Genomic DNA, 143925 nt, shown 5'->3' with positions numbered 1-143925 from the left:
CTGTTTTTGATAAGCTTCTTCAGTTTCCTGGTGTGCTTCAAATAATGCTCTCATCAACCCGAAACAGCTAAATCTAAAGCATATTTGAATTTGTCTGACTTGCACACTAAGTTGTATCATGTTATTTTGAAGTATAGGGGGCTTTTTACAGTGATTCGTGAAGGCCGAGGCTCCTAATATGGACCATTTGTGAATTTTTTCTGTATTTTATTTTTGCTGAATGTCTATCAAAGCTATTTCACTCTATTTAGGCCTAACGGTTAAACTAAGAGAGAAGGACTACCAACCACAAAATGAAACTTCTTCGCAAGAAAACAAGCTAGTTATTAGCAATAAACAACAAGTCGCGTAAGGCGAAATTACTACATTTAGTCAAGCTGTGGAACTCACAGAATGAAACTGAACGCACTGCATTTTTTCACAATGACCGTAGTCCGCCGCTAGTGCAAAAGGCAGTGAAAGTGACGAGCCTGTTCAGCGCGGTAGCGGTTGCGCTGTGCTGCATAGCACGCTTTACTGTACCTCTCTTCGTTTTAACTTTCTGAGCGTGTTTTTAATCCAAACATATCATATCTATATGTTTTTGGAATCAGGAACCGACAAGGAATAAGATGAAATTGTTTTTAAAACGATTTCGGAAATTTAATTTTAATCATAATTTTTGGCTCACGTAAGTGTAGCCTATGCGATGCTAACTTGTGTCTGTCTGTGCGTGCGTGCGTGCGTATGTATGTATGTCTGTGGTAGAAACTTTAACATTTGACTGAACACCGAAATACTAATTTTACCTGGTTATTATTCAAGCAACAGCTTCAAAGTATTGAAGCAATGATCAACATTTCGTCGGCACGTATGTAGTTAAAGTGTGTATCCAAAGAAAACGGGTGGTAGGGGTTGTTTTTTTTTTTTGGGGGGGGGGGTAAAAACAGCTGACTGGTTTGTGTTGTGTGTGGTATGTAGACCAGGTCAGGGGTCAAGGTTAGGTCAGATCGCGTGAAGGATTGTGGTATAGATACAGTTATCACCGAGCTGCAGTTCGCCGATTCGGAGAAGACGATTTCACATTTACATTGTTTGGTTTCGTAGCTCCAGAAAAATAGATAAAGAAGATACCAAAGGAGATTTCCTACAGGTTAATCTGCACAGCGTGTTTCCAGTGTCTGCGCGAGGAAGCGCTGTTGAAAGCGCAGTGTCGATCTGGCCATCTGGCAGTCGTGTCCCCGTAAGGGGTCTTACAGAATTAAAAAAAATTCCAAAACTCCAAAAAAAATTTGGAATTGGGTGGGTGGGTTAGCCATCAATTTGGAATTTTTATTTTTTTTGGAAACTCAACAAAATATTATTTTGTAATTTTTCCCGCGCCTGTAGTGAGTGACATTCCTTGGTATTATTAATACAACGTTCAAAGAAAGGGTAAACAGTGTTCAGTATCATGTCAACTTGCTAAAATAAGAAATGTGAATATAAAGCAGTGGCTGAAGGTTGAGAGGGAAGAGAATAAAAGACAGCAATTGAACTGTACTCACCACTAAACGTCCATTTACGGTAGTGGCGAGTACAGTTCAATTGCTTTCTGTTATTAAAATAAGAAACCCGAGTTTAATAATGTTCACTACATGGTGTATGTGTGGCCGGTGGATTTGGACTTTTCCCGCATAGACGAATATCAAACCACTAAAAATGCCGACTTCAGAATTAGAGTGCATCTTTCAAACACCATCTTCTCGGTATGAATCCTTCGTCAATATGTACTGCCAACTTCACAAAAAGTCGTCGAGACAAGATCGGTTCAAGGCAGCACAGGCCGAGTGGATTGCTGCAAAGAAATCTGGCAGTGACCTACGCACCAGGACACAGTGCGATGAACCCCATTGAACATGCATGGTCACCGATCAGTGGAGAATTGGCAGGTCTGGTTCTGCCAGACAGGCTGGTAGGAGAGCGGTTCCCTCCTACAAGGCAGAAGCTAGGGGGACAGGAGCGGCGTGAGAAGGAGGCAATCTTGTTCGACAGCAATCTGGCTGTGCTGTCAAACGTCCTTGAGTCAAAGACATTTGATGGCCACCAGGTGAGACCAGTGAAGGTGCCATGCACAACTACGGTCCCTGGACTCCAACGGTACAACGACTACGAGAATGTGATACTTCAAGGTGGGCATCTCCACAGTGTATTCCACCCCAGCCCTTGCCAAGATTGACAAGGAGTGGCAGCTTTTCTCAAAGCACATTGACAAGCGCCACTACTCTGTCATCTTTAAGAAGTGTGGTGAACGTGCCTGCAGCCACTGCTTCCAACATCCCATCGAGTGCAGAGATGTGCTGGATGCACTTCCGACGCCTGAGAAGGGAGCGCTGTTCTATGCTCCAACACCATCAGCAGATGACAGCCACTTCAAGACATACCTGGAGCTGAAGACAGCGGGCCCAGACACTGCCTACACAACATCACTGGGAGTTGGTGGTGTGACTGGCCGCTGCACTGAGCCAGGCTGCTGCTGGGTCTTCGGCTCTGCTGCAGGTGGAAATAGACACACCCGCCTTGTGCACAGAACGAAATGCGCACGTGGCAAGCGTGAATCTGACCGTGACATCGACGGTACTCCACCAGCCAAAAAGACCAAATACTACACCACCTGCAGAGTTTGTGACAAGACTTTCCCCAGCCCACACTACCTCAACAAGCATAAGACAGAAACTGGACATAAAAAGCAGTAGCAAGCGATTCCATTTTTACATTTAGTCAAGTTATGACTAAATGTTTTAACATCGAGGGGGGAATCGAGACGAGGGTCGTGGTGTATGTGTGTGTGTGTGTGTGTGCGTGCGTGTAGAGCGATTCAGACCAAACTACTGGACCGATCTTTATAAATTTTGACATGAGAGTTCCTGGGTATGATATCCTCAGACGTTTTTTTCATTTTTTTGATAAATGTCTTTGATGACGTCATATCCGGCTTTTCGTGAAAGTTGAGGCGGCACTGTCACGCCCTCATTTTTCAACCAAATTGGTTGAAATTTTGGTAAAGTAATGTTCGACGAAGCCCGGACTTCAGTATTGCATTTCAGCGTGGTGGCTTAAAAATTAATTAATGACTTTGGTCATTAAAAATCTGAAAATTGTAAAAAAACAAAACATTTTATAAAACGATCCAAATTTACGTTCATCTTATTCTCCATTATTTGCTGATTCCAATAACATATAAATATGTTATATTTGGATTAACAACAAGCTCTGAAAATTAAATATATAAAAATTATTATCAACATTTTTTTAAACGTAGAATCTTCAATTGTTTTAACTTTGAAAGCTATCTGAGGACCAGAAATTCGATAATGGATCATAAAAAGATTGAATGGGAGAAGTTTCATCTCATAATTAAATACTCTTGAAAATAGTTACTTTTGCGATACCTTGCCTACAGTTGGATGAGAGAACTAGTACAAAACCCTTTTTAACAACCAAGAATCAATAACGTTTTAGATGGAACAAAGAAATGCATGACTTCGACAGCGTAAACAACATTCGGAGGCACACAAGTTAGCCCGCGATCGCGCTAGCAATTTTGTTATAACCGGAATAATCTGGCCTGTTTGATTACAAGAACCAATCAATCTGTCGACACAAAAAGTAAAGGCAAAATATACAAAAGAAAAAGCTGAACATTATTCTTGTTTCTGCTCTAATGGTGCAAAGTGACAATTTCTTTGTAAGTCCCATTGTTATTCTCCAGGTAACGCGCGATTCAACTGATACCACAGGAGCTTGTATCAAAGCGCCGGTCGATTATTATTTTCTCCTTCATCCTTTTTGTTTGTTTGCTTAACGCCCAGCCGATCACGAAGGGCCATATCAGGGCGGTGCTGCTTTGACATAACGTGCGCCACACACAAAACAGAAGTCGCAGCACAGGCTTCATGTCTCACCCAGTCACATTATTCTGACACCGGACCAACCAGTCCTAGCACTAACCCCATAATGCCAGACGCCAGGCGGAGCAGCCACTAGATTGCCAATTTTAAAGTCTTAGGTATGACCCCACGACCTCCCGATCACGGGGCGGACGCCTTACCACTAGGCCAACCGTGCCGGTCCTCCTTCATCCTTACTGTATCATTACTACTACTATTCACAGTAAGGATGAAGGAGGACCGGCACGGTACGTTGGCCTAGTGGTAAGGCGTCCGCCCCGTGATCGGGAGGTCGTGGGGTCATACCTAAGACTAAAATTGGCAGTCGGCCGAATGAAATATTGTTCGTAAAACCCGATAACGTCGGATTACTGTGGTTCTCTCGGACAACTGCAGTTGGTCGACTGTGTTTCTGGCTTATGAAACTGGCCCCTGGTGTGTGGTTAAAGCGCGCTAAATAGCAATTCAAGAGATTTGTAAGTGTCATATAATGTTGTTGAATGCTATTGTGAGTGTGTCCCATAAGGTTAGTATTGCTGTTTAAGTGAAAGATGTCATCGTTCTGTAAATCTCATGTGAGGCGGATTGAGGCTTCAACTTGCTTTCTTGAACCCTTTCAAGAGACGAATCAAGCACAACCCACAAAACATACTTTTCGAACAGCTTCTCCTACACACTCACCCGGATTGTTCCTCATAACGTCCATCTTGTCCTTCGTGTCCAGCACGGCCAGTCTCCCCCCTTCACTGTCACAGGCGTCACGTGCATCTGTCCAGTTCTTGCGCACAGTGTTATGACTGATGACCTGGAAACAGCTGGACGACTGGACGTGCACCAGGCTGTCCATTGTGGGTACTGGACACGTTACTGTGGACAAAGAGAGTGTGCAAGTTATTATTTGACCTTATGTTAACAACAACAACAACAACAACAACAACAACAACAACAACATTACCCAAACAACATCCGGTCGAGATCATCCAGGTATTTCAAATTATACGTAGTATGAGTTCTCTTAATCTTTACCCCTAAAGTCAATAAGGTCTGAAATCACACCATAAACTACGCAATAGGGACAATTTGGCAGTCGAATCGATTTAATTAACACCGGTTTATACAAATGAACGTAGTTGCGGAGCATTTTTGACTTAACCATTGCAGGTCTGTCCAAATTAGAAGACAGCGAATGTTCCTTGTACTTCTTGAACTAAATTTGTCACTATAAACTTCGCCGAAATGACTGCTTGACTGCAATATCTTTAAGGACGCCAAAACCAAAGCAAACAAGGGCACACGACCTCTAAAACACATCAACAAACCAACCAACCAGAGATATGAATTTGGAGACAAGACAAGACAAGACAAAATCTTTATTATCGAGGGTAATAGATAAGCAAGAATATTGCTTTTTTACATCCAGCCCTCGCCCTAATATAGGGTCAACAAGAACAGAAAACAATATAATCAAAGAACTATCACATCAAACTTAATACATTATAACTGTATATACAGATACAAATTTAAAAATAAATTTTCATACTGCATTTTAAGTACAATTTCCAATGATAAAAAGTGTCAATGTTTAACATAACTTAATTTATTAATTTAATTTTTGGAGAGAGAGAGAGCGAGAGAACGAGAGAGAGATAGAGAGAGAGAGAGAGAGAGAGAGAGAGAGAAGAGAGAGAGAGAGAGAGAGAGAGAGAGAGAGCTCGAACTCGTAAAATGTATTACGGAAGGATAATACCATTACAGCTAGTCCCTACTACAATACACACATGAAACGAAGTACAAAACACACACACACGTACACATACACACACGCGTCCACACACTTACACACACACACACACACACACACACACACACACACACACACACACACACACACAAACACACACACTTCAATATAAACAAACAAATAAACAAGAAGGGCAAAGCCCATACGACTCACATGCTTGACCTTGACCTTTACATGACTGTGTTGTAGTTGTTCCTCAAAACTTTTTTCCCAATAATTTATTGTATTAATGCCTGTATTGTATGATGAATTGAATTCGATGTTTTTATGTGTATTAGGTTTAAAAGTCCTAATGTAGTATTATAATACAGTATGCCTGTTGTTAGTTGTTTAATGTTGCCCCACAGTCTGTGTTACATCTTCGTTCTGTTTTAGATCTGTACGCTTTTATGTGAGTTCTGTTTTATTGTCAGACTTTTTATGTGTAACTTTGTGTCTTTTACTTATCTTACGTTTTTATATTTAGTCAAGTTTTGACTAAATATTTTAACATCGAGGGGGAATCGAAACGAGGGTCGTGGTGTATGTGCGTGTGTCTGTGTGTGTGTGTGTGTGTGTGTGTGTGTGTAGAGCGATTCAGACTAAACTACTGGACCGATCTTTATGAAATTTGACATGAGAGTTCCTGGGTATGAAATCCCCGAACGTTTTTTTCATTTTTTTGATAAATGTCTTTGATGACGTCATATCCGGCTTTTCGTGAAAGTTGAGGCGGCACTGTCACGCCCTCATTTTTCAACCAAATTGGTTGAAATTTTGGTCAAGTACTCTTCGACGAAGCCCGGGATTAAGTATTGCATTTCAGCTTGGTGGCTTAAAAATTAATTAATGACTTTGGTCATTAAAAATCTGAAAATTGTAAAAAAAAAAAAAAATTTATAAAACGATCCAAATTTACGTTTATCTTATTCTCCATCATTTGCTGATTCCAAAAACATATAAATATGTTATATTCGGATTAAAAACAAGCTCTGAAAATTAAATATATAAAAATTATTATCAAAATTTTTTTTTCGAAATCAATTGAAAAACACTTTCATCTTATTCCTTGTCGGTTCCTGATTCCAAAAATATATAGATATGATATGTTTGGATTAAAAACACGCTCAGAAAGTTAAAACGAAGAGAGGTACAGAAAAGCGTGCTATGCAGCATAGCGTAACCACTACCCCGCTCTTCTTGTCAATTTCACTGCCTATGCCGTGAGCGGTGGACTGCGTTGCATTGCGTTCAGTTTCATTCTGTGAGTTCGACAGCTACTTGACTAAATATTGTATTTTCGCCTTACGCGACTTGTTACATTTAGTCAAGTTTTGACTAAATGTTTTAACATAGAGGGGGAATCGAGACGAGGGTCATGGTGTGTGTGTGTGTGTGTGTGTCTGTCTGTCTGTCTGTCTGTCTGTGCGTGTGTGTGTGTGTGTGTGTGTGTGTGTGTCTGTCTGTCTGTCTGTCTGTCTGTCTGTGCGTGTGTGTGTGTGTGTGTGTGTAGAGCGATTCAGACCAAACTACTAGACCGATCTTTATGAAATTTTACATGAGAGTTCCTGGGATACTTTTGATGACGTCATATCCTGCTTTTTGTAAAAGTTGAGGCGGCACTGTCACACCCTCATTTTTCAATCAAATTGATTGAAATTTATTTAAAGCAATCTTCGACGAAGGCCGGACTTCGGTATTGCATTTCAGCTTGGTGGTGTAAACATTAATTCATGACTTTAGTCATTAAAAATCTGAAAATTGTAATTAAAATGTTTTTATAAAACGATCCAAATTTACGTTCATCTTATTCTTCATCATGTTCTGATTCCAAAAACACATAAATATGTTATATTTGGATTAAAAACAAGCTCTGAAAATTAAAAATATAAAAATTATGATCAAAACTAAATTTCCGAAATCGATTTAAAAACAATTTCATCTTATTCCTTGTCGGTTCCTGATTAAAAAAAACATATAGATATGATATGTTTGGATTAAAAACACGCTCAGAAAGTTAAAACGAAGAGAGGTACAGAAAAGCGTGCTATGCAGCACAGCGAAACCACTACCGCGCTGAACAGGTTCGTCAGTTTCACTCCGTTTTGCACAAGCGGCGGACTACGGTCATTGTGAAAAAATGCAGTGCGTTCAGTTTCATTGTGTGAGTTCCACAGCTTGACTAAATGTAGTAATTTCGCCTTACGCGACTTGTTTGTTTTTGTTTTTTCCATCTTTTTTAAAAACAATTTTTCTAGATTATCTTACAAGTGGTCGTTGTCTATGAATTTTTTTTAATGCTGTATGTTATTTCTTACAAGAAAACTTTTTATATGTAAAATGTTAAATTTTAATGTCCAATGTAAAGCGCCATGAGACTGCCATTTGGCGGTGAATAGCGCTATAAAAGAATGTTTTATTATTATTATTATTACACACACACACATACACACACACACACACACACACACACACACACACACACACACACACACACACACACACACACACTCGCGTTTGCAAAGAGATTGTGAACGTGGTATAGTATTTTTTGTAGTTTATTTCATCAAGCTTTTATAGTCAGAGTTCTTGACCCACTGCTTAAGCTTTCAGTGGTATTATCTAATAAATCCAAAGGTCAGCTGGGGGCAAAGTTAAGTCTGCATCCTTCGAGAATTGCTAAACAAATTTTTGTAAAAGGCAGCTAATACAGTCTGCAATGTTGGTGACCACAATTATTATCACCTGAACAACATTGTTAACTTACTGGTCCGTGATGATGTTCGATCTTGAAAGATCTTCAAACTCTGGTGATTTGCATTATTCATGGTGACGTCAACTTCATTCTTGACTATTTCAGCTTGAATGTAGTAAGGTGCTCTGGGTGTAGAAAGTAGGTGCATGGACTTTTGTTGAGAGAGTAAGCATGTGGTGTCAACTACGTGTCCAACTACTGCTTGCACGATGAAAGAGCCGCCATGACGTCACGCCAGGAAGCCGAGGCTCGTGGTGGTGCAGCAGAGTTACCTCCCGCCGAAGAAGTTGCCGGCCCGCGAGAAGGATGCCATAATGCGACGCCACATTTCTCCTGGCGACAGAAAGCGGAGGAAAAGTTGAAATCACCGTTAATGCATTGCAAGACTGCGAGTGCGTAGGCTATGACAAGAGGCAAGACAAGACAACATTTTATTTCAGAGGGTTTGGGCATAATCATACAAGCGAGATTTTTCAGTATAACCAGCCCTCGCCCGGAGAGCTAGATACTACTGTAATCACTTGTTTACACAGACACCCGTATTGAAAAGCAGTAAGAAACGATGAAACGAAATCATAGGATTTTGTACAAAACCAGAACACCCAATGGCTTTACACATCCAACCACTATACAATCTGTTTGTACCCTAACAAGAAATTACTGAAAACATACACGCTCTTGAGAAAATTCGTGATCAAAACTTTATATCATATATGAAACGCTAATTCTTTGTACAAAAAGAAACCTAATAGGTATAACGGAGTCTTCAATCACTGTGATTGTTCGTATTGTTGCATCAGATCCGACGAAAAAAATGTGTTTTTAATATACTGTGGCTTAGGGCGTTAGCAATTTTCTCCCCCCTTTCCTAACCTAGGTGGTGGGTTCAAGTGCTAGTCTTTCAGATGAGACGATAAACCGAGGTCCCTTCGTGTACACTACATTGGGGTATGCACGTTAAAGATCCCACGATTGACAAAAGGGTCTTTCCTGGCAAAATTGTATAGGCGTAGATAAAAATGTCCACCAAAATACCCGTGTGACCTGGAATAATAGGCCGTGAAAGGTGGATGCAGCGCCTAAAGGCAGTCGATCTACTGGCCGATGTGAATGCGTGATATATTGTGTAAAAAATTCCATCTCACACGGCATTAATAGGTAACATGCGCCTTGAGTCGCCTTGTTTGGTGAGATACGTGCGCGATATAAATCCTCGTAAATAAAAAAAATAAATAAATACTGAGAGTCATCAGAACTTTAAGACAAATTTACAGAGATCCTTAGACTGGGGACTTAAGCCTAAGGCTTGGTTTGATTTGATTTGACTTTTTGAGGAAGCCAGAAGAGAGAAAGAGAAAGAGAGAGAGAAGGAGGTGTTCGCGTCAGATATTAGTTTTCTTTGTTGACTGAGCCGAATAAACACAAATCAAGATCAAGGAGAGAAAATTATACTTACTTATGTACTCTTCTTGATCTGCAAAACACACACACACACACACACACACACACACACACACACACACACACACACACACACACACACACACACACACAATTAGTTTTATGGCTTGGCATGATCCTGTATTTTTCAAATAATACAGCTTCCTAACAAATATTCACTTCATCTTTATCGAATCTAAGCAAGAAACTAACGGTTCTGATTCTGTCCAACTTCGGAGATTTGATTGTTTGTTTGTTTGTTTGTTTTTCCTAGCAGCAACCCGCAATACTATTTCTTGATTCTGTCGGCGATTACTTTTACGTCACTTGCTCTTGCTAGCCTAATGCACAGAAGTTGAATTAATTTTGTGTTTGTGGTCATGTTAGTATACCTTTACCTGAAACCTTTTGTGCGTGTGCGTGTGTGTGTGTGAGTGTGTGAGTGTGTGATGTATGGTCACTCACTCTGCTGACAGTTCGAGCCGTACAACCCCTGTGGACAGAGACAGGTGTAGCCGCTCCCAGAGCTGGATTCCTGGCACCTCCCGCCGTTCCGACACGGCCAGCTGGCACAAGCACCTTCACACATGTTGCACGCATCACTCACTGCATTATCACTAGCTTTACCCTGCGTCTCTCACATTATCACTAGCTTTACCCTGCGTCTCACATTATCACTAGCTTTACCCTGCGTCTCTCTCATTATCACTAGCTTTACCCTGCGTCTCACATTATCACTAGCTTTACCCTGCGTCTCTCTCATTATCACTAGCTTTACCCTGCGTCTCTCATTATCACTAGCTTTACCCTGCGTCTCTCACATTATCACTAGCTTTACCCTGCGTCTCTCATTATCACTAGCTTTACCCTGCGTCTCTCACATTATCACTAGCTTTACCCTGCGTCTCTCATTATCACTAGCTTTACCCTGCGTCTCTCACATTATCACTAGCTTTACCCTGCGTCTCTCACATTATCACTAGCTTTACCCTGCGTCTCTCACATTATCACTAGCTTTACCCTGCGTCTCTCACATTATCACTAGCTTTACCCTGCGTCTCTCATTATCACTAGCTTTACCCTGCGTCTCTCACATTATCACTAGCTTTACCCTGCGTCTCTCACATTATCACTAGCTTTACCCTGCGTCTCTCACATTATCACTAGCTTTACCCTGCGTCTCTCACATTATCACTAGCTTTACCCTGCGTCTCTCACATTATCACTAGCTTTACCCTGCGTCTCTCACATTATCACTAGCTTTACCCTGCGTCTCTCACATTATCACTAGCTTTACCCTGCGTCTCTCACATTATCACTAGCTTTACCCTGCGTCTCTCACATTATCACTAGCTTTACCCTGCGTCTCACATTATCACTAGCTTTACCCTGCGTCTCTCCTTTACTAAAGAGAGAGAGACACACACACACACACACACGCACACGCACACACACGCAGACACACAGTCAGATGGAAGTCCTTTTTGACCTACGACAGCAATCAGGAAAGCCTCGGTAATGAGCAGTGTTGATCCGTCCGCACACGAAAAACTATGTAACCGAGTGCCGAAACACTACGATCACCTCGGGAGGCGAAGTGCAATCAAATAGGATTGAAAATGTTGCATGTGAAGACTATGTCACACACCTGCCATATCAGCAATGTGTTTCAATGATGAAGTTTAGAACATTAAACAACAATTTGCCTGTACAAAAAGAACGTTATCTTAACATCCCGAGGTCAGAAAGAACTTGCACCAAATATGTATCACAAGACATAGGTGATTACAGATCAGAACTTGTCTCAAAAGCTTCAGCTCGAACCAGATCTAGATTTGGACAAGGCAGTGACGATGGCTCGCCAGCACGAGCAAGTAAAGGCACAGATGGCAGCGCAGCGTGGCGTTAGCAGCAACCTGGACGAAGTCAACAAATCCAGTGTTGGCGGCAGCAGTTTCCAGAGAGGAAGAGGCCGTAACCATGGTCACCGAGGCGGCGCTCAAGGTTTCTCCGGTCATCGCGGCGGCCGCGGCAGCACAAGTCAGCGCGGCGGCAGACAGTCAGGCCAACGTTCGTGCTACAAGTGTGGTAACAGTCCACACGAAAGAGGTACAGTCTGTCCAGCAATAGGGAAAACATGTCGAGCCTGTGGTAAATCTAACCATTTTCAGTCTGTGTGCCGGTCCAAGCAAACACTGGACAATCTCACTAACTCTGAACAGGGCGAGAAGTTCTTTTTGGGTAGTCTAGAAACCACAGAAAACGAACCACCATGGAGAGTTTCCCTTAGCATATTAAATAGGGTGGTCAATTTCAAAATATAGACACAGGGGCTGAAGTATCTGTCATTTCGGAATCTGAGTTCAAAAAGATGAGTCCAAGACCCAAACTTCACACTAGTCATGCCAAACTAGAGTCCCCGGGAGGTCCTGTTGAGAACATGGGTCAGTTCGTAGCGCAAACAAGCTTTAAGGGAAAGCGTACAACCTTCAGAGTTTACGTTTTGAGAGGGGAAACAGATAGTCTCCTCAGCAGGAGCACAGCTTTGAAGCTAGGTCTAGTTAAGAGGCTAGATGAAATGAACAACTTAGCATTTGGGGACATAGGCGTCCCAGTCAAATGTGATCCAATCAAGATCGTTCTGAATGAAGACGCAGAACCGTACAGCATTTCAGTTCCAAGACGCGTTCCGATTCCGTTGTTACCAAAAGTTGAGAGAGAACTTCAACGCATGCTTTCGGATGGCATCATAGAAAAGGTCACCGAACCGACAGACTGGTGTTCCCCGATCGTACCAGTATTGAAAAAGAATGAAAACGTTCGCATCTGTGTTGATTTGAAACGTTTGAATCGGTCGGTCAAGCGGGAGCGCTACACACTTCCAACGTTGGAAGACATGACACACAAACTCGCAGGGGCGAAAGTTTTTACAAAACTCGATGCGACTTCCGGTTTCTGGCAAATTCCTCTGCAGGAAGAGTCAGCAAAACTGACAACGTTCATGACGCCATTTGGAAGGTTTTACTTCAAACGGTTGCCGTTCGGGATTTCACTCGCACCCGAAATCTTCCAAAGAACCATGGAAGACATGCTTCAAGGCATAGAAGGAGTCGTTTGCTTCATGGATGATGTCGTTGTCAGTGGCGACTCTGAGGCAGAGCATGATGAACGTCTCAGGCAGGTTCTAGAGCGCGTAAGACAGGCGGGGCTCAAGCTGAACAAAGAAAAGTGTGAGTTTCGGAAAACGAAGCTTGACTTTCTGGGTCACACGATCAGCCAAGACGGCATTCAACCTGATCTGCCAAAGGTCAAGGCTATCATAGAGATGACAGAGCCTCAAGATGTGAGCGAGTTGCGTCGGTTTCTCGGGATGGTTTCTTGACGTGCTTCGCGATAATTTGGACAATCTAATAGGAAGTGTTTTACGGTTTCGGATGGAAATCTGCAGTCACAAAATGCATCTGTAGCAACGTGTCGTCTCACTAGATCGTTATTAAGATCACTTATATATATAGCCTGAGCTTACAGTGAATTGTTTGTGATATGAGATCTCCAGAATACCAATAACATGGCGGACTTAAATCGTTTTTTGACAAAAAGTGCTTGAGGGACTTACTAAGTTTTATGTAGTGTGGTAAAGAATTCCAGAGTTGTGTTGTAGATGGGAGAAATGAGTTTTTGTATAATTCAGTGTTAAACGATGGAACTTTCCTATCTAAAGGTCTGCGCTGGCGATATGGATTATTAGTTGATATTAATGGTGGCAATATCGCAAGTTAGTAGTTTGGCACCTTACGGTGTACAATCTTGTGAAATAATATCAATTTTTGACGTTTACGCCTCTCTTAAAGTGAAATAAAGCCTGACTCGTACAGTTGTTGATGGCTTGTACCGCGGACTGCTCAAACAATAGTCTTCATCTTCAAAGCTTCATCTTTGGCGGGAAGTGATGTCTGAAGAGGTTGATTTTGTGTGTTAGTGTTAGTGAGGGCCCACAAAGGGGGGTATCATCACGATCACGGGAAGGGAAATTTTAGCTTTCACGATCACAGTTACCTTCATTTTTGTTTTCACGATCACAAACACCTTGACGAATAGAGGATCATAGAGTGATACAGCTGTGAAAAATGTACGTTGAAAATAAAATGCTTTGCAATAATGCCCATCACGATCACGAAAACAAATGACGATCACGATCACGAGACTTGATTTTTTTTTGTCATCACGGATCACGGGCAAAGTCCCATCACGATCACAGAAATGGAAATTTCGGCAATCACGGTCACAGAAAGGTCAAAAAACGCCAATCACGATCACGATTTTAAAGCCCTCGTTAGTGTGAGTGTGTGAGTGTGTGTGTGTGTGTGTGTGGGTGTGTGTGTGTGTGTGTGCGTGTGTGTGTGTGTGCGTGTGTGTGAGAGAGGGAGAGAGAGAGAGAGGGGGGGAGTTTTGTGCAATAACGCATCCTTTGAACACTTTTATGACAAATGACCAAAATATCGTTTTTCTAGCTAAGGACCCGCTCCTGCCAAGGGTATAGTACCTGGTAAACGCCCACCCCCCACTTTTGGGCAAAACTGGTACATAGGGTGGGTGGGCGTATACAAGGTAGTTAACGGTAATATCATGTTAACCATCAATTTTAAAAAAAACCTCAATCTCGCCTAAGATTAATTTTTTAAATCAATTTTGATATTACAACGTACTCTTTTGCACACGAAGAAAATAAACAAAAACAAACAAATGACAAAGAGTAAAAATAAAATAAAAATAGGGCCTGATGGCGATTCGAACTCGACAACCGCGCAGCAGGCGAATTCGATAACCGTTCGGCTACGAAATCAGACACCAAATCCTCGCCACTGTAATGCATTAAACAAGACGCAAGCACTCTTCCGCAACACGCCGTTATGATTGAGCATCGGTTGAAATCTTTCGCGAGCAGAAGCTCGTATTTGACCGCAATGCATCGGTGCTTAAATGACACCAATGTGTGTCCATGAGGGACATAAATCTACGAACAATATTTGAACAAGATTTATTCAAACTTGACGGTTTTAATGGACAGTGTTGGTGAAGTTACTGACAGGTAGCGACTTTACAGGAGGGGGATGGGTTCTCTAACTTTACAGCTCGGAGACAACCCGGTAAGGACTTACCGGTGTTTCATAAATAACACTTAGCAGTTGGCGGACTTATTGAGTTTTACAGGCCAGTATATGAGTTGCAGCTTTTTCAAGAATATATCTTGTTCAAAGTATTTTTTGTAGAGAGGAGCAAGCATGAGGAATCTCCTATTCTAAAAATAACCAATTCTGGTAGCTGCCGACCTTCCGCCAGACACACATTAATACCGGGGGAAAATAAATAATTACTGGGCAGTAAAAATAAATACCGGGCGGTAGTTAAACGACAGTTTGACTTTAAAGGACACAATATTGCAGCTTTTTCAAGAATACGAGCCCAGAGCTACGAGAGCAGATACAGTGTTTCTGTTCATACACATGTTCCTATGTTTACTGACAACCTCTTGATAGACTTGTGTACTGTTGCTGCTAGCATGACACCTCTTACAGGGTTACTGCTGCTGCTAGTAACACTCCTCTTACAATGTTACTGCTGCTGCTAGTAACACACCTCTTACAATGTTACTGCTGCTGCTAGTATTACAATGTTACTGCTACTGTGTGTAACACACCTCTTACAATGTTACTGCTGCTAGTATCATACCTCTTACAATGTTACTGCTGCTGCTAGTATCACACCTCTCACATTGTTACTACTGCTGCTAGTATCACACATCTTACAATGTTACTACTGCTGCTAGTATCACACATCTTACAATGTTACTGCTGCTGCTAGTATCACACCTCTTACAATGTTACTGCTGCTGCTAGTATCACACCTCTTACAATGTTACTACTGCTGCTAGTATCCCACATCTTACAATGTTACTGCTGCTGCTAGTATCACACCTCTTACAATGTTACTACTGCTGCTAGTATCACACATCTTACAATGTTACTGCTGCTGCTAGTATCACACCTCTTACACCTCTTACAATGTTACTGCTGCTGCTAGTATCACACATCTTACAATGTTACTGCTGCTGCTGGTATCACACCTCTTACAATGTTACTACTGCTGCTAGTATCACACCTCTTACAATGTTACTGCTGCTACTAGTAACACTCCTCTTACAATGTTACTGCTGCTGCTAGTAACACACCTCTTACAATGTTACTGCTGCTGTGTGTGACACACCTCTTACAATGTTACTGCTGCTGTTAGTAACACACCTCTTACATTGTTACTGCTGCTGTGTGTGACACACCTTTTACAATGTTACTGCTGCTGTGTGTAACACACCTCTTACAATGTTACTGCTGCTACGTGTAACACACCTCTTACAATGTTACTGCTGCTGTGTGTAACACACCTCTTACAATGTTACTCATATGGTTATGCCTCCAACGGCTGTCGGATCTGTTGCAGTGTTACTGTTTAAGATACTGTCAGACCTATGTTATGCTTCAGACACTGCACGGTCTGTTACAATGCTACTGGTACCGATACTGTCAGACCTATGTTATGTTTCAGACACTGCACGGTCTGTTACAATGCTACTGGTACTGATACTGTCAGACCTATGTTATGTTTCAGACACTGCACGGTCTGTTACAATGCTACTGGTACCGATACTGTCAGACCTATGTTATGTTTCAGACACTGCACGGTCTGTTACAATGCTACTGGTACCGATACTGTCAGACCTATGTTATGTTTCAGACACTGCACGGTCTGTTACAATGCTACTGGTACCGATACTGTCAGACCTATGTTATGTTTCAGACACTGCACGGTCTGTTACAATGCTACTGGTACCGATACTGTCAGACCTATGTTATGTTTCAGACACTGCACGGTCTGTTACAATGCTACTGGTACCGATACTGTCAGACCTATGTTATGTTTCAGACACTGCACGGTCTGTTACAATGCTACTGGTACCGATACTGTCAGACCTATGTTATGCTTCAGACACTGCACGGTCTGTTACAATGCTACTGGTACCGATACTGTCAGACCTATGTTATGTTTCAGACACTGCACGGTCTGTTACAATGCTACTGGTACTGATACTGTCAGACCTATGTTATGCTTCAGACACTGCACGGTCTGTTACAATGCTACTGGTACCGATACTGTCAGACCTATGTTATGTTTCAGACACTGCACGGTCTGTTACAATGCTACTGGTACCGATACTGTCAGACCTATGTTATGTTTCAGACACTGCACGGTCTGTTACAATGCTACTGGTACTGATACTGTCAGACCTATGTTATGTTTCAGACACTGCACGGTCTGTTACAATGCTACTGGTACTGATACTGTCAGACCTATGTTATGCTTCAGACACTGCACGGTCTGTTACAATGCTACTGGTACCGATACTGTCAGACCTATGTTATGTTTCAGACACTGCACGGTCTGTTACAATGCTACTGGTACTGATACTGTCAGACCTATGTTATGTTTCAGACACTGCACGGTCTGTTACAATGCTACTGGTACCGATACTGTCAGACCTATGTTATGTTTCAGACACTGCACGGTCTGTTACAATGCTACTGGTACTGATACTGTCAGACCTATGTTATGCTTCAGACACTGCACGGTCTGTTACAATGCTACTGGTACCGATACTGTCAAGGAGAATAGCGATGTCGTTGTAGCTGTTACCGCCCTCCGTCAATGGGTCAGTCATGTAAGGATACTTTTGCACCAGCTACATATGCGTGTAACTTAGAACCGCTAAATAATTGTAGTCGCCTCATTTTGCGGTAGAAATGAAGAAACCCTTTTACATATGTTTTGGGAGTGTGATAAAGTGCAGACTTTTTGGATAGAATTTGTAAATTGGCTAAAGGCAAACTGCACCCATTGTGACAATTTAAAACTGTCTAAAGAACTGGTTCTTCTTGGAGTTGCGAACAATGTAGTCACCGATAAAGCTTTTGACGTGTTAGTAATCTGTGCCAAACACCACGTATATATTTCCAAAATGAACAAAAAGACCCCTCATTTTCAGACATTTAGTAGAAATTTTAAGCAAAGATTTATTTGTGAAAAGTATAACGCAGTTGTGAATAATACAGTAGATAAATTTTACAAGGATTGGCGCCTGTATATGCATGTTTTGATGTAACCCTTACGTTTTTTCTTTCTTAAATCCTTTTGATACTGCGACCACCAAGCCCTGAACATCCCCCCCTCCCCCGCCCATCCTCCCACCCCATGTATGTTGTAATTGTTCAAGTGTTTTTCTGTTGTATGGTTCTGTCCCTTTGTTTCGGTGATGTCCTGTAATGTACAGCATATACATGTACAAAACAAAACAAAAAACCTTCACAAAAAGAGAATTAAAAAAATAATATAAAAAAATAATTGTAGTCGCCTCACCTCTGTAGCCGCCTTGGTAGTTGTTGCCGTTGTAGGAGCCACCGCCGTACGTGCTGTTACCGTTGGTGCTGTTGCCGTTGGTAGCATTGCCAGTGTTGTTGCCGTAGTAATGGCCACCGCTGTAGGTGTTGTTGCCGTTGGTGTGATTTCCGCTGGTGTTGTTGCCACCTGTACCGTTGCCATAGTAGTGACCCCCACCAGAGGTACCGTTGACAAAGGGACTGTTGCCGTTCGTAGTGTTGCCACCTGTACTGTTGCCATAGTAGTGACCACCGCCGTAGGTGCCGTTGCCATTGGTGCTGTTGCCATTGGTGCTGTTGCCGTTCGTTGTGTTGCCACCTGTACTGTTGCCATAGTAGTGACCACCGCCATAGGTGCTGTTGCCGTTGGTAGTGTTACCACCTGTGCCGTTGCCATAGTAGTAGTTACGGCCGCCAAAGCGGGGGTTGCCAGAGCGCTGGGCAAGGGCAACAACTCCACAGAGCAGCGCCACAACGAGCAGTGAGTTGAGTCCCATGATGCTAGAAACGTCTGGTCAGGTGTGGCGATGGTGGACGTCTGGGTCAGATCGACAGAAGGCTAGTGACGAGGTGCACAAGTCAACGGCTTTTGTACATTTTCCCAGGATGCAGCTGGCCAGGTGACGGGATGGGTTGCTAATTACGTATGCAATCGAAATCAGCTCCGCCTCGCTTCCGGTCCCTGATCACTCACACGCCTTCTGCGAGGCTTAGCCTGTGTCCACAATGATACCACTTGGTGTGCACACCACGTCACTGCTGTTGGCTTCGTACCAATTTTAATATGAAAAATTATTCACAGCTGCAGAGGAAGACACGATTTTCTGTTCAAATGATATCCCAAGAACATCCCTTCACTTACCATCGCTTGCTTTAATATTTACTTTCTTTTAGACAGTAAACAGTAAAGATCAATGCATAAAACAAAAAATTAAAATCACAAATTAAACAAGTCGTGTAAGGCGAAATTACTACATTTAGTCAAACTGTGGAACTCACAGAATGAAACTGAACGCACTGCATTTTGTCACAATGACCGTAGTCCGCCGCTCGTGCAAAAGGCAGTGAAATTGACGAGCCTGTTTAGCGCGGTAGTGGTTGCGCTGTGCTGCATAGCACGCTTTTCTGTACCTCTCAGTCTTCGTTTTAAACTTTCTGAGCGTGTTTTTAATCCAAACATATCATATCTATATGTTTTTGGAATCAGGAACCGACAAGGAATAAGATGAAATTCAGTGTTTCTAAATCGATTTCGGAAATTTTATTTTAATCATAAGTTTTATATTTTTAATTTTCAGAGCTTGTTTTTAATCCGAATATAACATATTTATATGTTTTTGGAATCAGAAAATGATGAAGAATAAGATGACCGTAATTTTGGATCGTTTTATAAAAACAAATGTAATTACAATTTTCAGATTTTTAATGACCAAAGTCATTAATTAATTTTTAAGCCTCCAAGCTGAAATGCAATATCAAAGTCCGGCCTTCGTCGAAGATTGCTTGGCCAAAATTTCAATCAATTTGATTGAAAAATGAGGGTGTGACAGTGCCGCCTCAACTTTTACAAAAAGCCGGATATGACGTCATCAAAGACGTTTATCCAAAAAAATGAAAAAAAGTTTGGGGATATCATACCCAGAAACTCTTATGTAAAATGTCATAAAGATCGGTCCAGTAGTTTACTCTGAATCGCTCTACACACACGCGCGCACAGACACACATACACCACGACCCTCGTGTCGAGACACCATGACTTAATTTTGAGTTTTCGTCTAATTGCCGCATTTTTAAACGACGTCCATCATTTATCATTTTTATTGGAACTGAGATTTTCATTTCTATTCGAACTCGGGAAATGTTATACAGATACTGTGCCGTGTGGTCCATAAACGTGTACCTATACTTTGATGAGAAGTATAGCGGAGACCTTGACATTTGTAAATACATTGTTTTGGGTGACATCAATCAAAATAATGTCAATGTTTCTTCTGTACTTCACCTAAAAATTAAACTCAAACCTGCCAAACACATTGGAAGCATTTCTTTTGGTGACTGTTCTACATTATTTCTCTTAAATTTATGATTAGAAATTGCATTTCTGTTGTTGGTTTGTTTAACTTAATTCAATACGCTTTTTAGGTGTTTTTACATTTAGTCAAGTTTTGACTAAATGTTTTAACATAGAGGGGGAATCGAGACGAGGGTCGTGGTGTATGTGTGTCTGTGTGTGTGTGTGTGTGTGTGTGTCTGTGTGTGTGTGTGTGTGTAGAGCGATTCAGAGTAAACTACTAGACCGATCTTTATGAAATTTGACATGAGAGTTCCTGGGTATGATATCCCCGGACTTTTTTTCATTTTTTCGATAAATGTCTTTAATGACGTCATATCCGGCTTTTTGTAAAAGTTGAGGCGGCACTGTCACACCCGGCTCATTTTTCAATCAAATTGATTGAAATTTTGGCCAAGCATTCTTCGACAAAGGCCGGACTTTGGTATTGCATTTCAGCGTGGTGGCTTAAAAATTAATTTATGACTTTGGTCATTAAAAATCTGAAAATTGTAAAAAAAAACAAAATTTTATAAAACGATCCAAATTTACGTTCATCTTATTTTTCATCATTTTCTGATTCCAAAAATATATAAATATGTTATATTTGGATTAAAAACAAGCTCTGAAAATTAAAAAAATTAAAAATTATGATCAAAATAAAATTTTCGAAATCAATTTAAAAACACTTTCATCTTATTCCTTGTTGGTTCCTGATTCCAAAAACATATAGATATGATATGTTTGGATTAAAACACGCTCAGAAAGTTAAAACGAAGAGAGGTACAGTAAAGCGTGCTATGAAGCACAGCCCAACCGCTACCGCGCCAAACAGGCTCGTCACTTTCACTGCCTTTGCACTAGCGGCGGACTACGTTCAATTTCATTCTGTGAGTTCCACAGCTTGACTAAATGTAGTAATTTCGCCTTACGCGACTTGTTTGTTTTTGCTCACTTAGATTTGTTGGTTTATTTGGGATTTGGGCGTAAAGTGCTGTTTGTGTCAGGGTTGAAAGTGAAGACCGGATGCTACGGGGTGTCGTGAGCGCTCACCTGTGCCAGGTGTTCAAATTGTCACCTGGCTAGTGTTCTGTCCGTCTAGCTGGCTGGCTGGCTGTCTCCGCCCTCTCTCTCCTATTCCCTTTCATGTGTTTCTTCCTCCTATCCCAACTGCCCCCCCCCTCCTACAATCTCTCTCTCTCTCTCGCTATCACTCCCTCTCTCACCCTCTCTGTCTCTCCTCTATGACGGCTTACTAGTGCCAAAACCTCATAATTGTAATTATCAAGGGAAAATTAGTAATTTTCCCTTGATAATTACCATTTTGACGTGTTTATTACTAATTTTCCCCAAAACCTGGGGTTACCCATTATCACGTGATAATTACTAATTAACGCTGTCAGTTACTGTTTTCACTCGTTAGTTACTCATTTTCACGGGATAATTAGTAATTTTCACGGGAAAATGACTAATTTTTAGTTTTGGCACTAGCAATCCGTCAGGAAGTGAGCCAAAACTTAAAATTAGTAATTAACAGGTGAAAGTTAGTAATTTTCCCGGGAAAATTAGTAATTAACACGAGAAAACAGTAACTGACAGCGTTAATTAGTAATTATTCCCTTGATAATTACAATTATGAGGTTTTGGCACTAGTAAGCCCTATGACGGCTTACTAGTGCCAAAACCTGGGGTTACCCATTATCACCTGATAATTACAAATTAACGCTGTCAGTTACTGTTTTCACCTGTTAGTTACTCATTTTCACGGGAAAATGACTAATTTTTAGTTTTGGCACTAGCAATCCGTCAGGAAGTGAGCCAAAACTAAAAATTAGTAATTAACAGGTGAAAGTTAGTAATTATTCCCGGAAAATTAGTAATTTTCCCGTTTCTCTCTCACTCTGTATGTTTCTTCATCTTTCTCAGTCTGTCTCTCCGGCTGCCTTTTTCTGTCTGTATGTCTCCCTCTCTCTTTGTGTCTGTATGTCTCCCTCTCTCTTTGTGTCTGTATGTCTCCCTCTCTCTTTCTGTCTGTATGTCTCCCTCTCTCTTTCTGTCTGTATGTCTCCCTCTCTCTTTGTGTCTGTATGTCTCCCTCTCTCTTTGTGTCTGTATGTCTCCCTCTCTCTTTGTGTCTGTATGTCTCCCTCTCTCTTTGTGTCTGTATGTCTCCCTCTCTCTTTGTGTCTGTATGTCTCCCTCTCTCTTTCTGTCTGTATGTCTCCCTCTCTCTTTCTGTCTGTATGTCTCCCTCTCTCTTTGTGTCTGTATGTCTCCCTCTCTCTTTGTGTCTGTATGTCTCCCTCTCTCTTTGTGTCTGTATGTCTCCCTCTCTCTTTGTGTCTGTATGTCTCCCTCTCTCTTTCTGTCTGTATGTCTCCCTCTCTCTTTGTGTCTAGTCTGTATGTCTCCCTCTCTCTTTGTGTCTGTATGTCTCCCTCTCTCTTTGTGTCTGTATGTCTCCCTCTCTCTTTGTGTCTGTATGTCTCCCTCTCTCTTTGTGTCTGTATGTCTCCCTCTCTCTTTGTGTCTGTATGTCTCCCTCTCTCTTTCTGTCTGTATGTCTCCCTCTCTCTTTGTGTCTAGTCTGTATGTCTCCCTCTCTCTTTATGTCTGTATGTCTCCCTCTCTCTTTGTGTCTGTATGTCTCCCTCTCTCTTTGTGTCTGTATGTCTCCCTCTCTCTTTGTGTCTGTATGTCTCCCTCTCTCTTTGTGTCTGTATGTCTCCCTCTCTCTTTCTGTCTGTATGTCTCCCTCTCTCTTTGTGTCTAGTCTGTATGTCTCCCTCTCTCTTTGTGTCTGTATGTCTCCCTCTCTCTTTCTGTCTGTATGTCTCCCTCTCTCTTTGTGTCTGTATGTCTCCCTCTCTCTTTGTGTCTGTATGTCTCCCTCTCTCTTTCTGTCTGTATGTCTCCCTCTCTCTTTGTGTCTGTATGTCTCCCTCTCTCTTTGTGTCTGTATGTCTCCCTCTCTCTTTGTGTCTGTATGTCTCCCTCTCTCTTTGTGTCTGTATGTCTCCCTCTCTCTTTGTGTCTGTATGTCTCCCTCTCTCTTTATGTCTGTATGTCTCCCTCTCTCTTTGTGTCTGTATGTCTCCCTCTCTCTTTGTGTCTGTATGTCTCCCTCTCTCTTTGTGTCTGTATGTCTCCCTCTCTCTTTATGTCTGTATGTCTCCCTCTCTCTTTGTGTCTGTATGTCTCCCTCTCTCTTTGTGTCTGTATGTCTCCCTCTCTCTTTGTGTCTGTATGTCTCCCTCTCTCTTTGTGTCTGTATGTCTCCCTCTCTCTTTGTGTCTGTATGTCTCCCTCTCTCTTTGTGTCTGTATGTCTCCCTCTCTCTTTGTGTCTGTATGTCTCCCTCTCTCTTTGTGTCTGTATGTCTCCCTCTCTCTTTGTGTCTGTATGTCTCCCTCTCTCTTTGTGTCTGTATGTCTCCCTCTCTCTTTATGTCTGTATGTCTCCCTCTCTCTTTGTGTCTGTATGTCTCCCTCTCTCTTTGTGTCTGTATGTCTCCCTCTCTCTTTGTGTCTGTATGTCTCCCTCTCTCTTTATGTCTGTATGTCTCCCTCTCTCTTTGTGTCTGTATGTCTCCCTCTCTCTTTGTGTCTGTATGTCTCCCTCTCTCTTTGTGTCTGTATGTCTCCCTCTCTCTTTGTGTCTGTATGTCTCCCTCTCTCTTTGTGTCTGTATGTCTCCCTCTCTCTTTGTGTCTGTATGTCTCCCTCTCTCTTTGTGTCTGTATGTCTCCCTCTCTCTTTGTGTCTGTATGTCTCCCTCTCTCTTTGTGTCTGTATGTCTCTCTCTCTCTTTGTGTCTGTATGTCTCCCTCTCTCTCTTTGTGTCTGTATGTCTCCCTCTCTCTTTGTGTCTGTATGTCTCCCTCTCTCTTTATGTCTGTATGTCTCCCTCTCTCTTTCTGTCTGTATGTCTCCCTCTCTCTTTGTGTCTGTATGTCTCCCTCTCTCTTTATGTCTGTATGTCTCCCTCTCTCTTTATGTCTGTATGTCTCCCTCTCTCTTTGTGTCTGTATGTCTCCCTCTCTCTTTGTGTCTAGTCTGTATGTCTCCCTCTCTCTTTCTGTCTGTATGTCTCCCTCTCTCTTTGTGTCTGTATGTCTCCCTCTCTCTCTGTGTCTGTATGTCTCCCTCTCTCTTTGTGTCTGTATGTCTCCCTCTCTCTTTGTGTCTGTATGTCTCCCTCTCTCTCTGTGTCTGTATGTCTCCCTCTCTCTTTCTGTCTGTATGTCTCCCTCTCTCTTTGTGTCTGTATGTCTCCCTCTCTCTTTGTGTCTGTATGTCTCCCTCTCTCTTTGTGTCTGTATGTCTCCCTCTCTCTCTGTGTCTGTATGTCTCCCTCTCTCTTTCTGTCTGTATGTCTCCCTCTCTCTTTGTGTCTGTATGTCTCCCTCTCTCTTTGTGTCTGTATGTCTCCCTCTCTCTTTCTGTCTGTATGTCTCCCTCTCTCTTTGTGTCTGTATGTCTCCCTCTCTCTTTGTGTCTGTATGTCTCCCTCTCTCTTTGTGTCTGTATGTCTCCCTCTCTCTTTCTGTCTGTATGTCTCCCTCTCTCTTTCTGTCTGTATGTCTCCCTCTCTCTTTGTGTCTAGTCTGTATGTCTCCCTCTCTCTTTGTGTCTGTATGTCTCCCTCTCTCTTTCTGTCTGTATGTCTCCCTCTCTCTTTCTGTCTGTATGTCTCCCTCTCTCTTTGTGTCTAGTCTGTATGTCTCCCTCTCTCTTTGTGTCTGTATGTCTCCCTCTCTCTTTCTGTCTGTATGTCTCCCTCTCTCTTTCTGTCTGTATGTCTCCCTCTCTCTTTGTGTCTAGTCTGTATGTCTCCCTCTCTCTTTGTGTCTGTATGTCTCCCTCTCTCTTTCTGTCTGTATGTCTCCCTCTCTCTTTGTGTCTGTATGTCTCCCTCTCTCTTTGTGTCTGTATGTCTCCCTCTCTCTTTCTGTCTGTATGTCTCCCTCTCTCTTTGTGTCTGTATGTCTCCCTCTCTCTTTGTGTCTGTATGTCTCCCTCTCTCTTTGTGTCTGTATGTCTCCCTCTCTCTTTGTGTCTGTATGTCTCCCTCTCTCTTTCTGTCTGTATGTCTCCCTCTCTCTTTGTGTCTGTATGTCTCCCTCTCTCTTTGTGTCTGTATGTCTCCCTCTCTCTTTGTGTCTGTATGTCTCCCTCTCTCTTTGTGTCTGTATGTCTCCCTCTCTCTTTCTGTCTGTATGTCTCCCTCTCTCTTTGTGTCTGTATGTCTCCCTCTCTCTTTGTGTCTGTATGTCTCCCTCTCTCTTTGTGTCTGTATGTCTCCCTCTCTCTCTGTGTCTGTATGTCTCCCTCTCTCTTTGTGTCTGTATGTCTCCCTCTCTCTTTGTGTCTGTATGTCTCCCTCTCTCTTTCTGTCTGTATGTCTCCCTCTCTCTTTGTGTCTAGTCTGTATGTCTCCCTCTCTCTTTGTGTCTGTATGTCTCCCTCTCTCTTTCTGTCTGTATGTCTCCCTCTCTCTTTGTGTCTGTATGTCTCCCTCTCTCTTTGTGTCTGTATGTCTCCCTCTCTCTTTGTGTCTGTATGTCTCCCTCTCTCTTTGTGTCTGTATGTCTCCCTCTCTCTTTGTGTCTGTATGTCTCCCTCTCTCTTTGTGTCTGTATGTCTCCCTCTCTCTTTGTGTCTGTATGTCTCCCTCTCTCTTTGTGTCTGTATGTCTCCCTCTCTCTTTCTGTCTGTATGTCTCCCTCTCTCTTTGTGTCTGTATGTCTCCCTCTCTCTTTGTGTCTGTATGTCTCCCTCTCTCTTTGTGTCTGTATGTCTCCCTCTCTCTTTGTGTCTGTATGTCTCCCTCTCTCTTTGTGTCTGTATGTCTCCCTCTCTCTTTGTGTCTGTATGTCTCCCTCTCTCTTTGTGTCTGTATGTCTCCCTCTCTCTTTGTGTCTGTATGTCTCCCTCTCTCTTTGTGTCTGTATGTCTCCCTCTCTCTTTGTGTCTGTATGTCTCCCTCTCTCTTTGTGTCTGTATGTCTCCCTCTCTCTTTGTGTCTGTATGTCTCCCTCTCTCTTTGTGTCTGTATGTCTCCCTCTCTCTTTGTGTCTGTATGTCTCCCTCTCTCTTTGTGTCTGTATGTCTCCCTCTCTCTTTGTGTCTGTATGTCTCCCTCTCTCTTTGTGTCTGTATGTCTCCCTCTCTCTTTGTGTCTGTATGTCTCCCTCTCTCTTTGTGTCTGTATGTCTCCCTCTCTCTTTGTGTCTGTATGTCTCCCTCTCTCTTTGTGTCTGTATGTCTCCCTCTCTCTTTGTGTCTGTATGTCTCCCTCTCTCTTTGTGTCTGTATGTCTCCCTCTCTCTTTGTGTCTGTATGTCTCCCTCTCTCTTTGTGTCTGTATGTCTCCCTCTCTCTTTGTGTCTGTATGTCTCCCTCTCTCTTTGTGTCTGTATGTCTCCCTCTCTCTTTGTGTCTGTATGTCTCCCTCTCTCTTTGTGTCTGTATGTCTCCCTCTCTCTTTGTGTCTGTATGTCTCCCTCTCTCTTTGTGTCTGTATGTCTCCCTCTCTCTTTGTGTCTGTATGTCTCCCTCTCTCTTTGTGTCTGTATGTCTCCCTCTCTCTTTGTGTCTGTATGTCTCCCTCTCTCTTTGTGTCTGTATGTCTCCCTCTCTCTTTGTGTCTGTATGTCTCCCTCTCTCTTTGTGTCTGTATGTCTCCCTCTCTCTTTGTGTCTGTATGTCTCCCTCTCTCTTTGTGTCTGTATGTCTCCCTCTCTCTTTGTGTCTGTATGTCTCCCTCTCTCTTTATGTCTGTATGTCTCCCTCTCTCTTTGTGTCTGTATGTCTCCCTCTCTCTTTGTGTCTGTATGTCTCCCTCTCTCTTTGTGTCTGTATGTCTCCCTCTCTCTTTGTGTCTGTATGTCTCCCTCTCTCTTTGTGTCTGTATGTCTCCCTCTCTCTTTGTGTCTGTATGTCTCCCTCTCTCTTTGTGTCTGTATGTCTCCCTCTCTCTTTGTGTCTGTATGTCTCCCTCTCTCTTTGTGTCTGTATGTCTCCCTCTCTCTTTGTGTCTGTATGTCTCCCTCTCTCTTTCTGTCTGTATGTCTCCCTCTCTCTTTGTGTCTGTATGTCTCCCTCTCTCTTTGTGTCTGTATGTCTCCCTCTCTCTTTGTGTCTGTATGTCTCCCTCTCTCTTTGTGTCTGTATGTCTCCCTCTCTCTTTGTGTCTAGTCTGTATGTCTCCCTCTCTCTTTGTGTCTGTATGTCTCCCTCTCTCTTTATGTCTGTATGTCTCCCTCTCTCTTTGTGTCTGTATGTCTCCCTCTCTCTTTGTGTCTGTATGTCTCCCTCTCTCTTTGTGTCTGTATGTCTCCCTCTCTCTTTGTGTCTGTATGTCTCCCTCTCTCTTTGTGTCTGTATGTCTCCCTCTCTCTTTGTGTCTGTATGTCTCCCTCTCTCTTTGTGTCTGTATGTCTCCCTCTCTCTTTGTGTCTGTATGTCTCCCTCTCTCTTTGTGTCTGTATGTCTCCCTCTCTCTTTGTGTCTGTATGTCTCCCTCTCTCTTTGTGTCTGTATGTCTCCCTCTCTCTTTGTGTCTGTATGTCTCCCTCTCTCTTTGTGTCTGTATGTCTCCCTCTCTCTTTGTGTCTGTATGTCTCCCTCTCTCTTTGTGTCTGTATGTCTCCCTCTCTCTTTGTGTCTAGTCTGTATGTCTCCCTCTCTCTTTCTGTCTGTATGTCTCCCTCTCTCTTTGTGTCTGTATGTCTCCCTCTCTCTTTGTGTCTGTATGTCTCCCTCTCTCTTTGTGTCTGTATGTCTCCCTCTCTCTTTGTGTCTGTATGTCTCCCTCTCTCTTTGTGTCTGTATGTCTCCCTCTCTCTTTGTGTCTGTATGTCTCCCTCTCTCTTTCTGTCTGTATGTCTCCCTCTCTCTTTGTGTCTGTATGTCTCCCTCTCTCTTTGTGTCTGTATGTCTCCCTCTCTCTTTCTGTCTGTATGTCTCCCTCTCTCTTTGTGTCTGTATGTCTCCCTCTCTCTTTGTGTCTGTATGTCTCCCTCTCTCTTTGTGTCTGTATGTCTCCCTCTCTCTTTGTGTCTGTATGTCTCCCTCTCTCTTTGTGTCTGTATGTCTCCCTCTCTCTTTGTGTCTGTATGTCTCCCTCTCTCTTTGTGTCTGTATGTCTCCCTCTCTCTTTGTGTCTGTATGTCTCCCTCTCTCTTTGTGTCTGTATGTCTCCCTCTCTCTTTGTGTCTGTATGTCTCCCTCTCTCTTTATGTCTGTATGTCTCCCTCTCTCTTTGTGTCTGTATGTCTCCCTCTCTCTTTGTGTCTGTATGTCTCCCTCTCTCTTTGTGTCTGTATGTCTCCCTCTCTCTTTGTGTCTGTATGTCTCCCTCTCTCTTTGTGTCTAGTCTGTATGTCTCCCTCTCTCTTTGTGTCTGTATGTCTCCCTCTCTCTTTGTGTCTGTATGTCTCCCTCTCTCTTTGTGTCTGTATGTCTCCCTCTCTCTTTGTGTCTGTATGTCTCCCTCTCTCTTTGTGTCTGTATGTCTCCCTCTCTCTCTGTGTCTGTATGTCTCCCTCTCTCTTTCTGTCTGTATGTCTCCCTCTCTCTTTGTGTCTGTATGTCTCCCTCTCTCTTTCTGTCTGTATGTCTCCCTCTCTCTTTGTGTCTGTATGTCTCCCTCTCTCTTTGTGTCTGTATGTCTCCCTCTCTCTCTGTGTCTGTATGTCTCCCTCTCTCTTTGTGTCTGTATGTCTCCCTCTCTCTTTGTGTCTGTATGTCTCCCTCTCTCTTTGTGTCTGTATGTCTCCCTCTCTCTTTCTGTCTGTATGTCTCCCTCTCTCTTTCTGTCTGTATGTCTCCCTCTCTCTTCGTGTCTAGTCTGTATGTCTCCCTCTCTCTTTGTGTCTGTATGTCTCCCTCTCTCTTTCTGTCTGTATGTCTCCCTCTCTCTTTCTGTCTGTATGTCTCCCTCTCTCTTTGTGTCTAGTCTGTATGTCTCCCTCTCTCTTTGTGTCTGTATGTCTCCCTCTCTCTTTCTGTCTGTATGTCTCCCTCTCTCTTTCTGTCTGTATGTCTCCCTCTCTCTTTGTGTCTAGTCTGTATGTCTCCCTCTCTCTTTGTGTCTGTATGTCTCCCTCTCTCTTTCTGTCTGTATGTCTCCCTCTCTCTTTGTGTCTGTATGTCTCCCTCTCTCTTTGTGTCTGTATGTCTCCCTCTCTCTTTGTGTCTAGTCTGTATGTCTCCCTCTCTCTTTGTGTCTGTATGTCTCCCTCTCTCTTTGTGTCTGTATGTCTCCCTCTCTCTTTGTGTCTGTATGTCTCCCTCTCTCTTTGTGTCTGTATGTCTCCCTCTCTCTTTGTGTCTGTATGTCTCCCTCTCTCTTTGTGTCTGTATGTCTCCCTCTCTCTTTGTGTCTGTATGTCTCCCTCTCTCTTTGTGTCTGTATGTCTCCCTCTCTCTTTGTGTCTGTATGTCTCCCTCTCTCTTTGTGTCTGTATGTCTCCCTCTCTCTTTGTGTCTGTATGTCTCCCTCTCTCTTTGTGTCTGTATGTCTCCCTCTCTCTTTGTGTCTGTATGTCTCCCTCTCTCTTTGTGTCTAGTCTGTATGTCTCCCTCTCTCTTTGTGTCTGTATGTCTCCCTCTCTCTTTCTGTCTGTATGTCTCCCTCTCTCTTTGTGTCTGTATGTCTCCCTCTCTCTTTGTGTCTGTATGTCTCCCTCTCTCTTTGTGTCTAGTCTGTATGTCTCCCTCTCTCTTTGTGTCTGTATGTCTCCCTCTCTCTTTCTGTCTGTATGTCTCCCTCTCTCTCTGTGTCTGTATGTCTCCCTCTCTCTTTCTGTCTGTATGTCTCCCTCTCTCTTTGTGTCTGTATGTCTCCCTCTCTCTTTGTGTCTGTATGTCTCCCTCTCTCTTTGTGTCTGTATGTCTCCCTCTCTCTTTGTGTCTGTATGTCTCCCTCTCTCTTTGTGTCTGTATGTCTCCCTCTCTCTTTCTGTCTGTATGTCTCCCTCTCTCTTTGTGTCTGTGTGTCTCCCTCTCTCTCTTTATGTCTGTATGTCTCCCTCTCTCTTTGTGTCTGTATGTCTCCCTCTCTCTTTGTGTCTGTATGTCTCCCTCTCTCTTTGTGTCTGTATGTCTCCCTCTCTCTTTGTGTCTGTATGTCTCCCTCTCTCTTTCTGTCTGTATGTCTCCCTCTCTCTTTGTGTCTAGTCTGTATGTCTCCCTCTCTCTTTGTGTCTGTATGTCTCCCTCTCTCTTTCTGTCTGTATGTCTCCTTCTCTCTTTGTGTCTGTATGTCTCCCTCTCTCTTTGTGTCTGTATGTCTCCCTCTCTCTTTGTGTCTGTATGTCTCCCTCTCTCTTTGTGTCTGTATGTCTCCCTCTCTCTTTGTGTCTGTATGTCTCCCTCTCTCTTTGTGTCTGTATGTCTCCCTCTCTCTTTGTGTCTGTATGTCTCCCTCTCTCTTTCTGTCTGTATGTCTCCCTCTCTCTTTGTGTCTAGTCTGTATGTCTCCCTCTCTCTTTATGTCTGTATGTCTTCCTCTCTCTTTGTGTCTGTATGTCTCCCTCTCTCTTTGTGTCTGTATGTCTCCCTCTCTCTTTGTGTCTGTATGTCTCCCTCTCTCTTTGTGTCTGTATGTCTCCCTCTCTCTTTGTGTCTGTATGTCTCCCTCTCTCTTTCTGTCTGTATGTCTCCCTCTCTCTTTGTGTCTGTATGTCTCCCTCTCTCTTTGTGTCTGTATGTCTCCCTCTCTCTCTGTGTCTGTATGTCTCCCTCTCTCTCTGTGTCTGTATGTCTCCCTCTCTCTTTATGTCTGTATGTCTCCCTCTCTCTTTGTGTCTGTATGTCTCCCTCTCTCTCTGTGTCTGTATGTCTCCCTCTCTCTTTGTGTCTGTATGTCTCCCTCTCTCTTTGTGTCTGTATGTCTCCCTCTCTCTTTGTGTCTGTATGTCTCCCTCTCTCTTTGTGTCTGTATGTCTCCCTCTCTCTTTGTGTCTGTATGTCTCCCTCTCTCTTTGTGTCTGTATGTCTCCCTCTCTCTTTGTGTCTGTATGTCTCCCTCTCTCTTTGTGTCTGTATGTCTCCCTCTCTCTTTGTGTCTGTATGTCTCCCTCTCTCTTTGTGTCTGTATGTCTCCCTCTCTCTTTCTGTCTGTATGTCTCCCTCTCTCTTTGTGTCTGTATGTCTCCCTCTCTCTTTGTGTCTGTATGTCTCCCTCTCTCTTTGTGTCTGTATGTCTCCCTCTCTCTTTGTGTCTGTATGTCTCCCTCTCTCTTTGTGTCTAGTCTGTATGTCTCCCTCTCTCTTTGTGTCTGTATGTCTCCCTCTCTCTTTATGTCTGTATGTCTCCCTCTCTCTTTGTGTCTGTATGTCTCCCTCTCTCTTTGTGTCTGTATGTCTCCCTCTCTCTTTGTGTCTGTATGTCTCCCTCTCTCTTTGTGTCTGTATGTCTCCCTCTCTCTTTGTGTCTGTATGTCTCCCTCTCTCTTTGTGTCTAGTCTGTATGTCTCCCTCTCTCTTTGTGTCTGTATGTCTCCCTCTCTCTTTATGTCTGTATGTCTCCCTCTCTCTTTGTGTCTGTATGTCTCCCTCTCTCTTTGTGTCTGTATGTCTCCCTCTCTCTTTGTGTCTGTATGTCTCCCTCTCTCTTTGTGTCTGTATGTCTCCCTCTCTCTTTGTGTCTGTATGTCTCCCTCTCTCTTTGTGTCTAGTCTGTATGTCTCCCTCTCTCTTTGTGTCTGTATGTCTCCCTCTCTCTTTGTGTCTGTATGTCTCCCTCTCTCTTTGTGTCTGTATGTCTCCCTCTCTCTTTGTGTCTAGTCTGTATGTCTCCCTCTCTCTTTGTGTCTGTATGTCTCCCTCTCTCTTTATGTCTGTATGTCTCCCTCTCTCTTTGTGTCTGTATGTCTCCCTCTCTCTTTGTGTCTAGTCTGTATGTCTCCCTCTCTCTTTGTGTCTGTATGTCTCCCTCTCTCTTTATGTCTGTATGTCTCCCTCTCTCTTTGTGTCTGTATGTCTCCCTCTCTCTTTGTGTCTGTATGTCTCCCTCTCTCTTTGTGTCTGTATGTCTCCCTCTCTCTTTGTGTCTGTATGTCTCCCTCTCTCTTTGTGTCTGTATGTCTCCCTCTCTCTTTGTGTCTAGTCTGTATGTCTCCCTCTCTCTTTGTGTCTGTATGTCTCCCTCTCTCTTTGTGTCTGTATGTCTCCCTCTCTCTTTGTGTCTGTATGTCTCCCTCTCTCTTTGTGTCTAGTCTGTATGTCTCCCTCTCTCTTTGTGTCTGTATGTCTCCCTCTCTCTTTATGTCTGTATGTCTCCCTCTCTCTTTGTGTCTGTATGTCTCCCTCTCTCTTTGTGTCTGTATGTCTCCCTCTCTCTTTGTGTCTGTATGTCTCCCTCTCTCTTTGTGTCTGTATGTCTCCCTCTCTCTTTGTGTCTGTATGTCTCCCTCTCTCTTTATGTCTGTATGTCTCCCTCTCTCTTTGTGTCTGTATGTCTCCCTCTCTCTCTGTGTCTGTATGTCTCCCTCTCTCTTTGTGTCTGTATGTCTCCCTCTCTCTTTGTGTCTGTATGTCTCCCTCTCTCTTTATGTCTGTATGTCTCCCTCTCTCTTTGTGTCTGTATGTCTCCCTCTCTCTTTGTGTCTAGTCTGTATGTCTCCCTCTCTCTTTGTGTCTGTATGTCTCCCTCTCTCTTTCTGTCTGTATGTCTCCCTCTCTCTTTCTGTCTGTATGTCTCCCTCTCTCTTTGTGTCTAGTCTGTATGTCTCCCTCTCTCTTTGTGTCTGTATGTCTCCCTCTCTCTTTCTGTCTGTATGTCTCCCTCTCTCTTTGTGTCTGTATGTCTCCCTCTCTCTTTGTGTCTGTATGTCTCCCTCTCTCTTTGTGTCTAGTCTGTATGTCTCCCTCTCTCTTTCTGTCTGTATGTCTCTCTCTCTCTTTGTGTCTGTATGTCTCCCTCTCTCTTTGTGTCTGTATGTCTCCCTCTCTCTTTGTGTCTGTATGTCTCCCTCTCTCTTTGTGTCTGTATGTCTCCCTCTCTCTTTGTGTCTGTATGTCTCCCTCTCTCTTTGTGTCTGTATGTCTCCCTCTCTCTTTGTGTCTGTATGTCTCCCTCTCTCTTTGTGTCTGTATGTCTCCCTCTGTCTTTGTGTCTGTATGTCTCCCTCTCTCTTTGTGTCTGTATGTCTCCCTCTCTCTTTCTGTCTGTATGTCTCCCTCTCTCTTTGTGTCTGTATGTCTCCCTCTCTCTTTGTGTCTGTATGTCTCCCTCTCTCTTTGTGTCTGTATGTCTCCCTCTCTCTCTGTGTCTGTATGTCTCCCTCTCTCTTTGTGTCTGTATGTCTCCCTCTCTCTTTGTGTCTGTATGTCTCCCTCTCTCTTTGTGTCTGTATGTCTCCCTCTCTCTTTGTGTCTGTATGTCTCCCTCTCTCTTTGTGTCTGTATGTCTCCCTCTCTCTTTGTGTCTGTATGTCTCCCTCTCTCTTTGTGTCTGTATGTCTCCCTCTCTCTTTGTGTCTGTATGTCTCCCTCTCTCTTTGTGTCTGTATGTCTCCCTCTCTCTTTGTGTCTGTATGTCTCCCTCTCTCTTTGTGTCTAGTCTGTATGTCTCCCTCTCTCTTTGTGTCTGTATGTCTCCCTCTCTCTTTGTGTCTGTATGTCTCCCTCTCTCTTTGTGTCTGTATGTCTCCCTCTCTCTTTGTGTCTGTATGTCTCCCTCTCTCTTTGTGTCTGTATGTCTCCCTCTCTCTTTGTGTCTGTATGTCTCCCTCTCTCTTTCTGTCTGTATGTCTCCCTCTCTCTTTGTGTCTGTATGTCTCCCTCTCTCTCTTCATGTCTGTATGTCTCCCTCTCTCTTTGTGTCTGTATGTCTCCCTCTCTCTTTCTGTCTGTATGTCTCCCTCTCTCTTTGTGTCTGTATGTCTCCCTCTCTCTTTGTGTCTGTATGTCTCCCTCTCTCTTTCTGTCTGTATGTCTCCCTCTCTCTCTGTGTCTGTATGTCTCCCTCTCTCTTTGTGTCTGTATGTCTCCCTCTCTCTTTGTGTCTGTATGTCTCCCTCTCTCTTTCTGTCTGTATGTCTCCCTCTCTCTCTGTGTCTGTATGTCTCCCTCTCTCTTTGTGTCTGTATGTCTCCCTCTCTCTTTGTGTCTGTATGTCTCCCTCTCTCTTTGTGTCTGTATGTCTCCCTCTCTCTTTGTGTCTGTATGTCTCCCTCTCTCTTTGTGTCTGTATGTCTCCCTCTCTCTTTGTGTCTGTATGTCTCCCTCTCTCTTTGTGTCTAGTCTGTATGTCTCCCTCTCTCTTTGTGTCTGTATGTCTCCCTCTCTCTTTATGTCTGTATGTCTCCCTCTCTCTTTGTGTCTGTATGTCTCCCTCTCTCTTTGTGTCTGTATGTCTCCCTCTCTCTTTGTGTCTGTATGTCTCCCTCTCTCTTTGTGTCTGTATGTCTCCCTCTCTCTTTGTGTCTGTATGTCTCCCTCTCTCTTTGTGTCTGTATGTCTCCCTCTCTCTTTGTGTCTGTATGTCTCCCTCTCTCTTTGTGTCTGTATGTCTCCCTCTCTCTTTGTGTCTAGTCTGTATGTCTCCCTCTCTCTTTGTGTCTGTATGTCTCCCTCTCTCTTTGTGTCTGTATGTCTCCCTCTCTCTTTGTGTCTGTATGTCTCCCTCTCTCTTTGTGTCTGTATGTCTCCCTCTCTCTTTGTGTCTGTATGTCTCCCTCTCTCTTTGTGTCTGTATGTCTCCCTCTCTCTTTGTGTCTGTATGTCTCCCTCTCTCTTTGTGTCTGTATGTCTCCCTCTCTCTTTGTGTCTGTATGTCTCCCTCTCTCTCTGTGTCTGTATGTCTCCCTCTCTCTCTGTGTCTGTATGTCTCCCTCTCTCTTTATGTCTGTATGTCTTCCTCTCTCTTTGTGTCTGTATGTCTCCCTCTCTCTTTGTGTCTGTATGTCTCCCTCTCTCTTTGTGTCTGTATGTCTCCCTCTCTCTTTGTGTCTGTATGTCTCCCTCTCTCTTTGTGTCTGTATGTCTCCCTCTCTCTTTGTGTCTGTATGTCTCCCTCTCTCTTTGTGTCTGTATGTCTCCCTCTCTCTTTCTGTCTGTATGTCTCCCTCTCTCTTTGTGTCTGTATGTCTCCCTCTCTCTTTGTGTCTGTATGTCTCCCTCTCTCTTTGTGTCTGTATGTCTCCCTCTCTCTTTGTGTCTGTATGTCTCCCTCTCTCTTTGTGTCTGTATGTCTCCCTCTCTCTTTGTGTCTGTATGTCTCCCTCTCTCTTTGTGTCTGTATGTCTCCCTCTCTCTTTGTGTCTGTATGTCTCCCTCTCTCTTTGTGTCTGTATGTCTCCCTCTCTCTTTGTGTCTGTATGTCTCCCTCTCTCTTTGTGTCTGTATGTCTCCCTCTCTCTTTGTGTCTGTATGTCTCCCTCTCTCTTTGTGTCTGTATGTCTCCCTCTCTCTTTGTGTCTGTATGTCTCCCTCTCTCTTTGTGTCTGTATGTCTCCCTCTCTCTTTGTGTCTGTATGTCTCCCTCTCTCTTTGTGTCTGTATGTCTCCCTCTCTCTTTGTGTCTGTATGTCTCCCTCTCTCTTTGTGTCTGTATGTCTCCCTCTCTCTTTGTGTCTGTATGTCTCCCTCTCTCTTTCTGTCTGTATGTCTCCCTCTCTCTTTCTGTCTGTATGTCTCCCTCTCTCTTTGTGTCTGTATGTCTCCCTCTCTCTTTGTGTCTGTATGTCTCCCTCTCTCTTTGTGTCTGTATGTCTCCCTCTCTCTTTGTGTCTGTATGTCTCCCTCTCTCTTTGTGTCTAGTCTGTATGTCTCCCTCTCTCTTTGTGTCTGTATGTCTCCCTCTCTCTTTATGTCTGTATGTCTCCCTCTCTCTTTGTGTCTGTATGTCTCCCTCTCTCTTTGTGTCTGTATGTCTCCCTCTCTCTTTGTGTCTGTATGTCTCCCTCTCTCTTTGTGTCTGTATGTCTCCCTCTCTCTTTGTGTCTGTATGTCTCCCTCTCTCTTTGTGTCTAGTCTGTATGTCTCCCTCTCTCTTTGTGTCTGTATGTCTCCCTCTCTCTTTGTGTCTGTATGTCTCCCTCTCTCTTTGTGTCTGTATGTCTCCCTCTCTCTTTGTGTCTAGTCTGTATGTCTCCCTCTCTCTTTGTGTCTGTATGTCTCCCTCTCTCTTTATGTCTGTATGTCTCCCTCTCTCTTTGTGTCTGTATGTCTCCCTCTCTCTTTATGTCTGTATGTCTCCCTCTCTCTTTGTGTCTGTATGTCTCCCTCTCTCTTTGTGTCTGTATGTCTCCCTCTCTCTTTGTGTCTGTATGTCTCCCTCTCTCTTTGTGTCTGTATGTCTCCCTCTCTCTTTGTGTCTGTATGTCTCCCTCTCTCTTTGTGTCTGTATGTCTCCCTCTCTCTTTATGTCTGTAAGTCTCCCTCTCTCTTTGTGTCTGTATGTCTCCCTCTCTCTTTGTGTCTGTATGTCTCCCTCTCTCTTTGTGTCTGTATGTCTCCCTCTCTCTTTGTGTCTGTATGTCTCCCTCTCTCTTTGTGTCTGTATGTCTCCCTCTCTCTTTGTGTCTGTATGTCTCCCTCTCTCTTTGTGTCTGTATGTCTCCCTCTCTCTTTGTGTCTGTATGTCTCCCTCTCTCTTTGTGTCTGTATGTCTCCCTCTCTCTTTGTGTCTGTATGTCTCTCTCTCTCTTTGTGTCTGTATGTCTCCCTCTCTCTTTGTGTCTGTATGTCTCCCTCTCTCTTTCTGTCTGTATGTCTCCCTCTCTCTTTGTGTCTGTATGTCTCCCTCTCTCTTTGTGTCTGTATGTCTCCCTCTCTCTTTGTGTCTGTATGTCTCCCTCTCTCTTTGTGTCTAGTCTGTATGTCTCCCTCTCTCTTTGTGTCTGTATGTCTCCCTCTCTCTTTCTGTCTGTATGTCTCCCTCTCTCTTTGTGTCTGTATGTCTCCCTCTCTCTTTGTGTCTGTATGTCTCCCTCTCTCTTTGTGTCTGTATGTCTCCCTCTCTCTTTGTGTCTGTATGTCTCCCTCTCTCTTTGTGTCTGTATGTCTCCCTCTCTCTTTATGTCTGTATGTCTCCCTCTCTCTTTATGTCTGTATGTCTCCCTCTCTCTTTATGTCTGTATGTCTCCCTCTCTCTTTGTGTCTGTATGTCTCCCTCTCTCTCTGTGTCTGTATGTCTCCCTCTCTCTCTGTGTCTGTATGTCTCCCTCTCTCTTTATGTCTGTATGTCTCCCTCTCTCTTTGTGTCTGTATGTCTCCCTCTCTCTTTGTGTCTGTATGTCTCCCTCTCTCTTTGTGTCTGTATGTCTCCCTCTCTCTTTCTGTCTGTATGTCTCCCTCTCTCTTTGTGTCTGTATGTCTCCCTCTCTCTTTGTGTCTGTATGTCTCCCTCTCTCTTTGTGTCTGTATGTCTCCCTCTCTCTTTGTGTCTGTATGTCTCCCTCTCTCTTTGTGTCTGTATGTCTCCCTCTCTCTTTGTGTCTGTATGTCTCCCTCTCTCTTTGTGTCTGTATGTCTCCCTCTCTCTTTGTGTCTGTATGTCTCCCTCTCTCTTTGTGTCTGTATGTCTCCCTCTCTCTTTGTGTCTGTATGTCTCCCTCTCTCTTTGTGTCTGTATGTCTCCCTCTCTCTTTGTGTCTGTATGTCTCCCTCTCTCTTTGTGTCTGTATGTCTCCCTCTCTCTTTGTGTCTGTATGTCTCCCTCTCTCTTTGTGTCTGTATGTCTCCCTCTCTCTTTGTGTCTGTATGTCTCCCTCTCTCTTTCTGTCTGTATGTCTCCCTCTCTCTTTGTGTCTAGTCTGTATGTCTCCCTCTCTCTTTGTGTCTGTATGTCTCCCTCTCTCTTTGTGTCTGTATGTCTCCCTCTCTCTTTCTGTCTGTATGTCTCCCTCTCTCTTTGTGTCTGTATGTCTCCCTCTCTCTCTGTGTCTGTATGTCTCCCTCTCTCTTTGTGTCTGTATGTCTCCCTCTCTCTTTGTGTCTGTATGTCTCCCTCTCTCTTTGTGTCTGTATGTCTCCCTCTCTCTTTGTGTCTGTATGTCTCCCTCTCTCTTTGTGTCTGTATGTCTCCCTCTCTCTTTGTGTCTGTATGTCTCCCTCTCTCTTTGTGTCTGTATGTCTCCCTCTCTCTTTGTGTCTGTATGTCTCCCTCTCTCTTTGTGTCTGTATGTCTCCCTCTCTCTTTGTGTCTGTATGTCTCCCTCTCTCTTTGTGTCTGTATGTCTCCCTCTCTCTTTGTGTCTGTATGTCTCCCTCTCTCTTTGTGTCTGTATGTCTCCCTCTCTCTTTGTGTCTGTATGTCTCCCTCTCTCTTTGTGTCTGTATGTCTCCCTCTCTCTTTGTGTCTGTATGTCTCCCTCTCTCTTTCTGTCTGTATGTCTCCCTCTCTCTTTGTGTCTGTATGTCTCCCTCTCTCTTTGTGTCTGTATGTCTCCCTCTCTCTTTGTGTCTGTATGTCTCCCTCTCTCTTTATGTCTGTATGTCTCCCTCTCTCTTTGTGTCTGTATGTCTCCCTCTCTCTTTCTGTCTGTATGTCTCCCTCTCTCTTTGTGTCTGTATGTCTCCCTCTCTCTTTGTGTCTGTATGTCTCCCTCTCTCTTTGTGTCTGTATGTCTCCCTCTCTCTTTGTGTCTGTATGTCTCCCTCTCTCTTTCTGTCTGTATGTCTCCCTCTCTCTTTCTGTCTGTATGTCTCCCTCTCTCTTTGTGTCTGTATGTCTCCCTCTCTCTTTGTGTCTGTATGTCTCCCTCTCTCTTTGTGTCTGTATGTCTCCCTCTCTCTTTGTGTCTTTCTTTCTCTACCTCCCTTCTCACTCTTAGTCTCTGTCTCTCTGTCAAACTCTTAGTCTCTGTCTCTCTGTCAAACTCTTATCTCGGTCACTTCAAGTATGCGGCCAAGTCATTATTCAAATATTGACCGAATGTGAACAGATTAGTTGCAAAGACCGAGTGACAAACAGGACGCACCTGTCATTTTGTGTAATGCACCGTCTTCAGGCAGTTCTTAGGTCGGGTAAAAGCACCACTGGGAATTTATTTAAGTGAGCTTCAGGGACAGGTGCAGTGTCAATGGACTAGAACAGATCGAGCGCTTTCCGTGCGCACGCACGCACGCACGCACGCACCGTGGCGCACACACACACACACACACACACACACACACACACACACACACACACTTCACATATAAACACACACACGAACACACGCGTGCGCGCACACACGTAGCACTATTCCACGCATGTATAAAATAGTGGTCAGTCTCGTTTCACACAGGTGACTATCTTCAGATGTCTTGCACCATGGCGAGGGTCCGGTCTTCCAATCTACCTTCCTTACCTGTTTTTCTGGTTCTCGCGGCGTTGGGGGGTAAGTCTCTCCCTCACGTCACTACACGGAGACTTGGACTTTTCTGGAGGAATATTCAAACTGAGTGGAGAAATTGTTGTATCCACTCATTGTTCTTCGACATTTTGGTTAAACAATCTTTGACCCTGTCCGGACGATGGGGTTGCATTTTAGCTTGGAAGTTTACTCTGTAAATGTGCTCAGAAAGTTGTGTTCTGTTACGGTGACGTCATCACAGTCGGCATGTAGTAGCGGTCGTAATGACGTATTACTGTGTTCTGTTGCAGTGACATAATCCAAGTCAGCATGCAGCAGTGGTCAAAGTGACGTTTGACTGTGTTTTGTTACATTGACGTAATCACGGTCAGCATGTAGTGGCGGTCATAATGACGTATGACTGTGTTGTGTTGCAGTGACGCCATCCCAATCAGCATGTAGTCATAATGACGTATGACTGTTGCGTTGCAGTGGCGGTCATAATGACGTATGACTGTTATGTTGCAGTGACGTCATCCCAATCAGCATGTAGTCATAATGACGTATGACTGTGTTGTGTTGCAGTGACGTCCTCCCAGTCAGCATGTAGTAGCGGTCATGATGACGTATGACTGTGTTGTGTTGCAGTGACGTCATCCCAATCAGCATGTAGTCATAATGACGTATGACTGTGTTGTGTTGCAGTGACGTCATCCCCATCAGTATGTAGTGGCGGTCATAAAGACGTATGACTGTTGTGTTGCAGTGACGTCCTCCCAGTCAACATGTAGTGGCGGTCATAATGACGTATGACTGTGTTGTTTTGCAGTGACGTCCTCCCAGTCAGCATGTGGTGGCGGTCAGTTCCAGTGCCCGGGTGAGCCGGGTTCGTGTTTCCCGGTCTCGTGGCTGTGTGACCAGCTGGCCGACTGTCAGGATGGCTGGGACGAGAGCCTTCAGGGAGGATGTGCTTCAGGTAGCCTTCCTCGGAACACCCATCATTACTCGGGCGTGGCGGGGAAGGGGGATGGCGGGGGGTGGTGGAGGGAGCGAGGATCTGCAGGTAGATCCTGCTCCACTCCACAGTGACACTGATAGCAATCCACATACCTGTACACAAACACACGGGGGTGGAATGTGTGCTGCAGGTAGATCCTGCTCCAATAACAGTGCGTGTGCTTTAGCTACATGCAACATCTTCACTATTGATTGTCACCCTGACAGCAAGCCACATGCCCATGATCATAACATAGATAGAGAAGGGACTTTGAGGATGGGGGAGAGGGGAATGGGGGGACGGGGGGGGGGAGACCGAATCATGAGATGATAGATGACAACACCTCCCAGAGCACTGACCTGACACTCACACAGCCAGATTGACTAACTCCGCCACGGCTAGCGGCCATTGGAGCAACTCCACAGTAGTTACCTTCACAAGGTCAAGTCTTCTGGTCAGTCCTACAGAAGCCAACTCTTGCTGTTCATTCACACCGTCTTGATGTTCACAATGTCCACTGAAAGTCGTAATTGTACGTCATCATGTCCGATATGTTCAGTGACACAGCGAAGTGACGCCATGACGTCCGTTGCAATAACTCATGCTGCACGTTTTTCAGTGACTGAAGAGCAAGAGGCGGCGTGTCCCAGTGACAATTTCCAGTGCCCCCAGCCGGACGGCCGTTGTTTCCCCAACACGTGGCTGTGTGACGACATCGCGGACTGTTTTGATGGCTGGGATGAAAACCCTCAGGGCGGCTGTGCTCTGCAAGGTACACACCGGAAAGCGCGCTTACACACACCGACACACTAACAAACACACAGACAGACAGACACACACACACACACAGACACAGACACACACACACACACACACACACACACACACGTGTACATACACACATACACACACACACACACACACACACGTGTACACACACACACACACATACACACATACATATACACACACACAACTCTGTCTATGACACATTGAGGCCATAACCCGACTAAAAGACAATTCTCAGGCTGTCTGTGACTGATGCTGATTGTTGCAGGCTCTGTCAAGGAGTCACCGACACCTCAAAGTGTTTCCATTGCCCCTGCGCCTGCCTGGACCATAGCCCCTCAGAATCTTACGAGTTACTGGACCACACAGATCTGGACCATACCCCAACAGAATTGGACCGTACCCGATCAGAACTGGACCACCCCCCAACAGAACTGGACCGCTCCCCAAACTAACTGGACCACGCCCCATCAAAACTGGACCACACCCCAACAGAACTGGACCACACCCCATCAAAACTGGACCACACCCCAACAGAACTGGACCACACCCCATCAAAACTGGACCACACCCCAACACAACTGGACTACACCCCAACAGAACTGGACCACACCCCAACAGAACTGGACCACACCCCATCAGAACTGGACCACACCCCATCAGAACTGGACCATTCCCCATCAGAATATGACCACACCGCAACATAACTGGACCATGCCAAGTCACAACATGACCACACCCAGTCACAACTGGACAACACCTCATCAGAACTGGACCACACCCAGTCACAACTGGACCACACCCCATCAGAACTGGACCAGACCCAGTCATAGCTGGACCACACCCCATCAGAACTGGACCACACCCAGTCACAACTGGACCACACCCCATCAGAACTGGACCCTTCCCCATCATAACTGGACTATTCCCCATCAGAACTGGACCACACCCAGTCACAATTGGACCACACCCAATCAGAACTGGACAACGCCCCAACAGAACTGGACCATTCCCCAGCAGAACTGGATCACACCCAGTCACAACTTGACCTCACCCCAGCAGAACTGGACCACACCCCAACACAATTGGACCACACCCCAACAGAACTGGACAACACCCAGCCACAACTGGACTACACCCCAACAGAACTGGACCACACCCCAACAGAACTGGACCACACCCCATCAGAACTGGACCAGACCCAGTCAGAACTGGACCACACCCCATCAGAATTGGACCACACCCAGTCAGAACTGGACCATTCTCCATCAGAACTGGACCACACACAGTCACAACTGGACCGCACCCCAACAGAATTGGACCACACCCCAACATAACTGGACCATTCCCCATCAGAACTGGACCACACCAAGTCACAACTGGACCACACCCAATCAGAACTGGACAATGCCCCAACAGAACTGGACCACACCCCAACAGAACTGGACCACACCCCATCAGAACTGGACCAGACCCAGTCAGAACTGGACCACACCCCATCAGAACTGGACCACACCCAGTCACAACTGGACCACACCCAGTCAGAACTGGACCACACCCCATCAGAATTGGACCACACCCCAACATAACTGGACCATTCCCCATCAGAACTGGACCACACCAAGTCACAACTGGACCACACCCAATCAGAACTGGACCATTCCCCAACAGAACTGGACCACACCCCATCAGAACTGGACCACACCCAGTCACAACTGGACCACACCCCATCAGAACTGGACCACACCCAGTCAGAACTGGACCACACCCCATCAGAATTGGACCACACCCCAACATAACTGGACCATTCCCCATCAGAACTGGACCACACCAAGTCACAACTGGACCACACCCAATCAGAACTGGACCATTCCCCATCAGAACTGGACCATTCCCCATCAGAACTGGACCATTCCCCATCAGATCTGGACTACGCCTAGTCACAACTGGTTTACGCCTAGTCACAACAGTACCACGCCTAGTCACAACTGGACCACGCCTAGTCACAACTGGACCACGCCTAGTCACAACTGGACCACGCCTAGTCACAACTGGACCACGCCTTGTCACAACTGGACCACGCCTAGTCACAACTGGACCACGCCTAGTCACAACTGGACCACGCCTTGTCACAACTGGACCACGCCCAGTCCAGCAATGGTTGCAGGTGATGATCTGCATCACCCTCATTGAAAGCTACCTTAACCTTGCTTTTGCCTTGCCATTATTGCCATTGTTGCCATTATTGCTTGCTCGTTTTCCTCCTGCCCACAGCACAATATTTCTTCCTTGTCCACTGCACAACAATCTTATGACTGCTTTTTCTGTCCTTTCCTTCTTCTGTATGTTGCTTTCTCTCTGTCTTTTTCTGTTTGTGTTAAATCTTATAAGGTCAATAATGCTTTGGCTGACTTTAACTTTCATTGCTCAAGAATATTACTTTTAGGCAAAGGCTTTGTGCTGTAACCTATCTAACCAAAAATCAGACCCTTTACAAAAGACAAATCACAGTACAGCAAAAAGAAACCAGCATGACATTTGAGCGATATGCAAAACATGCTGAAGTAATGAATATTCAGCTTTAAATTAAATGAAGTAAAGTGACAATGATGTCTCGTCCTGTTTCACACAGAACCGGAAGCTGAAGCAGCCCCTGAAGCAGAGACAGTTTCCGAACTGGATGTCCGTGAGTGAAACATGTTCTATGATGATGATGATGATGATGATGATGATGATGATGATGATGATGAAGGACTTCTCTGCCCTAGTTTGCATGGTTTGGGCCTACAATGATTCATGCTTGCATAACATTAACATATAGGATAAAGGGGTTAAACTTGCCCAAACGGTTGTATAGAAAGACGAATCTACACGGTGCAGCACGGGCACATTGTCTTGCACCAAAAGTCACCTGAGAGGCACACGAAAATCAGAACAGTTAATATTGTACAGTTAAAGGCACAGTAAGCCTCCCGTAAACCATCACAGATACTGTCAGGCTTTTGCACACAGTACAAACACCCTTCCATTTGAACGCTCACCGAAGGGGAGCATCCTAGGTGCCCTACGTAAAGAGCGAGCAATTTTCAAAGAATTAATTTTGCGGATTGTCTGATAACAAAATCGGACGGTGGTGCGTTTTGGCGCTAGACATAACTTTTAAAATCTAAATAATAAATTGACAGCTTGTTACACAAACATTCTTAAATCATAAAAGAATTCTTTTTTCATCAAGACAAGATCAGTACAATTCGAAGTTTTGAAAGTTTGAAAAAAGAAATGCCCGGAAGCAGGGTCACGCAAGGTCGTGGTTCTCGTAGCAGACGACGGTTTTTGCCTATCACCAGTTCCTTTGAACAGTCAAGCCATCGCTAGAGTTCTTGTGAACCACAGTCGTTTGTTTCGTGCATAGTCAGAGGTACATAATAACGTGCTATTGCAGATAAGCTCACAGCGAATTACAAACTGACGACAACATTGTGAAAAAGGGAAACTGGATCACACGGGTTCACTATGGCTCAGGGGTAAGATAAACCACGCAAAAATAAATTTTTTGAAAATTGCTCGCTCTTTACGGAGGGCACCTAGGATGTTCTCAAGCGGTGAGTGTTTAAATGAAAGGGTGTTTGTACTGTGTGTAAAAGCCAAACAGTATCTGTGATGGTTTACGTGCACACTTGCTCCAACCAGGGACCTATAATTATTTATAGGTCTATGCTCCAACAGATAAACTAAATGACAAGCGTGCACACACATGCTCAACTTTAACTCTTTACAATATGTCTTACACTTTTTACAGTGCATTTAAATGTTGTTGTTGTTTTTGGTTTTTACCTTTAGTCAAGTTTTGACTAAATGTTTTAACATAGAGGGGGGAATCGAGACGAGGGTCGTGGTGTATGTGTGTGTGTGTGTGTGTGTGTGTGTGTGTGTGTGTGTGTGTCTGTCTGTGCGTGTGTGTGTGTAGAGCGATTCAGAGTAAACTACTGGACCGATCTTTATGAAATTTGACATGAGAGTTTCTGGGTATGATATCCCCGGACGATTTTTACATTTAGTCAAGTTTTGACTAAATGTTTTAACATAGAGGGGGGAATCGAGACGAGGGTCGTGGTGTATGTGTGTCTGTCTGTCTGTCTGTCTGTCTGTCTGTGTGTGTAGAGCGATTCAGACTAAACTACTGGGCCGATCTTTATGAAATTTGACATGAGAGTTCCTGGGTATGATATCCCCGGACGTTTTTTTCATTTTTTCGATAAATATCTTTGATGACGTCATATCCGGCTTTTTGTAAAAGTTGAGGCGGCACTGTCACACCCTCATTTTTCAATCAAAATGATTGAAATTTTGGCAAAGTAATCTTCGACGAAGCCCGGGGTTTGGTATTGCATTTCAGCTTGGTGGCATAAAAACTAATGAGTGAGTTTGGTCATTAAAAATCGGAAACTTGTAATTAAAATTATTTTTTTATTAAACGATCCAAAGACAATTTCATCTTATTCTTCGTCATTTTCTGATTGCAAAAACATATAAATATGTTATATTTGGATTAAAAACAAGCTCTGAAAATTAAAAATATAAAAATTATGATCAAAATTAAATTTCCGAAATCGTTTTAAAAACTATTTCATCTTATTTCTTGTCGGTTCCTGATTCCAAAAACATATAGATATGATATGTTTGGATTAAAAACACGCTCAGAAAGTTAAAACGAAGAGAGGTACAATAAAGCGTGCTATGAAGCACAGCGCAATCGCTACCGCGCCAAACAGGCTCGTCACTTTCACTGCCTTTTGCACTAGCGGCGGACTACGTTCAGTTTCATTCTGTGAGTTCGACAGCTTGACTAAATGTAGTAATTTCGCCTTACGCAACTTGTTTCATTTTTTCGATAAATGTCTTTTATGACGTCATATCCGGCTTTTTGTAAAAGTTGAGGCGGCACTGTCACACCCTCATTTTTCAATCAAATTGATTAAAAGTTTGGCCAAGCAATCTTCGACGAAGGCCGGACTTCGGTATTGCATTTCAGCTTGGTGGCTTAAAAATTAATTAATGACTTTGGTCATTAAAAATCTGAAAATTGTAAAAGAAAACAAATAATTATAAAACGATCCAAATTTACGTTCATCTTATTTTTCATCATTTTCTGATTCCAAAAACATATAAATATGTTATATTTTGATTAAAAAAGCTCTGAAAATTAAAAATATAAAAATTATGATCAAAATTAAATTTTCCAAATCAATTTAAAAACATTTTCATCTTATTCCTTGTCGGTTCCTGATTCCAAAAATATATAGATATGATATGTTTGGATTAAAAACACGCTCAGAAAGTTAAAACGAAGAGAGGTACAGAAAGGCGTGCTATCCTTCTCAGCGCAACTACTACCCCGCTCTTCTTGTCAATTTCACTGCCTTTGCCATGAGCGTTGGACTGACGATGCTACGAGTATACGGTCTTGCTGAAAAATTGCATTGCGTTCAGTTTCATTCTGTGAGTTCGACAGCTTGACTAAATGTTGTATTTTCGCCTTACGCGACTTGGTTTTTTTAAGTACATGTATCAGAAAACTGTTTGGACACCAGTGTTAACGGCAGATTCCTTCCCCTGTAAAAAGATTCGGGTCGCCATCTTAGATGAGTGCAGGCGGTCACGTGGGATGAGACCATCCATCCTCTTGGAAACATACTAAGAATGCAATGTCTAGCCGTTTTGTGTACAGCTTGGGATTTGTTTCATGTGTGTGTGTGTGTGTGTGTGTGTGTGTGTGTGTGTGTGTGTGCATTTGCGTGCGTTTGCGTGCGTGTGTGTGTGTGCAGTACGGCTGGAGATGGGGCTGAGGGGGCTGGTGGCGGAGCTCAGGGAACTGGGACACGCGGCGAAAGAGGCGAAGGATCAGGCTGATGACGTCATCCGCTTCGCCTCATTACGTCACCACCACAACGGCTAGGTACGTGACGTCAACCTGCTTTTCTGATGTTTTAATTATATTCATGTTAGTATTAGGTTTTTGTGTGTGATATTTTTTCATTTAGTTGTCTAGCTGAAAAAGTTAAACTTGCTGCTGTAGGTCGGAGCCTTTATTTATGTAACCTGGAACAACCATTTAACGTTCTAATGATATCTGCCTGTTTGTGAATGGTTAAGCCGTTCTGTAACCCCCGTTACATTATAACTACAGCTATCTGTGTGCCTGTTGGTGAAGGGTTTAGCCGTTCTGTAACCAGGGATGGCCAAATATCACTAGCCCGCCAGAAATGTCGCTGGCCCGGTACATACCAAAGGTGCTGCATCTGCAGTGTTTGCATGGCTTTGATACTCGATATTACAACCAAAAGCGTTGCATTATATTGGACAAGAATTTTCACTGGCCAGCCGGGCGAGTTACCAGGCGGTTTCTACTAGCCCGACGGATGTTTGATTCGCCCCTGGCGATCGGGCGGACGATTTGGCCATCCCTAGTAACCGCCGTTTCATTATAGCTACAGCTATCTGTGTGCCTGTTGGTGAAGCGTTATGCCGTTCTGAAACCAGCGTTACGTTATAACTACTGCTATATGTGTGCCTGTTGGTGAAGGGTTTAGCCGTTCTGTAACCACCGTTACGTTATAACTACAGCTATCTGTCTGTCTGTTGGTGAAGGGTCTGTTCTGTAATCACCGTTACGCTGTTACTACAGCTATCTGTGTGCCTGTTGGTGAAGGGTCTGTTCTGTTATTCTCGGAGTTCTTCAAGGACAAGATTGACACGCTTCGGAGAACACTCGATCAGCAGCCCTTCGTCCCGTCCCCACCCTCCCCCTCCTTCTCCGGCTCCCCCCTCACGTGCTTTCAGCCTGTCACTCAAAACCACGTCAAGCGACTCATCACCAAGACGGCCATCAAGACCTGCGAGCTAGACCCCCTGCCAGGCTTCCTCTTCACCAAGTGTCTAGACAAGCTCCTGCCGTCTATCACAGATATCATCAACATCTCCCTGGCCACAGGCGTCGTTTCCGACTGCTTCAAGTCTGCCGTTGTCCGCCCACTCATCAAGAAACCCGGCCTTGACGTCAACGAGTTGAAGAACTACCGTCCTGTGTCCAACCTGCCCTTCCTCTCCAAGCTTCTGGAGCGTATCATCCTGGAGCAGTTGAGCGCCCACCTGTCTCGGAACTCGCTGATGCCAGTGTACCAGTCAGCGTACCGCCCTCACCACAGCACCGAGACGGCGCTCCTGCGAATCACCACGGACCTCCCGAACGCAACAGATAGCGGTCTCGTCTCTGCCCTTGTGCTGCTGGACCTTTCCGCGGCCTTCGACACGATCGACCACCAGCTACTCGTCGATCGCCTCAGTTCCACGTTCGGCATTCACGACACCGCCCTCTCTTGGTTCCGGAACTACCTCCAGAACCGCTCTCAGACTGTCACCACTGATTCGTTCTCTTCTCAGCCTGTCCCTGTCCGCTTCGGCGTCCCACAAGGGTCTGTCCTCGGCCCTGTCCTTTTCACCCTGTACATCCAACCCCTCTCCCTGGTCATCGAACGCCACGGCTTGAACTACAACTCCTTTGCCGATGACACGCAGCTCCAGAACAGCGCCAAGCCGGAGGACGTTGACCATCTCCTGGGATCCATCTCCAGTTGTTTCACTGACATCAAGAACAGAATGACTGAGAACAAGTTGAAGCTGAACAGTTAGAAGACGGAGGCCCTTCTCGTTGGAACACGACAGAAGATTGCTTCCCTCACTGTGACCGACCTCCAGCTGGATGACGCGACTGTTCCATTCTCCCCTGCTGTCAAGAGCCTTGACGTCTTTCTCGACTCCACTCTCTCCATGCAGACACACATCTCCTTCATCATCAAGACCTGCTTTTTCCACCTACGACGCATCGCCTCCATCCGTCGCTACCTCACCCACGACGCCTGTGTCAAGCTGGTTGTCTCCCTCATCTTCAGTCGTCTGGACTACTGCAACTCCCTTCTGGCTGGCCTCCCCGCCTCATCCATTCATGGCATACAACGAGTCCAGAACGCTGCTGCCAGGCTGACGTTGAGGAAGACGAAGCGAGACCACATCACCCCCCTACTTCGCTCCTTGCACTGGCTCCCTGTCAACACCCGAATCTCCTACAAACTGTCCACTCTGGTCTACAAGTGTCTCAACGACTCTGCTCCCGAGTACCTTCAATCCTCCCTGGACCCGTACACCCAGATCTCCGACCGTCCCTTTCGTTCTGCTGCTGACCCACTCCGCCTTCACATCCCTCGCTCAAATCTCGCATCTGCTGGTCAGCGTGCATTTCCCTCCGCGGGCCCCTCCGTCTGGAACTCCCTGCCGCTTGAGCTTCGCCAGAGCCCCTCTCTTGACGCGTTCAAGAGTAGGTTGAAGACTCAGTTCTTCCCGTAGCTGGCTGCGACTTTCATGTTCGACCTGATGTGTTGTGCCCCAAAAGACATTTTTGTGCTGTGCTCTGTTTTGTGTGTGCTTGATATTATTTTGTTTGGACCTAGCTATTGATGTGTACATTGTTGTTAAACAGGTGTTTGTTGTATGTTTGTGACAGGGGAGGCTACCGCTCCTTTCACAGCAGACTCTGCACCCGAGTTGTTGGCCTTTAAAAGTCAACACCGGTGTATTGTAGAATTCTGTTTGTGATGGGATCTGGTGGTTTCCGATTGTCTGTATGTTCATGGAAACCTTCGGGTTTGCATAACAGTTTTTATAGGGCTAAGAAATTAGCCCTAACATTTTCAATCCTGTTTGATTGCACTTCGCCTCCCGAGGTGATCGTAGTGTTTCGGCACTCGGTTACATCTGGTGCTTGCGAGCAGGGATGGGACTCGGCATGATATGTTCAGGTAATGGCATAATATGACCACTGAACATTTTCGTGCTGTTCCCATTCTGCGAACTTGGGATGGACAGTGGTCCCCCGGTTCGGAACTTCGGGACGAAGTTCATTCAAACGGGGGCGATTGTGACAGGGGAGGTTACCGCTCCTTTCACAGCAGACTCTGCACCCGAGTTGTTGGCCTTTAAAAGTCAACACCGGTGTATTGTAGAATTCTGTTTGTGATGGGATCTGGTGGTTTCCGATTGTCTGTATGTTCATGGAAACCTTCGGGTTTGCATAACAGTTTTTATAGGGCTAAGAAATTAGCCCTAACATTTTCAATCCTGTTTGATTGCACTTCGCCTCCCGAGGTGATCGTAGTGTTTCGGCACTCGGTTACATGTATATCAGGGTTTGCTTGTGTGTGAAAGGGTTCGTGTCCGTCTGTAGATGTTAGTTTCTTTGTTAGTCCTGTGTTGACAACTCTTCGACAAGCGCTTAGAACTGTACCCACGGAATACGCGCTATATAAGCTTCCTATTGATTGATTGATTGATTCTGTAACCACCGTTACGCTGTAACTACTGCTATATGTCTGCAGGCCGGTCCGTGCAAGTTTCCACCCCTGGCCATCGTCTCGGACCGCGTCACTCCGCGTAACGCCGTGTTTCTTGGCGAGAGAAGCAAGTGTACGCGAAGGACGCAATAAAATCAGAAATAAACCAAGTACAAGGTGCTGCACTTGTGGCTGTCTTCTCTGACACTGACATCTCTGCCGTCACACCTTTATCTGCAAACACTGCAAACACTTTAAGCATTAGTAGGTCACACATTCCTTGTCTTGCTGCTGCCGTTCAGTCAGACAGACTGACAGACACATAGACACACAAACATACACACACACACACACACACACACACACACACACACACTCACACAAACACACACACACTTACACACACACACTCACACATGTACACGGTAACGCATGCACGCACACGTCCGCAAGCATACGAACGTACGTGTATATTATCATGTACACCTTTGTCGGTCGAAAGAGAGAGCGTGCGAGAGACTGAAAGAGAAACAAAGAACAAGTCGCGTAAGGCGAAAATACAACATTTAGTCAAGCTGTCGAACTCACAGAATGAAACTGAACGCACTGCAATTTTTCGGCAAGACCGTATACTCGTAGCATCGTCAGTCCACCGCTCGTAGCAAAGGCAGTGAAATTGACAAGAAGAGCGGGGTAGTTGTTGCGCTGAGAAGGATAGCACGCCTTTCTGTACCTCTCTTCGTTTTAACTTTCTGAGCGTGTTTTTAATCCAAACATATCATATCTATATGTTTTTTGGAATCAGGAACCGACAAGAAATAAGATGAAAGTGTTTTTAAATTGATTTGGAAAATTTAATTTTGATCATAATTTTTATATTTTTAATTTTCAGAGCTTGTTTTTAATCCAAATATAACATATTTATATGTTTTTTGGAATCAGGAAATGATGAAGAATAAGATGAACGTAAATTTGGATCGTTTTATGAAAAAATTTTTTTTACAATTTGCAGATTTTTATTGACCAAAGTCATTAATTAATTTTTAAGCCACCAAGCTGAAATGCAATACCGAAGTCCGGCCTTCGTCGAAGATTGCTTGGCCAAAATTTCAATCAATTTGATTGAAAAATGAGGGTGTGACAGTGCCGCCTCAACTTTTACAAAAAGCCGGATATGACGTCATCAAAGACATTTATCGAAAAAAAAATTCCGGGGATATCATTCCCAGGAACTCTCATGTCAAATTTCATAAAGATCGGTCCAGTAGTTTAGTCTGAATCGCTCTACACACACACACGCACAGACAGACACACACACACACACACACATACACATGCACCACGACCCTCGTCTCGATTCCCCCTCTATGTTAAAACATTTAGTCAAAACATTTAGTAAAAACAAGTCGCGTAAGGCGAAAATAAAACATTTAGTCAAGCTCAGTCGAACTCACAGAATGAAACTGAACGCATTGCATTTTTTCCGCAAGACCGTACACTCGTAGCATCGCCAGTCCACCGCTTGTGGCAAAGGCTGTGAAATTGACAAGAAGAGCGGGGTAGTAGTTGCGCTGAGAAGGATAGCACGCTTTTCTGTACCTCTCTTCGTTTTAACTTTCTGAGCGTGTTTTTAATCCAAATATATCATATCTATATGTGTTTGGAATCAGGAACCGACTAGAAATAAGATGAAAGTGTTTTTAAATTGATTTGGAAAATTTAATTTTGATCATAATTTTTATATTTTTAATTTTCAGAGCTTGTTTTTAATCCACATATAACATATTTATATGTTTTTGGGATCAGGAAATGATGAGGAATAACGTAAATTTTAAATTTGGATCGTTTTATAAAAAATGGTTTTTTTTTACAATTTTCAGATTTTTAATGACCAAAGTCATTAATTAATTTTTAAGCCACCAAGCTGAAATGCAATACCGAAGTCCGGCCTTCGTCGAAGATTGCTTGGCCAAAATTTCAATCAAAAAATGATGTGTTGTTTGAATCGGACAGTGATTGTATGATTTTTGTATACATGTATTGTTGTCACGCGCTTTGAACTTCTAATAAGGCGCTTTATAAATGCCCGTTATTATTATTATTATTATACATACACCACGACCCTCGTCTCGATTCCCCCTCTTCGTTAAATATGACATAGCTTTTATTTTGCAGTATAATCCAAACATTACAATTGTCGACTTACTGCTGCTTTTCAAACTGTAACAAGTCGGGCACCAAAGATCACCTTTTTAACATAGAGGGGGAATCGAGACGAGGGTCGTGGTGTATGTGTGTGTGTGTGTGTGTGTGCGTGTGTGCGTCTGTGTGTGTGTGTAGAGCGATTCAGACTAAACTACTGGACCGATCTTTATGAAATTTGACATGAGAGTTCCTGGGAATGATATCCCCGGACTTTTTTTTCGATAAATGTCTTTGATGACGTCATATCCGGCTTTTTGTAAAAGTTGAGGCGGCACTGTCACACCCTCATTTTTCAATCAAATTGATTGAAATTTTGGCCAAGCAATCTTCGACGAAGGCCGGACTTCGGTATTGCATTTCAGTTTGGTGGCTTAAAAATTAACTGATGACTTTGGTCATTAAAAATCTGAAAATTGTAAAAAAAAAAATAAATTATAAAACGATCCACATTTACGTTCATCTTATTCTTCATCATTTTCTGATTCCAAAAACATATAAATATGTTATATTTGGATTAAAAACAAGCTCTGAAAATTAAAAATATAAAAATTATGATCAAAATTAAATTTCCGAAATCGTTTCAAAAACTATTTCATCTTATTCCTTGTCGGTTCCTGATTCCAAAAAACATATAGATATGATATGTTTGGATTAAAAACACGCTCAGAAAGTTAATACGAAGAGAGGTACAGTAAAGCGTGCTATGAAGCACAGCGCAACCGCTGCCGCGCCAAACAGGCTCGTCACTTTCACTGCCTTTTGCACTAGCGGGGGACTACGTTCAGTTTCATTCTGTGAGTTCCACAGCTTGATTAAATGTAGTAATTTCGCCTTACGCGACTTGTTACATTTAGTCAAGTTTTGAATAAATGTTTTAACGTAGAGGGGGGAATCGAGACGACGGTCGTGGTGTATGTGTGTGTGTGCGTGTGTGTGTGTAGAGCGATTCAGACCAAACTACTGGACCGATCTTTATGAAATTTGACATGAGAGTTCCTGGGAATGATATCCCCGGAATTTTTTTTAATTTTTTCATAAATACTTTTGATGACGTCATATCCGGCTTTTTGTAAAAGTTGAGGCGGCACTGTCACACCCTAATTTTTCAATCAAATTGATTGAAATTTTGGCCAAGCAATCTTCGACGAAGGCCGGACTTCGGTATTGCATTTCAGCTTGGTGGCTTAAAAATTAATTAATGATTTTGGTCATTAAAAATCTGAAAATTGTAACAAATTTTTTTTATATAAAACGATCCAAATTTACGTTCATCTTATTCTTCATCATTTTCTGATTCCAAAAACATATAAATATGTTATATTTGGATTAAAAACAAGCTCTGAAAATTAAAAATATAAAAACTATGATCAAAATTAAATTTTCCAAATCAATTTAAAAACACTTTCATCTTATTCCTTGTCGGTTCCTGATTCCAAAAACATACAGATATGATATGTTTGGATTAAAAACACGCTCAGAAAGTTAAAACGAAGAGAGGTACAGAAAAGCGTGCTATCCTTCTCAGCGCAACTACTACCCCGCTCTTCTTGTCAATTTCACTGCCTTTGCCATGCTGAGCGGTGGACTGACGATGCTACGAGTATACGGTCTTGCTGAAAAATTGCATTGCGTTCAGTTTCATTCTGTGAGTTCGACAGCTTGACTAAATGATGTATTTTCGCCTTACGCGACTTGTGTAGCTTTCATTTTGCAGTATAATCCAAACATTAAAATTGTCGACTTACGGCTGCTTTTCAAACTGTAACAAGTCGGGCACCAAAGATCAGCTTTTGTAGCTTTCATGTTGCTGCATAATCCAAAACATCCAAAAACGCCTCATGGCCGCATCTAGACATCAGGTATTTCTATCCCCCCCCCCCCCCCCTCATCAGTCTCACCACGAGAGTTCCAGGTAAACAAACACACACCACGCACGTTCACGTCAGCGGTGGAATCAAGGCCCAGTCTCTCTGATCATGACAGCTCTCCAGGGAGAAGAATTACGAGGAATAAAGATTTGTAACGGCCCAACTTCACCAGTCGTGATGCTACCTGGCGGCAAGATAGCCGCACTCAGCAAATGCAATTACAAAAGCATATGCCACGGGTTTCTTATTTCCAAATTTTTTGGAGTGTGTGCGTGTGTGTATGTGTGTGAGTGTGTGTGTGTGTGATAGTATGTGTGTGCGTGAGTGTGTGTGTGTGTTGGGGGGGGGGGTGTATGCTTTGCGAGATGTATTGACTGACGGGATGATCCTTACACAATATCATATCTTGTCTCAACTGCAAGAATGACAGAAATGTGTGTGAGAGAGAGGGAGAGACAGACAGATAAACAGACAGAGAAAGATAGAAAAACAGAGATAGACACAGAGATAGAGAGACAGAGAGACAGAGATCGAGAGAGAGAGAGAGAGAGAGAGATAACAAGAACAAGAACAAGAAATAATCTTTAATTGTCTAAGGCCACAGCCCCTTACAATAGTGGTTAAAATAACAGCAATAGTATCTGCACAGTTATAAATTATAGTCACGCATAAAATTCAACAAATACATTCAGACCCTGATGACATGTCACTGAACCTGATTTATAAGGGTTCGGAGAGAGAGAGAGACATTGAGAGAAACGGGGGTATGAACACCAGAACACCTTTTCCCTGCCAGGTGGGATGAGCCGTGAAATGAGAGGTAGGCAGAGAGAGGTAGGTGTTGACCCCCCAAGGCGCCTGATAGCACAGTCAGCCACACAACACCGTCACGAGATGCGCACTGGGGAAATACCGGCACAATCCACACATATTCAAACAACAACAAGCACAGTCAGCCACACAACACCGTCTCGAGATGCGCACTGGGGAAATACCGGCACAATCCACACATATTATACAACAACAAGCACAGTCAGCCACACAACACCGTCTCGAGATGCGCACTGGGGAAATACCGGCACAATCCACACATATTATACAACAACAAGCACAGTCAGCCACACAACACCGTCTCGAGATGCGCACTGGGGAAATACCGGCACAATCCACACATATTATACAACAACAAGCACAGTCAGCCACACAACACCGTCTCGAGATGCGCACTGGGGAAATACCGGCACAATCCACACATATTATACAACAACAAGCACAGTCAGCCACACAACACCGTCACGAGATGCGCACTGGGGAAATACCGGCACAATCCACACATATTATACAACAACAAGCACAGTCAGCCACACAACACCGTCTCGAGATGCGCACTGGGGAAATACCGGCACAATCCACACATATTATACAACAACAAGCACAGTCAGCCACACAACACCGTCTCGAGATGCGCACTGGGGAAATACCGGCACAATCCACACATATTATACAACAACAAGCAACAAACAAAAGAGATGCATAAATGTCCGCAAGCTGGCTTCTCTCTTTCTCTCCACCCCCCCCCCCCCTCACTCCCCACCCCTTCTCTCTCTTCATCGCTCTTATAATAGTGGGGCGTAGCCTTAAATCTTAATCCTTGTTAAATAAAGTTCAATTCAATTCAATTCAATTCAATTCTCTTTTTGTTATATTTAGTCAAGTTTTGACTAAATTTTTTAACATAGAGGGGGAATCGAGACGAGGGTCGTGGTGTGTGTGTCTGTCTGTCTGTCTGTCTGTCTGTCTGTCTGTCTGTCTGTCTGTCTGTGCGTGTGTGTGTGCAGGGGCGGATCAGTTGCTTTGTAAGGGGGGGGGGGGGGGGCACTTTGAATCGAAAGTGAATGTGATGGGCGCGAAGCGCCCGAATTTGCTAGGGGGGTCCGGGGGCATGCCCCCCCGGAAATTTGTTTTGCCCAAAGAAGCAAAATGGTGCCATCTGGTGCCATTTGAACTTAGAAATGGTCATAGAATCAGCATAGAAAAATCTTTTTTTTTTCTTCTTCTTTTTTTTTCGGGGGGGGGGGGGGGGGGGCACGTGCCCCCTGTGCCCCCCCCCTCCTCGTCCGCCCCTGGTGTGTGTAGAGCGATTCAGACCAAACTACTGGACCGATCTTTATGAAATTTGACATGAGAGTTCCTGGGAATGATATTCCCGGAAGTTTTTTTCTTTTTTTCGATAAATACCTTTCATGACGTCATATCCGGCTTTTTGTAAAAGTTGAGGCGGCACTGTCACACCCTCATTTTTCAATCAAATTGATTGAAATTTTGGCCAAGCAATCTTCGACGAAGGCCGGACTTCGGTATTGCATTTCAGCTTGGTGGCTTAAAAATTAAAAATCTGAAAATTTAAAAAAAAAAAACATTTTTTATAAAACGATCCAAATTTACGTTCATCTTATTTTTCATCATTTTCTGATTCCAAAAACATATAAATATGTTATATGTGGATTAAAAGCTCTGAAAATTAAAAATATAAAAATTATGATCAAAATTAAATTTTCGAAATCAATTTAAAAACACTTTCATCTTATTTCTAGTCGGTTCCTGATTCCAAAAACATATAGATATGATATGTTTGGATTAAAAACACGCTCAGAAAGTTAAAACGAAGAGAGGTACAGAAAAGCGTGCTATCCTTCTCAGCGCAACTACTACCCCGCTCTTCTTGTCAATTTCACTGCCTTTGCCACGAGCGGTGGGCTTACGATGCTACGAGTATACGGTCTTGCTGAAAAATTGCATTGCGTTAAGTTTCATTCTGTGAGTTCGACAGCTTGACTAAATGTTGTATTTTCGCCTTACCCTAACCCAAACAGACAAAACTTGCCTTCACACGTGTCAGGCGCCGCCTTCGGCCTCCGCTCGGCCTTTGATCGGTTATCCCCCGTGCAACTGGGTTTTGGAGTCTGGCGCGAGTCGTTCGCGAGTCTGGCGCGAGTCACTGGGGCTGTTCACATGGCAGACTGTTCACATGGCAGACTGTTCACATGGCAGACTGTTCACATGGCAGACTGTTCACACAGCAGACTGTTCACATGGCAGACTGTTCACATAGCAGACTGTTCACATGGCAGACTGTTCACATGGCAGACTGTTCACATGGCAGACTGTTCACATGGCAGACTGTTCACATGGCAGACTGTTCACATAGCAGACTGTTCACATGGCAGACTGTTCACATGGCAGACTGTTCACATGGCAGACTGTTCACATAGCAGACTGTTCACATGGCAGACTGTTCACATGGCAGACTGTTCACATGGCAGACTGTTCACATAGCAGACTGTTCACATGGCAGACTGTTCACATGGCAGACTGTTCACATGGCAGACCGTTCACATGGCAGACTGTTCACATGGCAGACTGTTCACACGGCAGACTGTTCACATGGCAGACTTTTTCCCGATTCGGCCTCAACGACTCGGGAGCGATTTTCAAACGACTAAAGTTGGTCACAAAGTTGGTGGCAAGTCTGCCATGTGAACAGCATTTTAAAGCGTTCTAGTTATCAAGAGGCGAAAGCCTCATCAAATATGCCTTAGGCTTAGCCACACGCCCACGGAGTGCTCATTTACAAAATGTTGAAATAAAAAGACTAGAGTTAAAAAGCGGAATGAAAGACAAAGGGTCAGGGACTTTAACGTTCCTCAGCGTTACGCTTTTCTAAGTGACGACTTATTTTCAGGTTGACAGAGAGTGCTGCAGTTACTGCAAGGACAACTCAGAGGTTTGCGAGTTGAACTCAGAGAAATGCTTTTTATTGAGCCAAACATAGAAATGGGGCCAAACATATAATGGGGCTTCCGTATGTTGACAATACAATACTTGGGTCACTTTGTGCTTTGTTTCTTGTTGTGTAATCAGGTGGTGAACATTTCATGCTGAAATCTGAAGAGAGTGACATCACAACCTCTCATGTTATCGTTCAGCATTTGCCATTTGGTGATGAGCATGTCACGAGTACATAGAAATATCAACCAAATGGGATCCGGGAGTGGATTTTTTTGTTAGGGGGGGGGGGGGTGGGGGGGGGTGGGAGGGTGCGAGGGGGCATGGCAGGGTGACGGAGCAAACTGGTAAAGCTTTGTACGGAATGTCCTTGGTTTGGCTTGTTTCGTGTGTCGTTATTCACTTGCGATAAATCACATGGCTTTTTGTGCAGTCCCTTTTTTCTGAGTACTCACTTAGGCCAAACAAAAATATATGTTGGTTTAGGGTAACCCGACCGAACCTATTTTTTCCCGCCGACCCTGAAACTTTTTGTTCATTTCTCATCAAAGGTATTTATCGAAAAAAAGAAAAAAAACCTCTGGGGATATCATTCCCAGGAACTCTCATGTCAAATTTCATAAAGATCGGTCCAGTAGTTTGTTCTAAATCGCTCTACACACACACGCACAGACACACACACACACACACACACACACACACACACACACACACACACACACACCACGACCCTCGTCTCGATTCCCCCTCTATGTTAAAACATTTAGTCAAAACTTGACTTAAAGTAAAACAAGTCGCGTAAGGCGAAATTACTACATTTAGTCAAGCTGTGGAACTCACAGAATGAAACTGAACGTAGTCCGCCGCTAGTGCAAAAGGCAGTGAAAGTGACGAGCCTGTTTCATAGCACGCTTTACTGTACCTCTCTTCGTTTTAACTTTCTGAGCGTGTTTTTAATCCAAACATATCATGTCTATATGTTTTTGGAATCAGGAACCGACAAGGAATAAGATGAAATAGTTTTTAAAACGATTTCAGAAATTTAATTTTAATCATAATTTTTATATTTTTAATTTTCAGAGCTTGTTTTTAATCCGAATATAACATATTTATATGTGTTATATTTATATGTTTTTGGAATCAGAACATGATGAAGAATAAAATAAATGTAATTTTGGATCGTTTTATAAAAAAATAATTTTAATTACAATGTTCAGATTTTTAATGACCAAAGTCATTAATTAATTTGTTAGCCTCCATGCTGAAATGCAATACCGAAGTCCGGCCTTCGTCGAAGATTGCTTGGCCAAAATTTCAATCAATTTGATTGAAAATTGAGGGTGTGACAGTGCCGCCTCAACTTTTACAAAAAGCCGGATATGACGTCATCAAAGACATTTATCAGAAAAAAGGAAAAAACCTTCGGGGATATCATACCCAGGAACTCTCATGTAAAATTTCATAAAGATAGGTCCAGTAGTTTACTCTGAATCGCTCTACACACACACACGCACACACACACACACACACACACACACACACACAGACACACATACACCACGACCCTCGTCTCGATTCCCCCTCTATGTTCAAACATTTAGTCAAAACTTGACTAAATGTAAAAAGAACAAGTCGCGTAAGGCGAAAATACAATATTTAGTCAAGTAGCTGTCGAACTCACAGAATGAAACTGAACGCAATGCAACGCAGCAAGACCGTAGCATCGTCAGTCCACCGCGCACGGCAAAGGCAGTGAAATTGACAAGAAGAGCGGGGTAGTACTTGCGCTGAGAAGGATAGCACGCTTTTCTGTACCTCTCTTCGTTTTAACTTTCTGAGCGTGTTTTTAATCCAAACATATCATATGTATATGTTTTTGGAATCAGGAACCGACAAGGAATAAGATGAAAGTGTTTTTAAATTGATTTCGAAAAAAAAAATTTGATAATAATTTTTATATATTTAATTTTCAGAGCTTGTTTTTAATCCGAATATAACATATTTATATGTTTTTGGAATCAGCAAATGATAGAGAATAAGATAAACGTAAACTTGGATCGTTTTATAAATTTTTATTTTTTTTTACCAATTTTCAGATTTTTAATGACCAAAGTCATTAATTAATTTTTAAGCCACCAAGCTGAAATGCAATACCGAAGTCCGGGCTTCGTCGAACAATACTTGACCAAAATTTCAACCAATTTGGTTGAAAAATGAGGGCGTGACAGTGCCGCCTCAACTTTCACGAAAAGCCGGATATGACGTCATCAAAGACATTTATCAAAAAAATGAAAAAAACGTTCGGGGATTTCATACCCAGGAACTCTCATGTCAAATTTCATAAAGATCGGTCCAGTAGTTTAGTCTGAATCGCTCTACACACACACACACACACACACACACACACACACACACACAGACACACGCACATACACCACGACCCTCGTTTCGATTCCCCCTCGATGTTAAAATATTTAGTCAAAACTTGACTAAATATAAAAACAGCCGACCTACCGACCCTATCTTTTTTAGTCACGCTACCCTAAACCAACATGTATTTTTGTTTGGCCTTCGCGTGGAAGCCGCCATTCTGAGAATTTTAATTGCTCTCCTGATAAATTCTTTGCTACACAAGAAGAAATGAAATCTAACTTTAATGCGATAACCCTCCAGCCCTCCCTCTTCCGACAAAAAGAAGAGGTAAGTGCAAAATAAAAATGGTGTCGGGAGGAATTGGTAAGATCCAGTGACGTGAAGTGCTCAACATGGAGAAGGGGGGGGGGGGGGGGGGGGGGTTCGTAGCTAACAGCCTCTGCATGAGCCAGATGGAAATTCGGAGATTGGGGGGCACATTGCATGCAGCGTGGTGCTCTGTGTGTGAGTGTGACTGTTGGGTAAGTGCCTGCACTGTGTGTGTTGCGCCAACACAAGCACTGGCCGCGGCACGTGGATCCCGGCCGTCGCATCCCGGCCTGTCAAACAACACGCCTTCCTTCACACACTGCTCTGCTTGCAGAGCGGGACAGTACCTGTGTCGTCAACCTTGTTATGACTGTGTACCAACTAGTGACTGGCCGACATCATGTTGGATTTGGCCTGAAGTGGTGTGATTACGAATGTGGAGATGATGGCACCAAGTAAAGCGGTGTGATCATCTCGTCGTCTTGTGTAACGGGACTAACGCTCGTGTCTGTCGCTCCAGTCATCTCTCACCTCCACACCTCACACAGGTAGGGAGGGCACCTATGTCACACCATCTCTTGTTTTCTCTCTTGTTGTTGTTTCCGTGTCCTGCTCTTGACATAGTCGGTCAAGTGTCCGTTGTGCCAGTGGTCACGGTGGTCAAAATAGGCATCTTCGTTTTACATTTGATCGTGTGTGTGTGTGATTGTGTGTGTGTGTGTGTGTGTGTGTGTGTGTGTCTTCCCTTTATGTGTGTGTGTGTCCATATACACTCTTCAGAAAAAGTTAAGGATCGGTTGAAAAAACGGATCTAATTATAAAAAATTGCCAAAACATCAAACATCGACATTATAATTAAAAGATTAATGTGTTTGAATTAACAAATGAACAATGAGTCTTGACCTAGAATTTTGTTTGGCAGGCAGAGTTATTTCCCTGTGTGGGACTTCTCAAAAGCTTCTGCATTTCAGAAAAAAGGGTGTTTTTTATAGCCCCATGAAATTTGCGGAACGCATGCCAGGGCAAAAGGTTGTGATGCACGTGCTACAACAGGGTCCTGGCTATGAACATCGCTCACCAGCTTGTGTTTAAAGGTTGACACGCTGACACAATTATGAACAGTAGCAACTTGAACATGCCCCCACGAAGAAAACTGAGCGATTTGGATAGAGGAAGGGCAATAGGATGGCTACAAGACGGTGTTGCTGCCAGGCAAGTGGCCCAGAGGCTTGCAGTGGCTCCCTCTGTCATCATCAAGACTAAAACAGAGATTCCACGCAACTGGAAGAGTGCAGGAGCGACAACGTTCTGGTCGGCCCAGTCACCACACAAAGAGAGGATCGCTTCATTCAGAGGCAGGCCATGCAACAAAGAATGGCTACGGCAAACAACATTAGGCAACGCCTACAAGCTACCACCAACACTGTTGTTGGTGGTCAGACGATCCAAAACTGCTTACACAACTTTTGCTTGCGTGCAAGGCGTCCAGTCCGAGGAACAACCCTGACTGCTAATCACCGAGCAGCTCGCCGAACCTGCATCTTGAACACACGGCCAGTACAACTGGCCTTGACACGGAACGATTCAAGGGGGGCAATCTCAGTCATCTGAAAGAGGGAAATCCAAACGCAATCCGCCTTGTTCGATTTTATGGGCTTGGACGATAGAGAAAAATAAGAAAAGCAAAAGCTGGAGTCCAGTCTGGACGAAACTGCTATCAAGAACGCAGAATTGATTTTTTCTGAGTTTTTTTTTTAGCCGTAAGCGCCATGTTTATCGGAGCAGGAAACTCTTCCAGAGTGAGGCCCCTTTGTTGGTTTCACTGCGGCTGCATTGTGAACAGCAGTTACTGAGAAATTCGAAATGAGAAATGGCGCTTACGGCTAAAAAAAAAAAACTAAGAAAAAATCTCGATTCCCCCTCTACGTTAAAACATTTAGTCAAAACTTGACTAAAGGGGGCCCGGGTAGCTCAGGTGGTAGAGCACTGGACTTGTGATCGAAAGATCAAAGATGATGTTGCATATTGCAGATCTATGCGCCAGGAGCAAGAGGACAAGACAGCTACACTTGTCTGAGCGAAGATCCAACGGTAAGCCAGCGAGTCTGAGAGTAGGCAAGCTTCTATCATGTTCGTGTGTGTACTGCAAGGCTATTTGACGAACTTTTCATTATTCTGGATTTGGAGATCCATGCAGGGTATTATAAAGTGCAGAATATACACGTTTACTAGCGCATGCAATACATATAATCATCCGTTTCAGGAAGTTGTTTAAATAATTATTTCATCTGAGAAAAAAACATTTGTGTGCGAGGATTTTTTAATATTGAAACTTTGGCTGTGTGTGTGTGTGTGTGTGTGTGTGTGTGTGTGTGTGTGTGTGTGTGTGTGTGTGTGTGTGTGTGTGTGTGTGTTTGTTCTGCAAAAAACAAACATCGTATTTGTTCAAGGTATCACACATATTTATTACCTGTATCTGCATGTTTTGATAATGATGAAGGGTAAATTACTTTCACGTGGGCTTTTCTTAATTTGTTTGTTTTACCACACTGACAACCCATAATAGGAACACAGACTCACTTAATAACATATCCACAAAAAATGTAACAATAAATGTAAGCTGACCAATGCCTGCAACAAATTTCCGGCCTCAGAAGGAAATGATTAGATTTAGATTCAGACAGAGAAAGAAAGCCCTACACGAATAACTAGAAAGTTAACTAAGAAACCAGCTGTTCTTTCTTTCTTTATTTGGTGTTTAACGTCGTTTTCAACCACGAAGGTTATATCGCGACGAGGGAAAGGGGGGAGATGGGATAGGGGAAAGGGGGGAGATGGGATAGAGCCACTTGTTTAGTGTTTCTTGTTCACAAAAGCACTAATCAAAAAATTGCTCCAGGGGCTTGCAACGTAGTACAATGTATGACCTTACTGGGAGAATGCAAGTTTCAAGTACAATCAATCAATCAATCAATGAGGCTTATATCGCGCATATTCCGTGGGTACAGTTCTAGGCGCTCTGCAGTGATGCCGTGTGAGATGAAATTTTATACGGCCAGTAGATTGCAGCCAGTACAAAGGACTAAACATTTCTTACATACTGCTTGACTAAAATCTTTACAAACATTGACTATATTCTATACAAGAAACACTTAACAAGGGTAAAAGGAGAAACAGAATCCGTTAGTCGCCTCATACGACATGCGGGGTGCAGAGAAATAAGGATGTGGAAAAGAAGACTTTTGGTAAGTGAAATAAAGGTGATGGATCCAGTCACGTAGAAATAAGGCAACAAGAAAAGAATTGGAAAACTGCAGGGAATAGTAGGGAGAGTTTTCTTGGAAGGAAATATAGGTGAAATGACTGGTAAGGCAGAAATAAGACAAAAGAAGAGAAGAAACAGAACCGTTAGTCGCCTCTTACGACATGCTGGGTAGCATCGGGGAAATTCTTTCTAGTCCCAACCAATATGGGACTCCCCCTAACCCGCGGGGGGTAACCAGCTGTTAAATTTTTTATTTCATCATGTAATATTAAAAACACGACAACAACGTATTTCCTGTACTGAGTTTCTTGCAATTATGGATTGCAAAGTATGTAAATTTGAGTGGCATAAAGAGGCACAGTCGTTCCCATGAAAAAAGGTAGTTTCACCGACTCGGATCTTGACTAGGATCAGGATTTTACATGGACACAACCTAGAATTCAACATCCTGACTGGGGGGAGGGGGGTACTGTAGCTTTTACATCAACATTTAAAAGCAATTTGGTTTAAACAATACTTATTAGAAGGGACAAAATCAAACAATTCTGCGACAATTGTTCTCAGGGGAGCGAACTACTTCTTCCGAAAAAATTACCTCCCTTGCTTTTCCTGTCGTGACTTATGTCTACTGAGTAAAGTGAATAGAAAGTGAATCAGTAAGTTACCACACAAAAAAATCACCATTTACTAAAATCAATAAGGAGTCTTGAAGTATATGTCAATGTTGATCTTGCATAACAAATGATAATATATTTTAGGGGTTGATAATTAAAGAAAATTGTCTCTTCTACAGGGTGAACCCCCTAAAAATGACACCCACAACAATGCGAATAACTTTTGCATCTGTTGAACAAATTATTTTATATATGGTTTACATTAATTTCAGCGTTATGTTCTGCCTTTCCAATAAGTGGCAATTTTTTTTAGATTAGATGGTCTGACTTTTGTGCAGTTTCAACTTTTTTTCTCCAAATTCGGGGGTCGACTCAACAGAGCGAGTTTTGACATTGAGCGGTAGCCATACTTACCTAATTTAAACCCTTCAGGCTTTAACTTTTTTGATTATTTTGAATGTCTGAGTATGTAAAAACATCCCCTTCAATCCCCAGGCTATCGATGACCTGAAGAAAGCATGCAGTTACAGCTAGGTTCAGGGCAATCCTTAGACAGAAAAGCATTGGTGACACAAAAGTTGGACCATTTAACCTGCCAATTTGCCTTTTTGTGAACTGGTCATGCTTAAAATCAAATTTATGTATGCTGAATATGAAGTTATCCAGTCAATTGATGTAGAAGTTATTAGCATTTCACTTTCAGTCAGTTTTTAGTATTTACAAATCTCTAAAGGAAAGTCTGACATTTCCAACAGTTTTGCACGAACACCTAGACGATTTATGACGATACTCTCCTGAGCTTCTCGACTTCTCAGTCCTGTCTTGGAAATGAATTCGAAGTAGGCAGTCACACTAACTTCTATTCTAATTTACTTTGAAGCACCCATCAATCAGAATAAGCATTCATTTTTGACCCAGGAAATACCTTCTACCAAAAGCTCTCCTGGTTAGATTCTACATTATTTCTGCTTAATTGTAACAAATTTAATGACAAGTAAACTGATCAAAAAATAACCCAAGCTAACGTCCTCCCATTTGTCTAGAATTGCTCCATGTTTCATTTGGGAACTGAGGGATAATTGGTCAAAGGAATTCTTAAAAAGTAACCATCTGTATGCAATGCCCGTTAGGTGGAAGACTTTCATGGAAGCCATGGAAGAATACATCGCTGTTCAGCTTGAGGTCCTGTCCAAGCGGATATCCTGCACACACAAAACACGACTTTTTAAGCCACTTATGTTGCATTCCGTGACATAGCTTTGTTTAAAACGTGGGCCTATAATAATGACAGTACGCGACAGATTTTGTTGATATATATTTTTTAAGACACTGTTTGACCATCCCCTTTGATCAGAATTTACGATTTACCAATGTTTAAATACAAACGCAAATGACCACAGGTCAACAAATTAGAGAGAGAGAGAGAGAGTGAGAGAGAGAGTGAGAGAGAGAGAGAGAGAGAGAGAGAGAGAGAGAGAGAGAGAGAGAGAGAGAGAGAGAGAGAGAGAGAGAGAGAGAGAGAGAGAGAGAGAGAGAGAGAGAGAGAGAGAGAGAGAATGACAATGACAATGACACTTCTTTGTTTAACGAGGGTAGTAGATTAAGCAGTGGTCTGCTTTTTTACATCCAGCCCTCGCCCTAAAGAGGGACTAACTAAAAAAATGAAATAAAAATACAAGATAAAAAATAGAAAATAGATAACTAAAATTCTACATTTTAACAGATAACTAAAGTGAAAACACATTACACATATGTACACAAAATGCATTGCATTGAGGTAAATTGCGAGTTGATTGATGTGAATTAAGTGGTATAGTGCAGCTTGCACTTTCTCAACATCATGCTCTAATCCATACATTACATTTTAAAGAAAATCAATCAAACAAGCAAGACATTGCTAAGATCATCACACATCTAAATACATGTAGTGGTTGGTTTGTAAGTCCCTTCATTCGAAAAGGGTTTGTGTACATTATACCAATAAAGAGGAGAGGGGCATGTTTAATACAAAAATTGAATACCATTTTTGTCGTGTTTTTCCTTTCGTCACTCTCAGTCGCAAAGGAGACACAACGATTTGTGTAGGTTCTGTAGATTTATTAACAGCTGGAACAACGGTGACAATATCTCTCAGCACAGTGTAAGAAAGAACAAGTGCAAGACTGGTAAAGAACAACAATACGTGTGCGCAGCCCTACTTATATAGTTAATGGACATACGAGAATATTCGGGAAACATCGACTCTAATCTGGTTAGATCTACACAGTTCCATCTGTTCGATGAGCGTCTACGCTTACGTCATGAGTGACTGCGCACTAAATCAAAGTAAGTTCCATAATGTTCTTTATCCTTCCATTCGATTCCAGTGGTATCTAGCGATCTCCACAACACCTCCCCACCTAAACTGATGCTACTCCTCAAGCATCAACAGCAAAGTCTCTCTGTGGGTTTGCGTGTTCTCTTTGACCGTCTTAGATTGTCTGGTCCATACTCTGGAACGGATGGAGTACCTTTGGGTTTGGTCTGTCTCCGAGTTTGTGGCACAGTTTCCAAGATCTCCATGGGGTGATCTGTTACAAGTTCAGAAACAGTGTCCACTTCCTCACCAGGTTCATTGTCTTCCTCAGTGGTGTAGCGTGGCTGTAGCTGTTCCCAGTGTCGTCTCCATACTGGACCATGAGGAATGACCATGACGTTGAAGTAGCGAGTACCCAGAGACTTCTTGATGACTGCTGGTACCCATCGGTGTTGTTTGTCTCGGCGAGGTCCATGGTACAGAGCATACACAGGATCTCCGGCCTTGTACTGTCTGGTTACCTTGACGACAGCTTTCAAGTCTGGAGTCATCTGAGACTTGGATGCCTCCTTGTGGATTTGGCTGTAGTTCCTTTCTGCAGCCGTGAGAGTCTTGGACACGTTGGCGATTGGGCGCTCGCTTCCATCTGGATAGCGATGAAATAGGACTGCTCCAATTCCAACGTTGGACGCGTCACAAGCTAGTCCCAAAGTCTTGTTTGGATCGAAGTGTACCAGAACTTGATCCGAGGAAAGCACATTTTTCAACTGTTCAAATGCTGCCTGTTCCTCATCTCCCCACTTCCAGGGGTTCGCCTTCTTCGTCAGGCGGTAGAGCGGCTCTGCCATGCTGGCCAGGTTAGGGATGAACTTCCCGTAAAACTGAACTGAGCCCAAGAAAGACTTCAAGCTTGAGACGTCCGTAGGGGCTGGCATTTTCAAAACTGCCTCGACCTTCGATCCTTTGGAGATCCCTTCGGCCGATAAGGTATGTCCAAGGTATTCCACACTGGCTTGTGCGAACTCGCATTTTTTACGACGACATCTGAGTCCTTTGTCGTTCAGACGAGTGAGCAAACGTTCCAGGTTGCTCAGGTGGTCGTTGGCGTCCTTCCCGCTGACGAGTATATCATCTTGGAAGACGGCAACACCAGGTAGATCACAGGTCAGGTTTTCCATGATCTCTTGAAAGTAACCAGGTGCTGACTTTATCCCGAAAGGAAGTCGTTGCTGCAGGAGTACCCCACGGTGAGTGCTGAGGGCTAGCCTGCGTTGACTCTCTGGTGCCAGCTTGATCTGGTTGTAGGCATCAGCAAGATCGATCTTGGTGTATCCGAATCCACCTCCTAGCTTCTGCATCAGTTCCTCTGGGAGTGGCATTGGATGACGGTGATCTTCAAGCTGATCATTGATGCCCACTGAGTAGTCACCACAGATCCGTAGCTTGGGCTTCAGGGTGCCCGAGGTTTGTGCCTTACGAATTGGTACCACTGGCGTTCCGTATTCGTTGAACTGGACTGGCTTCCAGACTCCTTTGGCGATGCCTTCTTCGTAGCCTTTGGCGAGGTCATCACGAAGAGCGAAAGGTACCGGACGTGCCTTGTGAAAAACCGGCTTCGCATCAGACTTGAACTTCACGTCCAGTTCGAAGTCCTTGAGACATCCCAATTCTTGTTTGAAGAGATTTGGGAATTTATCAGACAGTCTGTGACAATCTCGTTGCAGGGCAGCATAAGGCGCGTTGAAGGTCGCTGGATGCGTAGGTTTTGCACCCTCACTCTTTGCGTGACTCTCTATGCTCCTCAGTCCTAGAGCATTGTCCACAGAAATTCCCAGAGTCTGGATTGCGTTGCGTCCTAGCAGATTCAGATGAGGGATCTTGGTGACGATGTACGGAATTGAGCTTTGCTTACCAGTCACTGGATCCTTGGTTTGGCCCATGAAAGTTCCCAGCACGGGCAGGTCGTGCTTGCTGGCAGACTCGTAACGATGTGTGACGTCATCCAGCTTCGGTTTTCCTAGTTGTCTCCAGACCGGAAGAGAAACAAAATTTCCCGTAGTTGCGGTGTCCAGTTCCATGGTGAACTGTCGGTCCTGGATTGTTATGGGTACATCCAACCTAGGAGTATCTTGGGGAACTTCACCGAGGATCGCGTTGACAAGCTCTGCTTTCGTGACTCTCTTCACGGAAGCTTGGGAATGTCGTTCCCGATTCTGATGTTGCTTTTTTCTACAGACAGCTTCCAAATGTCCTGTGACGTCACAGTATCGGCATTTGGCTTCTTTGTAGGGGCAGTCTGTTGCTTTGTGGGCCTTTCCACATCGGTAGCACTTCCTGTCTGTGGAATTAGACTGCTTGTGGTTCTTTCGTGGACCCGTAGTCTTGTTCTGGTGGACCTTGTTGACTGGCATGGTCTTGGAACCGTAGACAGTTTCCTTGGCAACCATCGCTGCGTCTTCAGTCTCAATCGCGACTTGGACAGCACGTGCGAAATCCAGCTCTGTGTCCTTGATCTTGAATAGAGCCTTTAAGACAGCCTCATTGTTGACAGAACATATGAATCTCTGTCTCAGAGCTTCGTCTTGTGGGTTTTTGATCGAAGGAAAGTCACAGGTAGCGGCGTCTTGGCGTATGCGCGCTGCTAACTCCTGGAGAGTTTCGCCTGGCTTCCGTTTCATGTCACTCCAGAACTTGAAACGTTCTCGCACTATGAAGAGTTTCGGGTCGAACTGTTCTTTCATGAATTTGACAATTTCGTCCATTGTCAAACTGTTGATGTCCTTGGGCGGATTTTGCTGAGTAGCCAGATTTGCCAGTTGTTTGTAGACCGTAGCAGTCTGATTCGTCAAGAAAACTTGAGCCTTGCGCTGCTCCGGCACGGAGTTGGCGACCACAAACGTGCAAAATCTTGACCAGTAGTCAGGCCACAGTTCCGATGTTGCATCAAACGCAACAAAAGATGGGATTGCAGCTGCCTGTGTAGTAATGGGAAAACGTAGATTCGAAGCACTCGGATCGTCGTAGCTTTCCTCCCTGGCAGAAGCTGCGGCACCACTGAACACTTTCATCATCATCTCCATCTGGTGCATTTGTTGCTCCATATCTTCCTTGTGCTGGCGTTGCTGTTGCTCCAACTGCTCCCTTAGAAGCGTTATTAGCTGCTCTGTTTCCGTCATTTTGCAGTAATAAGTCACTCCGAATAGACAAGGGAAGTAACTGTCGGCGACGCCAGTTGTCGTGTTTTTCCTTTCGTCACTCTCAGTCGCAAAGGAGACACAACGATTTGTGTAGGTTCTGTAGATTTATTAACAGCTGGAACAACGGTGACAATATCTCTCAGCACAGTGTAAGAAAGAACAAGTGCAAGACTGGTAAAGAACAACAATACGTGTGCGCAGCCCTACTTATATAGTTAATGGACATACGAGAATATTCGGGAAACATCGACTCTAATCTGGTTAGATCTACACAGTTCCATCTGTTCGATGAGCGTCTACGCTTACGTCATGAGTGACTGCGCACTAAATCAAAGTAAGTTCCATAATGTTCTTTATCCTTCCATTCGATTCCAGTGGTATCTAGCGATCTCCACAACAATTTTAGACAAATATCATTTACTTTGACTTCATTACATAAGACAAATATCTGCTTTTAAAACTATCAGTGCTGGTAGTTTGCCTCAGGAATGTTGGAAGAGAGTTCCAGAGACTGCTACCTGAATACACTAAACTGGAGTTAAACAGGTCAATCCGAGGAACAGGAGTGTTTAATCTCATAAATTGACGTGAATTCCTCATGGTAAATTTTGTACGTAAAGTTTCAGGTACACATCCAGTGATAATTTTGCTCATAAGGGTACATTTATTATAGCCAATCCCATCTTCCCCCTTTCCTCGTCGCGATATAACCTTGAATGGTTGAAAACGACGTTAAACACCAAATAAAGAAAGAAAGAAAGATTATAGCCAAGTCTTGCCTTCAGAGGGAGAATGCCTAAGTTTATGTAGTCTAATTCATTCAGGGTTGTTTTCTTTATTAAGACTACTTTCAACGCTCGTTTGTGTAATCTAATTATAGGTTTTAGTGAATTATCACTTGCCGAATCCCATAAGGTTGATGCGTAATCAATAACAGATTGAATATGGGCATTAAAGAATAACTTCCTGGCTTCCAAATTCAGGAAGTGCTTGATTCTAGATAAGAGATATACTTTCTTGGACATGACTTTAGAAAGTTGTTCGATGTGGTGTGACCATGACAGGTTGTTATCGATGGTCACTCCCAACACTCCGTCGCGATATAACCTTGAATGGTTGAAAACGACGTTAAACACCAAATAAAGAAAGAAAGAACTCCCAACACTTTATGATGATTGACTGTTGAAACAATTTCATCATTGACAATTAAATCGGGAAACGTGGAGATTATGTTCTGTCGTTTTTGTCTAGTTGTTATTATCATGCATTTAGTTTTTTGGGGGTTCAGGATATATGATTTAGCTCAGTCCATGCACTCAGCTGGTTTAAACTTTCTTGCAGTGATTCAGATAAACGATTTAAATTGGTGTCACTGGAGTGTATGGTAGTGTCATCTGCAAAAAGTTCACACAAGTTTTTAATATGAAGGGGCAGGTCATTTATGTATATGGAGAAAAGTAGAGGGCCTAAAACTGACCCTTGTGGGACCCCATGCCGTACAGCCTGCATACTTGATGCCGAGGCGTTCGCATGCACACTTTGTTGCCTGTTGCTGAGAAAAGAACAAATGAGGTTAACTGAGTCAGTCCCGAGGCCATATAATTTGAGTTTTCTGAGTAACAACTTGTGATCAATTACATCAAAAGCTTTAGCAAAGTCTACAAATACAGCACCACAAAATTCATTATCGTTTATCTTGTCCAACCAATGATCAACAAGAGAGATTAAGGCAGTGTGACACGAGTGATTAGCCCTAAAGCCAGACTGGTTCGGGTGAAATAATTGATTGTGATCAAAGTGCGCTAATAGGTGTTTGTTTATATGTTTTTCAAGTGGCTTTGATAATACAGACAATATAGAAATCGGTCTATAGTTTGAGGGGTCTTTCTTCTCACCAGATTTAAACAAAGGAATAATTTTTGCCTGTTTGAGCGCTATTGGAAAATATTGTTTGTCTAAACAGAGATTATAAATGTAAGTGAGAGTTTCGGAAATTACCGGGGCTGATAACTTAAGAATTCTTCCATCTAATCCGTCTATCCTCCGGGTACCTGTTTGCTTTAAATGTGTGAGTGCTTGAAAGACTTCAGGCACTGTAAGCGAAGGAATATTTAATTGAGATGAAATTTCTTTTGACTTACAGAAGTCTTCTAAAACTTCCAAATTATTGAGGTTAGTTGTATCCTTTAAAATAACTTTTTCAGCTATTTTGGAAAAATGTGTATTTAGATCATCAGGTGTTATGTCTCTAACGCAACTTGATTTAGATGCAGAAGTTTTATTTGTGAGTTCATTTATGGCTTTCCCGTCGCGATATAACCTTCGTGGTTGAAAACGACGTTAAACACCAAATAAAGAAATTTATGGCTTTCCAAATGTTCTTTGGATTTTGTTTTGAAGAAGCAAGGTCTTGAAAATATTTTCTCTTTTTACATTTAGTCAAGTTTTGACTAAATGTTTTAACATAGAGGGGGGAATCGAGACGAGGGTCGTGGTGTATGTGCGTGTGTGTGTGCGTGTGTGTGTGTGTGTGTGTCTGTGTGTGTGTGTAGAGCGATTCAGACTAAACTACTGGACCGATCTTTATGAAATTTGACATGAGAGTTCCTGGGTATGAAATCCCCGAACGTTTTTTTCATTTTTTTGATCAATGTCTTTGATGACGTCATATCCGGTTTTTCGTGAAAGTTGAGGCGGCACTGTCACGCCCTCATTTTTCAACCAAATTGGTTGAAATTTTGGTCAAGTAATCTTCGACGAAGCCCGGACTTCGGTATTGCATTTCAGCTTGGTGGCTTAAAAATTAATTAATGACTTTGGTCATTAAAAATCTGAAAATTGTAAAAAAACACATTTTTTATAAAACGATCCAAATTTACGTTCATCTTATTCTCCATCATTTGCTGATTCCAAAAACATATAAATATGTTATATTTGGAATAACAACAAGCTCTGAAAATTAAATATATAAAAATTATGATCAAATTTTTTTTTCGAAATCAATTTAAAAACACTTTCATCTTATTCCTTGTCGGTTCCTGATTCCAAAAACATATAGATATGATGTGTTTGGATTAAAAACACGCTCAGAAAGTTAAAACGAAGAGAGCTACAGAAAAGCGTGCTATCTTTCTCAGCGCAACGAATACCCCGCTCTTCTTGTCAATTCTACTGGCATTGCCTTTGCCACGGGCGGTGGAGTGACGATGCTACGAGTATACGGTCTTGCTGTGTTGCGTTGCGTTCAGTTTCATTCTGTGAGTTCGACAGCTACTTGACTAAATGTTGTATTTTCGCCTTACGCGACTTGTTTAATCGTTTTATTGAGTTTACTTTATTTCTCTGTTCTCTATACTCCTCTTCCTTGCCGATTGACTTTAAGAAGTCGCGATTATCTATGGCATCTTGTAATTCATCATCAAACCATTTCGGTTTCACTATGTGTCTGACTCTTTTAATTCTCCATGGAGCATCTTTATCATATACGTCAGTGAAGGCATTGAGCCAGTGTGTTAATGCAGCATCAGGATTCGTACAATTATAAACATCAGAGAGGGAGGAGTTACAGAGGTCGTGAAGAAATGTGTCTTCGTTGAATTTAGAAAAGGATCTGTATTTTATTGTCTTGTGACCGGCTTTTGGAATTTTTACACCCTTTCTCGACCACGTCAGACAGATAGGGAAATGATCGCTGCAACCACTGGCGGGAACACAACATTCAACAATGTTACGTTGATCAGTGACATAAATATGATCTATCAAAGTACTTGTAGATGCTGTGACTCTTGTAGGGGTGTCTACTATCTGTTTGAGATTATAGAGGTTAAGCATATCTAGCCATAGCTTGTTCTGCTTAAGCAAATCAATATTAAAGTCTCCCAATAACATTATTTCCTTTGATTCGAGTAAAACTGCATCTAACATCTGCGTAAGATTATCCGACCAATTTGCTCTCTCTACAGGATTTCTATAACAGAAACCTATGAGGAGTGGAGGTGCTCCTTTCATTTTAACTTCTACCCACACCGACTCCACAAACTGCTCAAGGTGTGTCAATCTTGTATAGCTAACTGATTCACTTACGTACAGAAGCAAGCCAGTTTCTTTACTTTGCTGTGGGTCTCTACGTAGTATGTTATAACCAGGAATAGCTACATCGGCATCCGAAATCTGCTGAGATAATCGTGACTCTGAGAATCCGAAAATGTGAAAATTTGAACCAGAATTTAAAAGCATACTAGATACGTCATTCATTTTGTTAATTGCATGGTTAATGTTAAGGTGGCCCACACGAAGACCCTCTTTTCTGGGTCATAAATTTGGACAGCTATTCATTGTGAACATAAACAGTATTCTGGCTTTTGAACGTTAAATAGTCCGAGATATCTACTGAAATCTCTTGATCAATCTGTAACAAATTCGCAGGAACAGAGAAATGTGTCAAACAAGAAAGAATAATTTAGAAACACAATGTGTCAAACAATGACGTTATCAATAAGGTACAATAGGTAAATAAGGCAGAAACTCAACGTCAAGCGTAGAATAACTAGTAAAGAGACAAGGAAATGTTTCGGACGACAAACTAAGTAAAACAACGAAAGCAACAATAAACAAGTAGAAAATCGAAAGGCAGATTAGCACAAGAAAACAGGAAAATAAAGAGAAAACGGTAATGTTACCGTTTATAATGATAATAAAGAACCAAACTAAGACAACGAAACTAATGTAATAGACTCTAAACAAGTCTAACACAAAGCACTTGTCATAGGAGTCAATGTTGACACATGTGTCGCCTGGTAACAGCAGCCGCTTTCAAAGCATATAATATGAAAGGGGAGAATAGCTTGACCGTCCGAACACTCTGCTGTCGCTGAAGCACTGAAGCCTGTCCAATTAGAGGCGCACAGTAAAGAAGCAAGCACACACCGAGTCTCTGTCTCAAGCAAGACAAGAAAATGTTTCTTCTCGTCTCTTTGTTAAAGAGTTGCTGTGACAGCCTGAAGCACAGCACAGTAAAAACGAAGGTAATACAAAGATCGATCAGGAGGATAAAGGCCACGAAATCATGCTCACACCCTCACAAGGGTAATGTTCGTGCAGTAGCACAATCGTACACAAATATGCACAGTTTTACCATCACGGCAGATGACGCTAATAATGCTGTATTTTCTATTACCGCACACACACACACACACACACACACACACACACACACACACACACACGCTCACACTCACATGCGCTCACACACACACACACACTCACACACACACACACATAAACACACACACACACACACACACACACACACACACACACACACACACACACACACATGTATAGTGGTCAGGAGCGTTTTTCAGAATGTACTTTTTAGCATTTACCAATGTTGAACTTGAACAGAATCAGATGTAACATTGAGAAAGATGATGGTATGGGTAGTTATAATATTGCTGTATTTTAATTTCAAACCTGAAATTATCATGAACTAAAGGTCAGCCAGTCGAGTCCATACAATGCATCATGCATTCATCATTACATGTTTCATATTTAATTATTATAAATTTCACAATTATTCCAATTGAGAGAGAGAGTGAGAGAGACAATCTGTCCCTGCTAAACTAAGACAAAACAAGTCGCGTAAGGCGAAAATACAATATTTAGTCAAGTAGCTGTCGAACTCACAGAATGAAACTGAACGCAATGCCATTTTTCAGCAAGACCGTATACTCGTAGCATCGTCAGTCCACCGCTCATGGCAAAGGCAGTGAAATTGACAAGAAGAGCGGGGTAGTAGTTGCGCTAAGAAGGATAGCACGCTTTTCTGTACCTCTCTTTGTTTTAATTTTCTGAGCGTGTTTTTAATCCAAACATATCATATCTATATGTTTTTGGAATCAGGAACCGACAAGGAATAAGATGAAAGTGTTTTTAAATTGATTTCGACAATTTAATTTTGATAATCATTTTTATATATTTAATTTTCAGAGCTTGTTTTTAATCCGAATATAACATATTTATATGTTTTTGGAATCAGCAAATGATGGAAAATAAGATAAACGTAAATTTGGATCGTTTTATAAATTTCTATTTTTTTTTACAATTTTCAGATTTTTAATGACCAAAGTCATTAATTAATTTTTAAGCCACCAAGCTGAAATGCAATACCGAAGTCCGGGCTTCGTCGAAGATTACTTGACCAAAATTTCAACCAATTTGGTTGAAAAATGAGGGCGTGACAGTGCCGCCTCAACTTTCACGAAAAGCCGGATATGACGTCATCAAAGACATTTATCAAAAAAATGAAAAAAACGTTCGGGGATTTCATACCCAGGAACTCTCATGTCAAATTTCATAAAGATCGGTCCAGTAGTTTAGTCTGAATCGCTCTACACACACACACACACACAGACAGACACACACACACACACACACACACGCACATACACCACGACCCTCGTTTTGATTCCCCCTCGATGTTAAAATATTTAGTCAAAACTTGACTAAATATAAAAATAAAGACAATAAAAGGTCAATTGTCAATCGCAATCATACAGTATTACTAATTACAACATTACTTATCCGAATACATAATGCATGATAGAACATTGAAATGTACATGTATGTCAATATAATACAAAGGAAAAGAAAAGTCGACTCTCACACACACGCGCGCCGCATCCCTGCAGTCACGTTCGCACTCAATATCATCATCATCATCGTCGACATCATTATCATTATCAACAAAATATATAGCGGTTAGTGATAGCAATGCATTCTTGCTAGAAACAGCTTTAGAATGTAACTGTTCGTGACATCAGATATTTGCGAAGCTGCGCTTTGAAGTGTTTAATCGTGCTTGACCCCTTTATCTCACATGGTAGCGAATTCCAAATTGTTGAGCCCGAAAACGCTAAACTGGTTTTATATAAATCAATACGGGGTAGCGGGGAAATTAATTTGTTTGAGCCATATCTGTCTGTTGCTTTCTGAAATAATGATCGCATGTACTGTGGGGTCTCGTTTATTTGAACCTTAAACATTAAAAGCGCCTTATTAATTTTGGCCAAGCAATCTTCGACGAAGGCCGGACTTCGCTATTGCATTTCAGCATGGAGGCTTACAAATTAATTAATGACTTTGGTCATTAAAAATCTGAAAATTGTAATTAAAATTATTTTTTTATAAAACGATTCAGAATTACTTTTATTTTATTCTTCATCATGTTCTGATTCCAAAAACATATAGATATGTTATATTCGGATTAAAAACAAGCTCTGAAAATTAAAAATATAAAAATTATGATTAAAATTAAATTTCCGAAATCGTTTTAAAAACTATTTCATCTTATTCCTTGTCGGTTCCTGATTCTAAAAACATATAGATATGATATGTTTGGATTAAAAACACGCTCAGAAAGTTAAAACGAAGAGAGGTACAGAAAAGCGTGCAATCCTGCTCAGCGCAACTACTACCCCGCTCTTCTTGTCAATTTCACTGCCTTTGCCACGAGGGGGGGGGGGGGGGGGTGCGCTAACATCTCAATTCATACATTTTTGAATAATAGTACAAATGACCATCGTTATGAAACATAATTATTTCTTACCAAATCTAATTATTAATTTTGAAAAAAGGCAGGTATAATTTCCAATCACTGTAAAATTTGTTGGGGACATCGTGAATATATACATTGTATATTTTTATTTGGAATCTTTGGCGTATCATTAACATAAAAACAGGCTTAGCTTGCTCGGGACTTTATCATTCAATCTAATTTCTGACATAGCAGATTGTGAACACTTTGAAACAGCCCCATATCGCTCAAAATGCATATTTGTTTTAACTTCTGGTGTCATTTTACAAAATGGGGGTAATGTACATTTTGCAGATCTGTGCAAAAATGACACGGCCAATAGTTTTAATGTTTATTAAATGTGATTGTGTGGACTCTGCTCTGCATTGTGTCATTTTGGGGGTTAAAATCGCTCAGATGCTCCAGGAAGTTTGATCATGCGAATTGACAAACTGATCTAGTTTTAGCCTGCAAACACGTCATGTAATTACGATATTTCCAGCCATATCGGTAAGACACGTTGAAATGATTAAATTACAAACACATCATTACAAAAAACGTATACCAGGGATTCACACCACTTTCAAAATAGGTCCTGTGGTTGTAATTGGTCGGTTAGATACCCCATTCAATTACCCAACCCTCGTTTATATCAATCAATCAATCAATAGGAGGCTTATATCGCGCGTATTCCGTGGGTACAGTTCTAAGCGCAGGGATTTTTTTTCAACTTTTTTTTATGCAATTGATATCGCGCACATATTCAAGGCGCAGGGATTTATTTATGCCGTGTGAGATGGAATTATTTTTTTTATTTTTTTTTTATTACACAATACATCACGCATTCACATCGGCCAGCAGATCGCAGCCATTTCGGCGCATATCCTACTTTTTTCGGCCTATTATTCCGTATTTTGGTGGACATTTTTATCTATGCCTATACAATTTTGCCAGGAAAGACCCTTTTGTCAATCGTGTGATCTTTAACGTGCACACCCCAATGTAGTGTACACGAAGGGACCTCGGTTTTTCGTCTCATCCGAAAGACTAGCACTTGAACCCACCACCTAGGTTAGGAAAGGGGGGAGAAAGTTGCTAACGCCCTGACCCAGGGTCGAACTCGCAACCTCTCGCTTCCGAGCGCAAGTGCGTTACCACTCGGCCACCCAGTCGCCAATATCATTCTTGGCATGTCATCATATTCAAAATTATGTATTATATAGTCTGTCCGATTGATTTCTCTAAGTGTTTCGCACTTGTTTCAACACATTCTGAAAATATCACCGGCAAAATATTTGCAAATTTTTTTTTGGTGGTCAATCGTCATCGAAATTGGTTTGAATGTGCTTGAAAGTGTGAACACGTTATTGAAATTGGTTTTAATTGTGCTCGAGAGTGTGATGACGTTATTGAAATTGGTTTAATTGTGCTTGTTAGTGTGATGACGTTATTGAAATTGGTTTAATTGCGCTTGAGAGTGTGATGACGTCACGAAGTAGCGCACATGGATGAAACCAGCCGGTGCGACTTGACGCTGCATGTTGATGTTGAATTGATTTCACCGACGGACTCGACTAAAACAACTTCACTGATTGTTCGGAGGGGAGGGTGGGAGGGGGGGAGTATTCTGTGATGGTGTGATTTACACAGTTGTAACATTGCTGCTATCAAAACCCGTGCAGTGCAGGAATTTATTGGACAGTCCGGCCGTTTCGAACAGATAAACATGTAAAGTGAAAACAAAATCGATACGTCTACTCGTCTCTCTCTCTCTCTCTTTCTCTCTCTCTCTCTCTCTCTCTCTCTCTCTCTCTCTCTCTCTCTCTCACTCTCCCCCTCTCTCTCACTTTCCCCCTCCCTCCCTCCCTCTCTCCCTCCCTATCTCTTACTCGCTAACACCATAAATATTATATACAGACCTGTTTACTTTAAACCCGAAGCAAGAGTACTTTCCCAAACAGTTGAGTGTATTTTTCAAAAGGTTGGTGTACTTTGCAAGCAAAGCCATATGGGCTAGGGAAAATGTACGCGTGGGTGTAAACGTGTTTGTGTAAGAATAGCATGTCTTGTGGACACCTTCAGAATTTAACTCCTTCCAATACAACAGGGATAAAACAATTTTATTTACCTGTCAGTTTGTAGCATTATAACCAGTGTCTTCCAAACAGATTAATAATGAAAAGATGAACTTCGTGAAATAACATCTGCGGTTGACAGTGGCAAGTTCATTTTTACAATCATCTCAGAAAACATTGCTTCAGCACAGACTACAGCCTTTTCTTCTGGCAGGATTAGCTTTGCGGGAATGAACTTTATAATTCCTTGGCAGCTTTCAGCGGATTTCTTTGTAGCAACCTTGTCCAGGTGAGTTTTGGAACTGCAGTGTCAGTCGTTCGATGTCATATTTCCCGGCATAGGCAACGGAAGTTGAAATCTGATTTAGGCCTACAATACTTGCAGTGTGCATGACTGTTTCCCACAGTAGACTTCACAATTCCTGGCTCTTTCTTACATTTCTCCAAGAAAATGTGCTGCTTTTGCTGTTTAGACATGGTACAGTCACCCGAAACTGACAACATTTTCTGCTTCATTTTGCCACGATTGTCCAGACGATCGCACGTGCCAACAACTGAACGAGGTTTCCACAGCTGAAGACTCGCTGTCAGGGTTATCTCCCTTAGACCGAAACCGGTATCAGTTGTACCATCCCGTAATCAGCACACCAACACCGGAAAACGTATTCTAGACTTTTTCTTAGTCGTATTTTGTGCGTGTGTCGCGTATTGTCGTACCGATAATAATTTGGCGTACAAAATACGCCCAAATCGTACTGGTAAACAGGTCTGTATATATGTATTCTAAAACTGATTTTTGTTTTGATGTACAATTTTCATTCAATTTTCTTTTCATGTTTGCTTGCTTTTCATTTAAACTGTACCCTCCCCAATCACATAATTCACCTCCCCCACCTTTTAAACGGAGACAGACAGTATTCCACAGATCTGAACAGGAAAATTGTTTCCACCGTACACTCGTTCATTAAACGTTCAGGCCGCTTTGGGTAAATCAGAATAAATGCTCTACAAGCCGGACAACAACTTTAACTTCTGCACATCTCCTACCCATCCCTCTTCTTTTATTCATCTTCTTTCCCTCCTTCCTTCCTTTACTGTCTTTCTTTATCATCATTATGCAACGTTCATTACGTTATTAATAGATTTGGTTTATTGAGACAAATTTTTCAGCCGTTACCGCCTTATGTTGTACTGTCATGCAGGAACACCACTATAAGCTTCTAGCTTGTTGCTGTTTCTGTGAACTTTGTATACATGTCATGATTGTAACCTTTGTTAAAATAAACTTATGTTTAAACCAAGATATCGTGGATTGTCGTCGAATCAATAACCACCGCAACTGTTGACCTATAACGGACATGATCGAGCAATATGCTGAACAGGGAACGGGGCGGAGGATGACGGGGTGGTGGCTGTAACAGTTTGACACTTACTGTAACAATTTGACACTTACTCTTACAATTTGACACTTACTGTTACAATTTGTAAACAAGAACAATGTCTCGTACCAACATCTTGAGCGTTACTGTTACAATTTGTAAACAAGAACAATGTCTCGTACCAACATCTTGAGCGTTACTGTTACAATTTGTAAACAAGAACAATGTCTCGTACCAACATCTTGAGCGTTACTGTTACAATTTGTAAACAAGAACAATGTCTCGTACCAACATCTTGAGCGTTACTGTTACAATTTGTAAACAAGAACAATGTCTCGTACCAACATCTTGAGAGTTACTGTTACAATTTGTAAACAAGAACAATGTCTCGTACCAACATCTTGAGCGTTACTGTTACAATGTGTAAACAAGAACAATGTCTCGTACCAACATCTTGAGCGTTACTGTTACAATTTGTAAACAAGAACAATGTCTCGTACCAACATCTTGAGCGTTACTGTTACAATTTGTAAACAAGAACAATGTCTCGTACCAACATCTTGACACTTACTGTTACAATTTGTAAACAAGAACAATGTCTCGTACCAACATCTTGACACTTACTGTTACAATTTGTAAACAAGAACAATGTCTCGTACCAACATCTTGAGCGTTACTGTTACAATTTGTAAACAAGAACAATGTCTCGTACCAACATCTTGAGAGTTACAGTTACAATTTGTAAACAAGAACAATGTCTCGTACCAACATCTTGAGCGTTACTGTTACAATTTGTAAACAAGAACAATGTCTCGTACCAACATCTTGAGCGTTACTGTTACAATTTGTAAACAAGAACAATGTCTCGTACCAACATCTTGAGAGTTACTGTTACAATTTGTAAACAAGAACAATGTCTCGTACCAACATCTTGAGAGTTACTGTTACAATTTGTAAACAAGAACGATGTCTCGTACCAACATCTTGAGAGTTAATGTTACAATTTGTAAACAAGAACAATGTCTCGTACCAACATCTTGAGAGTTACTGTTACAATTTGTAAACAAGAACAATGTCTCGTACCTACATCTTGAGAGTTACTGTTACAATTTGTAAACAAGAACAATGTCTCGTACCAACATCTTGAGAGTTACTGTTACAATTTGTAAACAAGAACAATGTCTCGTACCAACATCTTGAGAGTTACTGTTACAATTTGTAAACAAGAACAATGTCTCGTACCAACATCTTGAGAGTTACTGTTACAATTTGTAAACAAGAACAATGACTCGTACCAACATCTTGAGCGTTACTGTTACAATTTGTAAACAAGAACAATGTCTCGTACCAACATCTTGAGCGTTACTGTTACAATTTGTAAACAAGAACAATGTCTCGTACCAACATCTTGAGCGTTACTGTTACAATTTGTAAACAAGAACAATGTCTCGTACCAACATCTTGAGCGTTACTGTTACAATTTGTAAACAAGAACAATGTCTCGTACCAACATCTTGAGCGTTACTGTTACAATTTGTAAACAAGAACAATGTCTCGTACCAACATCTTGAGCGTTACTGTTACAATTTGTAAACAAGAACAATGTCTCGTACCAACATCTTGAGAGTTACAGTTACAATTTGTAAACAAGAACAATGTCTCGTACCAACATCTTGAGCGTTACTGTTACAATTTGTAAACAAGAACAATGTCTCGTACCAACATCTTGAGCGTTACTGTTACAATTTGTAAACAAGAACAATGTCTCGCACCAACATCTTGACACTTACTGTTACAATTTGTAAACAAGAACAATGTCTCGTACCAACATCTTGAGCGTTACTGTTACAATTTGTAAACAAGAACAATGTCTCGTACCAACATCTTGAGCGTTACTGTTACAATTTGTAAACAAGAACAATGTCTCGTACCAACATCTTGAGCGTTACTGTTACAATTTGTAAACAAGAACAATGTCTCGTACCAACATCTTGAGCGTTACTGTTACAATTTGTAAACAAGAACAATGTCTCGTACCAACATCTTGACACTTACTGTTACAATTTGTAAACAAGAACAATGTCTCGTACCAACATCTTGACACTTACTGTTACAATTTGTAAACAAGAACAATGTCTCGTACCAACATCTTGAGCGTTACTGTTACAATTTGTAAACAAGAACAATGTCTCGTACCAACATCTTGAGAGTTACAGTTACAATTTGTAAACAAGAACAATGTCTCGTACCAACATCTTGAGCGTTACTGTTACAATTTGTAAACAAGAACAATGTCTCGTACCAACATCTTGAGCGTTACTGTTACAATTTGTAAACAAGAACAATGTCTCGTACCAACATCTTGAGAGTTACTGTTACAATTTGTAAACAAGAACAATGTCTCGTACCAACATCTTGAGAGTTACTGTTACAATTTGTAAACAAGAACGATGTCTCGTACCAACATCTTGAGAGTTAATGTTACAATTTGTAAACAAGAACAATGTCTCGTACCAACATCTTGAGAGTTACTGTTACAATTTGTAAACAAGAACAATGTCTCGTACCTACATCTTGAGAGTTACTGTTACAATTTGTAAACAAGAACAATGTCTCGTACCAACATCTTGAGAGTTACTGTTACAATTTGTAAACAAGAACAATGTCTCGTACCAACATCTTGAGAGTTACTGTTACAATTTGTAAACAAGAACAATGTCTCGTACCAACATCTTGAGAGTTACTGTTACAATTTGTAAACAAGAACAATGACTCGTACCAACATCTTGAGCGTTACTGTTACAATTTGTAAACAAGAACAATGTCTCGTACCAACATCTTGAGCGTTACTGTTACAATTTGTAAACAAGAACAATGTCTCGTACCAACATCTTGAGCGTTACTGTTACAATTTGTAAACAAGAACAATGTCTCGTACCAACATCTTGAGCGTTACTGTTACAATTTGTAAACAAGAACAATGTCTCGTACCAACATCTTGAGCGTTACTGTTACAATTTGTAAACAAGAACAATGTCTCGTACCAACATCTTGAGCGTTACTGTTACAATTTGTAAACAAGAACAATGTCTCGTACCAACATCTTGAGAGTTACAGTTACAATTTGTAAACAAGAACAATGTCTCGTACCAACATCTTGACACTTACTGTTACAATTTGTAAACAAGAACAATGTCTCGTACCAACATCTTGAGCGTTACTGTTACAATTTGTAAACAAGAACAATGTCTCGTACCAACATCTTGAGAGTTACAGTTACAATTTGTAAACAAGAACAATGTCTCGTACCAACATCTTGAGCGTTACTGTTACAATTTGTAAACAAGAACAATGTCTCGTACCAACATCTTGAGCGTTACTGTTACAATTTGTAAACAAGAACAATGTCTCGTACCAACATCTTGAGAGTTACTGTTACAATTTGTAAACAAGAACAATGTCTCGTACCAACATCTTGAGAGTTACTGTTACAATTTGTAAACAAGAACGATGTCTCGTACCAACATCTTGAGAGTTACTGTTACAATTTGTAAACAAGAACAATGTCTCGTACCAACATCTTGAGAGTTACAGTTACAATTTGTAAACAAGAACAATGTCTCGTACCAACATCTTGAGAGTTACTGTTACAATTTGTAAACAAGAACAATGTCTCGTACCAACATCTTGAGCGTTACTGTTACAATTTGTAAACAAGAACAATGTCTCGTACCAACATCTTGAGAGTTACAGTTACAATTTGTAAACAAGAACAATGTCTCGTACCAACATCTTGAGCGTTACTGTTACAATTTGTAAACAAGAACAATGTCTCGTACCAACATCTTGAGAGTTACAGTTACAATTTGTAAACAAGAACAATGTCTCGTACCAACATCTTGAGCGTTACTGTTACAATTTGTAAACAAGAACAATGTCTCGTACCAACATCTTGAGAGTTACAGTTACAATTTGTAAACAAGAACAATGTCTCGTACCAACATCTTGACACTTACTGTTACAATTTGTAAACAAGAACAATGTCTCGTACCAACATCTTGAGCGTTACTGTTACAATTTGTAAACAAGAACAATGTCTCGTACCAACATCTTGAGAGTTACAGTTACAATTTGTAAACAAGAACAATGTCTCGTACCAACATCTTGAGCGTTACTGTTACAATTTGTAAACAAGAACAATGTCTCGTACCAACATCTTGAGAGTTACAGTTACAATTTGTAAACAAGAACAATGTCTCGTACCAACATCTTGAGCGTTACTGTTACAATTTGTAAACAAGAACAATGTCTCGTACCAACATCTTGAGCGTTACTGTTACAATTTGTAAACAAGAACAATGTCTCGTACCAACATCTTGAGAGTTACTGTTACAATTTGTAAACAAGAACAATGTCTCGTACCAACATCTTGAGAGTTACTGTTACAATTTGTAAACAAGAACGATGTCTCGTACCAACATCTTGAGAGTTAATGTTACAATTTGTAAACAAGAACAATGTCTCGTACCAACATCTTGAGAGTTACTGTTACAATTTGTAAACAAGAACAATGTTTCGTACCTACATCTTGAGAGTTACTGTTACAATTTGTAAACAAGAACAATGTCTCGTACCAACATCTTGAGAGTTACTGTTACAATTTGTAAACAAGAACAATGTCTCGTACCAACATCTTGAGAGTTACTGTTACAATTTGTAAACAAGAACAATGTCTCGTACCAACATCTTGAGAGTTACTGTTACAATTTGTAAACAAGAACAATGTCTCGTACCAACATCTTGAGCGTTACTGTTACAATTTGTAAACAAGAACAATGTCTCGTACCAACATCTTGAGCGTTACTGTTACAATTTGTAAACAAGAACAATGTCTCGTACCAACATCTTGAGCGTTACTGTTACAATTTGTAAACAAGAACAATGTCTCGTACCAACATCTTGAGCGTTACTGTTACAATTTGTAAACAAGAACAATGTCTCGTACCAACATCTTGAGCGTTACTGTTACAATTTGTAAACAAGAACAATGTCTCGTACCAACATCTTGAGCGTTACTGTTACAATTTGTAAACAAGAACAATGTCTCGTACCAACATCTTGAGAGTTACAGTTACAATTTGTAAACAAGAACAATGTCTCGTACCAACATCTTGACACTTACTGTTACAATTTGTAAACAAGAACAATGTCTCGTACCAACATCTTGAGCGTTACTGTTACAATTTGTAAACAAGAACAATGTCTCGTACCAACATCTTGAGAGTTACAGTTACAATTTGTAAACAAGAACAATGTCTCGTACCAACATCTTGAGCGTTACTGTTACAATTTGTAAACAAGAACAATGTCTCGTACCAACATCTTGAGCGTTACTGTTACAATTTGTAAACAAGAACAATGTCTCGTACCAACATCTTGAGAGTTACTGTTACAATTTGTAAACAAGAACAATGTCTCGTACCAACATCTTGAGAGTTACTGTTACAATTTGTAAACAAGAACGATGTCTCGTACCAACATCTTGAGAGTTAATGTTACAATTTGTAAACAAGAACAATGTCTCGTACCAACATCTTGAGAGTTACTGTTACAATTTGTAAACAAGAACAATGTCTCGTACCTACATCTTGAGAGTTACTGTTACAATTTGTAAACAAGAACAATGTCTCGTACCAACATCTTGAGAGTTACTGTTACAATTTGTAAACAAGAACAATGTCTCGTACCAACATCTTGAGAGTTACTGTTACAATTTGTAAACAAGAACAATGTCTCGTACCAACATCGTGCCTGTCGACGTCACTCGTAAATCACTGTCACTTTTACGCTTTTGCAATGTCAGTGTTACTCGTTTTCAGATAGTTGTTTCAATTGTCAATGCCAGCCCAAACATTTGCATACCGTTTAAGCATTACAAATAAAACACATTACTATTCTCTTCCTTTCGTGTAATGCTGAATTAAGTACAAACAACTGCGCACGCACACACACACGCACACACACACACACACACACACACACACACACACACACACACACACACACACACACACACACACACACAGTGCCTGTTCCAGTACTAAAAGTACCTTCCGCAGACCGCAGTGTCGTGCACTTTCCGAAATGGTGACTGGGGTTTCGCAAACAATACCTGAAAGGCAGCTGACATTGCTACGGTTGTGACGTCACACAGAAAAACCAATACATTTGGCCGGATAACAACAACCTCCCGAGAAGTAAACAAGAGAGAAATGTGCAGTTGTTTGTGTGTGCTGCGTGCCCCACAGACGTGGCTTTCTCAGTACACCTACTGACGTCGAGCAGATATCCCGACAGTTGTTTGTGTGTGCTGCGTGCCCCACAGACGTGGCTTTCTCAGTACACCTACTAACGTCGAGCAGATATCTCGACAGTTGGGCACAATGGCCACAAACTATGGGCCAGACTTTGTTCCGTTTACTTGGAGTGCAAAACTAACTTTAGGAAACCTGTTTTCTGCTCCCACTACCCTGGAAATCCATTATTTGTTGGCAGTTTTAGTTACGTCTCAGGGAAGCACCTCAGGGCAAAGATATACATTTACATTTTATGAGACGCGTATTTGAATAGAAGCAGAAGATGTAGTGTGACAGCTAAGACTGTATTGGTTACATTTTAGCAGTGTTGATCCCGAGTTTCTACTGCAAACAAAATATAATGGCAAAATCTCAAGTATGTGTTTGTCCCCTGATATGGACCACCTTCAAAAAACAGAAGAAAATAAAAGCTAAACTCTGGTTTCATTAATTCATTAAGAAGCTTGCTGGAAATAACCTATAACTAGCCCTCAAGCTTTAAAACAATAGTTACAAAATAGTCTTTTTTTCGTGGAAGTTGATAATTTTATTTATTTTCTCAAATTTTCTAAAGCATATTTGAATTAGTCTGACTTGCACACTAAATTGTATCATGTTATTTTGGGGCTTTTTACAGTGAATCGTGAAGGCCTCTTCACTGGTCCATATTAGGCGCCCAGGCTCCTAGTATGGACCAGTTATGATTGTTTTCTGTATTCAATTTCTGCACTCTGCTTTGGCTTTGTCAGTTTGTGAAGTGAAGCAAGGTTGATGGTGGATATTGATTAAAAAAAATGGTGGGGAAAGTGACTACTCCATCAGCCTAGTGATGTAATGCACCAAACTGATTTTTCGTGTTTGGCGCGGCGGCCTGCGATAGCAGTGTTGACTTTGCCCCGGTAGGAACGGTGTGTGCAGGTCAGTCACTTCATAGCTTACAGTGAAGGCTGTCACTTAGCTCAGCAGTGTGTGCAGGTCAGTCACTTCATAGCTTACAGTGAAGGCTGTCACTTAGCTCAGCAGTGTGTGCAGGTCAGTCACTTCATAGCTTACAGTGAAGGCTGTCACTTAGCTCAGCAGTGTGTGCAAGTCCGTCACTTCATAGCTTACAGTGTTTGTTTGTTTGTTTGTTTGCTTAACGCCCAGCCGACCACGAAGGGCCATATCAGGGCGGTGCTGCTTTGACATAAATTTTAACGTGCGCCACACACAAGACAGAAGTCGCAGCACAGGCTTCATGTCTCACCCAGTCACATTATTCTGACACCGGACCAACCAGTCCTAGCACTAACCCCATAATGCCAGACGCCAGGCGGAGCAGCCACTAGATTGCCAATTTTAAAGTCTTAGGTATGACCCGGCCGGGGTTCGAACCCACGATTTCCCGATCACGGGGCGGACGCCTTACCACTAAGCCACCGTGCCGGTCTAGCTCACAGTGAAGGCTGTCACTTCACAGCTTACAGTGAAGGCTGTCACTTCATAGCTTACAGTGAAGGCTGTCACTTAGCTCAGCAGTGTGTGCATGTCCGCCACTTCATAGCTTACAGTGAAGGCTGTCACTTAGCTCAGCAGTGTGTGCAGGTCATTCACTTCATAGCTTTTACAGTGAAGGCTGTTACTTGGCTCAGCAGTGTGTCCAGGTCAGTCACTTTATAGCTTACAGTGGAGGCTGTCACTTAGCGCAGCAGTGTGTGCAAGTCAGTCACTTCATAGCTTACAGTGGAAGCTGTCAGTCACTTCATAGCTTACAGTAAAGGCCTGTTCTCATAACCTCCCCACTTTCTCTATGTTTCAGGTTACGGGGGGATTGTGTCTGTACTGTGTGCGGTAAGAGACGCGCGCTGTAGGAATCTCGCCACGACACGAAGAAAGACAGGACTGTGAATGGAGCCAGAACGACGAGGCCTCCACGTCTACACGGTGATTGCACCAGGCTCCAGGTCGGATCGTTTCATCCCGTCACCCACCTAGACTCACCGAAGAAACTGCTGAGCGACTGCTGTGCGTCCCGAACCCTGTGATCCATAAGCATTCCACCCAGCCACCAGCAATGGCACAGATGGTGACCCTGCTGACGTCAGTGATGACCATGACGTCACTGTCCATTCCCATGTGTGACGCGTACCACGCGCATGTCATACTCGACCGATTACGGCGCACTTCTGATTTAAATAGCTCTGTGACGGCTGATCAAAAGAACGTGACGCACTCCCAGGCTGACCACCCCCACCGTGGCAAGACGCACTCCCAGGCTGACCACCCCCACCGTGGCAAGACGCCGGACAGGTCCACTCTGCTTGAAGCGATTTTCAGGCATCCAGGGAAAGACGTACGTAGATTGACCAACACCACCTCGAGGTCAAATTCTTCACACACACTTCCCGTGGCGCAAAGCGAGAACATGACTTACAGTTACACAACTAACAGCACGACGTGGGCGATACCAGTGCCAGACTCGGTCAACCAGACGGACTACTCTCTTCCTAATGGCACGACGGTCAACAAATCAGAGGACTCTTTTATTCCCACTACCGGGCGGAACGACACGGTGGTTAACGAGACAGTGGACAACTTTCTTCTGAACGGCACGGCGGTGAACAAGACAGGGGACTATTTTCTTGGGCCTTCCGGGCAGCAGGCCACGACAGCGAACAGGACGGGGAAGTACATGCCGGCCTCCAAGCAGAACAGGACGGGGAAGTACATGCCGGCCTCCAAGCAGAACAGGACGGGGAAGTACATGCCGGCCTCCAAGCAGAAGGCCGTGCAGCAGAGCGCGAGGCGGGTGGAGAAGGTGGTGCACGTGGAGGAGAGGGAGGCGGAGGAGGTCCGCTACGGGGTGCTGGTGGACGCAGGCAGCTCGAGCAGCAAGGTCAAGGTCTACAACTACACCCCGGGTAGTCTCCCCTCCCTCGTGCCCACCGTCCAGCTGCTGCTCAGTGAGCGCGTCAAGCCGGGCCTCGGCAACTACGTCACTAGCCTGCCTCTCCTGCCGCAATACCTCGCTGACGTCATCGGGCACGCTGTCGCCACTGTGCCGGAACGTCACCACCCCACTACCCCTATCTACGTCATGGCCACTGCTGGTGAGTGACTGGTTGCTGTGTCATGTCTGCTGTCCTTTCTGTCGTTCTCGTCAGCTACCTATACCCACTTCCACCCCCAACACATGTCCCACCCAACGAGGCCATCCTTTCTGTCGTTCTCGTCAGCTACCTATACCCACCCCCAACCCCAACACATGTCTCACCCAACGAGGCCATCCTTTCTGTCTTTCTCGTCAGCTACCTATACCCACCCCCAACCCCAACACATGTCCCACCCAATGAGGCTATCCTTTCTGTCGTTCTCGGTATCTACCAATACCCACCCCCAGCCTGTGGTCCACTTCATGCAAGCTGTTCATTACACCCCCAGCCTGTGGTCCACTCCATGCAAGCTGTTCATTACACCCCCAGCCTGTGGTCCACTCCATGCAAGCTGTTCATTACACCCCCAGCCTGTGGTCCACTCCATGCAAGCTGTTCATTACACCCCCAGCCTGTGGTCCACTCCATGCAAGCTGTTCATTACACCCCCAGCCTGTGGTCCACTCCATGCAAGCTGTTCATTACACCCCCAGCCTGTGGTCCACTCCATGCAAGCTGTTCATTACACCCCCAGCCTGTGGTCCACTCCATGCAAGCTGTTCATGTTATTTTGGGGGGAATGGGTTCTTTTTTTACACTGTCTTTTGGTTCGTTGCTTGTTTATGCCATTTTGTTTCCCTATAATTATATATATCTGGTTGAATCGTTTCACGAATTTTGCAATGAATATATGCATAAGTGATGCATACGTGACCAACCCATTGGGTATGAAAAAATAACCAATTATCCATCGCATGGCGAGACGTTGTACTCAAGAAGTGGTCTGTCTGTGTGTATGTGTCTGTCTGTGTGTATGTGTCTGTCTGTGTGAATGTGTCTGTCTGTGTGTATGTGTCTGTCTGTGTGTATGTGTCTGTCTGTGTGTCTGTGTGAATGTGTCTGTATGTGTGTATGTGTCTGTCTGTGTGAATGTGTCTGTCTGTGTGTATGTGTCTGTCTGTGTGTATGTGTCTGTCTGTGTGTATGTCTGTCTGTGTGAATGTGTCTGTCTGTGTGTATGTGTCTGTCTGTGTGTATGTGTCTGTCTGTGTGTATGTGTCTGTCTGTGTGTATGTGTATGTCTGTGTGTATGTGTATGTCTGTGTGTATGTGTCTGTCTGTGTGTATGTACAGGACTGCGGACCTTGCCAATGACGTCAGCCCGGGCGCTGCTGGGGACGGTGCGTGACGTCATGCACAACGTCAGCCTCAACCCTTTCAGTTTCCGTGACGACCACGTCAGCATCCTGTCCGGAGAGGAGGAGGCGGTGTACGCCTGGCTGGCTGTCAACTACATCAACGGCTTCTTCTCCTCCCGCATGTGAGTAGCTCGTTCTCACTGGGATGTCAGTCCTTCATATGATTTCACTGGCATAGACCACCGACCATGTGAGTAGCTCGTTCTCACTGGGATGTCAGTCCTTCATATGATTTCACTGGCATAGACCACCGACCATGTGAGTAGCTCGTTCTCACTGGGATGTCAGTCCTTCATATGATTTCACTGGCATAGACCACCGACCATGTGAGTAGCTCGTTCTCACTGGGATGTCAGTCCTTCATATGATTTCACTGGCATAGACCACCGACCATGTGAGTAGCTCGTTCTCACTGGGATGTCAGTTTTTCACATCATTTCACTGGCATAGACCACCGACCATGTGAGTAGCTCGTTCTCACTGGGATGTCAGTTTTTCACATCATTTCACTGGCATAGACCACCGACCATGTGAGTAGCTCGTTCTCACTGGGATGTCAGTCCTTCATATGATTTCACTGGCATAGACCACCGACCATGTGAGTAGCTCGTTCTGCCTGGGATGTCAGTCCTTCATATGATTTCACTGGCATAGACCACCGACCATGTGAGTAGCTCGTTCTCACTGGGATGTCAGTTTTTCACATCATTTCACTGGCATAGACCACCGACCATGTGAGTAGCTCGTTCTCACTGGGATGTCAGTCCTTCATATGATTTCACTGGCATAGACCACCGACCATGTGAGTAGCTCGTTCTCACTGGGATGTCAGTTTTTCACATCATTTCACTGGCATAGACCACCGACCATGTGAGTAGCTCGTTCTCACTGGGATGTCAGTCCTTCATATGATTTCACTGGCATAGACCACCGACCATGTGAGTAGCTCGTTCTCACTGGGATGTCAGTTTTTCACATCATTTCACTGGCATAGACCACCGACCATGTGAGTAGCTCGTTCTCACTGGGATGTCAGTCCTTCATATGATTTCACTGGCATAGACCACCGACCATGTGAGTAGCTCGTTCTCACTGGGATGTCAGTCCTTCATATGATTTCACTGGCATAGACCACCGACCATGTGAGTAGCTCGTTCTCACTGGGATGTCAGTTTTTCACATCATTTCACTGGCATAGACCACCGACCATGTGAGTAGCTCGTTCTCACTGGGATGTCAGTCCTTCATATGATTTCACTGGCATAGACCACCGACCATGTGAGTAGCTCGTTCTCACTGGGATGTCAGTTTTTCACATCATTTCACTGGCATAGACCACCGACCATGTGAGTAGCTCGTTCTCACTGGGATGTCAGTCCTTCATATGATTTCACTGGCATAGACCACCGACCATGTGAGTAGCTCGTTCTCACTGGGATGTCAGTTTTTCACATCATTTCACTGGCATAGACCACCGACCATGTGAGTAGCTCGTTCTCACTGGGATGTCAGTCCTTCATATGATTTCACTGGCATAGACCACCGACCATGTGAGTAGCTCGTTCTCACTGGGATGTCAGTCCTTCATATGATTTCACTGGCATAGACCACCGACCATGTGAGTAGCTCGTTCTCACTGGGATGTCAGTTTTTCACATCATTTCACTGGCATAGACCACCGACCATGTGAGTAGCTCGTTCTCACTGGGATGTCAGTTTTTCACATCATTTCACTGGCATAGACCACCGACCATGTGAGTAGCTCGTTCTCACTGGGATGTCAGTCCTTCATATGATTTCACTGGCATAGACCACCGACCATGTGAGTAGCTCGTTCTCACTGGGATGTCAGTCCTTCATATGATTTCACTGGCATAGACCACCGACCATGTGAGTAGCTCGTTCTCACTGGGATGTCAGTTTTTCACATCATTTCACTGGCATAGACCACCGACCATGTGAGTAGCTCGTTCTCACTAGGATGTCAGTTTTTCACATCATTTCACTGGCATAGACCACCGACCATGTGAGTAGCTCGTTCTCACTGGGATGTCAGTTCTTCACATCATTTCACTGGCATAGACCACCGACCATGTGAGTAGCTCGTTCTCACTGGGATGTCAGTTCTTCACATCATTTCACTGGCATAGACCACCGACCATGTGAGTAGCTCGTTCTCACTGGGATGTCAGTCCTTCATATGATTTCACTGGCATAGACCACCGACCATGTGAGTAGCTCGTTCTCACTGGGATGTCAGTCCTTCATATGATTTCACTGGCATAGACCACCGACCATGTGAGTAGCTCGTTCTCACTGGGATGTCAGTCCTTCATATGATTTCACTGGCATAGACCACCGACCATGTGAGTAGCTCGTTCTCACTGGGATGTCAGTTCTTCATATCATTTCACTGGCATAGACCACCGACCATGTGAGTAGCTCGTTCTCACTGGGATGTCAGTTCTTCACATGATTGCACTGGCATAGACCACCGACCATGTGAGTAGCTCGTTCTCACTGGGATGTCAGTTCTTCATATGATTTCACTGGCATAGACCACCGACCATGTGAGTAGCTCGTTCTCACTGGGATGTCAGTCCTTCATATGATTTCACTGGCATAGACCACCGACCATGTGAGTAGCTCGTTCTCACTGGGATGTCAGTTCTTCACATCATTTCACTGGCATAGACCACCGACCATGTGAGTAGCTCGTTCTCACTGGGATGTCAGTTCTTCACATCATTTCACTGGCATAGACCACCGACCATGTGAGTAGCTCGTTCTCACTGGGATGTCAGTTCTTCACATCATTTCACTGGCATAGACCACCGACCATGTGAGTAGCTCGTTCTCACTGGGATGTCAGTTCTTCACATCATTTCACTGCCCAGGATGTTAATCCTTCACATGATTTCACTGGGATGTCAGTCCTTCACATCATTTCACAGGCATAGATCACCGATCACGTTCGGAGACAGGCCTCTCGCTTGTGATTGGCCTACAATGCCACGTGTAGCTTGCCTCGACGTCTATCACAGCAGTACCTCACAGTTTGTGACACTGTGCAAACCCCTTTCCTTGAAAAAGGTGCGAGAAGAAAAACATGGTATTAATACATGACGACATCAACATCTACAGCAACGAGGGTTTGGGTTTAGGTTAAAGGGTTTATATCTAACAAAAATCTGTCTCAAACAGCCACAAGAGATATACAGTTCAGCTTGGGGGTTGTAATTCATCTTGAACACACGGCCAGTACAACTGGCCTTGACACGGATCGATTCAAGGGGGGCAATCTCGGTCATCTGAAAGAGGGAAATCCAAACGCAATCCGCCTTGTTCGATTTTATGGGCTTGGACGATAGAGAAAAATAAGAAAAGCAAAAGCTGGAGTCCAGTCTTGACGAAACTGCTATCAAGAACGCAGAATTGATTTTTTCTGAGTTTTTTTTTTAGCCCTAAGCGCCATGTTTATCGGAGCAGGAAACTCTTCCAGAGTGAGGCCCCTTTGTTGGTTTCACTGCGGTGAACAGCAGTTATGAGAAATTCGAAATGAGAAATGGCGCTTACGGCTAAAAAAAAAACTCAGAAAAAATCAATTCTGCGTTCTTGATAGCAGTTTCGTCCAGACTGGACTCCAGCTTTTGCTTTTCTTATTTTTCTCTATCATCCAAGCCCATAAAATCGAACAAGGCGGATTGCGTTTGGATTTCCCTGTTTCAGATGACCGAGATTGCCCCCCTTGAATCGATCCGTGTCAAGGCCAGTTGTACTGGCCGTGTGTTCAAGATGGTTGTAATTATGTGACCACACTCCGGAAATACCTTAAAATGAACGTGTGAGTGCTGAGTTTTTCAAATTGAAAACGGCTGTGTTTTGAGTGGGCATCCCAGACTGTAATTCGCATTGCGACGTTCTTTGTGCGAGTCATATTTTTCGCCCTGCCTTTTGACCCTGAGTATTGCATGCGCTATTCCCAGGGATACACATTTGAAATTAAGCCGAGAGCTGAAGAGTTCGTTTTGGGAGTTGAATAGATGACAACGCACACGAGGAAGGTTTTAGAATCAGTGTTTGAGCGTTCTATTGTTCAAATCTGAATGTTGTGTTTGATAATCATTGCAGACCGTGATATTCTCCAACGGATATTTTGTTTGTTTCTGTTATGCGGAGCGTTTTCGCCCTGTATGGCACAGAATGTGCATGCTTGAGCTAGACTGCATCATTGACTTTGACGGATGGGTAGCTATGAAAACAAAATAAATAATGATGACGACCAGAAGTCCTGACTCCTGACATGAGAGCTGGGCGAAGCAAACCGCTCGCTGAATAAAATTCATTTAATTATTTGGCATTGTTTCGGAGCAATTTTGAGCCGAAAATCGTAGCAGGTGTTTCTAAATGTCAATACAACGAATGTCCCCTGAACTTTTTAAGGTCCAAATCGTCAGAAATCTTTCCAAAACGGCGCCTTCGGTATACTATCTTTAAGGAATAGCCAGAACTAGCATTATAGCCACCCTGGCAGAAGCATCATAGCAAGTATCAGTCCAGTGTTTGTTGGGAGAGCAACTGGAGCGAGAGAGAGAATCAGATGGGACAGAGTACGGGCCGACATATCTACATGCATCACACAAGGGGACCAGTATTGAAGACAGAAGCATTTCAAGTGTTTGTTGTGACAGGGATGGTGTAGCGAATTATATAGCGATACAATCTCTGGCTGGAAGAGCAGCGAGAGAGAGAGAGAGAGAGAGAGAGAGAGAGAGAGAGAGAGAGAGAGAGAGGGTGCACTGAGAGAGAGAGAGAGGGTGCACTGAGAGAGAGAGAGAGAGAGAGAGAGAGAGAGAGAGAGAGAGAGAGAGAGAGAGAGAGAAAGAGAGAGAACCAGTGTAGAAGACTGTGGCAATTCGGTGTTTGTTGGGACAGAGTCGATAGTGTTTCGATACCATCTCTGGTTGGGCGAGCAGAGACAGACAGAGAGAGAGAGAGTGTGTGCATCGGACGTACTGGCTGACATAATCACGTGCATCACAACGCTGTGGCCGTACTGAACACTCTCCCATATATCCAGTATACCTCTGTGCTGCTCTCTTTTTACATTTAGTCAAGTTTTGACTAAATGTTTTAACATAGAGGGGGAATCGAGACGACGGTCGTGGTGTATGTGTGTGTGTGTGTGTGTGTGTGTGTGTGTGTGTGTGTGTGTGTGTGTGTGTGTGTGTGTGTCTGTGCGTGTGTGTGTGTAGAGCGATTCAGACTAAACTACTGGACCGATCTTTATGAAATTTTACATGAGAGTTCCTGGGAATGATATCCCCGGATTTTTTTTTCATTTTTTCGATAAATGTCTTTGATGACGTCATATCCGGCTTTTTGTAAAAGTTGAGGCGGCACTGTCACACCCTCATTTTTCAATCAAATTGATTGAAATTTTGGCCAAGCAATCTTCGACGAAGGCCGGACTTCGGAATTGCATTTCAGCTTGGTGGCTTAAAAATTACTTTGGTCATTAAAAATCTGAAAATTGTTAAAAAAAATATTATAAAACGATCCAAATTTACGTTCATCTTATTCTTCATCATTTTCTGATTCCAAAAACATATAAATATGTTATATTTGGATTAAAAACAAGCTCTGAAAATTAAAAATATAAAAATTATGATTAAAATTAAATTTCCGAAATCGTTTTAAAAACTATTTCATCTTATTCCTTGTCGGTTCCTGATTCCAAAAACATATAGATATGATATGTTTGGATTAAAAACACGCTCAGAAAGTTAAAACGAAGAGAGGTACAGTAAAGCGTGCTATGAAGCACAGCGCAACCGCTACCGCGCCAAACAGGCTCGTCACTTTCACTGCCTTTTGCACTAGCGGCGGACTACGTTCAATTTCATTCTGTGAGTTCCACAGCTTGACTAAATGTAGTAATTTCGCCTTACGCGACTTGTTATATTAATGTTTCTACTTTAAGTATGCCTATATCATTTACAATACTATTTCTAAGTGTATTTTAAACAACTTTTCTATATAACAATTCCCTCTTTAAAATGCATACAATGTCTGTGCTGCTCTCAGCTTCCCGCCTTTATTTCATTTTCAGAATGTCTCTCTGGCTTGTGCTCACATATAGATATCAGCCCCGTTCACTTCTTATCACCACCAGTGTTTACGGGCGTGGGGGTGAGGGGGGAGAGGGTCTGGGTGGTGGGGCGGGTGCGGATTGTGCATGCTGCGAATTTTGATTATGACAGAGGTAGCGTGTAGTTTCTGTCAATCTGGTGCGTGTGTGTGTGTGTGTGTGTGTGTCTGTGTGGGTGTGTGTGTGTGTGTGTGTGTGGATGTGTGTGTGTGTGTGCGTGCGTGTGTGTGCGTGTGCGTGTGTGCGTGTGTGTGTGTGTGTGTGTGTGTGTGTCTGTGTGGGTGTGTGTGTGTGGCCAGATTTCAGTAATTGACTGACTGAATTATCCTTACACAATATTCTCATAACGTTGCAATTGTTGGCGTCGTGGGGTTCTGTTCATTCAATACTGCGACGTTATCATGCCCCCCCCTCCCCCTTCCCCTCCGCCTCATACTGCTGTCCCCTGATTGTCTAAGTCCTGTGCTCGTGGTTACCAAGACAGCTTACCGGTGTTCAGTCGCTTGTCGCTATGTGTGACGTGTGTCTCGTGCACTGCCAGTGGGTCACCTCGGGTCAATGACACCGGAAAAGGCGCTGGGCAGCAGCCGACAACAACGTTACACAAGTTTGACGTATCCCCCTACCCCTGCACGACACACCGTCCCGTATCTTGACGGTCCCCCTACCCGTGCACGACACACCGTCCCGTATCTTGACGGTCCCCCTACCCCTGCACGACACACCCTCCCGTATCTTGACGGTCCCCCTACCCCTGCACGACACACCCTCCCGTATCTTGACGGTCCCCCTACCCCTGCACGACACACCGTCCCGTATCTTGACGGTCCCCCTACCCCTGCACGACACACCGTCCCGTATCTTGACGGTCCCCCTACCCCTGCACGACACACCCTCCCGTATCTTCACGGTCCCCTTACCCCTGCACGACACACCCTCCCGTATCTTGACGGTCCCCCTACCCCTGCACGACACACCCTCCCGTATCTTGACGGTCCCCCTACCCCTGCACGACACACCGTCCCGTATCTTGACGGTCCCCCTACCCCTGCACGACACACCGTCCCGTATCTTGACGGTCCCCCTACCCCTGCACGACACACCGTCCCGTATCTTGACGGTCCCCCTACCCATGCACGACACACCCTCCCGTATCTTGACGGTCCACCTACCCATGCACGACACACCCTCCCGTATCTTGACGGTCCCCCTACCCATGCACGACACACCGTCCCGTATCTTGACGGTCCCCCTACCCATGCACGACACACCGTCCCGTATCTTGACGGTCCCCCTACCCCTGCACGACACACCCTCCCGTATCTTGACGGTCCCCCTACCCATGCACGACACACCGTCCCGTATCTTGACGGTCCCCAAGGCGGCGTGTAGCTGTCAGCAGGGATGTAAGTCAGCGCCACGGTATCAGGGGCGTGTAGCTGTCAGCAGGGATGTAAGTCAGCGCCACGGTATCAGGGGCGTGTAGCTGTCAGCAGGGATGTAAGTCAGCGCCACGGTATCAGGGGCGTCAGGTGCATGCCAGGAAGATCACGCCAAAGCCCCTAGATACAGGCCTTGATGACGCCAAACCCTTCAACGTTGATTATGTTGTGACTGCATCGCGAGGAAGATCACGCCAAAGCCTCTGTGTCGATGCAGGCCTTGATGACGCCAAAACCTCTACGTTGATTATATTCTGACTGCATCGCGATGAGGCACGCCCTGCCGACGATAAGCTCCCCACAAAGCTAAACACACCCGCACGGAAGCCGTCAGGTGAAGGAAGCACCGTGTTGACAGATAGAACTCGATACAGAAGGGAAGAAGCTGAGATGGTTCCATGATTGTGTCGTTGCTCCTTGCAGTGGGTGGGGGGAGGGGTCAGTCTCGTCTCCTGCTGCTTGCCTCATATCATCAATCAATCAATCAATATGAGGCTTATATCGCGCGTATTCCGTGGGTACAGTTCTAAGCGCAGGGATTTTTATTTTTTTATTTTTTATTTTTTTATTTTTTTATGCAATTTATATCGCGCACATATTCAAGGCGCAGGGATTTATTTATGCCGTGTGAGATGGAATTTTTTTTTACACAATACATCACGCATTCACATCGGCCACCAGATCGCAGCCATTTCGGCGCATATCCTACTTTTCGCGGCCTATTATTCCAAGTCACACGGGTATTTTAGTGGACATTTTTATCTACGCCTATACAATTTTGCCGAAAGACTAGCACTTGAACCTAGGTTAGGAAAGGGAGGAGAAAATTGCTAACGCCCTGACCCAGGGTCGAACTCGCAACCTCTCGCTTCCGAGCGCAAGTGCGTTACCACTCGGCCACCCAGTCCACAGCCATGCTTGTATCTGAAGTAGTCCATATCATGTGTTGGGGTCATTGCCCTGACGACGACCCAGCTCCACTTGAGACCCAGATCATTATATCATAGTGATGACGTTCAGGTCACTGCCCTTTAGAGCTTTCAGAGAGTTACCTTCCAACCTGAGAGGTGAAGAGTTCCAGGAAGATTATGGTGTTCACTGAATACAGGGTTATTCCCCGAAATCGGCGTATGGCTGCCAAAATGGAGGGTTAGTTAGTTAGTTAGTACAGTGTAAGGTTCTCATTCTTGCAAGGTAACATGCAGATAGCTGGATTTTTTGAGAGCCTTTAAATCATAGCTTACTTCAGATACAAGCATGGCTGCGGAGAGGAAGTGTCTTAATGACGCAACCCAACACAACAACTAATAAACAACTAATACAATCTACATCTCCCTTCTCAATGGAGATGTAACAAAACAAAGCAATGCTAAAACAAAAGTATCACGAAACTCTAAACTCAAACATAAAGTTATTAATTTCTGCTCTTCATGCAAGGTATAATAAAATATTGAAACAAAGAAAACAAGTAAATTGTCAACTGTCTCTTTCCTTTCTTCCAGAATGAAAGAAAATAACTAAACTGTTCTGAGAAAAACAAAGAAAACAAGTAAATTGTCAACTGTCTCTTTCCTTTTCTTCCTGAACGATTTTGATTTTGCAATGACTTCACACTGTCTTGATTGTTTGTTTCTGTGTTCGAATACAGATTGTGACTGCATTGTTGCCAACATCGGTCAGTGTCAATGTGATCAAGTGTCAACATATTTTGGATTTGGCTTCACAACTCTTCCACAGCGCGTCACCGTGGGTTGTGTGAGAGTATCCTCGAACTGGACCTTGGGCTGACTGGGTACTGAAGGAGGCATCAGATCAGGGCTGGCTGGGTACTGAAGGAGGCATCAGATCGGGGCTGGCTGGGTACTGAAGGAGGCATCAGATCAGGGCTGACTGGGTACTGAAGGAGGCATCAGATCAGGGCTGACTGGGTACTGAAGGAGGCATCAGATCAGGGCTGGCTGGCAATGCTGGTGGCGCAGGATGTGGAGGTGACAGAGATTTGGAAGAGAGGGTTGTGGGTGACACGGGGCGAAGTGGGGTGGTAGAGATTCTCCTGGGCACTTGTGGCATGGGAGGGGTTGGGTTAGTTGCTGTGGGATGAACAGTAACTGAGTGCCGAAGAGTTGCCTGTGGCAGAGGACATGAGTCTAGCTGCCTCTGTTCATTGTTCGAAGCGCTGTCGTTAGAGATGGTCCACTGCGGTCTGGGTTCACGGACAGGCAGGAGATGTTGTCTGTTGCGGACATAGTCTGCGCCGTCGGATGTGACGACATACGACCGAGGGCTGCCGCGGGCGGACTTCACAACAGCAAGCTTCTGAAATCCTTTTTTAGTTTGCATGCGCACCACTTCACTGGGTCTCAGTGGTCTTTGGTCTTTTGCTGACTTGTCGTGATGACATTTCTGCTGCTGACGGGCGGGTTTTAACTGCTTTGAGACGGAGGTGGTGTTCAAGGGCTTGGGTCTCAAGAGCTTTGTTGAGGTTGGCAGGGTGGTGCGGCTGCGTCGGGATAGTAGGCGCTGTGCCGGTGACCGCATGGCGTCTCTTGGGGTGTTGCGCAAGTTCAGAAGACCTAGCATCATGTCGGAACCGTCTTTCTTGCTTTTGTTTAGCAACTGCTTGGCCTGTTTGACAGTGTTTTCAGCCAGGCCATTGGAATTTGGGTAGTAAGGGCTGATGGTGGTGTGTACGAAGTTCCATTCTTTTGCGAATTGTTTAAATTCGTGACTGACGAACTGACTGCCATTGTCGGTCATGAGTTTTTCTGGGATGCCGTGAGTCGCGAAGAGGCGTTTCATTTTGCCAATGACTGAGCGTGAAGTGCTGTCAGGCAAAGAGTCCACTTCAAACCATCCAGAGTACAAGTCAACGACAACTAGGTACTGGTGGTTGTTCCAGTCAAACAGGTCGGCAGCAACGGTTGACCATGGAAGCTCAGGAACAGGATGGTTGATGAGAGGTTGTTTCTGCAGGTGGGCTTTGTTGCTGTTACAGGAGGAGCATTGTGAGACAGCGTGCTCAATGTCTTGGCGCATTCTTGGCCAGAAGACGATGTCACTACATGTAGCGAGTTTTCTGGTGCGCTCAACTCCCATGTGGCCTTTGTGTAGGACAGCAACATATGTTGACCGTAGCGTTGGCGGAACCACTGCCCGCTGTCCTTTCAGGATGCCATTTTCAATCACCAATTCGTCGCGGAAAGAAAAGTAAGGTTTGAGCTCAGGCGGCACACTACGCTCGTGTGCAGGCCAACCTTCTGTGATGAACTTTGCTAGTTTCTGCATGGTCGCGTCAGCCAGTGTTTCTGGTTTCAGCATCTGAAAGAGCTCGTGAAGCGAAAGCAACAGGGGACTCGTTCTGGAGACATGCTGCACCAAGTCCTCTTTTGGAAGTATCCACAGACAAAACCACAGGCTTTGCAGGGTCAAAGAATTTCAGCACTGGAGGATTCGCAAGGTCCTCTTTCAGTCGGTCAAACGCCTGCTGGTGCATTTCAGTCCAGTTCCACACAACGTCATTGTGCAGAAGTTCGCGCAATATGGATGTCTTCTCGCTGTAGTCCTTGATGAACTTGCTCAAATAGTTCGTCATGCCGAGGAAACGTTGAAGCGCAGCTTGGTTCTCCGGTGGCGGCATGTTCCGGATAGCATCAGTTTTTTCAGTGTCAGGCTTCAGACCATCCTCCGTGAATCTGTGTCCAACAAAAGACACGCTCTTTGCTCGAAACTTGCATTTGCTGAGGTTCAACTTCAGTCCGATCTGACGCGCTCTCTCCAGAATCTTTCTCAGGTTTGCATCATGTTCCTCCATGGTTGAGCCCCAAATCAGAATATCGTCGACGATGATTGCGCATGGGTAGCCCTCAAACAGTCTTTCCATAGCCTGCTGAAAGACTTCTGAGGCTGTGTTGATGCCAAAAGGCATGCGAAGGAACCTGTACCTCCCAAAGGGAGTGCTGAATGTGGTTCGCAGTGAGGAGTGTTTGTCCATCCGGATTTGCCAAAATCCAGCCTTTGCGTCTAGGGTTGAGAAGACTTTTGCGTTGCCGATGCGTGATGCTACGTCGTCTGCTGTACGCATGGGATAGTGTGGTCGTTGAAGAGATTTATTGAGGTCTCTGGGATCCAAGCAAATTCGGACGTCACCATTTTTTTTTTTATTTGCAACCATTTGCGAAACCCATTCTGTGGGCTCAGTTTCGCGCACTATGACGCCTTTCATGATCAAGTTTTCCAGCACTTCTTTGACCTTCGTCTCCATGGCCTGAGGAATCTTGCGTGCTGGTTTGACTACTGGAGCGACGGTGGGGTCTACTCTCATGACGTACTTGGGTGGAAGTGTCCCTAGCTTGTCGTCATCTAACAGGTCCCGAAACTCTGTAGTAATCTGTGCATGAAGCTGAGTTTTGTCCTCGTTCTTGAGCTCGTACACCGATTTGTCAAGCTCAATGAGCTGTAGACGGAGGGCATCATTTAAACCAAGGATGGGGGTGGCCAGTCGATCAATGACTTGAAACGTTATCATCTGCATCGTATCGCCGATCCTGCAGTGAAGATCAACGGTGCCCAGAGTGGAGAAACGATCGCCACCATAAGCCACAAGGTTCACCGCATTTGACTTGTTGATCTTTTCAGTCGTTTTCACTTTCTGAAAATGTGACAGCGGAAGGACGTTGCATTTTGCTCCGGTGTCAATTTTCAGTCTAATGTTGCGTGCATTTATGGTTGCTGTGCAGTGTATTTCACTTTGATGCTGTGTCTGCATGACGGCGTGGACCTCCCAATCTTCAGTAGCATCTTCCTCGTCATCAACAACATTCACGTTCTGACTTGCTTGTCGCCTTTGAGTCCGGCTTGACTTACATACTTGCGCAAAGTGGTTCATCTTAGAACAGACCGAGCACTTTTTTCCAAGTGGGGGGCAAAGTTCTTTATTTCGTGCATGGCTGCGGCCGCAGTACAAACATGGCCTTGAGTTGTTCTGCGATGGTTGAGATTTGTGAGTGACAGCATTCACTTCATGGCTCTGTGACATCTGCGTGCTGTGTTTCTCTGCACTGTCGTGGATGTGGCACATGGACTGCCTTGTAAAGTGTCAAGTCTTTCTCTTTCAACAACTGTTTTCTCAGAGAGTCTGATCTCAATCCACAGACAATTCTATCACGAATGAGAGAGTCCTTCAAAGCTGCGAATTCACAGGTGTCAGCCATGATCTTCAGTGATGTGATGAAGCTCTGTACAGGCTCAGATTCTCCTTGAAATCTGGTGTTGAACCTGTGTCGTTCAATTATGACATTAGTCAATGGATCACAAAGTTCGTGGAACTTCGCTTTCAGCACTGCCACACTCTCTGGATTCTCGGCAGCCTGAATGACGTCACCATCGTTATTCTTCACCTCAGGCGCATAGGTGAAGGTCTTTGCTTTTTCAATAGCTTCTCTCCCTGCAAGATTCAACAGTATGTATGATCTAGTGCGATCGTTTGTATTGCCATGCGCTGCCTCGATATAGATGTCAAATTCAGTTTGAAAATGTCTCCAGTTTTCGGCAACGTTGCCGTCAAATGATAGTGGGTCCGGCTTTCGTAAGTATTCCATGACTCGGATTCAGATCTAAATCTTAACCACTGCGCCACACACTTGACTTTAAAATAATGTTCTGCCAACTACGTGTCCCACAGGCACTCGTCACGATCGGGTCGGGATCAAAGTGGGCGGGGCCTGTGCGCTCTCAGTACTACTACTATTACAAGGTAAAACTCTCTTCGTTGCTCTAGACCGAACGGAAGTAGTGAAGTTATCAGAAACCGAGATTGCAGCAGACGACAGACAGGTTGCGCATGTTTTCTGCACATGTGACCCCGTGACCAGGCATAATTAAAAAGTTGTCAGCGGCGTTCGTCAGTCGATCTGTCTGTTCACCGCCAACTTTCCTATTCCTTGATTCTTCTTGCAACTTCCAGATAATGGGATGCAAACATAAATTTAGATTGTCTCATCCTTGTGATGGAGTTGGAAATCATGGATTCACCAGAGAAAATATATAGCTGATTCGGCCAGTGTGACCAGTGCATCAAGTCTTCGGATAGTTTTCGAAAACTGGAAAATCTGTTTTGTCAGGGATTGTGGTTGTGTTTCAACCACGAGCAGAGATGAGAGAATTGTTTGTTTACTGCCGATGAACTCATTCAAAGCCTGTTGTTGAACGTCACGAAACATATGACCCAAGGTATTGACCATGTTCTGCTGAAGACGTAACGGAGTCCACATGTGAAGGTGAGCGAATTTTCGAATAGATAATCCCAAACACATGTATCCCCAACCCTTCAGCAGGTTATTTGAAAGAGAGAGAGAGAGAGAGAGAGAGAGAGAGAGAGAGAGAGAGAGAGAGAGAGAGAGAGAGAGAGAGAGAGAGAGAGAGAGAGAGAGATTGGGTAGCGTGGGTATGGCAGCTCACTCATTCAAGTAGATCTCAAACTCAGTCTGTGCACCTAGTTCAGTTGTAATTTAGATCTAACGACCAGAAGCAAATGACAAGTTAGGGGATTTTATGTTTCCTCTCTCAGATTGATGTGATTTTTAAAAGCGAAGGGGAGGGGTAAATCCGTTTTAAATTGTAATTTAAAGATTCATAGCTGAATATGGAAGCAGCAATTATCGAGTGATACCAACTACAGATTATATTTCATCAGGTTTACACATCAGTTGTCCAGTCACACAATTTCGGCTATCGGGTGTAGATCTACATTATGAATCAGAAGTTAATTATTTGACACATAATTTTAAGGGTATTGGCACTTTTGCAGGTGGAGTATTCTACATTGATGACTGATACAGTATAGACCGGATGTATAAAACACCGGATGTATGAAAGTCTGGATGTATGAAAGGGGTAGGCAGGGTCCCGGCAGAAGCTACTCTTTGTTATTACTTAGAATTTTCCGGTTGTATGAAAATCGGATGTATAAAAGTCCGGTTGTATGAAAGCAAATCTCTGGTCCCGAGCAGCACAAATGCGTTGTTGCAAGACCGGTTGTAAGAAAACGAAAGTAGACCCAAGTCACCAAATGAGGATGCCCTGAAAACTTCCCCACCAACTGATTTTTATCCAGATTCTATGGCTGTCAACGAGTTGTTCTGTTTAATTTGTTTCTCCATTCAATCATTTTTTTAACCTGTTACAAATTCGTCACGAAGACCCATAAAATCCCCGAAGGCATTTGTGTTACATTTATAACCAGAGACATTGGTCATGGATGTGAATCAGTTGTTATCTGTTTATGTTGTTGTATTTTATGTTGTTGTATTTTATTTTGTTGTATTTTATGTTGTTGTTTTTATGTTCTTGTTGTTGTTTTTACATTTAGTCAAGTTTTGACTAAATGTTTTAACGTAGAGGGGGGAATCGAGACGAGGGTTGTGGTGTATGTGTGTGTGTGTGTGTGTGTGTGTGTGTGTCTGTGTGTGTGTGTGTGTGTGTAGAGCGATTCAGACCAAACTACTGGACCGATCTTAATGAAATTTGACATGAGAGTTCCTGGGAATGATATCCCCGGACGTTTTTTTCTTTTTTTCGATAAATACTTTTGATGACGTCATATCCGGCTTTTTGTAAAAGTTGAGGCGGCACTGTCACACCCTCATTTTTCAATCAAATTGATTGAAATTTTGGCCCAGCAATCTTCGACGAAGGCCGGTGTTCGGTATTGCATTTCAGCTTGGTGGCTTAAAAATTAATTGATGACTTTGGTCATTAAAAATCTGAAAATTGTAAAACAACATTTTTTTATAAAACGATCCAAATTTACGTTCATTTTATTTTTCATCATTTTTTGATTCCAAAACCATATAAATATGTTATATTTGGATTAAAAACAAGCTCTGAAAATTAAAAATATAAAAATTATTATTAAAATTCAATTTCCGAAATCGTTTTAAAAACTATTTCATCTTATTCCTTGTCGGTTCCTGATTCCAAAAACATATAGATATGATATGTTTGGATTAAAAACACGCTCAGAAAGTTAAAACGAAGAGAGGTACAGTAAAGCGTGCTATGAAGCACAGCACAACCGAGCCAAACAGGCTCGTCACTTTCACTACCTTTTGCACAAGCGGCGGACTACGTTCAGTTTCATTCTGTGAGTTCCACAGCTTGACTAAATGTAGTAATTTCGCCTCACGCGACTTGTTATGTTCTTGTTGTTGTTGTTGTTGATTTTATCCATTAAACTGATTTTATGTTGAACTCCATTAATAATCTGTTTTGTTTGTCTATTCAGTCATTTTAGCCTGTTATAAATTTGTCATGACTGAAGAGCCATAATAGCCCAGGAAGGCATTTTTTTGTACAATTAAAACCAGAGGCATTGGTCGTGGGTGTGACTCAGTTTTTATATTTAGTCAAGTTTTGACTAAATATTTTAACATCGAGGGGGAATCGAAACGAGGGTCGTGGTGTATGTGCGTATGTGTGTGTGTGCGTGCGTGTGTGTGTGTGTGTGTGTAGAGCGATTCAGACTAAACTACAGGACCGATCTTTATGAAATTTGACATGAGAGTTCCTGGGTATGAAATCTCGGAACGTTTTTTTCATTTTTTTGATAAATGTCTTTGATGACGTCATATCCGGCTTTTCGTGAAAGTTGAGGCGGCACTGTCACGCCCTCATTTTTCAACCAAATTGGTTGAAATTTTGGTCAAGTACTCTTCGACGAAGCCCGGGGTTCGGTATTGCATTTCAGCTTGGTGGCTTAAAAATTAATTAATGACTTTGGTCATTAAAAATCTGAAAATTGTAAAAAAAAATAAAAAATTATAAAACGATCCAAATTTACGTTTATCTTATTCTCCATCATTTGCTGATTCCAAAAACATATAAATATGTTATATTCGGATTAAAAACAAGCTCTGAAAATTAAATATATAAAAATTATTATCAAATTTTTTTTTCGAAATCAATTTAAAAACACTTTCATCTTATTCCTTGTCGGTTCCTGATTCCAAAAATATATAGATATGATATGTTTGGATTAAAAACACGCTCAGAAAGTTAAAACGAAGAGAGGTACAGAAAAGCGTGCTATGCAGCATAGCGTAACCACTACCCCGCTCTTCTTGTCAATTTCACTGCCTATGCCGTGAGCGGTGGACCACGAGTATACGGTCTTGCTGCGTTGCATTGCGTTCAGTTTCATTCTGTGAGTTCGACAGCTACTTGACTAAATATTGTATTTTCGCCTTACGCGACTTGTTTTTTTATGTTGTTGTTCTTGTTTTAATCCGTTAAACTGGTTTTAAGTTTAACTCACGTTTTTGTATTCAGTGCGCGCGCGTGTGTGTGTGTGTTATAAATGTGTGCGTTTTGGAGACAGAGAGAGAGAGAGAGAGAGAGAGAGAGAGAGAGAGGGAGGGAGAGAGAGAGAGAACTCAGAAAATGTTATTTGCTACGCCAACGGTCATTACAAAGCTTCCACGACCAAAAACATTGTCAAAAGCGCAAAAGGGTTGTGGAGGGAACACACACAATACAGTTGAGCCACACACAAACACACACACACACACACACACACACACACACACGTGCGCGCGAGCGCACGCACGTACGCGCACACACACACACGGGGGGGGGGGGGTGGGGGTGGGGGTAAGGGGCGGAGAGAGCACGGCCTTATGCAAAGCAGAACAGTTCCTTACACAAACAGTTGCTCTTTCTATCGGTTGTCCTGACTGTGTCAGTGTATGTAAGTACATGTACTTTTCCACTTGTTATTCACAAACCTTTTCTTCTAGCAAGGATATGTATCAAAACATTTAAACATAAAAAAAACAAATAAATACAAAAATGATATGAAAAAAACCCTGCTTTTATCAAGTAACAGACGCGTGGCCGGATGTATGAAAGTCAATCTTCAATATTTTCATACATCCGGTTAACCGGATTTAGTAAAGACCGGATGTATGAAAGACAAAAAGTGGGTCCCGACGACTTTCTTACATCCGGTCTCGACTGTAGTGCTGGAACAGCAAATTGCAGAAGAACTTTACAAGAAGCCTCATATCCAGTGGAGCTACAGACGTAACAAAGAGACATCCGTTTACACAGCGGATGCTTGGGGAACTGCATGCAGGCCGAACACGGAAAACCCGAGGCGACATGCATGAGCAGAACTAATCTCTTGAGGAATAACAACAGAAGGTCAACTCTTCATCTCTGAGTAAGTTCAGACACCTATTCTTCAATGGTTTAATTAGGACATGTTATCAGAAAATACAAGATCATCTGTGTGTGTGTGTGTGTGTGTGTGTGTGTGTGTGTGTGTGTGTGTGTGTGTTATCTAGTGATACATTTTTATTTTACATTTTTAGTTAGACTTAGAGCTTTGACTATTTACACACTTCTAGGAATTGACTTTTAGACATGATTAATTACCTGATTTAGATTAATTACCTGTCTAATTACCATTTTGAGTTATGCACATGTTTGCGTTTTTGCAAAACAGCTTGTCTTCAGCTAGGTTGTTCTTCTTCTTGGTTGTGGTGGTGTTTGTTTGCTTGTTTCCTCTGTTTTTAGTTTTGTTTCTTTTAATATTTGAGAAACTCTGTGTGATAAGAGAGTGAGTGTACTACGTACAAAAGCAAAACAAATAAGTAGATGGAGAGGTGAACGAAAAAAGCTGCAGTGTTTTGGCTTAAGGACTATACGCACTAATGATATTCTGAACTGTTTGTTTCAGTAACAGTCTGATGGACAAGAACTATACAGTGGAGAGGAAGTGGATTTATCTTAGCGGCCAACTTTTTCAAGATTTATCACAAAATTGTTTCAATCAGAGGGCCTCCAACATGTCAAAATGTACCGGACAGCAGGCTGATTAGCCAGTGGTCACAACAGTGCTTCAAATCAGAAAAAAAAAAGTGTGGACCAGTGAGAGAAAAAAAAACTTAGGCCTAAGAGCAACACTGCAGTTGACGATGTTTGGAAACAAATCTACTGAGGGTTTTATTGACCGCCGACCTTTAGGAACCTTAATTATGCCAAGGGATAATAATGTTCAGGCAAGTGATGAAAAGCCTCACAGTCCCGATACACATTTTCTGCAAATAAATATGACGCACTGTTCTTTCCAAAACCTGCACATCCAAACTTATGAGTACTACCATCATGTGTTAACTTTTTCAATCAGCAGTCAAACTATCATGCTGGCAGTGAATGTGGGCTCCCTCGTGCATATTTCCGACACCAACACTTTGACAAAATATGCACTTTATGATTATTGTTCACTATTATACGATCAACATGTGTGTGTGTTTTTTAGTTTAGTTTTTTTTTATCTCGGCTCACCATCCAGAAATAAAACTACTCCATAAACACTCACAGTCTTTTTCGGAAAATGTCTATTGAAAGACGAAAGAAGAGTGTATACTTGCATGTTTCTTGAATACAAGAATGAATGCTTGCATGTTGCTGTTGAATGTGTTCGTTCAACTTTAGCAGTATGATTCCAAACAGTATGTGTGTTTGTGTGTGTGTCGAAAGAAGTGTTGTAATAATTTTGAATGCAGATTATTAGTTAAGTGTGTCTTCCTCTATACTGTTGTTGCTAAATTGTATTGTTGTACATTGGTATGAATTAGTAACATATGGAGGTGTTTAATGAAAGATTTAATTTGAAATAAATATATATGAAGGATCATGATATAATTACTCATGTGTGACTTCTTCAATGGTTTTGAAGTATGCACATGCAGGTATGAGATGTGGAATGATCCTGAGTATATGGCTTCTGAAAATAAAAATATAAATAAGAATATGTCTTGTGATGAACACCAGAACCTGTAAACAATTAGTTACTTTGTTGAAAAAAATGTGTGCATAAAATATGCAGCAGGAGGGTATTATCTGCTTAATTTTCAATCAATTCGATTAGCATTTTGATCAACTTATAATTGCACAGATGGGTCAAGCTCGGTTGCCCTACTCAGTACTGTACACAGATGTCACTGCACTTGGTGCTCTTTGTGTGCTAGCTAACTGGGAATCTAAGCCTGCAAATTAGATTATTTGGATGCAGAGTCTACTTCTTGAAAAGATAAATCCTAACTTCACTCTCCTTTACGTCCTCACAGGAAATTTTCCTTTTAGGGACGTGAGTTGATGATACGCTTTGCTATCGTTCTACATCAACAACCAACCCGTAACTGATGTGGATGGGAAACAAAATTTCTCTCTTTCCTCTCTATCTCCCTCCCTCTCTCTTATGGTGCGCAATTTTGGACAGACATTGAGAAAAGCTCCATAAAAATAACAGTCTTGAGCAACAAAAACAATATTAATCTTACTATTTCATTCAAGATTACACGTAACCAACCTTCTTATGTTTTCTCAAATCTACAACAGATCTACACGTCAGATTTCGCGCAATATTTTTCCTTCAGCCAATGAAGGCACAGCTTGTTGTCTTGGTTTGATTATAAGGGGAAGTAAGTCATACGTAACTTCCGTTCGGTCTAGAACAACGTGGGTTTTTGTGTGCCAAAATCCGTGCCGTTTTGCAAAATAACAGCCGTAGCAACGTCTAATTGGTATAAATCTGTAGCTGCCTGATAGTTTAATGTATACTTGATTTTATCATAGCCGTTGTTTTGCTTTGCTAAGCTGTGTATGGCAGGAATGCGAAGTTTGCCGACGAGGTCGAGAGAATCAGTATCATACCTTGTATAAACCATAAGAAAAGACCCCCCGTCCATCACAAGTGACAGCCATAGGCCACGCCCACCTCGTGACGAGTGCCTGTGTACGTGTCCACTCCCACACAGCTTGCGTATGTGTCGGGGACGGAAATAACGAATTGAACGAACAGCGCGTCGATTCGATTGTTTCAGTTCTTTGCAAAGATTCTACCTACTTGGTTGAAAATGAGCTGCACGATGTAGAGTTCGTGGATTCACCCCACTTCTGACACCATGTAAGGTTCTCATTCTTGCAAGGTAACATGCAGATAACTGGATTTGTTGAGAGCCTTTTAATCATAGCTTCTTTCAGATACTACAAGCATGGCTGCGGAGAGGAAGTGTCTTAATGACGCAACCCAACACAACAACTAATAAACAACTAATACAATCTACAGTTAGTTAACACGGCCATACACGTGAAAACACCCACTTATGTACGTGGAAGTTTGAGCTAATGAACGCGTAACAGGACTAGTGTTGGTCATTGTAACAGTATCTCCAGCTATAAGCGTTACCTTAGTCTGAGGTTGCCGTGGTATGATACTTTACTGAGTAACATGTCGTGTTACACGACTGATGTGTGATTGTGTTACACGGTGTGTGACATGAAGTGTGACTGTGTGCAGGAGACGTGGGGACTCGGTGGGGGTGCTGGAGATGGGCGGGGGGTCGCTGTGTGACTGTGTGACACGGTGTCTGACTGTGTGCAGGAGACGGAGGGACTCGGTGGGGTTACTGGAGATGGGTGGGGGGTCGCTGTGTGACTGTGTGACACGGTGTCTGACTGTGTGCAGGAGACGTGGGGACTCGGTGGGGGTGCTGGAGATGGGCGGGGGGTCGCTGTGTGACTGTGTGACACGGTGTCTGACTGTGTGCAGGAGACGGAGTGACTCGGTGGGGTTACTGGAGATGGGCGGGGGGTCGCTGCAGGTGGCCTTCCTGCCTGACGGGCCGCTGTACCAGGAGGAGTTCCAGGTGTACGTGGGGCGGCGCCGCTTTGACCTGTACGCCACGTCATACCTCACCTTCGGCACCACCTACATGACGGACAAGGTGCACCACGTGCTGCTCGGGGACCGGGAGGGCAACGAGACGGACACTGACCACCTCTACAGCCCCTGTGTGCTCAACGGTCAGTCTCCAACACTGTCTTCATTCTCCCTTCCTCTGCATTGGCCTCTGTCTCTCGTCTTATTCTCAGTCTTTGTTTGGGTCTCTGTCTGTCTGTCCGTCTGTCTGTCTCTTCCTCTCTCTCTCACTCCCTCCCTCCTTCTCTCTCTCTCTCTCTCTCTCTCTCTCTCTCTCTCTCTCTCTCTCTCTCTCTCTAACATTTTGCACTGAGAGAAAATGAAAGGTGCGTTGGGTGGCCGTAAGAAAAGCGAGCGAGGAAAGGAAGCAAGCAAGACGGCCAGGGGTGTCCCGGCGGCAGTGCGCTGTGAAGTAACATAACCATGTTAGTCATGTCGGCAACACAAATAAGCTGCCACCTTTTTCCTCCAGCCCCGGACAGGTGTTGACAGGTAGCATTGCTCTTTGCAAAGACGACGATCTGAAGCCACGGCGCCTGTGTATCTCCAATCAACTCCTCTCCCAAAGAAGAAGCAACAGGATTGGCTGTCTCCGTAACACTAATACACTATAACAGGTCTGGATACGAACCCTACCCCAAAGACAAACTAACAGACGTACTTTGTCTGCCACTTGGGGATGACTAACATGCTATGTGCCTTTCTTACCGCCACCTTTCCCCTCGTCAGCCAGTCAGCACCTGTCATTGATCAGGCATATCACAATCATTCCCAAACCCAGCGCATCTCAATGATCAAGCATACCACAATTTTTCACAAACCCAGCGCATCTCAATGATCAAGCATATCACAATTTTTCATAAACCCAGCGCATCTCAATGATCAAGCATACCACAATCTTTCACAAACCCAGCGCATCTCAATGATCAGCATATCACAATTTTTCACAAACCCAGCGCATCTCAATGATCAAGCATACCACAATTTTTCACAAACACAGCGCATCTCAATGATCAGTATATCACAATTTTTCACAAACCCAGCGCATCTCAAGATCAAGCATACCACAATATTTTACAAATCCAGCGCATCTCAATGATCAAGCGTATCACAGTCTTTCACAAACCCAGCGCATCTCAATGATCAAGCATATCACAATTTTTCACAAACCCAGCGCATCTCAATGATCAGCATATCACAATTTTTCACAAACCCAGCGCATCTCAACGATCAAGCATACCACAATTTTTCACAAACCCAGCGCATCTCAATGATCAAGCATATCACAATTTTTCACAAACCCAGCGCATCTCAATGATCAAGCATATCACAATCTTTCACAAACCCAGCGCATCTCAATGATCAAGCATACCACAATCTTTCACAAACCCAGCGCATCTCAATGATCAGCATATCACAATCTTTCACAAACCCAGCGCATCTCAATGATCAAGCATATCACAATCTTTCACAAACCCAGCGCATCTCAATGATCAAGCATATCACAATCTTTGACAAACCCAGCGCATCTCAATGATCAGCATATCACAATCTTTTACAAACCCAGCGCATCTCAAGATCAAGCATACCACAATCTTTCATACACGGCCTGAACGTGGATCTGAACACATCAAGTCGACGATAAAATCTACATCACGTAGCTACATCGAATATCCAGTTTGTCGTTGGCGTGGACTGGGTGGCCGAGTGGTAACGCACTTGCGCTCGGAAGCGAGAGGTTGCGAGTTCGACCCTGGGTCAGGGCGTTAGCAATTTTCTCCCCCCTTTCCTAACCTAGGTGGTGGGTTCAAGTGCTAGCCTTTCGGATGTGACGAAAAACCGAGGTCCCTTGGAATAATAGGCCGTGAAAAGTAGGATATGCGCCGAAATGGCTGCGATCTGCTGGTCGATGTGAATGCGTGATGTATTGTGTAAAAAAATATTCCATCTCACACGGCATAAATATATACCTGCGCCTTGAGTCCGAGTCTGGAGATACTCGCGCGATATAAGACTTCATATAATAATCATCTGGCGCGGCCGTACCTGTGGCCGAGGGAGGCATGACAGTGGGGGTAAAGGTATATAAAGCGAGTGAAGGCAGAGGTGATCATCAGGCTATGTGTATCTCCCGTCTCTCTCTCCACTCTCAGAGGTGTTCATCAGGCTGTGTGTATCTCCCGTCTCTCTCTCCACTCTCAGAGGTGTTCATCAGGCTGTGTGTATCTCCCGTCTCTCTCTCCACTCTCAGAGGTGTTCATCAGGCTGTGTGTATTTCCCGTCTCTCTCTCTCCACTCTCAGAGGTGTTCATCACGCTGTGTGTATTTCCCGTCTCTCTATACACTCTCTCTCTCTCTCTCTCTCTCTCTCTCTCTCTCTCTCTCTCTCTCTCTCTCTCTCTCTCTTGTTTACAATGAAGCAAAGCATGGCCAGGCTGTTTACTCGCCTTCACTCAGCCTCCTGCGTGTTGTGTACTGACCTTTAAACACCATCCTGAACTCAGGTAAAATGAGTTACTTCCCTTCGGGTCAGACCACTGAGCGATAGCGTGGACCGATGATTATCAGAATGCCAACTTGCCCCGCAAATCTCGCCACACACCCCAACCACCCCAGACATCCAACCACGCCAGACACCCAACCACGCCAGACACCCCAACCACCCCAGACACCCCCCCACCACGCCACCACAGTGCCAGGGAAGAAGCGAGTGTCGTGTTTGATTACCAAACAAACGTCGCGTGGCACATTTTTGTGGCGGCGTAATTGAGTGGCAGGTGTTAGTGGCAGGTATTAGTGGCAGGGTATTAGTGCGGTGAAGGTCTTACCTGCGGGGTGTTTACCGGTCTCTGCGGGCCCATCACCGCCCACACTGCTTACCGCCATTTCCCTGCGTCACGGGAGCCACCTTATAATTGTTTATCGTACTTTCGATTAATAGCGGTTTACAAGTAAGTTTTTATCCTCATCCAGCGGCGGTTGCATCTTGACTGCAGCTCCTTGCTGTTTAAAGGTGGTCCCTGTCTCAAGTTATTGGGGTACGTCAAACACGCCAATACCCCCTCCCTCCCTTCGTCTCCCCAGGCCGCTTACCCCAAGGGGTTGATAGGGCGTAAGTCATCAATGACTAACTTTCCACAATGACATGAAGGACGAAGCCAACTTGCGTTTAGCACATACACTAGCAGCCAGCAAGAACAAGTTGTACACTGGCGCAAACAAAAACTCTTATCGTTAGAGAGAGGAAAGGGGGTTTGGGGAAAAGAGAGAGATTAAGAAAGAACGACAGCGAGAGAGTGGGAGAGAGAGAGGGAAAGGGGTTTGTATGACGGCTTACTAGTGCCAAAACCTGGGGTTACCCATTATCACGTGATAATTACTAATTAACGCTGTGAGTTACTGTTTTCACTCGTTAGTTACTCATTTTCACGGGATAATTAGTAATTTTCACGGGAAAATGAATAATATTTAGTTTTGGCACTAGCAATCCGTCAGGAAGTGAGCCAAAACTAAAAATTAGTAATTAACAGGTGAAAGTTAGTAATTTTCCCGGGAAAATTAGTAATTAACACGTGAAAATGGTAATTACAATTATGAGGTTTTGGCACTAGTAAGCCCTATGACGGCTTACTAGTGCCAAAACCTGGGGTTACCCATTATCACGTGATAATTACTAATTAACGCTGTCCAGTTACTGTTTTCACCTGTTACTCATTTTCACGGGAAAATTACTAATTTTTAGTTTTGGCACTAGCAATCCGTCAGGAAGTGAGCCAAAACTAAAAATGAGTAATTAACAGGTGAAAGTTAGTAATGATTCCGGGAAAATTAGTAATAAACACGTGAAAATGGTAATTATCAAGGGAAAATTACTAATTTTCCCTTGATAATTACATTTATGAGGTTTTGGCACTAGTAAGCCGTCATAGGTTTGGGGAAAAGAGAGAGATTAAGAAAGAACGACAGCGAGAGAGAGTGGGAGAGAGAGAAGGAGAGGGAAAGAACGACAGCGAGAGAGTGGGAGAGAGAGAGGGAAAGGGGTTTGGGGAAAAGAGAGAGATTAAGAAAGAACGACAGCGAGAGAGAGTGGGAGAGAGAGAGGGAAAGGGGTTTGGGGAAAAGAGAGAGATTAAGAAAGAACGACAGCGCGAGAGAATGGGAGAGAGAGAAGGAGAGGGAAAGAACGACAGCGAGAGAGTGGGAGAGAGAGAGGGAAAGGGGTTTGGGGAAAAGAGAGAGATTAAGAAAGAACGACAGAGAGAGAGTGGGAGAGAGAGAGGGAAAGGGGTTTGGGGAAAAGAGAGAGATTAAGAAAGAACGACAGAGAGAGAGTGGGAGAAAGAGAGGGAAAGAGAGACAGAAAGAGGAGACATGGTGAATGTTTAATCACGACTGACAAAATAGAAAATATGAGAGAAAGTGCAATGGTTGCATGGTACACACGAGTAGGCTCTTTTCACTTAAAGTAATAGTTTAGTTCAAACTGGCTTATGAAGAAAGGCTGATGATGTGTATTTATTTTACAAACGGTGAATAGCCAAACCATATTCTTACATGTGTACTGATATCATGGAAATGAGGTCGGGTCAAACTTCAACCTGACACTGGCTGTTCTTGTTGTCCATAGACTTGTTTCCGGTGGTCATTGGCGAAGCAAAACACTGGGTGTTCCTGTTGTCCGTATACATGTACAGGTTCCCGGTTTCCATTGGCTAAGCTAGACACGTGGTGTGTTCAGGTGACACGGACGAGCTGCTTGCAGGCCACGTGACGGTGAAGGTGAAGGGCACTGGGGACCCGGCACGCTGTGAGTCCATGCTGCGAAACATCCTGCGCCCCGCCGTCTCCCGCTGCTCCCCCCGTCCCTGCGCCATCGGGGAGCGCTACCAGCCGCCTGTAGGCAACCTGTCGTTCTACGCCATCAGCGCCTTCGTGTACGCTCCCAGGTCTCTGGACGCCGTGGAGGATGGGGGCGTCCTCAACATCACCAAGCTCCGCCTCAACGCCTGGGACTACTGCGCGATGGTGAGTGATTTGCTGTTCTGTTATGACTTGACTGTAGTCTGCCACGCCCCTCTGTCAGTCTGTGACTGTAGTCTGCCACACCCCTCTGTCTGTGACTGTAGTCTGCCACACCCCTCTGTCTGTGACTGTAGTCTACCACACCCCTCTGTCTGTGAGTGTAGTCTGCCACGCCCCTCTGTCTCTGACTGTAGTCTGCCACACCCCTCTGTCTGTGACTGTAGTCTGCCACACCCCTCTGTCTGTGACTGTAGTCTACCACACCCCTCTGTCTGTGAGTGTAGTCTGCCACGCCCCTCTGTCTCTGACTGTAGTCTGCCACGCCCCTTTGTCTCTAACTGTAGTCTACCACACCCCTCTGTCTGTGACTGTAGTCTGCCACGCCCCTCTGTCTGTGACTGTAGTCTACCACGCCCCTTTGTCTGTGACTGTAGTCTGCCACGCCCCTCTGTCTGTGACTGTAGTCTGCCATGCCCCTTTGTCTGTGACTGTAGTCTGCCACGCCCCTCTGTCTGTGACTGTAGTCTGCCATGCCCCTTTGTCTGTGACTGTAGTCTGCCACGCCCCTCTGTGACTGTAGTCTGCCACGCCCCTTTGTCTGTGACTGTAGTCTGCCACGCCCCTCTGTGACTGTAGTCTGCCATGCCCCTTGGTCTGTGACTGTAGTCTGCCACGCCCCTCTGTGACTGTAGTCTGCCATGCCCCTTGGTCTGTGACTGTAGTCTGCCACGCCCCTCTGTGACTGTAGTCTGCCATGCCCCTTGGTCTGTGACTGTAGTCTGCCACGCCCCTCTGTCTGTGACTAGTCTGTCACGCCCCTCAGTCTGTGACTGTAGTCTGCCACGCCCCTTTCTCTGAGTGGGCTATAACTGGGACTATTGTGCGATGGCCTCTGTTTCTGCTTCTTCCCTCTCTGACAGGTACAACTCCATGTGGTAGTGCGGGCTAATATGTCTGATACCAGACTTTAAATAGACTGAGGATGCTTTGAGGGTGACCAGACTTTATTCGTCCAGAGGCTATGTCTCTCTTCGTACAGGCTTTTTGTCTCCTCATGTTATGTCTGTTTCTTTAAGATCTTTGCTCGTTCTCAGTGTCCTTTGCCGTTTCTGTTTGTGAAGTCCTCACTTCATGTCTGTCTCTTTACAGTCTCTGTTTGTCCTATGATCATGTCTCTTTACAGTCTTTGTTTGTCCTCTGATCATGTCTCTTTACAGTCTTTGTTTGTCCTATGATCATGTCTCTTTACAGTCTTTGTTTGTCCTATGATCATGTCTCTTTACAGTCTTTGTTTGTCCTATGATCATGTCTCTTTACAGTCTCTGTTTGTCCTATGATCATGTCTCTTTACAGTCTTTGTTTGTCCTATGATCATGTCTCTTTACAGTCTTTGTTTGTCCTATGATCATGTCTCTCTTTACAGTCTCTGTTTGTCCTATGATCATGTCTCTCTTTACAGTCTTTGTTTGTCCTATGATCATGTCTCTCTTTACAGTCTCTGTTTGTCCTATGATCATGTCTCTTTACAGTCTTTGTTTGTCCTATGATCATGTCTCTTTACAGTCTTTGTTTGTCCTATGATCATGTCTGTCTTTACAGTCTCTGTTTGTCCTATGATCATGTCTCTTTACAGTCTTTGTTTGTCCTATGATCATGTCTCTCTTTACAGTCTTTGTTTGTCCTATGATCATGTCTCTCTTTACAGCCTTTGTTTGTCCTATGATCATGTCTGTCTTTGGATCTGTGTTTGTCCTTGACCTTGGTTCATTATTTGTCTTTAAAGTCTTTATGCTTAGTTCACTTCTCTCATTAGTCTTTGTTTGGCCATGTTCCGTGTCTCTCTTTACAGTCTTTGTTTGGCCATGTTCCGTGTCTCTCTTTACAGTCTTTGTTTGGCCATGTTCCGTGTCTCTCTTTACAGTCTTTGTTTGGCCATGTTCCGTGTCTCTCTTTACAGTCTTTGTTTGGCCATGTTCCGTGTCTCTCTTTACAGTCTTTGTTTGGCCATGTTCCGTGTCTCTCTTTACAGTCTTTGTTTGGCCATGTTCCGTGTCTCTCTTTACAGTCTTTGTTTGGCCATGTTCCGTGTCTCTCTTTACAGTCTTTGTTTGGCCATGTTCCGTGTCTCTCTTTACAGTCTTTGTTTGGCCATGTTCCGTGTCTCTCTTTACAGTCTTTGTTTGGCCATGTTCCGTGTCTCTCTTTACAGTCTTTTTTTGGCCATGTTCCGTGTCTGTCTCTTTACAGTCTTTGTTTGGCCATGTTCCGTGTCTCTCTTTACAGTCTTTGTTTGGCCATGTTCCGTGTCTCTCTTTACAGTCTTTGTTTGGCCATGTTCCGTGTCTGTCTCTTTACAGTCTTTGTTTGGCCATGTTTCACGTCTGTCTCTTTACAGTCTTTGTTTGGCCATGTTTCGTGTCTCTCTCTTTACAGTCTTTGTTTGGCCATGTTTCGTGTCTGTCTCTTTACAGTCTTTGTTTGGCCATGTTTCGTGTCTGTCTCTTTACAGTCTTTGTTTGGCCATGTTTCGTGTCTGTCTCTTTACAGCCTTTGTTTGGCCATGTTTCGTGTCTCTCTCTTTACAGTCTTTGTCTGGCCATGTTTCGTGTCTGTCTCTTTACAGTCTTTGTTTGGCCATGTTCCGTGTCTCTCTTTACAGTCTTTGTTTGGCCATGTTTCGTTTCTGTCTCTTTACAGTCTTTGTTTGGCCATGTTCCGTGTCTCTCTTTACAGTCTTTGTTTGGCCATGTTCAGTGTCTGTCTCTTTACAGTCTTTGTTTGGCCATGTTCCGTGTCTCTCTTTACAGTCTTTGTTTGGCCATGTTCCGTGTCTCTCTTTACAGTCTTTGTTTGGCCATGTTCCGTGTCTGTCTCTTTACAGTCTTTGTTTGGCCATGTTTCACGTCTGTCTCTTTACAGTCTTTGTTTGGCCATGTTTCGTGTCTCTCTCTTTACAGTCTTTGTTTGGCCATGTTTCGTGTCTGTCTCTTTACAGTCTTTGTTTGGCCATGTTCCGTGTCTCTCTTTACAGTCTTTGTTTGGCCATGTTTCACGTCTGTCTCTTTACAGTCTTTGTTTGGCCATGTTTCGTGTCTCTCTCTTTACAGTCTTTGTTTGGCCATGTTTCGTGTCTGTCTCTTTACAGTCTTTGTTTGGCCATGTTTCGTGTCTGTCTCTTTACAGTCTTTGTTTGGCCATGTTTCGTGTCTGTCTCTTTACAGCCTTTGTTTGGCCATGTTTCGTGTCTCTCTCTTTACAGTCTTTGTCTGGCCATGTTTCGTGTCTGTCTCTTTACAGTCTTTGTTTGGCCATGTTTCGTGTCTGTCTCTTTACAGTCTTTGTTTGGCCATGTTCCGTGTCTCTCTTTACAGTCTTTGTTTGGCCATGTTTCGTTTCTGTCTCTTTACAGTCTTTGTTTGGCCATGTTTCGTTTCTGTCTCTTTACAGTCTTTGTTTGGCCATGTTCCGTGTCTCTCTCTTTACAGTCTTTGTCTGGCCATGTTTCGTGTCTGTCTCTTCATTGTCTTGGTACTTCCTTGGTTGATGACTCTCACTTCACACTCTACCTGAGTTTATTTCTGCAGCCTGCATCTGACCCAGATCCATGTAGATTGAAAGAGCCCAAAGCATGCAGTAAACAAGGAATGATTCGTCCATGGACTGATTGTGTTCGTCTTTCCGCAGTGTATGTATGTTCCTTTATGATTCCTGTCTGTCCTTGTGTAAGGTGTGAGTGTTGTTTGGTCACAGTACGTTCTTCTCCCAAACATGACTCGACGGAGACACTTGAAGCGCCTGCTGGCAGCGAGACACGACGCCTTGCTCCACGCAGGTTGCTCCACGCAGGGCACCAACATCATTATCAAACATGTCGCTGCTTTTCCTCAATATGTGTTTTGCCAAAACGAGGGTCTGTGGTGATAATACGAATACCATGACGGACATTTTTACGTGGCTCCCTTGAGACATGAGTTCCAATAAATACACATCGCTGGTGATTGAGGTGACGTTCCTCTCGTCATACTGACTACGATGACCAGCGCCATGAAATAGTGTCATTGCCGAGGTGGCGTTCCTCTTGTCATATTGACTACGATGACCAGCGCCATGAAATAGTGTCATTGCCGAGGCCGGGCCAGCTGAAGGGAGAATGAACTCAAAACAACATTTGTGTGTAGCGCTGTGCTCGAGCTTTGCGAGAAGCCATTAGTGCCCATGATCTGCATTGCTAATGGAGGAGACTATGATGGGTAAACAACGACGCTTCTAGTGCTGTCTGCTTCTCAGTTTGCTGGACAGAGGTCCCAAGGGGGGGGGGGGGGGGTGCGAGGCGGGAAGTGGGGCGATGGTAGAGACTGGCCGACGCCGTGTTGGTGTATTTAGGCAACTTATTGCGATTCATATGCAGAGCGGACTGTGTCCGCTGTCTGACCTCTGACCAGGCTCCTGTGTTGTCCCGCCGCTCTCCTTGATGCACGTGTATCAGGTTTCGTGGCTCACACCTCCCACTGGCGTGCTAGCTGTACTTGTCATTGACTCTTCTTACGGGCATATTGTATGTTCTAACTTGTTTTTCCTACAGGCATATCCACAGATACAACTACTTCGTGCTTTCGTCATTGACCTTTTGCCGTACAGGCGTATTATCTGAGCGGGTAGAACACATACAGTTCTTTTGTCACAAAGTTCCCCAACAGTCATACAAACGCTTTTACCATTTACTATTTAAGTCGTGTTATCTGAAGGCACAACCCTCTCATGATTTGCCATTTATCGCTATTCTCATATATATATATTACAGGCGTATCTACGGTAATGACACGGCGTTGTAGTCTGGTTTGCCAACAAGTGCATCTGTGCAAACGTTGTCGTTCTATTATTCGACTGAAGTAACTTCACTTCAATAAGATTCCAGAAACTTGGTTAGCCAGGCGAAACTAAGGTTGCCCCGCCTGCAGTGCGTCGCCATGCAGAAAGCGAATCGTACAATATTATTCACAGAGAGAACCGCAATACGTCAGTTGTTGGCGTGGAGGCTTGGATATCGTCATTGTAGAAGAGGAACAAAACGGAAGACTGTACCCCCTCGCCCCCCCCCTCGCCCCCCCCCCCCCCCCTGCCCCTACCCCTCAGTTCTCCCCAAACTAGCATTAGCTGTGCTGCCCGCAGAACGTGAAATGATGGGTGCAATCATTCGGTGCAATCACCATTATTACATTAACCAACTTCTGAAACGCGAAGTGAGGGGGGGCCTGGGGTTAGACGAAGTCAACTGTGTGTAATGTCAGTGTTGATTGATTTTTGATATCAAACATTCTGTTCACGATAATACAAAGGCTGTGGAGATGGGATTCCTGGGTAAACAAAATGCCCCCCCCCCCCCCTCTCTTCTGGCTCCTCCCCCTTTCTTTAAATTTTCTTCGTTTCTAGAAGCTATACGTATACTTGTAGACGAGTAATAAACAGGGCTCTCAGGCCGATTTTAAGGCACAGTCGGTACTCCCGGGCAAATTTGGTTTCATTTGACAGACAAATGCATATAGTCTCTGAAACAACCTATCTAAGTACCCAAAAGTGGCAGCAGCTATACGCAATTTTAAGGCAAAGTAGCTCAGATATTTTGAAAAATGCACTTCAGAAAAAATCACTTTGTTGCAAAAAACGGCAATATCAACTTAACCGCAGGCAGCAGAGTAGATATTTCTGAGTGAACTATCAAATAATTGGAAGGTGTTAAACAGCAAGTAAAAAGATTTTTTGCGTGCAATACATAGGAGCACCAGGAGGCCTTGCATTTTAAAAATTGTGTTACGTCACGTCATTTTCACTTTTCTGGATAATGTCAACTCTTCTCAAAGACGTTTTGTTAGCCACAATCTAATCAAATACATATCAGAGGAAAGTGTATTCATCGGGCTTTTAGTTGCAAGTACCTCTGATGAGATATCTCATAAACACTAAGTGTGAGAGTTCATTTCCGAAGTACACCCCCTAATTTTGTAAGTCAAAGGTATGTCATGAAAGCCTTTTGAGAGGCACTGTCACAGGTAAGGGTGGAGTGTAATGGACCTAACATGTACGTTGATACATAGAAAAAATGCCTGCTCTAAGCGTAGGTGCAAAATATTTAAGATACCTGTGAAAAAATGTATGCGCGAGACGATAACTGTGTGATGAGTCTCATTCAGTGAAATAACGCCTTTAATTGCGTATCCTTACATTTTCAGGCAGTGCTGGTTTTCAGAAGAGTTGCTTTTCAACCTCCAAAATGCCCGTCAATATAAAGTAAGAAGATAGAATGTAACTGTGATTGTCAATATAAAGTAAGAAGATAGAATGTATCTGTGCTTGACAATGTGCGCCATTGAACATTCACTGAAACAATCGGGTGCATACCGTTTGTGGCGGTTTTACGTTTCACTGAAGGAAAAAACAGAATTTAGTGTGTTATACAAAACTCTCTGGGTAACATGATTTACATAGAATAAAGAAGTACAATTTATGCCATGTAGTTACTGAATGTTGGTTGAGCTTGCGGAATATTGTTTGAATATTGCACCTGCAACAATGACGTGACACGTGACGTGGAAGCTACAGGTAAGCGAGGTGTACAGTCTAGACACTGTACACTAGTTACTGACACTTGCTGCCTATAATAATAATAATAATAATAATAATAATAAATAACTTTTCTATAGCGCGAGTCCCATCAATTGGCTCCAGGCGCTTTACAGATTCATTATAGAATAAACTAGCACAAATCAACAAGCATACAAAGCATATATTTAACTGAGACATAACACCAAGATCCCAAGCACTAAGCAAAACTTAGCGTACAATGTTAAAAGTACACACACACACACACACACACACGCACACACACACACACACACACGCACGCACGCGCACACACAAAGATACCATTGACAAATAGACCATAAAGCACATACAGGGTAGAGAGTTCCAAAACAGAATAGAGTTGTGGAGAGTCTACTCAGGCTAAGCAAAGGCTTTACGAAACAGGTATGTTTTGAGTTGTGTTTTGAAGGAGGAAAGGCTGCTGGAGTCACGGATAGAACTTGGAAGCGAGTTCCAGACGGTCGGAATCTGGTACCTAAAGGTTCTTTCACCAAAGGTCTTGGTCCTGGTTTTGGGGATGCGAAGGAGTTTTTCAGAGGAGGATCTGAGAGAACGGGATGGCTCGTAGATACTGAGGGAATGGGACAAATAGGGGGGAAGTGATTTCTCAAAACAGCGGTACCCTAACAGAGCCAGCTTGTACTCGATTCTATACTTCATAGGAAGCCAGTGAAGGGTGGTAAGTAGGGGAGTGACATGGTCTTTCTTAGACTTCTGCAGAATGAGCCTTGCATGCGCAGCACTGTTCTGGACTCTCTGTAAGCGATCAAGTTCTTCAGTGGGGAGGCCGGCAAGCAATGAGTTGCAGTAGTCAAGTCGACTCAGGATCAGAGAGGAGACAAGTTGAACAGTGGCTGGGAGTGTCAGGAATGATCTGACAGAGGAAATCTTGCGCAACTCAAAAAAGGCACATTTACAAACAAAACTAATGTGTTTTTGCATTGTCAGAGCAGAGTCCAGGTACACGCCTAGGTCCTTAACAGCGGTTTGGGAGACAATCTGAGTGTCGCCTATTGTCAGGGAAGTACAGTCAATCTGATTTAAAGCATGCCCTGACAGCATCACCTCAGTTTTTGAGTCATTCAGCTTGAGTTTATTGTCTATCATCCAGTCTTTAACTGACTCAATGCAGCGCTCAGTGTTTTTAACCACTTTTGGAAAATCACTGGGGGGAGCAGAATCCTCTATTTGGGTGTTGTCGGCATACTTGTGGTGTTCGCAGCCATGCCTCGAGATGACGTCAGATAGGTCCTGTGTGTATAGTGTAAACAGAACCGGGCCTAGAACAGAGCCCTGGGGTACTCCGTGCTTCGGGGGAACAGGGGATGATTCTTTTTGACCTATTTGTACTCTTTGAAAGCGTTCAGAGAGATATGACACGAACCACTGGAAGGCTTTGTCGGCAATTCCAAACGTGAACTGTAGTCTCTTTAGGAGGACGTCGTGGTCGATGGTGTCAAATGCCGCCGAGAGGTCCAAGAGTGCGAGCACAGACACTTCCTTGTTGTCAGCACTGGTCAGCAGCTTGTCAGTTACGTAAAGAAGAGCGGTTTCTGTGCTATGATTGTTCTTGTATGCGGACTGATGGACGTCCAAAAGATCATTACTCAGCAGATGTTCTTGGAGCTGCGCTAGCACACACTTTTCTAACAGCTTGGTCAGAAAGGGTAAGTTTGAAATGGGTCTATAGTTCTTTAAGCACTCCGTGTCAAGGCCTGGCTTTTTTAGAAGTGGTGTTATGACTGCCTCTTTAAACTGTGCAGGCACAGACCCAGACTGAAGAGAAAGGTTTAAGATTCTCGTTACAACAGGAACAAGAAAATCCAGGCAGGTTTTCATGAGTGACGTGGGAATGGGGTCAAGTGTGCAGGATTTTGGAGCACATTTTGAGATAAGTTCAAAAACAAACTTCTCAGAAACAGGGCTAAACCGTGTAAGGGGGGTCCCTGAAAATGCGGCGAAGGACATTTGTGTTTTGGATGAGTCGAGACCTTTGCGAATGTCAGAGATCTTCTGGTCAAAGAAATTGCTGAAAGTCTCGGGGAGTTCTGATGGGGGAATCAATTTAGGGAGGGCAGTGGCTTTCTTCTTCGCGAATAGCTCATCTGTTACAGAGAACAGAGCCTTGGTGTCTTTGCACTCAGCGAGGCGGGATGTATAGTATTCCTGCTTGGCACTGCTGTGGAGAGCTTTGATGTCGTCAAGCTGTTGACGATAAATCTGAAGGTGAACTGTCAGGCCTGACGTTCTCCATAACCAATACAGTACTCCCGCAAAAAACTCGAATGCCCCTCCCTACTTCTGTCTGTGTGCTGTACCACTGGTCCCTCTCTACTTCTGTCTGTGTGCTGTACCGCCGGTCCCTCTCTACTTCTGTCTGTGTGCTGTATCTCCGGCCCCTCTCTACTTCTGTCCGAGTGTGTGCTGTACCCCCGGTCCCTCTCTACTTCTGTCCGAGTGTGTGCTGTACCACCGGTCCCTCTCTACTTCTGTCTGTGTGCTGTACCACCGGTCCCTCTCTACTTCTGTCTGTGTGCTGTACCGCCAGTCCCTCTCTACTTCTGTCTGTGTGCTGTACCGCCGGTCCCTCTCTACTTCTGTCTGTGTGCTGTACCGCCAGTCCCTCTCTACTTCTGTCTGTGTGCTGTACCACCGGTCCCTCTCTACTTCTGTCTGTGTGCTGTACCGCTGGTCCCTCTCTACTTCTGTCTGTGTGCTGTACCGCCGGTCCCTCTCTACTTCTGTCTGTGTGCTGTACCGCCGGTCCCTCTCTACTTCTGTCTGTGTGCTGTACCGCCGGTCCCTCTCTACTTCTGTCTGTGTGCTGTACCGCCAGTCCCTCTCTACTTCTGTCTGTGTGCTGTACCGCCAGTCCCTCTCTACTTCTGTCTGTGTGCTGTACCACCGGTCCCTCTCTACTTCTGTCTGTGTGCTGTACCGCCGGTCCCTCTCTACTTCTGTCTGTGTGCTGTACCGCCGGTCCCTCTCTACTTCTGTCTGTGTGCTGTACCGCCGGTCCCTCTCTACTTCTGTCTGTGTGCTGTACCGCCGGTCCCTCTCTACTTCTGTCTGTTCAGTGCTGTACCGCCGGTCCCTCTCTACTTCTGTCTGTGTGCTGTACCCCCGGTCCCTCTCTACTTCTGTCTGTGTGCTGTACCGCCGGTCCCTCTCTACTTCTGTCTGTTCAGTGCTGTACCGCCGGTCCCTCTCTACTTCTGTCTGTGTGCTGTACCACCGGTCCCTCTCTACTTCTGTCTGTTCAGTGCTGTACCGCCGGTCCCTCTCTACTTTTGTCTGTGTGCTGTACCGCCGGTCCCTCGCTACTTCTGTCTGTGTGCTGTACCGCCGGTCCCTCTCTACTTCTGTCTGTGTGCTGTACCCCCGGTCCCTCTCTACTTCTGTCTGTGTGCTGTACCACCGGTCCCTCTCTACTTCTGTCTGTGTGCTGTACCGCCGGTCCCTCTCTACTTCTGTCTGTGTGCTGTACCACCGGTCCCTCTCTACTTCTGTCTGTGTGCTGTACCGCCGGTCCCTCGCTACTTCTGTCTGTGTGCTGTACCGCCGGTCCCTCGCTACTTCTGTCTGTGTGCTGTACCACCGGTCCCTCTCTACTTCTGTCTGTGTGCTGTACCGCCGGTCCCTCGCTACTTCTGTCTGTGTGCTGTACCGCCGGTCCCTCGCTACTTCTGTCTGTGTGCTGTACCGCCGGTCCCTCTCTACTTCTGTCTGTGTGCTGTACCCCCGGTCCCTCTCTACTTCTGTCTGTGTGCTGTACCACCGGTCCCTCTCTACTTCTGTCTGTGTGCTGTACCGCCGGTCCCTCTCTACTTCTGTCTGTGTGCTGTACCGCCGGTCCCTCTCTACTTGTCTGTGGGTGCTGCAATGGCTCTTATCAGTGCTCAGTGATTTTCCCCTGCTAACTGAGGGCGGAGTGAAGGACAGCCTGCTGTGGATTAACCCAATAAGCGGCAGCAGCAGACGGCATGGAATTGGTGTTCTGTCAAAAAGCATTACTGGCCTCACCGCACATACTGTGCACATTATTGTGATGGGTTCTCGTTTGACTCATTAGGCAGCCTGTGGGGTCTCTCTCCATTTCCCAGTGCACGGCTCTGTGATGGAAACTGATTTTATCCCGTGGGTACGGCCACTCCTGTGGGTACGGCGGTGGTGGGGAGTATATGGTGCTGGAATTGTTTTTCTTTACAAAGAAAACAACATGGTTGCATTATTAATATGATTTGTGTTGGGCATGTTTTGTGTGCACTGTTGTTGCAGACAGGCCAGCAGAATGCGTGAATTGTGTTGTGTGTGTGTTTTGTGTGCACCGTGTTGTTGCAGACAGGCCAGCAGAATGCGTGAATTGTGTTGTGTGTGTGTTTTGTGTGCACCGTGTTGTTGCAGACAGGCCAGCAGAATGCGTGAATTGTGTTGTGTGTGTGTTTTGTGTGCACCGTGTTGTTGCAGACAGGCCAGCAGAATGCGTGAATTGTGTTGTGTGTGTGTTTTGTGTGCACCGTGTTGTTGCAGACAGGCCAGCAGAATGCGTGAATTGTGTTGTGTGTGTGTTTTGTGTGCACCGTGTTGTTGCAGACAGGCCAGCAGAATGCGTGAATTGTGTTGTGTGTGTGTTTTGTGTGCACCGTGTTGTTGCAGACAGGCCAGCAGAATGCGTGAATTGTGTTGTGTGTGTGTTTTGTGTGCACCGTGTTGTTGCAGACAGGCCAGCATTATCCGTGAATTGTGTTGTGTGTGTGGTCACGTGTGTGCACTGTTGTTGCTGACAGGCCAGCAGCATGCGTGAATTGTGTTGTGTGTGTGTTTTGTGTGCACTGTGTTGTTGCAGACAGGCCAGCAGCATGCGTGAATTGTGTTGTGTGTGTGTTTTGTGCGCACCGTGTTGTTGCAGACAGGCCAGCAGAATGTGTGAATTGTGTTGTGTGTGTGTTTTGTGTGCACCGTGTTGTTGCAGACAGGCCAGCAGCGTGCGTGAATCGACCACTGTGCAGTGAGGGGAGATAACCAGGTCGTTAGTTAAGTCACGTGCAGCGACTCACTCACGATATCTATCGGCGTATGCTTAGTGCCTCAGCTCAACAATATGTTCAATATTACGATGGTGGGGAGGGGGAGGAGGGGGTGCCAGTGGTTCCATGACTGACACCAAAGTTGTATGGTCACTTTCTCATGTTTACTAACAAGTGACACGGGGCGCCTTAATCAGCTACATACCAACAATTACATGGCTGAAAGTGTGACACGTGGGGACTGTGAGATAGAAACCAACAATTACATGGCTGAAAGTGTGACACGTGGGGACTGTGAGATAGATACCAACAATTACATGGCTGAAAGTGTGACACGTGGGGACTGTGAGATAGATACCAACAATTACATGGCTGAAAGTGTGACACGTGGGGACTGTGAGATAGAAACCAACAATTACATGGCTGAAAGTGTGACACGTGGGGACTGTGAGATAGAAACCAACAATTACATGGCTGAAAGTGTGACACGTGGGGACTGTGAGATAGAAACCAACAATTACATGGCTGAAAGTGTGACACGTGGGGACTGTGAGATAGAAACCAACAATTACATGGCTGAAAGTGTGACACGTGGGGACTGTGAGATAGAAACCAACAATTACATGGCTGAAAGTGTGACACGTGGGGACTGTGAGATAGAAACCAACAATTACATGGCTGAAAGTGTGACACGTGGGGACTGTGAGATAGAAACCAACAATTACATGGCTGAAATTGTGACACGTGGGGACTGTGAGATAGAAACCAACAATTACATGGCTGAAAGTGTGACACGTGGGGACTGTGAGATAGAAACCAACAATTACATGGCTGAAAGTGTGACACGTGGGGACTGTGAGATAGAAACCAACAATTACATGGCTGAAAGTGTGACACGTGGGGACTGTGAGATAGATACCAACAATGACATGGCTGAAAGTGTGACACGTGGGGACTGTGAGATAGATACCAACAATTGTGACATGGCTGAAAGTGTCACACGTGGGGACTGTGAGATAGAAACCAACAATTGTGACATGGCTGAAAGTGTCACACGTGGGGACTGCGAGATAGATACCAACAATTGTGACATGGCTGAAAGTGTGACACGTGGGGACTGCGAGATAGAAACCAACAATTGTGACATGGCTGAAAGTGTGACACGTGGGGACTGTGAGATAGATACCAACAATTACATGGCTGAAAGTGTGACACGTGGGGACTGCGAGATAGATACCAACAATTACATGGCTGAAAGTGTGACACGTGGGGACTGTGAGATAGATACCAACAATTACATGGCTGAAAGTGTGACACGTGGGGACTGTGAGATAGATACCAACAATGACATGGCTGAAAGTGTGACACGTGGGGACTGCGAGATAGATACCAACAATGACATGGCTGAAAGTGTGACACGTGGGGACTGTGAGATAGATACCAACAATTACATGGCTGAAAGTGTGACACGTGGGGACTGCGAGATAGAAACCAACAATTACATGGCTGAAAGTGTCACACGTGGGGACTGTGAGATAGAAACCAACAATTACATGGCTGAAAGTGTCACACGTGGGGACTGTGAGATAGAAACCAACAATTACATGGCTGAAAGTGTCACGTGGGGACTGTGAGATAGATACCAACAATTACATGGCTGAAAGTGTCACGTGGGGACTGTGAGATAGAAACCAACAATTACATGGCTGAAAGTGTCACACGTGGGGACTGTGAGATAGAAACCAACAATTACATGGCTGAAAGTGTCACGTGGGGACTGTGAGATAGAAACCAACAATTACATGGCTGAAAGTGTCACGTGGGGACTGTGAGATAGAAACCAACAATTACATGGCTGAAAGTGTCACGTGGGGACTGTGAGATAGAAACCAACAATTACATGGCTGAAAGTGTGACACGTGGGGACTGTGAGATAGAAACCAACAATTACATGGCTGAAAGTGTGACACGTGGGGACTGTGAGATAGAAACCAACAATTACATGGCTGAAAGTGTGACACGTGGGGACTGTGAGATAGAAACCAACAATTACATGGCTGAAAGTGTGACACGTGGGGACTGTGAGATAGAAACCAACAATTACATGGCTGAAAGTGTGACACGTGGGGACTGTGAGATAGAAACCAACAATTACATGGCTGAAAGTGTGACACGTGGGGACTGTGAGATAGAAACCAACAATTACATGGCTGAAAGTGTGACACGTGGGGACTGTGAGATAGAAACCAACAATTACATGGCTGAAAGTGTGACACGTGGGGACTGTGAGATAGAAACCAACAATTGTGACATGGCTGAAAGTGTGACACGTGGGGACTGTGAGATAGAAACCAACAATTGTGACATGGCTGAAAGTGTCACACGTGGGGACTGTGAGATAGAAACCAACAATTGTGACATGGCTGAAAGTGTCACACGTGGGGACTGTGAGATAGAAACCAACAATTGTGACATGGCTGAAAGTGTGACACGTGGGGACTGCGAGATAGAAACCAACAATTGTGACATGGCTGAAAGTGTGACACGTGGGGACTGTGAGATAGATACCAACAATGACATGGCTGAAAGTGTGACACGTGGGGACTGCGAGATAGATACCAACAATTACATGGCTGAAAGTGTGACACGTGGGGACTGTGAGATAGATACCAACAATTACATGGCTGAAAGTGTGACACGTGGGGACTGTGAGATAGATACCAACAATGACATGGCTGAAAGTGTGACACGTGGGGACTGCGAGATAGATACCAACAATTACATGGCTGAAAGTGTGACACGTGGGGACTGTGAGATAGATACCAACAATTACATGGCTGAAAGTGTGACACGTGGGGACTGCGAGATAGAAACCAACAATTACATGGCTGAAAGTGTCACACGTGGGGACTGTGAGATAGAAACCAACAATTACATGGCTGAAAGTGTCACACGTGGGGACTGTGAGATAGAAACCAACAATTACATGGCTGAAAGTGTCACGTGGGGACTGTGAGATAGATACCAACAATTACATGGCTGAAAGTGTCACGTGGGGACTGTGAGATAGAAACCAACAATTACATGGCTGAAAGTGTCACACGTGGGGACTGTGAGATAGAAACCAACAATTACATGGCTGAAAGTGTCACGTGGGGACTGTGAGATAGAAACCAACAATTACATGGCTGAAAGTGTCACGTGGGGACTGTGAGATAGAAACCAACAATTACATGGCTGAAAGTGTCACGTGGGGACTGTGAGATAGAAACCAACAATTACATGGCTGAAAGTGTCACGTGGGGACTGTGAGATAGATACCAACAATTACATGGCTGAAAGTGTCACGTGGGGACTGTGAGATAGAAACCAACAATTACATGGCTGAAAGTGTCACGTGGGGACTGTGAGATAGAAACCAACAATTACATGGCTGAAAGTGTCACGTGGGGACTGTGAGATAGATACCAACAATGACATGGCTGAAAGTGTCACACGTGGGGACTGTGAGATAGAAACCAACAATTACATGGCTGAAAGTGTCACGTGGGGACTGCGAGATAGAAACCAACAATTACATGGCTGAAAGTGTCACGTGGGGACTGTGAGATAGAAACCAACAATTACATGGCTGAAAGTGTCACGTGGGGACTGTGAGATAGAAACCAACAATTACATGGCTGAAAGTGTCACACGTGGGGACTGTGAGATAGATACCAACAGTTACATGGCTGAAAGTGTGACACGTGGGGACTGTGAGATAGATACCAACAATTACATGGCTGAAAGTGTCACACGTGGGGACTGTGAGATAGATACCAACAATTACATGGCTGAAAGTGTGACACGTGGGGACTGTGAGATAGATACCAACAATTACATGGCTGAAAGTGTGACACGTGGGGACTGTGAGATAGAAACTAGGATGTGCTTGCTGCCTATCCTCATCTCATATTTGTGAACATCTTAAACTTTCAAGACATTTACGCTATTAGAGTATGGTCAATGCTTATGTGTTGGTTAGTTATAACGTGGAAGGGTTGCTTTGTTTGTGTGGAGCAGTTCTTACAGTTAAAAGGCACAGTAAGCCTCCCGTAAACCATCACAGAGCTCCCCGAGCGTCTACATACAGTACAAGCATACTTCCATTTGAACGCTCACCGAACGGGAACATCCTGGCTGCTTTCTGTCGAGCCGCGTGAGAAATGTTCAAAGAATTTATTTTCGTGGACTTGGTCCTCTACAACAATGGCGCCTCGTTTTGGTGCTGGACGGCTGTTATAAAGTCTTATATCGCGCGCGTATCTCCAGACTCGGACTCAAGGCGCAGGGATCTATTTATGCCGTGTGAAATGGAATTTTTTTACACAATACATCACGCATTCACATCGACCAGCAGATCGCAGCCATTTCGGCGCATATCCTACTTTTCACGGCCTATTATTCCAAGTCACACGGGTATTTTGGTGGAATTTTTTTTATCTATGCCTATACAATTTTGCCAGGAAAGACCCTTTTGTCAATCAGTCGTGGGATCTTTAACGTGCACACCCCAATGTAGTGTACACGAAGGGACCTCGGTTTTTCGTCTCATCCGAAAGACTAGCACTTGAACCCACCACCTAGGTTAGGAAAGGGGGGAAAAATTGCTAACGCCCTGACCCAGGGTCGAACTCGCAACCTCTCGCTTCCGAGCGCAAGTGCGTTACCACTCGGCCACCCAGTCCTGGGTTATGAATATTCAATACCGGAAATCACGCCCGGACAGTAAGCCTCCCGTAAACCATCACAGATACTGTCAGGCTTTTACACACAGTACAAACACCCTTCCATTTGAACGCTCACCAAACGGGAACATACTAGGTGCCCTACGTAAAGAGCGAGCAATTTTTAAAGAATTAATTTTGCAGATTGTCTCGAACACTTTTTGGACCCATCCTGAACTCAGGTCAAAAATGAGTTACTTCCCTTCGGGTCTCATTCTATCGATGTAAACTGGCCATAGCCGTGGATCGATGATTATCAGAATGTTTTTGGACCGTGGTGCGTTTTTGCGCTAGACCTAACTTTTAAAATCAAAATAATAAATTGACAGCTTGTTACACAAACATTCTTTAATCATAAAAGAATTCTTTTTTCATCAAGACAACATCAGTACAATTCGAAGTTGTGAAAGTTTGAAAAAAGAAAAGCCCGGAAGCAGGGTCACGCAAGGGTCGTAGCAGACGACGGTTTACTATGAATATCGCCGTTCCTCTCAACAGTCAAAAGCCATCGCTAGAGTTCTTGTGAACCACAGCCGTTTGTTTCGTGCATAAAAACGTGCTATTGTAGATAAGCTCACATCGAGTCGCATTCAAATGACTAACTGACGACTACATTGTGAAAAAGGGATGAAAGAGTGTTTGTACTGTGTGTAAAAGCCTGACCGTATCTGTGATGGTTTACGGGAGGCTTACTGTGCCTTTAAGGTCACTGGACAGAAAGGTGAGAAAGGGGTGGCTCAGGGACTAAGCCCAAACTCTTACTGGTTCTGCTGGGGGTGAAGGGACTTGTGTACGTGTGTTGTTGTGATCCCATGTTTGACCTGTACAACATAACCACATGTTGTGGTCAGTGTGTCTGGATCTTCCCAGTTGACCGACTGGTGACATGAACATGGTGTGCCTACATGTGCAGACGCTGTCGGAAGCGGTGAACCTGACAGGCGGCCCCGCAAAGTACGCATCTAACGACTGTCTGATGGGGCTCTACATCCCCCTGCTGCTGACCCAGGCCATGGCCTTTGACCCCAACACCAAGGTCATCACGCTGGCACGGGACATCCAGGGTCGCAGGATAGGTAAGCGACACTCTGCTGTCCCTGCATGAGTGCGTTAGTGTCCCTTAGCTACATCCACACCACTATGGTGTGTGTGTTATAGCAAAATACAGGTGAGCGACACTGCTGTCCCTGAGTGCGTTAGTGTCCATTAGCTACGTCCACGCCACTATGGTGTGTGTATTGTCGCAAAATAGGTGAGCGACACTCTGCTGTTCCTGAGTGCGTTAGTGTCCATTATAGCTACGTCCACACCACTATGGTGTGTGTGTGCTGTGTGTTGTAGCAAAATACGGGTGAGCGGCACTCTGCTGTCCCTGAGTGCGTTAGTGTCCATTATAGCTACGTCCACACCACTATGGTGTGTGTGCCGTGTGTTGAAGCAAAATACGGGTGAGCGACACTCTGCTGTCCCTGAGTGCGTTAGTGTCCATTATAGCTACGTCCACACCACTATGGTGTGTGTGTGCCGTGTGTTGTAGCAAAATACGGGTGAGCGACACTCGGCTGTCCCTGAGTGCGTTAGTGTCCATTATAGCTACGTCCACGCCACTATGGTGTGTGTGTGCCGTGTGTTGAAGCAAAATACGGGTGAGCGACACTCTGCTGTCCCTGAGTGCGTTAGTGTCCATTATAGATACGTCCACACCACTATGGTGTGTGTGTGTGCCGTGTGTTGTAGCAAAACTATGATACGGGTGAGCGACACTCGGCTGTCCCTGAGTGCGTTAGTGTCCATTATAGCTACGTCCACACCACTATGGTGTGTGTGTGCCGTGTGTTGTAGCAAAATACGGGTGAGCGACACTCTGCTGTTCCCGTGTGCTTTGGTGTCTTAAAGCTGTGGTCTATATAGCTATGTATGACTTTCCGGGGCTACGATTTTGAAAAGATAGGGCTGAGAAGCATGTACAGAATTCTGAACAGCGAACTCGCCCTGAAAACCCACCTATACGGCATGTATGACCAAGAGAGCTTCAGTCAACGCTCGAATTTTGCTGTGATAACATGCGGTTTGCTCTCTCAGGGCTGATATTTTATTTTCAAGAGAGATCAAGGGGAAAAAAATAAAGGCCTCGGCGGAGATTCGAACTCAGGACCTCGAGATTTCGGGACTGACGTCCCAACCACTAGGCAACTGCACCAATTGTGAAAAAGATGGAAAAACATTGATATGAAATCGTGTTATGTTATTCTTGAAGCAGCATGATTTATATCTCTTTCGCCCACAGTTCAGAAGTGAATATAACTTGTTTCTTTTATGTCTGTTTTTAACTGCACAGAGCTTCGGAGGGATTCAATTACAGTGCGTCTCATTTTGTTTGCATGTCAGTGTAAATAGAGATATGACAGCCATCACATGGCGCAAATGTCGTGTAACATGTACCGCCATTCCGTCAAACATATTTGCAAAATAAAGGCAAATTTGAACGGCAATTTTGACATTTTGCAAAGCAAAGCGTACAATAAGGACTGGGTGGCCGAGTGGTAACGCACTTGCGCTCGGAAGCGAGAGGTTGCGAGTTCGACCCTGGGTCAGGGCGTTAGCAATTTTCTCCCCCCTTTCCTAACCTAGGTGGTGGGTTCAAGTGCTGGTCTTTCAGATGAGACGAAAAACCGAGGTCCCTTCGTGTACACTACATTGGGGTGTGCACGTTAAAGATCCCACGATTGACAAAAGGGTCTTTCCTGGCAAAATTGTAGAGGCATAGATAAAAAAATGTCCACCAAAATACCCGTGTGACTTGGAATAATAGGCCGTGAAAAGTAGGATATGCGCCGAAATGGCTGCAATCTGCTGGTCGATGTGAATGCGTGATGTACATGTATTGTGTGAAACATTCAATCTCACACGGCATAAATAGATCCCTGCGCCTTGTGTCCGAGTCTGGAGATACGCGCGCGATATAAGACTTCATATAACATAACATGATATAAAATATAAATTTTTCTCTCTTTGTCAACACTGGTGGAGTGACCTAGCGGTTTAGGCATCATCCCCGACATTTCAAGGTCTTGAGTTCGAATTTCTGCCCAGGAGTTTATTTTTTCTGCTCGATCCCTCTCGAAAAGTAAGCTCAGCTCTGAGAGAGCAAACCGGATGTTACCACGGCAAAATTCAAACGTTGACTGAAGCGAGTTCCCTGTAGGGCGAGTTCCCTGTACAGAATTCTGTCCTTGATTCTCAACCCTTTCTTTTCAAACTCGTAGCCCCGGATAGTCATAAATAGACCACAGCTTTAACTACGTCCAAACCATTATGATGTGTGAATGACTGTTGTGTTGAACAGAGCTTTCAGAAAGGGCCATGGTGTGTGTTCATGTGTGTGTGTGTGTGTGTGTGTACATGTGTGGGGGTATGTTATAGTAAAATGTACATTGTGCTTTCAGACTGGGCCCTGGGCGCAATGGTGCAGCAGCTGTTCATGACCTTCATGGATGACCTTGGGCCTAAAATAAGCTGTAGCCAAGGAGACGAACCATTCCCCCTGCTTAGAAACAGGTGTACTACCACGGTTGTTGTACCCGGGGGGTCATCATCTGTAAGTCCGGCATCAGCTTGGTTACTCATCATGTTCATAGCTCACAGTTTACTGTAACGGCTGAGCATACAAATATCTCTTTTACCTTCCGTATCTTGTCATTTGCAAAGGGAGATTTGTCAGGTCATAATGTGTACATGGCCATCACTAGCTGAAGCCTTTCATATTCAACACACAAGTTTCATCATCTCAAATACACTGAGAGTTAAGCTTATCAACAACTTACTCCATTTTACTCATCTACAACAGCATGCTTATACCAGAACATTTTACAGAAAAAATAAATGTTAGAGCAGATTTTTCTGTTTCTGTGTCCGTTAATCAATTATGGCAATTGCATTGTTAAGGTTTGGTTATTTTCTATATATTCAGATGTCATTCAGCATCAAGCATTATTTGAATTTTTTTATGTTTTATTGTTGTTGCCTTTGTAATCAATGGCGGTTGGTAACAATGTTTTCATTGCAATGTCAAGTATTATGTAAGATTTGTTGTTTTAATTGTTATTGCCTTTGTGATTAAAAGCTGCGGGAAATAATGTCTTCATTTGAGCATGAGGGGTTTTGTCAATTTGATCATGTGTAAACTGTAACAAGTCGCGTAAGGCGAAAATACAACATTTAGTCAAGTAGCTGTCGAACTCACAGAATGAAACTGAACGCAATGCAATGTTTCAGCAAGACCGTAGCATCGTCAGTCCACCGCTCATGGCGATGGCAGTGAAATTGACAAGAAGAGCGGGGTAGTAGTTGCGCTGAGAAGGATAGCACGCTTTTCTGTACCTCTCTTCGTTTTAACTTTCTGAGCGTGTTTTGAATCCAAACATATCATATCTATATGTTTTTGGAATCAGGAACCGACAAGGAATAAGATGAAAGTGTTTTTAAATTGATTTCGAAAATAAAATTTTGATAATAATTTTTATATATTTAATTTTCAGAGCTTGTTTTTAATCCAAATATAACATATGTATATGTTTTTGGAATCAGCAAATGATGGAGAATAAGATGAACGTAAATTTGGATAGTTTTATAAAAAAATTTTTTTTTTTACAATTTTCAGATTTTTAATGACCAAAGTCATTAATTAAATTTTAAGCCACCAAGCTGAAATGCAATACCGAAGTCCGGGCTTCGTCGAACATTACTTGACCAAAATTTCAACCAATTTGGTTAAAAAATGAGGGCGTGACAGTGCCGCCTCAACTTTCACGAAAAGCCGGATATGACGTCATCAAAGACATTTATCAAAAAAATGAAAAAAACGTATGGGGATATCATACCCAGGAACTCTCATGTCAAATTTCATAAAGATCGGTCCAGTAGTTTGGTCTGAATCGCTCTACACACACACACACATACACCACGACCCTCGTCTCGATTCCCCCCTCGATGTTAAAACATTTAGTCATAACTTGACTAAATGTAAAAAGCTGTGATGATAATCGTGTCTGTTCCACTTGTTGGTCTTTTATGGAAACCAAGGAATTTTGATCAAAGCAAAATTACACTGCTACCTTAGATATTTTAGCAGGTAAACCCAAGGTAGTAGAACTCATTTCAATAAGCAGTATTGACGTTTTGTACTCTTCGGTAAAGGAAGGATAGACGGTGTGGGAATGAAAAACACAATTCTCCAGTTGAAGCCCGGAACAACGTCATCAAAATCAAAGAAGTTTGACCTCCATTAAAATTCAATTTGTCATTGCTCGCTTCAATAACACAGTTTATTTATTTATTTATTTATTTATTTGGTGTTTAACGTCGTTTTTTACCACGAAGGTTATATCGCGACGGGGAAAGGGGGGAGATGGGATAGAGCCACTTGTCAATTGTTTCTTGTTCACAAAAGCACTAATAAAAAATTTGCTCCAGGGGCTTGCAACGTAGTACAGTATATTACCTTACTGGGAGAATGCAAGTTTCCAGTACAAAGGACTTAACATTTCTTACATACTGCTTGACTAAAATCTTTACAAAAATTGACTATATTCTATACAAGAAACACTTAACAAGGGTAAAAGGAGAAACAGAATCCGTTAGTCGCCTCTTACGACATGCTGGGAAGCATCGGGTAAATTCTTCCCCCTAACCCGCGGGGGGTAAAGTATTAGTTCAGACTCTGGTCAATGTTTTACACAGGCAGACACATAATTAACAATGTTTAAGCTATGGTTAAGGAGAGATATGTCATATACTGGAGGCAAAAATGTAACACTTGCACATTAACATGCTTCCATTTGAAACTTCAAGGTCATCATCGTGGATTGACGCCCTACCAAAGGTAATTCGCGACGGAGGGCTTCAATTAAACTTTGGGAGGGCGTCAATCCACGAAGAAGACCGAGAAGTTTCAAATGGAAGCATGTTAATGTTATTGTAATTCAATCTGATGACGATCTCTTTCCTGCTTTCATGCAATGGTAAACTGACAGAATTGGTTCTGTTCTGTTCACACACTACTTTCAGTCCACCTACCTGCAAGGGTAAAGTCCCAAGAAATATGGCTCTGTATTCCTATCGTATCACTCTGCTCCTGTTTTGTTTTCTTTCACATACATTTTCCCTTCTTTTTTGACGGGTTTCTGGACATCTAAACAACGAAGTGACTGTGGTAAGATGAACAAAGTTAAAAAACAAAGGAATACTGTACTCACCAATACAAGAACGAGACAAGACGGTACGAATTTTCGCTTATGGAAGCTTCATCAGGAAAAACAAGGACACAAAAGACAACAAAAAGCAGGGTTCTTTCGGTTTCTGGACAGCAAACTCTAAAACAAATTCTTTTCATCACAAAAGCGATCTTTGGAATTGACTGACGTAGTCCGGAAGAATTCATGCATCAGCTTACGTCACGTATTTGACGTCATCACTTCGCATACCTTATGGAAGTTATGGTCTCGGTATTCCGTTGGTCTTCATATTTCCTACTTGTAAAATGACCCTCAAAGCTAACCGAGACTAGTTGAGGTTGTATCAATGCGCCTCGCCAGCAGGTGGTTAATGGCTTTTTTAGCGAGTGGTTATCGACAATTAATGACCGGTAATTTTTAATGAGTTGGGACAATCTGACCAATCACAGGAACTGTTTCATTAAAACGCCAACTTGATTGAATTACAATGTGTTTTATTACCTAATGAAAGGTAAAGCTCTTTTGGCTCCAATTTTTCTAAGCAAAAAAGGCAAGTCTCATCCTTTTTACATTTAGTCAAGTTTTGACTAAATGTTTTAACGTAGAGGGGAGAATCGAGACGAGGGTCGTGGTGTATGTGCGTGTGTGTGTGTGTGTGTGTGTGTGTGTGTAGAGCGATTCAGACTAAACTACTGGACCGATCTTTATGAAATTTGACATGAGAGTTCCTGGGTATGAAATCCCCGAACGTTTTTTTCATTTTTTTGATAAATGTCTTTGATGACGTCATATCCGGCTTTTCGTGAAAGTTGAGGCGGCACTGTCACGCCCTCATTTTTCAACCAAACTGGTTGAAATTTTGGTCGGGTAATGTTCGACGAAGCCCGGACTTCGGTATTGCATTTCAGCGTGGTGGCTTTAAAATTAATTAATGACTTTGGTCATTAAAAATCTGAAAATTGTAAAAAAACAAATGTTTTTATAAAACGATCCAAATTTACGTTTATCTTATTCTCCATCATTTGCTGATTCCAAAAACATATAAATATGTTATATTCGGATTAAAAACAAGCTCTGAAAAATAAATATATAAAAATTATTATCAAAATTAAATTGTCCAAATCAATTTAAAAACACTTTCATCTTATTCCTTGTCGGTTCCTGATTCCAAAAACATATAGATATGATATGTTTGGATTAAAAACACGCTCAGAAAGTTAAAACGAAGAGAGGTACAGAAAAGCGTGCTATCCTTCCCAGCGCAACTACTACCCCGCTCTTCTTGTCAATTTCACTGCCTATGCCGTGAGCGGTGGACTACGAGTATACGGTCTTGCTGCGTTGCATTGCGTTCAGTTTCATTCTGTGAGTTCGACAGCTACTTGACTAAATGTTGTATTTTCGCCTTACGCGACTTGTTTTAAATTTTGTTTTATACAGATTTCAAACACCCCAAATGGCAGTCCCTTTAAAGTATGTACAGACAGGCGTGGTGGTAAGACGTCGGCCTCCTAATCGGGAGGTCGTGAGTTCGAATCCCGGTCGCTGCCGCCTGGTGGGTTAAGAGTGGAGATTTTTCCGATCTCCCAGGTCAACTTATGTGCAGACCTGCTAGTGACCAGACCTGCTAGTGACTTAACCCCTTTCGTGTGTACATGCAAGCACAAGTGCGCACGGAAAAGATCCTGTAATCCATGTCCGAGTTCGGTGGGTTATAGAAACACGAAAATACCCAGCATGCCTCCCCCGAAATTGGCGTATGCTGCCTGAATGGCGGGGTAAAAACGGTTATACACATACAAATCCACTCGTGCCAAAAACATGAGTGAACGTGGGAGTTTCAGCCCATGAACGAAGAAGAAGAAGAAGAAGAAAGTATGTAGTGTTAACCCACCCTTTAAGACCCCATCCCTTTAAAGACCTTGTTTTCTCCGACTAATCGCCCTTGATGGCTTGCATTCAGCTGTGCTATACACAGTGCTGTCCCTTCCATTAAGCGTTGTCTAACATTCTTTCACAGGGACATGCACTGATCCCAAAGAATAAATCTTTGGTTTTTACATGTGATCAAGATTTGACTAAATTTTTTCAGTTACACTTGAATTGAAACAAGGGTGATTGTGTGTGTGTGTGTGTGTGTGTCGGTTGTGTGCACTTGCGTCCACAGCGATTCCTTAAAAACTACCTTACAGATGTTTCCGAATCTGTTCATTGCTGTGGATAAATGTCTTTGATGACTCCATGTAAGGCTTTATGCACTGGGCATCAACATGGACATGGACACTTTGAACCATTCAGTGCACAATCACAGTTCAAGTTAATGTGGCGGTCACCAAGTTCCTCCAGTATTCCCATCACTGTCATTAACCAAAATC

The 143925-nt window shown here is 43.8% G+C and overlaps 3 protein-coding genes across 6 annotated transcripts; 2 read left to right on the top strand and 1 right to left on the bottom strand.

Annotated features, from left to right (window-relative positions):
- Nucleotides 1-8232: 8232 nt before the first annotated feature.
- LOC138953586 (loricrin-like) lies at nt 8233-18866 on the bottom strand. 2 transcript variants are annotated; one of them, XM_070325439.1, is made up of 5 exons: nt 18724-18866; nt 18350-18645; nt 10349-10462; nt 9900-9917; nt 8233-8776 (listed from the first exon to the last, which is right to left on the bottom strand). In XM_070325439.1, the coding sequence occupies exons 1-5, from the start codon at nt 18864-18866 to the stop codon at nt 8712-8714; spliced, it is 636 nt and encodes a 211-aa protein (XP_070181540.1). In that variant the 3' UTR covers nt 8233-8711. The 2 variants fall into 2 exon arrangements, with proteins under 2 accessions (XP_070181540.1, XP_070181539.1); XM_070325438.1 differs by having other exon boundaries at nt 18350-18866.
- A 20732-nt stretch (nt 18867-39598) lies between these two features.
- LOC138952485 (zonadhesin-like) lies at nt 39599-51061 on the top strand. Its single transcript, XM_070324166.1, has 8 exons — nt 39599-39758; nt 40543-40689; nt 41330-41482; nt 41768-43251; nt 43585-43666; nt 44132-44185; nt 47325-47455; nt 50928-51061. The coding sequence occupies exons 1-7, from the start codon at nt 39680-39682 to the stop codon at nt 47453-47455; spliced, it is 2130 nt and encodes a 709-aa protein (XP_070180267.1). The 5' UTR covers nt 39599-39679; the 3' UTR covers nt 50928-51061.
- A 10610-nt stretch (nt 51062-61671) lies between these two features.
- On the top strand, nt 61672-139466 carry LOC138952809 (ectonucleoside triphosphate diphosphohydrolase 5-like). Of its 3 annotated transcripts, XM_070324543.1 has the most exons (8): nt 61679-61971; nt 63455-63514; nt 89977-91267; nt 92444-92630; nt 113714-113967; nt 118602-118888; nt 136231-136393; nt 138764-139466. In XM_070324543.1, the coding sequence occupies exons 3-8, from the start codon at nt 90232-90234 to the stop codon at nt 138970-138972; spliced, it is 2136 nt and encodes a 711-aa protein (XP_070180644.1). In that variant the 5' UTR covers nt 61679-61971; nt 63455-63514; nt 89977-90231; the 3' UTR covers nt 138973-139466. The 3 variants fall into 3 exon arrangements, with proteins under 3 accessions (XP_070180645.1, XP_070180644.1, XP_070180643.1); XM_070324542.1 differs by lacking the exon at nt 63455-63514; XM_070324544.1 differs by lacking the exons at nt 63455-63514; nt 136231-136393 and having other exon boundaries at nt 61672-61971; nt 138764-138953.
- Nucleotides 139467-143925: the final 4459 nt, after the last annotated feature.

Source organism: Littorina saxatilis, linkage group LG17, assembly GCF_037325665.1.
Source record: "Littorina saxatilis isolate snail1 linkage group LG17, US_GU_Lsax_2.0, whole genome shotgun sequence".
Taxonomy (NCBI): Eukaryota; Metazoa; Mollusca; class Gastropoda; order Littorinimorpha; family Littorinidae; genus Littorina; species Littorina saxatilis.
The sequence above is the reverse complement of the archived record's forward strand: the minus strand, read 5'-3'. Positions and strand labels throughout refer to the sequence as shown.

What these genes read in the sequence shown, in the direction of transcription:
- LOC138952809 (XM_070324542.1), top strand. Translation starts at nt 90,232, where the DNA reads ATGGCACAGATGGTGACCCTGCTGACGTCAGTGATGACCATGACGTCA. An exon ending in CTACGTCATGGCCACTGCTG is followed by an intron (nt 91,268 to 92,443) that starts GTGAGTGACTGG and finishes GTGTATGTACAG; the next exon opens with GACTGCGGACCTTGCCAATG. An exon ending in CATCCAGGGTCGCAGGATAG is followed by an intron (nt 136,394 to 138,763) that starts GTAAGCGACACT and finishes TTGTGCTTTCAG; the next exon opens with ACTGGGCCCTGGGCGCAATG.
- LOC138952485 (XM_070324166.1), top strand. Translation starts at nt 39,680, where the DNA reads ATGTCTTGCACCATGGCGAGGGTCCGGTCTTCCAATCTACCTTCCTTA. An exon ending in GGGCGGCTGTGCTCTGCAAG is followed by an intron (nt 41,483 to 41,767) that starts GTACACACCGGA and finishes TGATTGTTGCAG; the next exon opens with GCTCTGTCAAGGAGTCACCG. An exon ending in AGTTTCCGAACTGGATGTCC is followed by an intron (nt 44,186 to 47,324) that starts GTGAGTGAAACA and finishes GTGTGTGTGCAG; the next exon opens with TACGGCTGGAGATGGGGCTG.
- LOC138953586 (XM_070325438.1), bottom strand. Translation starts at nt 18,866, where the DNA reads ATGGGACTCAACTCACTGCTCGTTGTGGCGCTGCTCTGTGGAGTTGTT. An exon ending in CTACCAAGGCGGCTACAGAG is followed by an intron (nt 10,463 to 18,349) that starts GTGAGGCGACTA and finishes ACATGTGTGAAG; the next exon opens with GTGCTTGTGCCAGCTGGCCG.